Source organism: Lineus longissimus, chromosome 19 (assembly GCF_910592395.1).
Source record: "Lineus longissimus chromosome 19, tnLinLong1.2, whole genome shotgun sequence".
NCBI classification, from domain to species: domain Eukaryota; kingdom Metazoa; phylum Nemertea; class Pilidiophora; order Heteronemertea; family Lineidae; genus Lineus; species Lineus longissimus.
In genome coordinates, this window is record NC_088326.1 from 12,839,135 (window position 1) to 12,980,417 (window position 141,283).

At 42.1% G+C, this 141,283-nt stretch overlaps 10 protein-coding genes, 2 long non-coding RNA genes and 1 other non-coding gene across 32 annotated transcripts; 8 read left to right on the plus strand and 5 right to left on the minus strand.

Moving 5' to 3' along the window:
• Positions 1-9,661: 9,661 nt before the first annotated feature.
• LOC135502830 (UDP-GlcNAc:betaGal beta-1,3-N-acetylglucosaminyltransferase 7-like) lies at positions 9,662-10,192 on the minus strand. The gene has a single exon (XM_064795933.1). The coding sequence runs from the start codon at positions 10,190-10,192 to the stop codon at positions 9,662-9,664; it is 531 nt and encodes a 176-aa protein (XP_064652003.1).
• Positions 10,193-13,128: 2,936 nt separating this feature from the next.
• On the plus strand, positions 13,129-19,541 carry LOC135503332 (uncharacterized). Of its 3 annotated transcripts, none has more exons than XM_064796875.1 (9): positions 13,129-13,223; positions 13,943-14,069; positions 14,355-14,481; positions 14,850-14,960; positions 15,211-15,564; positions 15,783-15,941; positions 16,492-16,572; positions 18,111-18,178; positions 18,543-19,541. In XM_064796875.1, the coding sequence occupies exons 2-9, from the start codon at positions 13,959-13,961 to the stop codon at positions 18,714-18,716; spliced, it is 1,185 nt and encodes a 394-aa protein (XP_064652945.1). In that variant the 5' UTR covers positions 13,129-13,223; positions 13,943-13,958; the 3' UTR covers positions 18,717-19,541. The 3 variants fall into 3 exon arrangements, with proteins under 3 accessions (XP_064652945.1, XP_064652947.1, XP_064652946.1); XM_064796877.1 differs by having other exon boundaries at positions 16,492-16,550; positions 18,543-18,683; XM_064796876.1 differs by lacking the exon at positions 16,492-16,572.
• Positions 19,542-20,099: 558 nt separating this feature from the next.
• On the minus strand, positions 20,100-26,128 carry LOC135503175 (uncharacterized). Of its 7 annotated transcripts, none has more exons than XM_064796601.1 (10): positions 25,945-26,128; positions 25,016-25,257; positions 24,592-24,759; positions 24,264-24,433; positions 23,716-23,889; positions 23,161-23,279; positions 22,893-22,956; positions 22,376-22,630; positions 21,925-22,069; positions 20,100-21,638 (listed from the first exon to the last, which is right to left on the minus strand). In XM_064796601.1, exons 2-10 carry the CDS (start codon positions 25,219-25,221, stop codon positions 21,518-21,520), a joined length of 1,422 nt encoding a protein of 473 aa, XP_064652671.1. In that variant the 5' UTR covers positions 25,222-25,257; positions 25,945-26,128; the 3' UTR covers positions 20,100-21,517. The 7 variants fall into 7 exon arrangements, with proteins under 7 accessions (XP_064652671.1, XP_064652669.1, XP_064652673.1 ...); XM_064796599.1 differs by having other exon boundaries at positions 25,016-25,263; XM_064796603.1 differs by having other exon boundaries at positions 25,927-26,128.
• Positions 26,129-27,409: 1,281 nt separating this feature from the next.
• LOC135503170 (NADH dehydrogenase [ubiquinone] flavoprotein 1, mitochondrial-like) lies at positions 27,410-33,022 on the plus strand. Its single transcript, XM_064796578.1, has 12 exons — positions 27,410-27,512; positions 28,255-28,319; positions 28,684-28,773; positions 29,171-29,319; positions 29,461-29,659; positions 29,843-29,947; positions 30,217-30,342; positions 30,571-30,636; positions 30,757-30,923; positions 31,276-31,484; positions 31,902-32,011; positions 32,310-33,022. The coding sequence occupies exons 1-12, from the start codon at positions 27,467-27,469 to the stop codon at positions 32,394-32,396; spliced, it is 1,419 nt and encodes a 472-aa protein (XP_064652648.1). The 5' UTR covers positions 27,410-27,466; the 3' UTR covers positions 32,397-33,022.
• Positions 33,023-35,215: 2,193 nt separating this feature from the next.
• On the plus strand, positions 35,216-60,418 carry LOC135502747 (extracellular sulfatase Sulf-1-like). Of its 6 annotated transcripts, none has more exons than XM_064795781.1 (20): positions 35,216-35,468; positions 45,970-46,238; positions 46,589-46,828; positions 47,110-47,335; positions 47,604-47,699; positions 48,377-48,527; positions 49,044-49,219; positions 49,552-49,680; positions 50,061-50,259; positions 50,447-50,627; positions 50,870-50,917; positions 51,428-51,634; positions 51,846-52,320; positions 52,552-52,614; positions 53,685-53,878; positions 54,588-54,674; positions 56,841-56,983; positions 57,196-57,319; positions 57,742-57,818; positions 58,870-59,006. In XM_064795781.1, the coding sequence occupies exons 2-19, from the start codon at positions 46,016-46,018 to the stop codon at positions 57,798-57,800; spliced, it is 3,021 nt and encodes a 1,006-aa protein (XP_064651851.1). In that variant the 5' UTR covers positions 35,216-35,468; positions 45,970-46,015; the 3' UTR covers positions 57,801-57,818; positions 58,870-59,006. The 6 variants fall into 6 exon arrangements, with proteins under 6 accessions (XP_064651851.1, XP_064651852.1, XP_064651846.1 ...); XM_064795782.1 differs by lacking the exon at positions 58,870-59,006 and adding an exon at positions 58,162-58,772; XM_064795776.1 differs by lacking the exon at positions 57,742-57,818 and having other exon boundaries at positions 58,870-60,418.
• Positions 60,419-62,098: 1,680 nt separating this feature from the next.
• Positions 62,099-93,369, plus strand: LOC135502925 (serine/threonine-protein phosphatase 6 regulatory ankyrin repeat subunit A-like). Of its 5 annotated transcripts, none has more exons than XM_064796129.1 (4): positions 62,099-62,239; positions 66,685-71,019; positions 81,002-81,034; positions 91,779-93,369. In XM_064796129.1, exons 2-4 carry the CDS (start codon positions 67,863-67,865, stop codon positions 92,075-92,077), a joined length of 3,489 nt encoding a protein of 1,162 aa, XP_064652199.1. In that variant the 5' UTR covers positions 62,099-62,239; positions 66,685-67,862; the 3' UTR covers positions 92,078-93,369. The 5 variants fall into 5 exon arrangements, with proteins under 5 accessions (XP_064652199.1, XP_064652197.1, XP_064652201.1 ...); XM_064796127.1 differs by lacking the exon at positions 62,099-62,239 and adding an exon at positions 66,373-66,452; XM_064796130.1 differs by lacking the exon at positions 62,099-62,239 and adding an exon at positions 66,498-66,564.
• Positions 65,281-65,352, plus strand: Trnaa-ugc (transfer RNA alanine (anticodon UGC)). Its single transcript has one exon. It is a non-coding gene; the product is annotated as a tRNA-Ala (tRNA).
• A 3,588-nt stretch (positions 93,370-96,957) lies between the features above and the next one.
• Positions 96,958-100,483, plus strand: LOC135502964 (uncharacterized). The gene is made up of 4 exons (XM_064796193.1): positions 96,958-97,094; positions 97,680-97,880; positions 99,127-99,219; positions 99,545-100,483. Exons 1-4 carry the CDS (start codon positions 97,001-97,003, stop codon positions 99,841-99,843), a joined length of 687 nt encoding a protein of 228 aa, XP_064652263.1. The 5' UTR covers positions 96,958-97,000; the 3' UTR covers positions 99,844-100,483.
• A 303-nt stretch (positions 100,484-100,786) lies between these two features.
• LOC135503291 (complement factor B-like) lies at positions 100,787-113,714 on the plus strand. 3 transcript variants are annotated; one of them, XM_064796802.1, is made up of 18 exons: positions 100,787-100,945; positions 101,441-101,557; positions 102,107-102,169; positions 103,042-103,119; positions 103,699-103,983; positions 104,405-104,596; positions 104,908-105,108; positions 105,658-105,858; positions 106,355-106,578; positions 107,088-107,244; positions 107,435-107,545; positions 108,003-108,260; positions 108,507-108,646; positions 109,327-109,438; positions 110,409-110,639; positions 111,186-111,356; positions 112,033-112,131; positions 112,640-113,714. In XM_064796802.1, exons 2-18 carry the CDS (start codon positions 101,458-101,460, stop codon positions 112,759-112,761), a joined length of 2,745 nt encoding a protein of 914 aa, XP_064652872.1. In that variant the 5' UTR covers positions 100,787-100,945; positions 101,441-101,457; the 3' UTR covers positions 112,762-113,714. The 3 variants fall into 3 exon arrangements, with proteins under 3 accessions (XP_064652872.1, XP_064652874.1, XP_064652873.1); XM_064796804.1 differs by having other exon boundaries at positions 112,653-113,714; XM_064796803.1 differs by lacking the exon at positions 102,107-102,169.
• Positions 113,715-115,173: 1,459 nt separating this feature from the next.
• Positions 115,174-117,549, minus strand: LOC135503292 (uncharacterized). Its single transcript, XR_010449880.1, has 5 exons — positions 117,266-117,549; positions 116,662-116,710; positions 116,230-116,247; positions 115,909-115,950; positions 115,174-115,298 (listed from the first exon to the last, which is right to left on the minus strand). It is a non-coding gene; the product is annotated as an uncharacterized LOC135503292 (long non-coding RNA).
• Positions 117,550-120,797: 3,248 nt separating this feature from the next.
• On the minus strand, positions 120,798-122,898 carry LOC135503272 (uncharacterized). The gene is made up of 5 exons (XR_010449877.1): positions 122,688-122,898; positions 122,262-122,313; positions 121,900-121,917; positions 121,519-121,566; positions 120,798-121,065 (listed from the first exon to the last, which is right to left on the minus strand). It is a non-coding gene; the product is annotated as an uncharacterized LOC135503272 (long non-coding RNA).
• A 1,051-nt stretch (positions 122,899-123,949) lies between these two features.
• Positions 123,950-126,119, minus strand: LOC135503329 (uncharacterized protein DDB_G0271670-like). Its single transcript, XM_064796871.1, has 5 exons — positions 126,000-126,119; positions 125,564-125,621; positions 125,251-125,262; positions 124,762-124,848; positions 123,950-124,316 (listed from the first exon to the last, which is right to left on the minus strand). The coding sequence occupies exons 2-5, from the start codon at positions 125,616-125,618 to the stop codon at positions 124,153-124,155; spliced, it is 318 nt and encodes a 105-aa protein (XP_064652941.1). The 5' UTR covers positions 125,619-125,621; positions 126,000-126,119; the 3' UTR covers positions 123,950-124,152.
• Positions 126,120-132,359: 6,240 nt separating this feature from the next.
• LOC135503236 (uncharacterized) lies at positions 132,360-135,559 on the plus strand. The gene is made up of 7 exons (XM_064796707.1): positions 132,360-132,400; positions 132,876-133,013; positions 133,389-133,443; positions 133,962-134,001; positions 134,270-134,328; positions 134,519-134,662; positions 135,335-135,559. The coding sequence occupies exons 1-7, from the start codon at positions 132,384-132,386 to the stop codon at positions 135,464-135,466; spliced, it is 585 nt and encodes a 194-aa protein (XP_064652777.1). The 5' UTR covers positions 132,360-132,383; the 3' UTR covers positions 135,467-135,559.
• The last annotated feature ends 5,724 nt before the right edge of the window (positions 135,560-141,283 follow it).

Genomic DNA, 141,283 nt, shown 5'->3' on the forward strand with positions numbered 1-141,283 from the left:
GATTGGTTGCGGCGTTTTTGACGTAATCATGATGTCATTATGAGGTAACCTATTGTCCGGCCAATCAGATTAAAAAGAGCCATATGCTGCCTTCGTCGTCGTGTCTGTTTTATTGAATATCCAAGCATGCCTTGAAAAAATATTATTCCGCTTTTGGGGGAATTTGTACAACTTTAATCATTAATTGATTGTCTTATCTCTGAGTTTCCAAACTACGACATATGTTACAAGAATGAAGGACGTGTTCTGTCGAAAAAACATCCATCATATTGATCTGGGAAGCAGAAGGTTGTGTTTGGTGTATTGATATTTTTTGAGTTATATTCCAAATCACATTGGTTACAATTCGAGTTTGTGTACTACATGTTTGACCACATACGTTGTGTTGGGGCAGCAAATACCTCTGGTTCGGTATCAATTCCTTGAACTATCGCCAACATCACCTTTATACTTTGTAACCTTTCTACAATTGTGTTGGGGTTTTGAAAATGTTCAACATTTCAGTGTTACGCTAGTATGGTAGAAGGCAACTGGCGTCATCGTAACCGGATGTCGCTGAAATTGCCAATTTTTTATGATACAAAATCCACAATGTACATTATACAGTTTTTAGTGAAATCATGTGGTGCCGTTCTCCAGTTCGTGAGTTGTCTATCTTTGTTGACTTTTCTGTTTAGACAGTTGTCGTTGGAGAGTAAACAGAAAGACCAACAGGAAGTTCAATAAAATTATTAGTGTGAAAGTAACTGAGAAAGCGCTAAATGGTGTGTTGGAACTGCGTTTTAGGGCAAAATCTAATTCTGGGGTGGAACCGTTGGATGATTTAGTGGTAATAGGATGATGTGTCATACCATTAAAAATATTTCTCATGTCAACGTGTTCCAGGTCACCCCCTGTGGTGGCACTGCAGACGTGCTTTATCATTCGTTACATATAACGGCACATTCTTCCTTGAATGCCGAGATTTGAGAGGTCATTGAAGTTTACCGTTTACCCCGTGTGTGGGTTGTTTCCTGACCCTGGCATAGTTACTCGGGTACAAGGGACAACGACTTAACAAAATGGTTGCTGAAATATAAAAATTATCTTTCAAGTCCAAAATTATAAAATACAAAAAGAAAGTAGAACAAATCGGCGCAGTATTTTGGCAGAGCTACTCATCGGAGTGAACTTGAAAACCTTTCCGCATCTAACGCTGGCGGAAGAGTTACGTATTACCGGCCAAGTGAGATGTTCTTTTGTTTACCCAGCATGCAAATGGAACCAACGGTTACAAAAGGTCAACAAGCGATTCTGTGGCCCTCGTTTCGTATCCTGAGTCTATATATTAGATCAGTGTCACTTGAGTATTAGCATGGACCCACGCTCCTGGGTTATTTGTACATATTTCATGAGCAACGAGAACAACCATTCGCTTGTGATAATATTGTGCTTGGGCGAGATTGCTGCTGTGGCGAACCATAATCGCAGCAATAATGGGAAAGTGACTTTTGGCCTGGCTTTGGCTATTGAGCCAAAATGATAGGTTTAAATCTTAGGTTTTCTGTTCTCAATCTTAATGTCATGTCTAAAGACAGTTTGTTTTGCTGTTTAAGGAATCTCATCCCCCATTCAAATATTCCACAAATAAAGTGCTTTTTGTCAGCTCTCAAAATGCACCGATTAAAAACGACTCCATGTTCATTCAGTCTTCAGGCTAATTGTTTGTAGGTCACGTGACTATTGATTGACGTTTCGACCCATCAATAATTGAATTGAAGTGACTGGCAGCCATATTGGTTTAGGAAAGACCGCATTGTGTTAACATTTACTTGGGGTAGGCAGGAAGGCAGGCAATATTTGAACCTGACTCTGCGAAATCGTGGCGCTACATTGATATCGGTTTCTGGGAACTGGTTTTTTAAACGTGGGGAGAAAACAGCTGATGGCGATGGCGACTCTCTATTCTGAGGCCGCTGGTCCTAAGCCCGGTCTTGTCACCTCTTCGCAAGTCGAGCACAGGTCGATTGGTAACCCGAACATACGGAGTGCCTCTGTAGAGACCGCGTATAGTGAGAGGTGTCGTGAGCGCTTTGGGGGAGACAATGGTAAGCGAAAAGCGCTAAAAAAGTGATCACCTGAATACGAAGTACTTGTATAATGTGTTTCATCGGCGACTAAAAAAACTGATTCTTCCAACGTCCTTCATACGGATTGCAGAACCTGCCTATTGTGAATGATATGACCATTCCCTTACGTTGACGCGTGGGTGCCACCGGACGCACTATCACCGCTTCAAAGATTTATCAGCCACACGTCTAAGTAGCTAATGACCTGGGGTGTCAAGAATCCTTACTCTTTCAAGGCAATGCCCGGCGAGGTAGCTTCCTTAACTCATCAAATATTCTCCTTTTTCGCAAGTTCTGGCGGACTCCTTCGAACGCGTGGTCAAGGTAAACATGACTTTCTACCTAATAATAAACTGACTGGACTATTATGCGTTGACCTTTGCAAGGAATCGTTTTCTAAGGTTGAGGCTGGCGCCGTGAGGACATCGAGGGTTTCAGTGTGTCACTAGGGTTGGGGCCCGATTGTGTTTAGAAGCCAAGTGACTCCGTCTTCAGCTACAGAGAGGCCATCATTTCAAGCTACTACCCACGAAATTCGAGACTTTAATTTGCCCTGGTGGGGACTCTAGTCGCCAAGAACTTCTCGGTATTAACTATCATTGAAAGGACACCTGCTACAGACCATTTTCGAGTATATTTTGGGCCGGATAATCAGCAAACAAATCATAAACGAGAATTTTTAAATTAATTTTCACGGAATGCTCGAAGTTTTGGACATATGGTTACATAAAAGTTCCCAGGAAGTTAAGAGTTTTACGCCACCCCTTTCAAGAAAAACGCGTCAGGATACAAAAGGGAACTTAAGGAAAGGCAGAAATACTTCTAAAATGTGTTCCACCGCACACCTGCCTGTCAATACATATTCATCACTTTGGATTAAAAAGTGCGAGAAGTTTGAACGTTTTTCGAAAATCGGGGTCACATCCTTAGAATTTCGTGTGAAAACACTAAATCTGTCCAAACGAATTTTCTCCCTGGTTTGACCTTCTGAAACCCAGCTTTGCAGAATCCCTCCCAAACAATTCAAAACCTAATCCACCGTGAGTAAATCGTGAAATAATCCGGTGAATTTCCCTCCTTTGTTTTGTCCAATGGGTGAACGTGTTAGGCTAAAATGCGGGATTAGTGTGCATCGCGGTTAATCGCTTCTCGTGATTTGATTGGGTATGACGCGGAAAATTACCAAGTTTCATATCACTTTTTGTTAATTCCAAACCGAATAGGCCTTAACCACCAGTACATCTGGTGTAAGTTACCCGTACATTTTCCACTTCTCTCCCAATCAAACTTAACCTGAAACGGGATACATAGAAGTTACAAGGCCTAGTGAATTCCCCAGACGCATGATTTGACTTCGATTCAAAACTATTGTTTGGTAACTAAACAAAGTTGGTCAGTAAAAAGCGTTAATTTGTTGAAATCTATAAAAATGTCTCTTGTGATTTAACAAACACAAAACAAACAAGTTCAGGTGTTTAATCGTTTTTATTTGCCTTGTATGTGTGGGGTGACGACCCCTGCCCAAATCTGGCAAAACTTGATAGAATTCGAAGGGTATTTTTTATGTTTTTTGAACCGTAGTAGCTGATCCTTCGAATAACAACACGGTTCGGTCAACACATTCGAAGGCAATCTGTCCTCCACATTAGTCCGCCACACACGTCAAGTCCATGTCAATCTAACTAGGCCTGATTAAGACGCACAATCATGTGCCAATACGATAGGTGTGCACTCGATACGTCTGCTGATATTGTTGGGCAGTATTTTATGCAATTTGCACATTTTAAAACAACAACTACTTCGTAATCATAACACCTATCCGAGGCCATTGAGTGCACCGGACTGAGAAAATTAAAAGACCGCCATTTTGTATTTCAGAGAATCTGCACTGAAGGACTACCAACACAAAAACGCAACGTTCTTAACAAATTGATTCTTCACATCCGCCATTTTGTTTTTCAGAGCACCCACAGGCGTGCTATTTTGAATAAATGTTATTATTTTGACGCTGTACTCTACATTCCGCGATTTTACATTGAATCTCAACGTCCGCCATTTTGTATTTTCAGAGAATCCACACTGGAGACAAACCTTTTAAATGCGAAGTCTGCGGTCGGGCCTTCCGCCAACCTGGAAATCTCACGAGACATCGCCTCACGCATACGACAGTGAAACCATACGTTTGCAATACGTGCAATAAAGCCTTCAACCGCGCATCCAATCTCCATACACACATGCGCACGCACACAAATTACAAACCTTTCGTCTGCCCATACTGTGGCAAAGGCTTCCATCAAAAGATCGACATGAAGATTCACTCCTACACCCACACAGGTTAGTGCGCATGCGTGAGAAATGACCGGAAATGACAATACTGTGCCGCCATCTTTAAAATGGATGCATTGTGCTATGAACGTTGCATTTTTTTTATTCGAAAAGACGATTAAACTTGGTTGTTTTTGGATCTCGAGATAAGTTTATTGGCGGATTTATACTACGTTAAGCGTGCGGTGCTATGGAAATTGACTTTTACTGTATCACTTCGTGACTATGCAATGGAACCAAAAGCTTGGGCCTATTTATGTGAGTTGTATCATCAGAAATGAGGAAAAACACCAACGTATGGAATTGGAGATACCGGAGGAACCATAAAACAAAATTGGCGCATACGATAAAGGACACCACGTGACTTCTGCTGACCAATGGCGTGACTTCTTTTGCCAGGTGAAAAACCACACCATTGCTCGATATGTGGACGAGGTTTCAAGCAGTTGACACACCTGACCTATCACATGCGCACGCATTCAGAGGCCAAGATGTACCGCTGCCACCACTGCGGAAAAGGCTTCAATCAGAAGGGAAACTTGCAAGCACACGTTTATGGACATACCAGTATGTGGCTCTACATGATATTGAAAGTTTAAAAGATATTGAACCCAAACTATTTATATTTCTCTCGAGTCTCGTTGCTTGGAACGTGATGGGTTCTCCTGTGGTCTGTAATTAAGATTGATACTGCTAACTTGATAGTCGGCGTTAAGCTTCTTTCTCTCTCCAAACGGCAGTATTTCATAATTTGGCCAGATTTTGACGACCCTTTTCTTCCTTTCAGGCGAAAGACCCCACATGTGTGACATTTGCCTCAAAGGTTTCACCCTGGCAAGCACGCTAAACACACATCGGAGAACCCACGCAGACTCAAAACCATTCGCCTGCCGACACTGCGGGAAAGATTTCTACCAGAAGAGTTCACTGAAGAGCCATCTGATCGCTTCGCATCCGTACACACGGGAGAATCGTTGTTATAACTCCAATCGGCTTCTGTAGAAAGGAATACGACCATGACTGCCCATATACCGCGCTTTACATTACTCCTTGTCTCATTCGTATAACCACTATGAAAACAAAATCGTCCTATTATTTTGTTTAAAGCTCCATCCGAGTCCACCATCACGATAGTATAATACCAGTTATGCATTTTGAAATCCCGAGGAAACCATTTCCTCCAAATGACTGCTTTGTACCATAATAATACTCATTAATTTATTCAAAATATGAATGACTTTTGTAATACTAGTCATACTGTACATACACATGATATTTAAATGTCACTTGTCAAAACCTCGGAGAAATTTCCGATATGTATGTTGTATGTCTACATTGTTCTATACACCTGTCACTCGTGACGAGGTTGTGGATGGAGTCCGTCGAACTGAACTATTTGTATATTTTGTAATGTGGCAACTTAAGATAATCTAGATGTAGGTATGTTGTAAATAAAACATGGTTATTCTGATACGATCATTTTGTATATTATTGAACTGTACGTCAAATACTCTTGTGGTCAATTTCATCAGCACTGACGAATCTGGCCGAAGTCGTACTCGTAGTCACTTGGCCAATAAACCTGATGGCGCCTAACCGTAGTGGTACGCTAATAGGCTCATCCCGCCTTGGAAGAGGAATACTCCCTGCAGAACCCCCCTTAACCACAAGGTTGATCTCCGACATTTGCCCACCAGTTACAATTACAATTACTAAATAGAGAGAAGCAGCGTTATTGCTCAGTATGGTCTATATCTCTAACCAGACTTTTTAATGAATCCAGGAAAGCCAGAATAACCACATGTTCAAAAACCGGCATCTGTTTAATACTTTATTAAATCCAACTTAAATGTTTACATTTAAATACTGTTAATATATGCCTTCAGCCTAGTACATCATTAGTACATTATAATGGGAATACGACACACCAGTGCATCAAGGTGACCTAGATTTGGCAATCTCGCATCCAGGAGAAAACCTAAATGATGTGAGGCATTGCATGAATAGGAAAGATACCGCCTAGGTGCCAGAGCGAAGTTGATGCAAGATAATTCAATTGGCATTATGTACATGCAAATGCATCTCCTACAGATAAAATGCTCTCCCAACCGGTTACTGCCAAAGGCTTCTACAAAATGGCCAATACCAACACTTCTGTGCCCGATTTATTCACCTGCAACAGTTGCAGGAAGATTGTAGACGTCAACTCCATTCTCCTTTGCAAGAATTGTCAAAAGCGATTCTGCTACAAATGTGGTTCGAAGCACATTTTGGACTCAGGGCATGAATTGGCTGGACTCTGTAGAAAACATCACAACATTCTGGATAGGTTTTGTGACATTTGCAAGTTGGTTATTTGTCGCGTTTGCGAAGTAAGGCGCCATTTTGATGGCGAGCATCACGTGATTGCGTACGGGAATGCCATTGCCAAAAGCAAGGATGATAAAGGCGAGGATATGGAGATTGGCGATACCGTATTTACGGCGCTTTTGGAACAAATATGTAAGGTTTCCGAGTTGAAAGTTCGAGCGAAGAAGGAGAAAGGGAGGTTGTTGGGCGTTGTTTCTGAAGTACTCCATGAATTGAAATTTGCGATCTGTGATTTTGAGATAAAGAATATCAAAGACACGATCAGGTATCATCAAAATCAGATTGAACTCATGACCAGAGAATTAAAGGCAGTTGAGAAGAGGAAGTTGAAAGGAGAAAGGGTCCAGAGAATGAAAGAAAGGCTTGAAGAGGATTCTAATGACAATTTAGCGAGGTTTGACTCTGTCTTAGTTGAGATGAAAGGACTTGACACACAGCTACGGAACCTTTTGCTTGCTAAAGTGTCCATATTACCTGAAGGAATACTGACCCAAAAACTACTGGACGATATGAGTGAAACGAAGAAAGAGTTGCAGGAATTGACCGTAGAAGCCAACCGAGATAGGTTAACTCCTCTTAAGAGCATGTTGGAAAAAACTACTACAAATTTCTTTAACGAAGACTACATCAGATCTGGGCGCTTCTTCCGTGCATCTTTGCAGTGTCATCTGAAACTGCCTTGCGATGATTTTGTCGCCTGGAGCTTTGCGAGCTTGACGCATGATCGGATAGTTGCCTGCGGTAAGGGGGAGGGAGTGTACACGGTGTGGCTGTGGAATTCTCCCTCAACGAACCCAAGTGTGCTCCTAACTGATACCGCCCGCATGCCGTACTTGGCCAAATCAGGGGAACACGAGGTTGTCATCCTTCGGACAGCCCAACCGATTCTTCGTGTTATCAATGTGGTGACAAAGACAGCTCGGGATATTGAAGTCAACATACCATCGGAGGCTGAGGAGTGTTGGCAGGTCGCAACGGATGAACGTGGTCATTTCTTTGTGACATACGGTTCCAAATACGAGTGTCATATAGTCATGGTAGACAAGGACGAGACTGTGCTACAGGATTTTGAAGTTGATAACGGAGACAGGTTGACATTTTGTGGTTTGAGAAACGCATTCGTGACTTGCTCACCATATGCCGATGCGATTAAAATGTACCGTGTCAAGGAAAGTCCCCCCACGGAAGATTGCGTGACGGTGGCAGGCAGGAGCAGCGAAGGAACTGAATTCAATGGTGAAAATGACGCCAGAGAAGTCGGGACGATTGAAGATTCAAGGCGTGGCGATGGAAAGGCTTCTGAGGGCAAACGACCACCCGGTAACGGAGGCAAGAACAAAGGCTCATTACTCGGAGAGGACGAGAGAAAAAAGAGCGATTCCACCTTGTCAAGCGGTGTGGACAGAAATACAAAGACGAACCCTGCCCAAATGAGCAGCCAGGAACACTTGAACAAAATGGTCAGCTATGGTGATGATAAATCATTCTTTGAGTGGGTCCAAGCAAGTTCTGGTGAACCTGATTTTAGGGAGGTTGGTGGTAACGACACCAATGAGGTTTACCATGGCCACGCTCCAGCTGTTTTGCCGCTGGATGGTGCATGTAACAATCCTACTGGTGCCGAAATTATGAACCAAGATTCTGACTTCTGTTGTATCGCTGAGGTACTAACTAATGATGAAGCTGATAAAAGTCATTCGGGTCGAAAAGGTGAAGCATGTGCATTTGCCAAAGCAGGTCAGCCCGATGAACGAACAAAGAGTGAATGCTGTCGGACTGAAACCGAAAGCGAGGGCTCTGGTGACAGTACGGAGGGAGAACGCAAGTGCTACGACTCGGAAAAGCACGCCTATACTGGTACCACCCTTCAACAAAGCCGAGGAGGAAGCAACGACGTGGAAGTACACGTCCCTACCGGTGCCACTCCGCAACAAAGAATAGGAGAGAGAAATGGGCGTGATGAACCACGTCATGATATTACTATTTCTGAAGTCGAAGCAGCTGTGCATGGCGTTGGAAGTTTCGTATGCTGCGATATTTGTTCTGGGAGCTTTGGGGAAGTTTTTGTGGCCGGCCTGGTGGAAGGTGAGGACCCGCGGGAAGTGAGGGTGTACCAGCTTGAGTTCGACCTCGAAGGGGAAGTGCACATGACAAGGATTGAGACTCCAGGAGTGAGGATGAGCGGGGGATACCCCTACTGCGCAGTGCAGGACAATCGCCTTTTCTTGTCTGATCGGTACACTGTAAGGGTGTTTACTTTGAAGCAATAAAGCAGGCCTTGCACCAGTGACATGGACTTGGTAAGGCTTGGACAGTGATAGTGTTACATTCGATTATATGATGAACAAAATGCTAAAATCAAATTCAAATTATAACTTACACAAAATGTACCTATGATACATAGAAACTAGCAAAAACCGCCAAACCTTTAAACTGTTAAACTGAATCGTGACTTGTTGCGTGCGAGATTTAATGGATCACATACGCCATCTACACAGGATTCATAGATTCTATGATGAGTTCGATCATATCATTGGTAGAGCCATTGTTGGGAATTCCATTAAAGACCCAACGACGGTGATCACAAGTCTTCTCCCCGAGATAATTAATCGTTCGCTCGACTTGATAAGTCGTTCCCCGAACTTAATAAGACGTTGATAAGTCGTCCCGTCCAGAAAAAAAAAACCGAACCAATCGTCCTTTCCGAGCCATCAGTCTTGAAAATGGTTATCCCGTTTGACATGATTGTCTTCATCATCTGTTGTAAAGCAAACATACGTGAGGCAATCGTGACGATGGTGGCGATCTATTTCAGATCAAGCTATGGTTATTCCCAACTTGACCCGCATTTCTGAGATTCAAAACATATCGGGTGGGTCAGGACACAAGTTCTTTCGCCTTAAATCCTCACTTTCATGGTGGTAAATATCAAGTTTGTAATCTCTAAGACCGTGAATAGCAAGAACAGACAAAATGGCACATTGGTTGACCTTCGATCTATGACGTAACTGACGGACATTGATAAGAAATTGGCGGTTTCGCCTCGGTTTTATCCCAGCATACTTCGCGCAGATCCCCGTGAAGACGTCCTCAACGGGAAACCTCTGACGCGGAGTACCGTAGACTCGCGGCACATGGAATGACGCCCGATAGATGGCGTTGATCGCTTCCTGCGAAAACAGGACCGCAAATCCCAAGTTGTAAGGCGGAACTGTTTTATTTCTGTAAACCTCGTAGGGGATCGCCCATTTTCCTTTTTTACGCGAAAAGAACTGATTATACGATCTGAATCCGTCGTAGACGACCGTCTTATTCTGTGCCTCAAGACTGATTGCGTAGTCGACAATATTCTTTGGGAAGGCTATGACGTCATCGTCGATTTTAAACATGAATTTAACACGTGGGCAATTCTTCAGCGTCCATTTGAAACTTTCCAGAGTTTTCAAAGTTAGATTGCGATAGTCGTCTTGAAAATCTGCTTGGATGATGTCGGAGTTTTCGGAACATTTCTTCCCAAAGTTGCTGCTTTACGCATGCGTCACCCGTCTGCGCAGTGAGAAAAACTACCCGGATGTATCGTCCCCTGTGTCGTCGAATCTTAGAGATCGTCTGCCTGTAAGTCTGGCGGCGGTGAAAGTTGTGGACAGCACTGACAACCATCAACAGAAGGTAGACGTCGTCACCGCATGGCTCGGGCGAAATTGAGATATCGTTGGAAGAGATTGACTTTCGGTACAACTCATCGGCCTGGACCTTGTCAAAGTTGGCCAAATTTTCCAGATCACTGGCGGTCACGTGAACAGTATTCTCATTCGAGCGGTGTAGCAGATCTGAATCAACAGTTGCAGAGCGCCTTCGGACTCTCTCTTGCATTTTTGCTCCGGTGTACATGTATTGTAGTGTTACAGTTGTTTTCAACATATTCAAGTGACAATACAAGTACATCAGGAGTACGCATGCGCATCCGAGTACTATACATTTCATTGTTCTCAATAAGTGATTCATTGTATTCACGTCTTCTTAATTTTCTGACAAGGATTGGTGTAAAGGATCACACCTCTGGAAACAGAGTCCGGAGAATAAAATGTTTCATAAGTTATTTGAATCTCTCTCAGCTACCTCTAGTCAACGAAGACCGTCATCGATGACCGTGATATGACTAGTTCTCCAAGGGACTATGACCTACCTGCACGGCCAGGTTTCGCCGTCTTCTATCCGACTCCACCGACTTTGCTGCCACCTGTAAGTATAAGCAAATATCGCAATCTTACTATTGGTTATACTTGACAGTAGCAAAATTTATTTGAAAGATTCTGATATTCGATATGGTAAAAAGGCACGATTCCGCAGGCTGAGGAGCAAATGGCCTCCCCTCCAAAATTATGCGATCATTCTAAGCGAAACAAAGGATAAATGACACAACCTACCCCCAACCCGATCCCCCCCCCCCCCCACTCCGCTGTCGTGGAACTCACCTCCAGTGTTGGTCAGTGGCAACCCCTGACCTTTACTCGAAGCCCTGACCTAATTCATCCGCTCCTCTCAAGCAGATGCAAGGATCTCCAATTTGTAAACATTTACTCAAATAAGATTTGGGAACTAGCAGTCGCATTAAGCCCAGTGCTGTTTGTGCACATACAGGAGCAGGTAGACCTATAACCCTTCTTACAAAAAAGCTCGACGTAACTAGCGCCACGTGTTCTTTTGGAGACGCCATCTGTTGCCATCGTCGTGAGTCAGTCCAAAAATGACACAATATATTATTCAATTGAATCAAACTGGTGAAACTAGCCAGAAACTGTTCTCCCCATATCCGCTGCAAATGACATGCATTACATCACCCGAGGTGAGCACATGGTCCCTGGACCATTTCATTTTGGACTCGTCATAGTTTTCAAGCTTAGACAGTGGCGCCTCTATCGGGAAGACCTATCCTGAGAAGTGAACATTAACCGGGCAGCGATTTTTTTTCCCCTAGGATACTTGGTACACAGTGTACATCTATCATCCAATGAGAGACCGTCACCATGTTTACGTAGCCACGTGCGTATCTATAATTAAGACTTCCCACGTGTGTATCAATAACACAAGGATTCATGCTGCTTTGAACATGTTTAAAGGGAGGACACAGGAAAGTGTTTGTGAGGAAACAATATAATATGCTTTACGCATATTATCACTGATGTGGTCTTCTCACTATCGTTACATCATAACTAGCATGATTTTTTTATTACACGTTCATTTTCATAGCACAAAGGAGGTTTAACCGATGCAGTGCCATCTTTATCAGCACTCAGATAGCATTTTGGTGTGTTCCCCTTTAACAGGCATTCATTAAATGGACGATAGATACAATCAGGATATGAACACAATCACAAGTGGTAGTCATAGCACCCTTTACCGATGATAAAGTTGGATAAAGTTATCTGTATTGTATTGTAATGCAAACTTTTTGAGACACTCCTGTATATATGCTATGTACATGATTACACTACAGTCTGACAGGCATTAGGCCTACTAATGTAGGGCTGAGTTACATGGCATCCGATATGTTCGAATGTCACTGCAAGAATACAAATCTTCAGCCTTGAAGTGAAAGTCACTTAAATCTGTTTTGTCACATGGACAATTGCATTTTAGGCTATGCGCGATTAGTCACGCTCACATTCACCCATTGTTTCGGTTGAATACATAGTTGATGACGTTTCATTGTTCCGCTATCTGATTGGATGATAGATTTACACGGTGTACCAAGTATCCTAGGAAAAAAATTTCGCAACCGGGCAAGTGGGTGTTCAAAAGTCATAATCGCCTTGGAGGGTGGCGTATCCCATGACGTAGTCATTAGTGCATAGTTAGAGAAGTCTAATTAGAGACAAGTAGTGAATTTTTCACTTATATGAACTTCATAATCATTTTATAAAGATGTTTTACTGACACAGGAAGTTTTGAGTTTTACTGAATCGAGCGCCACTACGCGGGACCTGATGGAATTAGGCTAATTTGATATAACATTGATAGTAATTTAGCCCAACAGCAGGTATATGGTAAACTCCGGACCTGTAGGTCTGTGGTGCGACACCGTATGGTGTCGCCCCCTATCCAATTATCAGATTCAGTTGAACCAAGTTTATATTATGACTGTTGATTTTGTTGTAATTCATGTACACGTTGTATCATTCATATTAGTTGGCAGACATTTGTAATAAAACAGGATTAAGCATATTTCAGTTTTGTTACTGCTGTGGGGCATACATGGATATTTGTGAAAATCCTCGATGTGTAAATCGAGGATGTAACAAATCGCCCGCTTTCCAGCCTGAGCGCCACCTTTCGTCAAATGTAGGAAACTGGGTTTTTAAAACACGGGACGGAATTGCGAAATAAGTCTTTTCAACGGAAAAGTTGTGCAAGATTCTGGTATGTATTGATTTCAAATTGAAGATGAATATTTACGGCGCGTCTGAAAAGTCAGCTGTGTTGTTCTAACCAGGATTAATGACTAAATCATGAAATGATCAGAAAATTCAACAATAATGAATAATAATACATGTAATAAAGGCCAAAGGGTGTTCCAAAAAAAACGTTGTGATTTGTAGATTTGCTATTTCATGCATTTATACTATAGGAATGGAGAGCCCCTTTCCACTCTCAACTGGGAACGGGAAGGGGGCCATTGAAGAGCAGGCATTGATTGCTCACTTTGAAATGAGTAAATGACCTGTCTGATTGATCTTGATGGCACTGCCACTGTCCAGTCACTCGCTGTGTCTGTGGCTGATCAGATATTTGTCAAAGCAAAGTTTTTTCACCTTGCCTTGTCAAGCCAGCCTTGTAGTGGCCAGATGGGTTTGGCCTGGGTCATCCATAGAAGTACCCACCTGCAGTTGATTTCGAGTTTCACTTTCACTTTTCAGGAGGAAGACATTTAGCACAATATCATGAATATGCAATATTATGATGTTGCTATGCCAGGCTTCTGTCAATGTCACAACTCACACATGTCTGTATGTGACGTTGGCTGGTAGTCCGATTTTGATGTTCGAACACAGTTTACAACAATGAATAAAGCCACCTCGACCTGTCCAATTGGACCCCTTCACACATGCCTAAAGCCCCTTTCAATATTTTCATTCCAGCAACCAACTCTGAATAATGCCAAACTACAGGACGATAGACCCTGAGGATGAGGTTGAATGCCCTTATGACAAGTCGCACATGATACGAGCCAAACGGTTCCCATACCATCTTATGAAATGTCGAAAGGTAAGGGACAGGGCTTTCATCAGTGTGACAAACCATGGCCAAAATTCAACACCAGGCCAAGTAGTCAAAGATGAATTTATGTTCATATGATAACAATGTTCAAATGTGGGACAGTAAGGCTTTTGAAATTGAAGGGCTATGTCGTTTTATTTGTCCATGGCATAGATCAGGAAAACAGAAATGCAGTCAACTTCCAGCAATAATTGTGGTCAAACCTAACTAAAAGGACCCCTGTTAGCAGTTGCTTTGGGTGCTGTCGTAAAATGCTAACATTTTGTTTTTCAGAATTATGTTGGCATCGACTTCGCAGTTTGTCCTTTCAATGCACGCCATGAGATGCCGCGGCCAGAATTGCCGTACCACACTGCAAACTGCCCAGATAAACATTTGATAGAACAGGACATTATGTTCGGTGAGTAGGTCAAGCGGTGGTGAGGATTGTAGATGCCCTGTCCGAAGTTTCACATCGATGTATTGTAAAGGGGATCTGTTTTAAACCTCGGTGTCAATGGATGAAACCAAAAATTTAGAAATTTTTGGTGAGACGGAAATCTGAAAAATGAAGAAATGAAACCAAAACGAAATAGAAATGTAGACAGACGGGAGTTTCTATTTCATTTCAATTCTATTTCGTAATTTCTTGTTCTGTTGTTTATTGGTGCCCAGATGCCACTATGCCATGAAAGAGACAATTACAAAGTTAAGAGTTGGTAAAGTGATTTCCAATATTGATAGTAATCTCTATCAAGATTTGAAAAGATCTTTCATCTTGTTTTCCAGAGGCAAGAAAGAATCGTTCTGACTCAGGTGTATATTTTAAAGGCAACACTAATGTACCTTCTTACGATCTTGAGTGGAACAGGCCTGAACCGACCGAAGACTGGGATGCAGGTAATACAGGAAAGAGATATGTCGCACTTTGCAGGATTTGCTGTTTTTTCCCCTCCTAAAAAGGGTTTAAATCTACAGATGTGCCTCTGTACTAAATAGAACTTTGAATTTTTGAAATCTAATTCTAACAAAACGTAACCATTTTAAAGGCATATTTTGCAAGTTACGACAGTTTCAAGAAGAGTATTTTCACATAAAAAACAGCACAAATTGTTTGCCAGTTTATAGCTTTTATTTCTTGTCTTTGTAGAGGTACCGGCAGTCGTGCGTGTGGGCGTTGATCCGAAGATCCTGAACGCCCCTGGTACATACCGCAGTCTCACCGGGATGCGCCCCGCCGAGAAAAAAGAATACAAAAAGCGTCTCGTGCAAATTGAGGAGCGAAAGAAACAGGGTTTGTCGTACGATGATCTTTTGGAGGATATGACTGGTACTAAGGCGGCGAAGGCTAAGCGGGATGAAGAGGAGAGATTGGCACGAGAGGCAGCGCCACAAGGTCAGCTTCGAGTGCCGAAGGAGAAACCGCGTGTCGTGCAGCAACAGGAGGTGTTACAGAATAAACTGCTGATGTCAGCAGGAATTGGCAGAGGACGCCCCCCACAGTGTATGTAACATGATAAGTTCATTCTTTGGTGAAGAAGTTCATCTTTTGAAATTGAATGAGACGTAGAACCTGGACTCAATGTATAGCCTGAATGAATAAAATTACCTCATCCAATGAAAGAACCTGATTCAGACTGGTGTGGACATTTGAAGAACCCCCAATTAGCCTCTCATTGTAATTACTTGAAATAAAACTTCATCAAAACTTGTCATTTTCAGTTCAACCACCATCAGCTCCCGTCACCAATAGTGGCTATCCCAACACCGACGTTGCAGGGACACACCTGATCAATCAGAACACAATGCTACTCGCCCAGCTTGCCCGAGGCCGTGGTATGGCCCTCGGGCGTGGGCAGCCTGTCCCAACGGTTGGCCTAGGTATGTATATTTCATAATCTCTCTCTTGGATCGTTTCAATGATTTCTAAATACTATTGCTACATCGTATCCTAATGCCTACTTCAATTTTCAGTTCTGTGTTTTCCCTGAATTATATTTGAAAGTATTGGATCTACTGCTATCGGGCTTTTCATGCGGGTGTTATCAGCCATTCATCATGATTAGAGCATAATTCAATCTGGCCCTGAAATGTTGCTCCCTATTTCAAGCGTAAAGTTGTCATAATGGTTTTGCTGTAACAGCTATTGTTTTGGTGCTGCAACCTTAAACTGCTTGTAAGCAGTCGAAACGCATTTGAATGTTTAGCTTGAGGCTAGAATGGAAAAGTATTCTGAACTGAAGGTATTGGTTGCCTCAGCAAATATCAAGAGGGTGGACTAAAATGTAGGCCTGTGACCCTCATGACCTTGAGGGTTTGGCAAAATGACTGTGTCATTCTTGTCGTGTTTGATGAGACAACTGCTACAGACTGTCGAGTATCAGTTCCTGGATCTTAGTTTGTTAATGATACATAATTCTGCTGTCGACAGGACGCGGGGCGATGCTGTCAAAACAGAGACTGGATTTCCCGCCAGTTGGCGCAAACCAGGTATCGAGTTTAGAACAGCAAGGTAGGGAAGATTCTGCAAAGAATTCTGGCAATTGTGTAGATTATCAATTCTGTCTTTTCTTATTTAGTCCTGTCAGATTCACCTGGCTATTTCTCTCCATCCTGTAGTTCAGCTGCCCGTTTTTTCCTTGATAATTTGCTTGTATCATAACTGTATCATATCGGTTCTAGCTTTCGCCAAGGCATGCAATTGCAAAAAGAGATAGTATGCTCTTTGTGAATACGACACCCATGTGAAGTTTCTGGGTGGTTTTATCTTACTTTTATACCTCATTCTGACATCTTTCCTTGGATTCATTAGTCACTCATGCATGGTTGGACTGGGAACCGGGGGAAATTTCTGAAAATCATTCAAACTTAAATTACCGTACACAGATTGAGTTCAATTGTCAAATTTCTTTTTGGTGGTCTTCCCACTGTTATACGCACTCTATAACCCTGGAAATGTCTGCAGGTTTTAGAAAAATCGCTCTTATAAAGTATTTTAATTTCATGAGTCGTTTTGGAAAAGAATTTGACACAATTACGATCGAGCCCTGAATGTGCGCAAAAATAATCTGAAACATTCAAACAGGACAGTCATGAGGCAAGAAAGTTGCAAACATTTCCAGGGATTACATTATATATTCTTGAGCACCTGACTCCATCTGTTTTGGGACGTTCTGTACGGGGATGTGACAACACTTTTCAAATGGAAACATTTTCATTTTCTTTCTCCGAGTGCTGTCCTTGTCACATCCCTGTCTTTAAAGTGTTTCAGCTTCTAAACCATTCATTTGTTTAAATCTGCTGACATATTATTTTCATCTTTTACCGTTTAAAGTTGCCGCTAATTATGGCTTTAATTCCCCTGCATGGCTTATCTTGCATGCTTCACACGCTCATTGCTGCATCTTCTGCCAAATCACATCAGTTAATTTATCAGTGAATAAATGCACTTATATTATAATGTTATGATTGGTTGAGTTTCGTTACAAAGCCGGACTGCTTCATATCCAACATTTTGGAGTTTTAAACCATAGCATTGCCGATAAATAATGACTCACTTGTCCAACAAATTTCAAAGTATTCAGGCCAAGGTAAAAAGTTTGGGAAGAAAAGTTTGAAAAAATGCTTTGCACGTTAATTTGAACTTGGACTTTGAACTGAAGCCATTTTTTCAACGTATCTAAATCGGATGTATCCTGTTTTGCAATGAAACTCTTTATTTGTTATATTTGCTTGTTGATTCCTGCAGCTTTTCACAATACCGTCCACAGTATCCCCTCCCCCCCCCCCCCACCCCACCTCCCACCTCATTTGACAAACAGGATTGTTCCCATTTCATTACATCATCCTCGTAATCCTCTTTGGTCAGCCGTCTTTGGCTGCCTCCTACTGTACCCTGCATGATGGGGGCCCCTTGGCAGATGTCACAAATAAATGTACTTGTCAAGTGAAGCAAATGTTCCAAACCTCTGTTATTAAGACTTTGTTTGATCCTCAGCATTACAATATAGATAATTGAATATCTTGTGACCTGATCCTTTCTATTTCCAGCTGCGCCCGGCACTAATCCGCCAAGGGGAGTAGGGAGTATCAACTCCGAATCCAGCTCAAATAGTAATGTAAGTTGGTCACATTTGAAGCCGTTTCAGTCTAAACTAATTGACAGTGACTGGACAAAATATGAGAACACCTTGATTTATAATAAACTCCAGTTTACAGTTTATGCGGCCTGCGGTGGCTCATTTTGAATCCAGCATCTATGATTAGGCAACCATACCCACTTGGTTTGGTGCATGGAAACCGTCAAAAATTAAAACATTTAAAACCTCATTATTCGTTATCTGATTGGAGATGTTTTAGAATAGAAATTGATACCTCACTGTTTTGGTCGTCCCATCAAATGCTACCTGGATCGTGCTGTCATTTTGCCCAAAACCTCTGCTATGGCCTACCGTTAAGCTCCACTTTCTTTTCAACCTCCAGGATGAAGAAGCGCCTACAAAAAATCGGGGCCGGAAACTGCAGAAAAAACTCCGTGAAATAGACGTTTTGTTACGACGGCAAAAATTAGGAGCAACTTTGGACGCTGATCAGTTGGAAAAGATTTCGCAATATGACGATATTTTAACTAAATTGGAACAGTTAGAACTTGAATGATACCGGTGAAATATGCTGGAGCAATTCAAGGCTTTCTCGAGATAATGCTGGGCTTGCCCACTGACGGGTGTTCCCGGAGCTCCTGAGCAGAGGGCGTTTCAGTTTCAGTATATTGATTTTAACAAATATTTTTCTTTTATGGGGAGACTGGGCAAATGCAGCTGAGGGTATTTTCAAACCAATGTGTTTGCTTTTCTGCACGATTTCCAATGGTTGGGTTGTTGGGTATCATATGTAAAGAGTGGTTTCACGTGACGTCATCCCCTGCTATGCTGGAGGGACCCACAAAAGAAAGCAAGTCCAAATGACGATGAAGGCATTTGATTCATTTAAGTCAGGCACGACGAATCGTTGTTCTGCCCTCAAACATGGCTGACCGTGAAAACACTATGTACTTATACCTGCAACACAATAAGCTTTAGCCAATGAACTTTGTGTAAGAATGCAAATTTTGCAGTGTAAACAAACCTCGTGGACAAAAGAGGGCTGGACTTTTTTGGTTTTGATTAATTTTTAGGAAGATCGAGATTTCATTGAGCACATATAACGTGCTGAAATTTTTTTGGAGGAGAGGTGTCTTTGGGTCAATTCACAGAACTTCATATTAATTTGTGGAGATTTTAGAACTATTGTCCATTACGAGGCTAGAATTTAGCCTTGGGGCGAATACTTTAAATACATATGCATATACTTCTGATTTTGTGGGCCCCATATGGTAAAAATTGGAAAGGAAAATGTACTGTGTACGCAAGTGACCGCTTAAGATTTGACTTCCCCTAAGATGCGTATGTACTTACAGAATGGCCCCTTGTTAATATCACAGAAATAAATATATTTTCAAATGTATGTGTTGTAGTGATTCTTTGTCAAGACCTGTGTGTTCTCCGTAGTATACGGTAACACATCTTGACTGTCAAGCCTTGGATCCACTCCGCTACATCAACGGTTAAAGCGAACTGGAACCGCCGAGCGATTTATTCAACTTTTCGACTTTCACCGCCCGAGAAAGTCGAGTTCAGATTTGTAGCTCCGCCCCAGTGCCCGAGCATGCGCAGTTCAATTTGTTATTATTGAGAATCATGTGAGAATCACGTGAGTCATGCGATCTTTCATTCATGAATTTTTGTAGTAAATTCCATAGTAGTGACGTCACTGAATGATTGACAGCTAGGCGCCATGTTTCATTCATGCCTCTCTCTGATCACCCGATACGCGGGGAATGAAAACGAGGTCATACGAACTGGCTTGGCGGTTCCAGTTCGCTTTAACTCTGATGGTTCAGAATGAAGGTAACGAGGAGTATCACTAGCTCTGAATGTGATGCATCAGTGACCTACATCCATCCATGCTGAGAGGCCAAAACAAAAGAACATCCATTCTAGATAATACATACTAAACTAATTTATTTATGTCTGATATCAATAGATTGGCAGTCAACACAGATATGTAAGGCAGGTTATCTCAAAATTTATCTGACACCATAAATGAAATTGTTACATCTCTCTAGACCATCCTCCAATAGCAAGCCTTTGGACCCCAGATGCATTATACTCTTGACTATTCCAGTGAATTCTCCGAGGGATAAAAAAGCCCGCTACGGGAGGATGCTACAGGTAGAAATGCCCATCACCACCAACTTCAATTCTAGACTGAGAGTTGATATGATGCAAAAAAGAATAAAAATAAAATGCAAATTCAACAAAATTTGCGGTTCATGCTATACAACATGTACAACCATCTCAGAACGTTAACATTTATAAACCTTACACCAAAACAATCTGGAAACAAAGAAATGTACATACAGTGCTACACATTTCAGGCAACATTGAGTGTAAACAAGCAATGGCCTTGACCCCACAACCTTCTGATCACAAGTCGCACACACTTCCACTGTGCGACCACACCCAATCATAGGACAACTGACATTGCAAGATAGCCTAAAAGCTGATAAAACACAACCACATCTCTTGGCAAAGTTAATGTTGAGATATTTCCTTGAATACCAATGAACCGCTGTTGTTAAAACACAACTATTTACACAAAAGGCAAGCATTTATGAGAATATCACAGCAATTTAAACAGCTTAATATTTATGTAGCATGAAGCTCCATCACCACAAGTTATAGCCTTGACCTACAGCATCGCAGGGTCAACCAGTCAACCCAATCTCCCTTCCACTTCAATGGCCGGCAGGAATGCACGATGGAATAACTTTACATAGTTTGTGCATCGTTAACTACATGCTATCATACCTCATTGAGTTTATCCTTCAAACACATGTACACCATGTACATCATGTACATCATGTACATCATGTACATCATGTACATCATGTACATCATGTACATCATGTACATCATGTACATCATGTACATCATGTACATCATGTACATCATGTACATCATGTACACTGATCATGTACATCATGTACATCATGTACATGTACTGTGCAGACACTGTTTAAGACTGCTTCAGTGCACCTGTTTTGCATAGGCCTATTACATGTAATACCAGCCTTTTGTACAGGTGACTTTTAACCAGCTAAATAGGGTCTAAAATCATCAAAATCATATCCTTGACCAGCGGATACCTTCTTGAACACTTGCGGTTACATGTACAAGGAATTGCTCAGTCTCAACAGAACACACTGTAAAATTTCCAATTACTATAACTTTTCATTTATCACAAACATAACAACTTTATTTCACATCACTCAAACCGAGGCGAATGACCTTTTCTGGGGGAAATGATAGTCAATTGTCAAGTCACTCCCCCAAGTGATATAACCCTACATAACCACTTCACATCAACCGACACGTTTTTCGATTTTCTTGAGTCCAATGCGTGACGTTCTGCGCGCTTGGTGGAAGTGGAGGAAGCACCTCAGCAGGTGGTTCTTGGTACGGGCCATCAAGATACACCCTAGAAAAAGGAAAAATCAATCAAGTGTCTTCAACTCCTCACCTACTTCTGCGAGAAATTCTCCAAAACTCCTTTGAATCAACACCGAGGTCTGCAGAAGTTCGAACTGACGTCCCAAATTTTGCATCCAGTTACGCATCGGAATGAATAAGTATCCCTTAGTTAGACCTAGGTCACCTTTACTTGGCTGCTTGAATGCCAAGCGTAACCAGATGCAAAATTAGGAGATTTTGTTTCAACGTCTGTTGATTCTAATACCTGAAAGGATTATTTCTTATAACCTTACCTGATAACGAATTGATAGCTAGTCATGTTGTCACCTCCTCCAATCATCATTGAGCACTCCGCTCCATTTCCTCCACCATGCTGGGCCATATGCTCGTAAACGGTCATGAAGACTGGTACTGTCTCCACAGAAATAACCCGACGCCCTGGAATTTAGTTGCAAAATATTACTGTAAACACAGCTCTGACCTGTTCACAATTCCTAAAATCGCCCACGAATGAATGAGTATAATTTGGCCCCAAGCTTTACTTCAAACAACCTCCTTCTTTCAACTTTCCTGACAACATTCCTGAAATCGCCCACGAATGAATGAATATAATTTGGCCCCAAGCTTTACTTCAAACAACCTCCTTCTTTCAACCTTCCTGACAACACTGGGTTATAAAACTACTTCATTTCATCAAGAAGGATAAAGACTAGTCTTTTTTAATTCTTGATTATATATACGTACCAACAACCTGGAGCCAGGCACCTGCTCGCTGCATCGTCTGAGAAAATGTCTCGAAACTCGGCATGCTCAACATTCCCACATTAGACAGCTGTACAGGGTAGAAAACCTTTACCGCAAGGGCAATAGGTGGTGCGGGTGATGGGGGTGCTCCGTTGAAAGGCTTGGTGTAGCAGACGCGCACATTACGGATATAACAAGTTGACATTTTGCCGTATTCGTAAAAACTCATTGCCTGATTATCAACAGTAAGGTTTCCTGAAAAAATGATAAAGAACTTCTGACGACTACAATATCCATCATAGACAGCTGAGTGACCAGCATTTTTGATCATGTCAATTACAGCATGATTAGTCCCAGTATTCACTAGCGTATTAACAAATGCTGTCTATGATTTATTGCCCTACACATGTGGGACAGTTTGATTAGCCAACACACGGGTATAAGGTCTATTTACCCCCATCCCCATGGTGTTTTTAGTCTATTATCAAGGGAGAACAGTAACAAAAAGAAAACTTACCGCTTCCAAATCCTCGCATATTCATTTTGATATCAATGGACTGTATGTTGGTGATTCTTATCGACTGAAAAGACAAGTATAACAATAGAACCTCTATTTTAAGGACACCTCGGGACTGACACGTACTATCCTTGATAGAGAGATATCCTCCAGAAATCTCATGAACCAGCACTTGGTCACACTCTCTATAAACATGCCAAAGGCACTCGGGAAACATAGTTTTGTCCTAATAGCGTACATGTAGATGGCAAAATATTTCGTTTATTACCTGCTGATACTGCTGAATCCATTGTGCGGCCTGGTATGTGGCCGCACTGAAACCTTGAAACGATGGCATCTTCATCATGCCTCCGGCAGACAAACATCGAGGGGAGAAGTCCACCATGCCTTGAAATAAATTTGTTTATTACAAGTGTGACTCCCATTAAAAGGGTCAGCCAAACTAGTCATTCTGTGACTGCCAACACAGCCTGCCACTTTGTTCAGCAACTCCACGGTACACAGAAAAAAATCACAGGCGCATGAAAATAATCGATTAGCCCCAAATTAACCCCTGATCCACACAATCTGAAAATTGATACACAATCACTCTTTAATTTCCAGGTTTTTAGTTGTTAGTTTTGTGGGGACTGATCAGTCACTTATTGATCTGTTGATTTTTATATCATCACGCGCCTGTGACACATCCAAGACATTGCGGAAGTACTAAAAATCTGTTTTAGCAAAGAGAATATTCTTCGACCAGAAGCGAGAATGAGGCCCTGAATGCCGTCTTTTCTATTCTGGGGTCAATGGAGAAATTCCGAGTCAAAATTTTACCTACCGACTTCTTCATAAGCAGGTGGACCACAGACATAGAACACTCGTATTACAAACAGATAAAACACGCCGTGATCTCCACCATCGGAGAACACAGACTGATCCGGTGCAATTGACATGTTCCCTGACCACTGCGCATCTAATTTCATATCCTGAGTTTCGATATTGATAATCTTTCCTGAAAATGATGAATGCAGAAATAGGATTACAAAATCTATCCAACTTGTTGTTCAGTCAAATTTGGAACTTAAAGGGCCTCTATAGGCAGTAGCAAGGTTGGGAAGACAAAGTTACTCGGAATGGAATTGCCAACAGGGGTGTCACCAATCGCATAGTTTACAGAAACTGTTCACACTTGCGCTAGAATTTAACATATTCATCCCTCAATCAAACATGACTCTGTCCCCTAAAGGTGCATTTGAGTCTCAATATAAGACCACCAATTTGACCCCCTGGCTCCTGCCTATAGTCCCCCTTTAATATTACCCTTTGTAATCGCTAACCGCTGATGATAGAACATATCATTCTTTGTCAATCTGAAGTAAACATTACCTGGTAAGGGGTTCTCTTTGAACATTTTATTCAACCCATCAAGCACTTGTGGAAGCCTTTCAAACTGCGCTTCCCGCAAAAAGCCACCTCCTCGAATCATCCCAGGGACTGTGTTGATGTAGGATATCTGTAATGGCGGTCCGGGGGTTAGCCGCAGGCCAAACCATAACCTGAATGGTCAAAATATGACAAAGCATGAGGGTCCTGTGAGCCTAGAACTGATCCCTAACCAGGGAATGCGATGTTAATCCAGACTGTGGAGGGGTCTTTCAAGTGACGGTTAACCCCCCCCCCCCCCCGTCGTGCAGAAACCATACTGTCTACCTACCTGAGACCTCTCACAAAGAGTGTTCGAAATTTGCCGCTGACATGGAAGTAGGTTTTTTCTGGATTGATTGTTCCGCCATATTCGATTCTTTCTTCAGCACTCTCACAGAGGATAACTTCAACATTTGGGTTCTGCTGCAACCACTGATTGGCACGCTGCATACAGGCTCTGAAGAAACAAATGCAGCTATTGGACACTGGCCGACACATTATTTCAATTCCAAAACCTAAATTCTTTGCAGAGCAGAGGCAAAGTCACTTACATAGGTCGGCATGTAAGCAGTGAAGTGGGCGTTTAGTTCTTTATGCTACGATTGTAACTGAAATTTACTGAAAGAGAAAACCCTACGTAGAGCTGATGTAGGAAGTCTCTAAAGCCAAGAGCAACTGGCCCCCCTTTGATTTCTTGAGGAAGCCCTGCTTACCCAAATGGTTCAAATGTTGGTAAAGAAAAAAGCCCACTATCGGTGAGTTTATTTGGCCAGAAATCAGCATAGGAGAGTTTCCATGGTGCCTGCTGCGGTTGTCCTGCTGGTTGCTGTGCCTGTGGTTGGCCTGATGGTGCTGCCTTCTCATAAGGTGGAGGGGCATCAACATTGAAGCCAGGTCCGGGAGGGGGTTTCTCAGCCATTACTCGCTTGTTGTTCGCTTGCAAGATGTGTTTGATCTGAAACTATGAAAAATAACTGATTACCGGTAGAGACCCGGCGACGAATTAGGTTTGACTAGGCCTACAATTCTCTAGTTAGCCATTTGCCTGAAATGCTTTCCCACATCTCCTTGTATGCTAGTCCTATGCTACGCAGCTACGGCTTCGCCAACAGGCCAAGTTGACTAGCCGGCAACCCGAGGCCAAGGTGCCTGGTTGCAGCTTCTCACGAATCAAGTGCAGTAAACCTCCAGCAAGGCCGAGCAGCTCTGGCATTGCAGCAGCTGGTTTGTTTCTTCTCCCTGAAAATAGTGCACTGGTGACTGGACCTCATGCTCAGTCAAATGATGATGTGGATTTCATTATCATAGTTCATCATTGTAGGCCCTGCACATTGGCCTACTATTAAGTCAGTCTCTCACAACCACTCAGTGAACTCTATTACTGTACGTGTAGGCCTAGGCCTATCACCCAGTAACTGTGATAGGAGTGCAAGTCGGCCACCTCAGACGTCAGAAAACCCAGCCCAAAAAGAAAGTAAAATCCCAGTGAATATTGACCCAGTTTTGGTTCGTTTCGGTCCGTTCCTGCTTTCTTATGAACCGATTGAGAAGGATGCCAGCACATCGCGAATAGGCCTACATGATGAGTATCCCCTGACATAGTAAATCAAATATTTCTATTTACAAATTTCCGAATAAACACCTGTCAAAATTGCTGTTTGTTGGGTTTTGTTGACAAAATCCCCCAGTTTAGACAATACCCTTCATGCCCGTGTTGATAAACAAATTCTTGGTTCCAGGAGGAAGTGTAATGAAAATGTACATTGATTGGCATGGTTGTTAAGTTGTTCATGGCCTGGACACAAGGCCTGTTATGTTGCCCCGGTTTAGCCGTTTTAGCCCAGCCGTCGATTCGACCAAAAAAGGGCCACCTGAGGTCTCGTTAGGGAGTTTTTCCCAAATGTACGCAATGATGACGTACCCCATTAACAGGAAGTAAACATCTATTTTAAAATTCGTTTCCAATGTGATTGCATGAGGACACCCCATTTGTGTCGTTTGATATGAAGAAGGCTCAGGCCTTGATAGGGAGCTGGTGAGCGAGAAGACTCGGGTGGTGGTGGTGGTGGGGGGGGGGTATATAGTTAGGATGCTGCCATCATGACAGTTGACCGAACAAGCTTCAGTATTTAAAACATTTAACCCTTTCACTATTATTTCAAAACTAAAGTTCAACTGACGTCACAGATTTGTCGAATTCTGATTGGCCGAAAGTACACAATGCTTTGCTGAAAGGGTCAGGGAAAAAATTCACCTCCCGGTTAGTTCAACGCAATGAACTGACCGGGAGGCGAATTTGTTTTGAAATAATAGTGAAAGGGTTAAATGTTTTAAATACTGAAGCTTGTTCGGTCAACTGTCATGATGGCAGCATCCTAACTATATCCCCCCCCCCCCACCATCACCACCACCACCACCGACCACCACCACTCGAGTATTCTCGCTCACCAGCCCTATTACTAACGAAGAGCTCCCTATCAAGGCCTGAGCCTTCCTCATATTAAACGACACAAATGGGTTGTTCTCATGCAATCACATTGGGAACGAATTTTAAAATAGATGTTACTTCCTGTTAATGGGGTACGTCATCATTGCGTACATTTGGGAAAAACTCCCTAACGAGACCTCAGGTGGCCCTTTTTTGGTCGAATAGACGGCTGGGCTAAAACGGCTAAACCGGGGCAACATAACAGGCCTTGTGTCCAGGCCATGAAGAACTTAACAACCATGCCAATCAATGTACATTTTCATTACACTTCCTCCTGGAACCAAGAATTTTTTTATCAACACGGGCATGAAGGGTATTGTCTAAACTGGGGGATTTTGTCAACAAAACCCAACAAACAGCAATTTTGACAGGTGTTTATTTCGGAAATTTGTAAATAGAAATATTTGATTTATTATGTCAGGGGAGCCAAACAACGAGGTCTGTAATGTCTTTGGTCTGTAGAATAGACCCTGCCCGATTCGCGTGCAAAAATGTCCCTAATAATTCAATTTAATTTATACAAATATCAAATAAATGAAGTCAAGATATTTTTGGAGTGAAAACATTATTTAAGAAATTTTAAAAGCAAAAATTGTTCATGAGTAATTTGTTTTAAGTTAGATAATCATTTTATTCAGCCCGTGGTTGCTCTATTGCAATTTTGTAACTTTTCGTGATGGCAAGTCTTGCAAAGTTTTCCCCTTGTTTTCGAGCTGCCCTTTGTGAGTATCTTTGTCTTTCTCATCATTCAATAAATATAGGAATTTCCTTTAATCTGATATGATCCTTGAAAGTTGTGGTTCTTCCTTCATGGAGAATTTTGATCTCGAATCTTAACCGTTTGACCTCTGTTTTGGTTTGCTTTTCACCTGTGTACATTTCCTGTACATTTGTATGTACATCAGTTATGATGTTCATCCATTTGACATCGTGTACATTCAGTGACACACAAGGAGGACATAGGCCTATAGTGCATGATGAACTGTGTGTTATTGTTGTTACTTGTTGATATGCAATCATCAACTGACTCTTTTATTCATAATCATGCCATGCAGCGCATGCCATCGCACTAACATCATAAACATGGACGTCATGGTCAGACGCCGACGTATCTGAGTGAGTGACCACGACAAGTAGCCTAGGCCGAGTTAGTAGTAGGCCTAGTTCATCGTCGGCATCGATGATTGATTGACAGGCTCAGATCAGAGTCGGACAAACATGATGATAATGACAATGAGATGTTCTCATCACGACATTCCATATCGAAGTAGGGCCTAGGCCTTCTCATACTAGCCATAGGTCTATGTTGAGGGTCATGTAGGCCTATGTCAGTATCAATTCAGACTGCAGTGGCGCAGTGGACCCAGACTCTGAAACTGCTTTCATGATGAAAGGGTTCGGCAGATTTAACCAATCGAAGAATTTGGCCTGTGTTAATGAATTGTTCCATCTTTTCTTTCTCAGTCAAACCACAGGCACTAACAGTTGCGATCAGACATTCATCAACAGAATCCAAGAAGCCCGAAAAGGTAAAAACAGTGCTTGGTTTCAAAGAAAATGCGGTCTTTGTCTCACTGTGGTCCCAGTACAGAAGAGTGGAGTCACTCTGACAACAAAAGGGACTAAGTCTTGGGGGGAGCATACATGTAACTCAAGAAGTCTATTTTGTAACTCACTCACAAGTTCTACGTTTATTCCTGGATATCACAGCAACAGGGCGTATGTGACCACAGGATGAGAAACCTGTCACCGGAGGGACGTTTTGGCCCAAGCCTCATCGTCGTTCCACACAGAATGTGACAATTGAGGCTCTCATCTTCAAAGAGGCGCATTGAACTGGTAAGTGATCATACGTGAACTTCAACTGATTTGTCATTTTTTCTTATTTTGTAGACTACATTTGGGCCTCTGAAGGATGAAGACAGAATCTTCACCAATCTATATGGACGCCATGACTGGAGGTTAAAGGGGGCAATGAGCCGGGTAAGTTCGAGTTGTTCATTCCTTGACCACCACTTCTCCTGTCGAAAATACCCAGTAATCAATCCTCTTGTCTTATCTGTTCTGTAAAAAAGTCGAGTTAGTTTGTCACCCCAATGAAAGGGTCATCCAGCTCTGGCTTATGACACACCCTTTACTTCCAAGCTCTCATCCTGAATGTTAGGCGCCTGGTGAGTAGGTAAGAAGGCAGTCTGGACCCTATATAGCTGGCGGCTAACCAACCAGTGGCATTGGAAGGAGGTTACTAGCGGGCTTTGGACTGACGACCTTCCACTAGGCCAATGAGATGGTATATCCGTATCACATTCCCAGGGCAGGGAAATTCAACTCTTTGATGCTTTTGCTTGTAATATAGTTACCTTTTGATTTCCAATTCCAGGGTGACTGGTACAAGACAAAGGAGATCATCTTAAAAGGGCACGAATGGATCATCAAGGAGGTGACTAAGTCGGGTCTCCGTGGTCGAGGTGGGGCTGGCTTCCCTACTGGCATGAAGTGGAGTTTCATGAACAAACCAGATGACGGCAGGTAAGGACTGTCTCAGCCCAAGTCATGACATGTCAGAGGTTGGGGAGTGTGCCTTGTCCTTCTGGCAACTGTAGAGAAAATCTCAAAATCGACCACTGATGAGGAACCAGCCTGGTCTTTATGTTTTGTTTCCTCTTCCAGGCCGAAATATCTTGTCGTCAACGCTGACGAAGGTGAACCAGGGACGTGCAAGGATCGTGAAATCATGCGTCATGACCCCCACAAGCTTGTTGAGGGCTGCCTAGTAGCCGGCCGATCCATGGGTGCTCGGGCGGCCTACATCTACATCAGAGGAGAGTTCTATAATGAGGCGTCAAACATGCAGTTGGCTATCAATGAGGTCAGTATTGTATTGAAAGTTAAGGTCACTAATTTAGGCGAGAAGTTGGTTATAACTTGGGATGACTTGGTTTTATAACTACAGATTCCATTGTCAAGAAAACCTACAAAGCTTATTCTCTGCTTGCATCGAGCTTTCAATTCGGCTAATAGTGCGTCATGAAATTGTTTTCATTCATTTTAGGCATACCAAGCAGGTCTGATTGGGAAGAATGCCTGCGGGAGTGGTTATGACTTTGATGTCTACATGCATCGAGGTGCTGGAGCCTATATCTGTGGAGAAGAAACAGTAAGGATGATATACACTGAATCAAAATAGAAAGACTTTCACTTTCTGATACAGTAGAACCTCTCTTATTCAGAACACCCTTGAGACTGACAAATCCTTAAGACAGGTGTCCTGATTACAGAAGTCAGATTGTATGGAAAGTACCAATTTGGAATCGAAATCTCTATTCCTAATAGATAGTGTGCCCTGCTAACAAAGGTGTCTGCAAAGGGACGTTCGAGCTCAAATTCAAAAGTTGCCCTAATCCTGTTGATGTTTTGTAATTCCAGGCACTGATTGAATCCTTAGAAGGCAAGCAGGGCAAACCACGCCTAAAACCTCCATTTCCCGCTGATATTGGCGTGTTTGGATGCCCGACCACCGTCGCTAATGTGGAAACAGTGGCAGTCGCTCCGGTGAGTACTATTCTACTCTTTCACTTCTGATATAACAGTGTTTGTTGTTGTACTTGTATTGCCTGGCAATATTGGTTTGATGTGGCTGTTCCCCTTTCATGCCTCTGTGGACAAGTGGCTGGGTCTCTCGGCTGGCGGCCATGAGCTCCCTGGTCCCCACAGTCCGATCAAGATTCACAAAATATTAATCTTGGCCAGAAACTTGATCATCTTGCCCTTATATTTCAGGCTATCTGTCGTCGTGGGGGGGACTGGTTTGCTTCCTTTGGCAGGGACAGAAACAGGGGCAATAAGGTAAGTCATTATGATGACTTGAAATCCCTGAGCTTATGTTTTCAGTAACAGCTCTGAACCTCATGGTCTTGTACTTCCTTTGAATGTAGGAGGAGGGTATAATGTTGTTTCTGATTTCAGCTATTCAACATATCAGGCCATGTCAACAATCCATGCACCGTTGAGGAAGAAATGTCTGTGCCGCTGAAGGATTTGATCGAGCGCCACGCGGGAGGTGTGATCGGAGGCTGGGAGAACCTTGCCTGTATCATCCCCGGTGGATCGTCTGTACCTTTGATCCCACAAGAGTAAGTTTCTAAGTGTTGCTCCTCTCTTAAACCCAATATCCAAGTTTCTTCCCCACAGATTTGGTGAGGAAATCTCAATACTGGGCTGGTCTTTTTTCATTGGTCATCGAACATCACATAGGTTTGAATATCTTGTAGACAATCCGATAGCTCTAGCAAACAGCTACAAAGTACACTGCAATACATTGCGCACATACATTCATAACATTCTTGTATTGTAGTTCTCGGTAGCACGCCTGGAGATGAGGTACTTAGCTAGCTGAGCCAAGGTACAGGACTTAGCCGAAGGTCACCACCTGATTTACCTCTCTTACTTGAAGTTTGCCTCATGTCATGAATTTTTCCATTGCAGTATCTGCAGTACTGTCCTCATGGACTTCGATGACCTCATCCGTGTACAGAGCGGCCTAGGAACCGCTGCCGTTATTGTCATGAATAAGCAAGCAGACGTTGTGAGGTGTATCGCCCGATTGATCGAGTTTTATAAACACGAGAGCTGCGGACAGTGCACACCGTGTCGCGAAGGCGTACACTGGATGATGAAAATTATGAAAAGATTTGGTGAGTTCGTGAAATCATCTGTCTGTCAGCTTCCTCTTCAGGTCAAACCTAGTTGTTCTGAGGTCTTAAAACAGGCCAGTCTCCCTTGCCCAAAGTTGGGTATGAGTGTTGGGATTCTGGTAAGTTCATTTTACAGATAACCCTGGTCTTGTGAAGGGAAGGTTGAAGGTTTGAGGCCCCCTGGTAACCTCTTTCCAATGCTCAGTTGGTGAGGGGCAAGTTAGTTAAATATACAAAATAGGGCACACACTGCCTTCTCACCAGGCACCAGACATTATAGTTAGGGGTTTAGGAGTCAAGAGTGTCTCAAAGGCCAAAGCTGGCTGGCCCTTTCATTGGGGGTGACACTGTATTAAACAAACTTTATTTACACCGTAAGACTTTTCTTTCTGTAAACTCTTGTTAATTTCTTTTCAGTGACTGGTAATGCCAAGTCAAGTGAAATTGACATGATCTATGAACTGAGTAAACAGATTGAAGGACACACTATTTGTGCGCTAGGAGACGGTGCAGCGTGGCCGGTCCAGGTGAGGAGTATTTTCAGAGAATATTTTCAGAAGATTGTCGTTACTGCTCACTACTACTCCTCGTCCTTGGTACAGTGGAACCTCCCTCAGCAAACACCTCTCTAGTAAACACCTCTCTGGCAAACACCTCTCTAGCAAACACCTCCCTTAGCGGACACCTCTCTAGCAAACACCTCTCTAGCAAACACCTCTCTAGCAAACACCTCCCTTAGCAAACACCTCTCTAGCAAACACCTCCCTTAGCAAACACCTCTCTAGCAAACACCTCTCTAGTAAAGACACCATCTTTCTCTTTCAGGGTCTCATACGACATTTCCGCCCCGAATTAGAACGACGCATCACTGAGTTTGAGGCGAAGAATCAACAAATGGCACAAAAAGTATAAAGACAGTCAGTGTTTATGGCAAGATTGCCAGACTTGTAAATAGGCTTCAGTGTACAGGAGTTAAAGGTTTAAGAAGTGAAACACTTTCTAGCAATCAAAATCGATTTTAGATTTTCGTGAGGATTCGTATTTTGTGTTGTAGGATAATATCGAACAACATGGCTCTGTTCGAGCAGATTTGTTTACCATATGCGAGAAAAAAGGACTGTTGCAAATGAAGGGTTTCATAGCGGAAAGCAAGATGTATCACATTTTGAGATGAAAGGCTTAGTTACTTGGTGTAGTTTGTAAGATAATGATGTGAAAATCCACATAAGAGGCGGAGATCTGTTTGTGATTTGATTGGGAATTGGTAAAGGAATGTAACGGATACATTAATTTGACAGCAGGAATTTTGGAAAACTCACAGAAATATTTGAAACGGGAAACAGAAAGATGATGAATATTGGAATTTTGCTTCTGTGGAATATGCAGTCATCTTGAACATTGAGTACCGTAAATAGATTTTTGTTCTGAAAGTGAATCAACAAAAGCAATGTCCAGATGTATTAAATAACTCACCCCTATTGTGTCGACTGAGTGGCCAATGTGAGTGTTTCTGTTCAATGAATATTATTTAAAATGTAGCACTGTGTTCGTCTTATTCATTGGAGGTCATTATTGCTTGACCCTTAAATATTGAGGGGTGAATGTTGGCTTATCATGCCCTGCAAACAAAACCCTCTAGACATGAGGGCAGCTCCATAGCCTAGTAGTTAGCTCTGCTGGCTACCACGCAATAGGGCCCGGGTTCAGAGAGAAGCCAGGATTCCTGGATGAACCGGCGTGGTTTTCAAGGAACTAAAATTTCTGGCTCTTCACGACAAATACAAGGCTTGGCCTTGGGTCACTTCACTTGTGCTAGCAGGGTGAAGGACCCTAACCACAACAACATAGTGTGCCTTTTGAAGGTCATAACACGCATGGTCCATAATTGCACAACGGGCATGTGAACATTGCCAATCAAAGCGTAAAAACCTCGAGAGGTTCTGACAATAGGCCAACCACGAAGCCTGTTACAAATCCAGGAACTGCCGACGCACGACAACGTTCCAGGAAGAGCACCTGCCACCCTGTAAATAATGGACTCGGCCATGCTCTGTTCCAAATTTATCGCAAATACCCTGCTAATGGGAAGGTGTAAACTGTTGATAAAATTGCTGACGAAAATGTTGATGGGGGTCCTCTAACTTTGGTGGATTGAGATTTGTTTGTTTTATAATGTTTTTCAATCAAATTGCGGTATATTATACCTTAGAGTCATCTACTGAGGTGGTAAAAAGGAAAATAGAAAATATTTTATATGAATGGGTGATTTTGATCAAAGAGTGGAAGCCATTTTTTTTAGATTTTCGAGTTGCGCGGATCAGCTTTTAGATTCTGTTGATGGACTGTTGATCTTCAATTCATTGTCCTCTTTTAAGGCAACAAAATAACAAAAGTGCAGATGCAAAGACAGGATACCAAAGACGGAATACAAATGTACAGGACACAACTTTTTATTCATAAAACATAGACTCTTGACGACAACAAACCAACCCATGAATATAGCTTCACACAATGTAAATATTTGTGTTTCCGAAGTCAGTGTAACAAATCAACAAAGCCAACTCAGAATGATATACAGCATGGAAAAAGAATAACTAGAAAATAGTTTATAACATTTTATTCATCACTATCTTACAGTCAAAATGCTATATCCTTTTGATCTGCCACTGCCCGCATACAGCATACAATTTTTGAATTTTGAATTTGAATACAGCACAGGACCCCACCGTACCGACAGGATACAGCATGTACAAAAGCATGTACAGCAGGTATATGGTAAACTCCGGACCTGTAGGTCTGTGGTGTCGCGCCACAGACACCGTATGGTGTCGCCCCCTATTCTCAGATAGGATTTAGCATACGTTTTGTTATTGCTGTGGGGTTTTTGTAAAAAAAACTTGCTTAATGTTCAATATACAGTGTATTGCGATAAAACATGCAGAATATGTTTGAAAGGACCTATTTAATAGATTTATATCAAGAAAAAATTATTTAAGTAACTTTGTAACCTGGTGGGCGATGTTTAGGATAGCGAGCAATTTAGGGGAACGTGTAAACTGTTGACGAAATTGCTGATGAAAATGTTGATGGGTCCTTTAACTTTGGTGGATTGACATTTGTTTGTTTTTTAATGTTTTTCAATCGAATTGCGCTGTGTTATACCTTAGAGTCATCTAGTTAGGTGGTAAAAAGGAAAATAGAAAATATTAAATAGGAATGGGTGATTTTGATCAAAGAGTGGAGGCCAATTTTTTTAGATTTTCGAGATGTGCCGATTGGCTTTTAAATTCTGTTGATGGGTCCTGTACTTACAGAAAACTCGATGATACTTTCATTATCATTCAAAAAGAGGTACTTTATGAAAGAATATGACTAGATCTTGTCAGAAATATCAAATTTGGAACAAATACGCTGATAATCTATAAGAACTAGGACCCATCAACAGAATCTGAAAGCTGATCGGCGCATCTCGAAAATCTCAAAAAAATGGCCTCCACTCTTTGATCAATATCACCCATTCATATAAGTTATTTGCTATTTTACTTTCTACCACTTCACTAGATGACTTTAAGGTATAATATAGCGCAATTTGATTGAAAAACATTAAAAAACAAACAAATGTCAATCCACCAAAGTTAAAGAACCCCCATCAACATTTTCATCAGCAATTTCATCAACAGTTTACACCTTCCCCCTGCTAATACATACAGTTAGTTATCATTCAATAGAAGACTGTGAAAGAAAGCAGTCACTCTATACAAAATATCGGAATATACATGTAAATAAAACTATAATTATCTCGTATTTTTAACCACTTATTCTTTAAGGAGTACATGTAGTTTTAGTTCTGAGGGAATTCTGTTCATTTTTAGTGTTTTAGGAAGTTGTTATTAACTGTTGTGTCTGTTGTGATCTCTGTGAACTAAGACTGTTTTAAGAGACAACGGAGATTACACTGCGTTCGTGTCGAGGTCGGTTTAGCTGGTAAGCACACCTTTTGTTATATTCCCATGTCGATTGTTTATATCTCACATGCTCCATTTGTTATAAATCATGCTTTGTTCCCTAATTAGATTCAGGAACCTTGGGCAATGCACTTCACTTGGACTTTGGGCAAGGCACTTTTCTTTACTTGCTGTGTGCATCCACTTTTAAATTTACAGATTTGGACCTTTGGCAAGACACTTAGTCACGTTTTAATACTTGTCATTTACAGATTTGGGGAAAGTTTAGCCAGATTTGGATGCAAGGCAGGGTTCCTTTTTTCAGCAATGTGTTACCGTTGCTGTTTAGATGCATTCTTAAAACTTTGGACCTTGGGCAAAACACTTCACTTGACCACATTTTACAGCTTTACACCTTGGGCAGGACACTTCTCTTTACCAAAGAATATAAAGAACTTGCTTACCTGGGGTGCACTTATTGTATCTGCATGCACCTGTACTTGTTCTTTTGTTTCCTTTTACAGAAAGTAGCAGGCAGGGTTAGGGATATTGAGGAACATTTTGCAACAAAGCACAAGTCAAAGCAAGCACTTTGCCCCAAGTTCCAAATCCAAGTTGGAAAACAATAGGTCTAATCCAAACAAAGAGAGATCTAAATGAATATGTACCTTGGGCAAGACACTTTGCTATGTACTTGTTTCTTTTACAGTTTTGTTTGCTGCTGATGTAGTCATGACATTCTGCTTTGTGTGAAAAAACCGCCAGAGATAACCCAGTTTCTGAGAGACAACTAGGTCATGAAATAAAGAAATTACATTGTTGCTCTCTTCAAAGTGTTGCATTTTGCCAGTATGCATAGGTATACCATTCAAGTTTCATATTCCATTCATAAGTATACGCATGCCATGTCTGGAGTATCAGGCATGATATTTTCAGTTCTCTGCTGTTGCCTTGACTTATCAATATCCTCTCATCTTGTCAGATCTCCATGGACATTAAGGGATGTAACCATGGTATCTGCATCCTTTGGCTTAGTTATCAATAGCGTAGTCTCATACTTGAGGTTGGAGGACATTTTTAAGCCTGCGGCACAGAGTTATAGACAGGACTCTCTGAAACACCTTGGTTACAATGAACCAGAAGGTGTAAAAACTGCACACCCGGCCCACAGTGCCTCATTATGATGACAGCGGTTATGATTACATCACCATCACCACTCTCAGGTCAGGTTGGTGCAAAAATATGGAAGCAGTGAAAAGCAGTCAATATCAAATTTGGTTCTGAGTTTGCGGTGTTTTAGAATAGGATTATTACCTCATTGTATTGATTTCGGTATTGGTTGTCTGGACAAACACCACTCACGTTGAGCAGTCATTTCCTATCCTGTCGTCTGTTCATGAGCCTGAGAGCCGCGAAGAGTTTTATGACCATGTTTTTCAAGATTGCCCAAATTAGCTTGGTGATCCAGGAACCAGCCATCGATTGTAATCTGACACAATCATGGTTATTTCCCAGATTGATGAGCCAATCAGAATAAATAACTGGATTGGCAATCACTGCTGGGTATTATCACTATCAGACAAGTCAGTTGTTTGAGAGCGCAAGCGTGCGAGGCAAATAAGACATATATAGGTGTTAAATGTTGGTTTGGCAAATATGCTCGGGGAGAGCAAAACACTTTGAATAAAAATATGCAAATATTAAACTACATGCCCTGTAGACTCGCACACGTCTGAAGTGGATGCTTGTCGATTGCTTGGTGGAACGAAGAGGTCTCAATTGCTCTTGTGGTCCTTATTCAACCAGAGTAATGCGAGGCGCGATGTTTTAGTTGTCCGGCCTTTCCCCTTGGCCTGAATACCATGACGGAGAGATTGTTACATTAGGTGGGTGTGAATTAACCCTGGTTTATCGAGATATGGTCTTGATTTCTCCTCGGGATCTCACCCAGGCCCTATATATATCAAGCTCAATTTCCGGATAAAGCTCAGTGAGTAAAGTCGATCCTGTTATCAACAAAATACTGTTGATACTACCAGTACTACTATCTGGAGTGTGTCATACCTAAATTATTTTGACAATGGCCTAAATCTAAATCAATTCATTTCCCACATCTTCTGAACAACCTTTACAAAAACTGCAAGACCTAGTTTTTAGAACTGGGTAGAAAAACATAAATCATTCTTAATAGGACACATGTTTATTTTCTATGCAGAAATTTCCAATTACAGTGGAATCTCCCTAAGCAGACACCTCTCTATTAAGGACACCCTCTCTATTAAGGACACCCTCTCTATTAAGGACACCCTCTCTATTAAGGACACCCTCTCTATTAAGGACACCCTCTCTATTAAGGACACCCTCTCTATTAAGGACACCCTCTCTATTAAGGACACCCTCTCTATTAAGGACACCCTCTCTATTAAGGACACCAGTTTTGGGCCCAAATTGGTTGTTTCCATTCAATTTGACCTCTCTTATCAGGACAAACAGCATATGACGGTCCCAAGGGGTGTCCTTATTAGGGGGGTTCTAGAGTGTTTTTATTCTCACCTACTTCATTGAACTGCATCAACAATCTGTTATCACCCTCTTGAAAGTGAAGAGGTTTGACCTCATGACCAACAGGTTCTGGTATTGACTTTTTCCAAGTTCTACACCTTTCGGTCAATAAACTGAAGTGTGCAAATACAGGAGCTGGAAAATATGAAGTGAAATCGATTCAAGGAGTTGAACCTAATGTCGATTTATCAATTCGAAAGATTGGGAAAGTCAATATTGTCAAAGCACATAAAACATCTCGCAAACAAGCGATTATTGTAGCTGCGACAAATGACAATTGCTTATCACTTATGCCACCGCATCTTCATTCTTGGATCAAAATCTTAACCTCTCTTTGGAAGGACCATGCAAGCCAACAACAGTCTTAGCATTCCGTATTTCATCCCATCAGGCATTGGGAAGTTGCAGACAATAATGGTCCAAAATACGTGACGCTTGCTCTAAGAGCGGAGGCTGGACAGCTTGCGCTATTTTCGAGACGCTTAATCATCTGCCACAATGGCGTCAATCGAAATCTGGAGTCCGAAGCACGAATCTGACACAATCATCATTGTGATCTGTTTAGCTGGGACGGAAATAATCGTGATCTTTCCCGATGAGCTATTCAGATTTGGAGGGACCTCATGGCAGAGTTTGACCTTTGTCATCTTGTTGTACAAGGAGGCCATAGACAGAATCGGTCTGTCAGTGATATTTCTTATCAAGATGTTGTTTCAGTGAGGGATTGGGAACGTCAGTTGTTGCTCATGATGGAAGAATCTAAGCGTAGGGCAACCCCGAGTCGTAGATCATCCAGTATGGCCAATTTGTATTTTCATTAGAACTCTTGAACACATTGTAATGATAGGTGAATATGCCAAAGAAAATGTAAGAAAATCCTGCTTTGATAGTATCATCCTAGTTGATTCACCTTGTGGAAGAGTTGGTAAGCAATTGGTCCTTTACTGCAAGAGTTGATGAGTAGAATTTCCAGGTAGGCCTTGTTTAAACTCAAGCCAATTCAACAAACTGGCACTTACATCCACAGTACCTGACATGCTTGATAATCAAGGATGAGCTCCATGGGGCTGGTGGTGTATAGGCCATTCCCTCAACAGAGTCAAATCTTTTGACACATGCCAGTCTTCTGCCGCAAGGATTTACTTCACAGATGAGTTCTCTATCACCAAACAGACCGGTAATTGAAACTGAGCCAACAAAACCACCTTGACACTCTTTTTTTGTGTATTTTTCATCTTTCCTTGGCACTTTTATGCACAGATTTGTCTCCATGCTTTGATGTGAGTTGGGCTCATGACAGAGATCAAGGTGACCTTTGTAAAAAACAAGAAGCATAGCAGAGAGGAAGATTGTATCCAGTCTTCAGTCAGTGTGTGGAGTAGTTTCGATGTTCCCTTTTAGCGATGAATGAGAAAGGTCAGCTTAATTATCAGGACTCAAACTATCCTTGGAAGACTTTGAATAAACGTTGCAATCAGCAGAAGTTTGAGGACATGCATAAACGTGAGGCATTGATGTGAAGCATGAACCGGCCATATTTTCCCAACAATTAAATGAATACCCTCTCTTCTGAGTATCAGAAAAACCCCAGCAACTTTTTGTGATGACTTTTTGTGACGCTGACAAAATGACTAAAAGGCATCCAGGGCAGGTATCATCAATCAAGTGGTTACATCTCATGAAGACATTCAGCTGTCAATCAGAGGTCACATGGGAGGCAATTAGGTTTAAAACCTGTCAAAACAGAATCTTCTCCTTTTGTGTGAAAGTTTGGCAGAAAATTCTCTTTTTTCTGTTCAACGGTTTTGTGCCGAAAATGTAAACAGTTCTCGGAATATCATCTCCGATGTAGACCATTTTCATCATCCTGATCGTCCTTCCTCTGGCGTCAGGATGAGGTGTTGCGTGGAAGGCTGATTGTGATTTCCAGTTGTGCCTCCGGTCAAACTATGGCACACGGTCCAATTTGGGTGGAGTTGTATGGAATAAACCCTCTTAGTTGAGCTCTTTAGCCGCTAGTGGTAGGTATAATCAAGCCTACAGGCTGTAATACTTGATGTACTTGTAAACTGTTCATAACATATGATATCCAAAGCTGTCAGAACTCCTCAGACTAGCTTCCTAATCATCTCAAGAACACCTCCTGGGGAACCTTCTCCGATGGCAAATTATTTTGCAATTTTGGATGTCAAAGTTTCTCAACTCTGGCTCAGTGATGGATCGTTTTCTGACAAATGGTGATGACTGCTTGAAAGCAGAGGTGAAGGAACTCGCAGGTAGAAGACCATTCCATGAAGGAAAGCTTCAGTTAACTGTACATTTTTGTGCAAATCTGCATGTCGTTGTTTGAAAACGTTAGGCAGACTAGTAAACTCTCTTCAAGCAAATGCCCTCACCGCACCACAGTCGGAATCAAAGAAAAGTCATACGAGAGTTTCTGAATGGAACCCTATCACAGGCATTTCATCCAAACGTTCATCAGGCTGTATCTCGTTGACTGATCTGCACTAGACTTTTAAACAGGATATGAGACTGGTTAATTTTCATTGCCTGAGAAACTGTAAGGCCGAAATCCCCTTAATTTGAGCCAAGCCAAATTGATCTTTTGCATGTCCACATGTTTCATGAAGCTCAGTCGTGATTAACTGCACTATTTGATTCGATCAAGATAGCATGAGATGGTGGTCTTTCACGTTCAACGCAAAAACTCAGAAAGAACATGCTGTGAAGATTGTGAAGAGGCAAAAAACGCTTGGAGTTGTGTTTCATCATCTTAGGCGGTAAATCTCAATCCAACCAACCGATTCATTGGAGAAAGTTTTTCCTTGCGAAAAAAGAGATTCTCTTCCTGGATTGACATTCTTGATCAATCAACCCTAAAAGCCCATTTCATCAAACGCAAATATCGTATTGTGAAGCTGGTTTGTGCACCCAAGAAGACTTCACTGCAGAGCTGGTGCAGTCAAAACTTGCCACCTGGTCTCTGGCCCCTTTAACTGTATTTTTCTGACCAGCTGTTCGGTGAAACTATAGCTTTATGCTTGAATACATGCATGCACACCAAGCCCTTGGCAACTCCCATGTATTCATATCTTACCAGAGACTTCGAATATGAGTCTGTAAATATGTAAGATACAGTCAAGCGAGGTAACAGAAATAGCCTCAAAGCCCTAGGGAGATTTCATTCATTCTGAATGCTGGGAATAAATTCTGGAAGATGTTGCAAATATTTCATTTCTTACGATCAATAATACAGTATACCTCTCTATCAAAGACAATGCCGGGACTGACAGATGTTGTCCTTTAGAGGTGTCCTGATTAGAGAGGTCAAATTGAATGGAAACAACTGATTCGCGACCAAAAATTGTGTCCTTAATATAGGGGTTGTCCTTAGAGAGGTATCCGCTGGGCTAAGGAGGTTCCACTGTACATGAAAGATACAAGCACTGAAAGATGTAATCATTTTACTTAATATTCTGTTTGCAACGAGGTTTTTGTTTGCAGGGATCTTCAGTTCAGGCCAGACAATTCTGTGTTACCGATCGTGTTGTGGGTTGCGTTCGTGTATCATTAGGTTTGTATGTTTCAATCTCTGAACACGGAACTCGATCATCTGTCTATTTCAGTTCCGGTAACGATAAAAACATGACAAGACGCAAGAGAGATGAGATAAGAGCAGCCTAGTCATCGGCACTGTTTCAGTTGTTCTGTTTTGCTATCCATTTTGTGAGTTCTATCGCATGTAGGCCACACTACAGTTGGGCACCAGTGGCATGTAGGGGGTCAAATCTGGGATAAAAGACCATATCGTGTTTCTAGGAAAAACACAAAAGTGACGTGAAGCCCTACTATGATGATGAAAACTGCCTTCCAAAACTGCATAAATCTTTCTTAGAGATTAGCATTAGTGTTTACTTGTGGTGGTGCATGGTGTCAGGCTTGGGTATTATCCTCTTGGCTACATTAACCCCACGTCCAAGCTGCCCTTTAACAGTGTCCCACATAACATGGTGTATGAGTGGAAATATGAATTTCTGAACCCATAACAGACAAAATCTGAACCAGGACACCCTATAGAATAGCATGTGAAACCCAGTCAATATAGCCTGGCCCCTAATCAGGTACCATCTATACATCAATTCATATCTTGATATTGAGACCACTCTTACCAATAGATATCTGAATGTTGACACTAATTTAATTGAATGGGTTTGATTGACAGGTCGTATGGAGGACTATGCCCAAACATGTGTACACATACACATACTGAGACTTCTGAGTGACACTTTGACCAGGACAGTGAGAGAACACCTTATACATGGTCATTCTCCATAACAGACATAAGAGTCAAACATATTCTCTCTGCTAGTATTACCTTCCCTAACAGCTCTTCTCTTCTACTCATTTTTTCACTTGTAAGTTGTATCACGGTTGATCGACTTTCCACAGCCAATCAATACGTGTATTAGTCACTTATTTGTGATCAGTAATTCCCCCCATTGATTTCTAACAATCAATTAACCACTTAAGCTCATTCACAGAAAACCGCTAATCAACAGAAAGTAGATTGAGACTTATCGCACCTGAGTGGGCAGAGTACAAGACTTGGAGTCATTCAAGGGTCAGTCATTCAAGAAGATTGGTCAATCAGGATTTCAAAAATGGGACATTGAAACGTGGTGTTATGGTTTGGCCAGAAATTGTTTACGACTTAATTATACAACTATGCACAAGATTTGAAAGAAAAAACACAGAAATGATTTTATGATATCATCAAAGATCAATCGATTGGTCTGTGGGTAGTTATATTCCTATCAATGGCCTTTGACCAAAACAACTCCCTTTGAGTTTTTCATATGGCTCTTGTAGGAATGTGGTCAATTGTATAATAATTGAGAGATTTTTCAACAATATCATGGGGCTTGTAGCCAGGGGGGGTCATTTAGTAATCAGTGAAAGGCCAAGTTTCCTGAGGACATATGTACATTGCCACCTGCCCTACCCCCATCGTCTTGAACCTTGCACATGGCCAAATAACTATTACCAAGCCATAACATTCCTTGATAAAACAGAATTTTCCCCTTTCCATGAAGTGCACTCCAGCAGTTCCCTATTGTGATAACAAAGTGCCCTAACTTGTTATAATAAATTTACACGCTCAATTGACATTCAAAGGTAATTAGACTAATGTGGACTGAAAGGCCTTGAATGTGGACCTTTCAACTCAGTCCTAAAGGCAAAGTGCCGTCTTCAGAATTATGCACAATTATTTGAATTTGAATTTTCTGTTCATTCATACAATATGTCAACAGTGTTTTGTCAAGGATATGACACTGTGCATGCCAATTTGCAGTGCACTCGGGCCTACACAGTTACTGTGAGTCCATCTTGAATTCTGGGCCCACATGTAAACATAGTGCTAAAATGGACTTGGCCTTAAAAAAGCTTGGATCTAATGAAATTAGCTGTAAGGCCAATGGCTTGGTCTAAGTTTAGTGTCATTTTACAACTTCATCAAAGCATTTATTACAAAAGGTGTGGGGATTGTAACTTTATAAGGTAATGGCCGGAGGGAAAGCAGGAAATCCGGTCTGGGTAGGGAACAATTTGGTGAAAGTGTCTGGTCGGGAATAAGTGGCCTTGAGAGAGGTTTTTGAGTCCTTCTTCCTATTTTATGTATGTTTGGAATTCATGTATTTATTTACTCCCGCATTTCTTACAAGAGCTTGACACCACTCAGCCAAGTCGTTTTAAAAGGAACCATTAACACCGAAAGTGTCTGGCGGAGAATTCATGTCCTTGAGAGAGGTGTTCCTGTATTTGAGTGGTATCTTGCTATTTGCTAAGTCAGGGTGGAATTTATACTTTAAATAATGTATTGACAAGATATTCTTTAGCAAAATATCCCGCTAGGTTCTTTCTGCATGTGAAGGAAAACATGAAATATTGGTTCAAAGCACAGCAGTTGGATACCTTTTATGATGAGGCATAAGTTGTATCGACTATGACAGTGTCTTTTCGAAACTTGAGTGTTATAAAACATTTCAATTGAAAATTATAAAAAGGTTGACCCATAATTTTCGATTCGGTGGTCTGCCTTTGTTCTGTCATAAAACATGAGCAAGATGTCAAAAAATGTTTAGTAATTTTGATGGATGACTTGGAATTTCTCAGTCGGTAGGAATTCTGACGTCTTTATTTTCGTGTTGACGTTTTATTCATTTCTAAAAAGAAGACGAAAATTCTTTTGGCTAAATGCTTTATTACCCAGTCGGTGTTGATGCCATCATGCCCACAGTCGTGCTGGCGACCCTACACTGTTGACAGCCACCACAAACTTGTGCACTCAGCAGGGGGCACATCAGGTCTTTCTTCCAGCCTTCATCCTGAGTCACCTTGGCCAGCCACTGGATTGCTTACCCTCTACTGTGTCTTGTAAGGCAGCATTTGTGGCTGTCCAAATAGCGCAGTGAAAAGGTCCCAGCGTAATTTCCTCCAACCTTGCTGGTTTCCTCCTACTAAATTTAAAATCCCCTGGTTTTCCCTTGGGTGTTGTGATACTGCCAAACTGCACAACTACAGTTTACAGAACACAAAGATTTGTTTTGAAACAGCACAGCAATGACCTTATGAATATCAGAGAGAGTTTGATATTGGACAATTCGCCTTCAAACGGTTAAACTGACCCTTTGTTCTTTATCGTGAAACGAGAACCACTGAGTTATTAAGACAAGTCTTGAACAAACACACAACTAAAACAGTAACAGGTAATTGCGATTCACTCTATGATTAATCCGGGTACGTCTAAAAAGAGACCTGCAACCGATACTGTTGATGGAACTTTTATGAATAGGTCATCCGTTTGATGAAATTCCCCAAAGAGAAATCAATTCTTATCAATAGCGTTTGAACCTTTTTCTAATTCGGGATGTAATGCTGCGCTCGGGCTTCGTAGACCTGAACAGTGGCGGTCAGGATAAAAAAAAAAAAAAAAATTTCTCGGTTTTCGGCAATTCTGAGTGCGGCGGCTTGCTAAATGACCAAAATTTTTTTCTAAATCACATTTTCAGTTAATTGCCTAGCGGCGGGCACGCTAACCAAAGTAAAAAAAAGTCTGGCCTTATTACGAAGTACTAATTTTTGCCAGGTTTTCAAGAACCTAGTCAGTAAACTTCCTCCCTTTGTGAGCTGAAGAAAAAAAACGGGAAATTTCTATAATCAGAACAGGCCAAATATTTACTTGGTTCTTAATCCTTTGTTGTCAGCGGATGGAATGCCACAATATCCGCTGAGAGGAGACGATTTAAACACCGTAAATCTTAAAGACAAATATCTCAAATCTAGAATTGTGCGCCAAATGCAGTAATCTTCGGATTTTTCTTGTTGATTAAAAACCTTGGCAAATATCGTGACATGCATTTTGGATTGTTTGGTTCCAAGGTTTTACTTGCATACAGACTGCTGAAGGAGATATAGTCGTGATAATGAAAAGCCTGAGAACCAAATATCCAAGACGTGTGGCCTCATAAAACACCTGAACATTGAAAGGACCGAGGAACGCGTTTCAATTTGTTTGAGGAGGAAAACTGAGCGTGATTTTCATGACGTGTTCGTGGGAACTTGTTCAGTTCGTGCTTAATCAGCTAAAAATCTGCCGCTACAGAATCATTATTGCATACCAAACAATGAAGACTTCACATTCTCATGTTTTTTCGGCAGTTACATTTGTTATTAGTTTGTGTGGTGCTAAAATCATCTGAGTTTTTGCTTCTGGTTTTGACATGATTTGGTTGCCACAGTCAATTTCGAGAAAAAATGTCACTGCAAGGAAAAAAAGCTTATTTATTTAAAATGGCTGGGAAAAGTTGTGAGTATTTCACTTCAAACGGCTCATAGTTGGCCCTAAAGGTTGTCTTTGGTGATAACCTTTTTCTTGCAGAAGCTAAAAATTAATTTTTGTCTGATCTTTCTCGTTCCAGAACGCCAAATGTACGGACCAATTAGATAGTACCTGCTGACGTTTCAATGAAAGGGTCATACCCCTACATCCTTCTAGTCCTGTCGCTATGGACCATTGCCGCTATTAGTCATGTGACCTCATCGTATCAGCGTGACAATCCCGCGGACAGTGACATCCGCCCTGAGGATGCGGTCAAAGCACGGTGGGCTAAACGGCGGAAATCTAGTCGAAAGAGTGAGAAACCCAACATCGTGATTGTGTTGACAGACGATCAGGATAGTGAGCTAGGTGAGTACGGCACACGGGCGATGAAATCTGAGCAAATCTACGGAAGTTATCGCAAACTCAACTGAACTCATGAATGTTAACCCTCTATGTCTGTCTACATTCTGTAGTAGCAGTGGTTACTTCATCTTTTATACAGTAGAATCTCTCTACTCTATTAAGGACACCCTCGGGACTGACAAGTGCTGTCCTTAATAGAGAGGTGTCCTGATTAGAGAGGTCAAAATGAATAGAAACAACCGCTTTGGGACTAAAACTAGTGTCCTTAATAGAGAGGTTGTCCATAATAGAGAGGTGTCCGCTAAGGGAGGTTCCACTGTACTTATAAATATATGTCTTCTTTTCACTTTCAGGGTCGTTGAATTATATGCCAAAAACATTAAAAATACTCAGAGACGGCGGTGCAAGATTTACGAATTCGTTTGTGACGACGCCAATGTGTTGTCCGTCGCGAAGCTCCTTCCTGACTGGTCAATATGTCCACAATCACAACACGTACACAAATAACGACAACTGTTCCTCAATTAATTGGCAGCAGAAATACGAGATCAACAACTTTGGGACGTATTTGAGTAACGCGGGATATCGTACAGGTAAGATATATGTTTAATTGACACAACATGATTGGTAGAAACTACTCATTTCAATATCTGTGTTCCAGTCGTGGGTTTTCTGTGATTTTGAGTGCGGTGGGCTTGCTAAATGACAAACATTTTTTTTCAAAAGTTGCTTGTTTGCAGGGCACTTTAAAACGAAAATCCCATAGATTATGAACAAACCTCCCAAGCTGTATCCCCTGGAACATGTTCAGAAGACAGAAGGGTCAGTCTAGGCCCCATTATCATGATCATTTATTTGCTCTTTTTCTCTTCAGGTTACTTTGGGAAATATCTCAATGAGTATAATGGCACATATATCCCGCCCGGATGGCGGGAATGGGTAGGCCTTGTCCGTAATTCCAGATTTTATAACTACTCGATAAATTTTAATGGACGGATAATAAAGCATGAGGATAATTACTATAAGGATTATCTAACGGATTTAATCGCTAATGATAGCGTGACGTTCTTAAAACAATCAAAGGAGTATTTTCCCAATAGGTGAGTAGTTTTGTTTTTCAGTGTTGTATTTCACTGTTTTTCAGTGCTTCCTCATGAAAAAAACTATAGCATTGAAAATTGCTGGATACTCTTATGGGAGGCCTAATTCAACAAGAATTGCGACCATCTTGTCTAGTCATTTGGGGTAAAGTAAAACAAGATCACCCAGCAGGGTTGCCAAACGTCATGCTGATTAGTGTCTGTGGGTAAAAATAGGTGGCACTTCCCTCTGAAAGGGCACAAATGCTATGTCGCATTTTCTTTTCAGGCCTGTTGCGATGGTCTTAAGTATGCCTGCACCGCACGGCCCGGAGGACTCTGCCCCACAGTACCAACATATGTTCCAGAATAACACAGCACACAGGTGAGTTGATGCAAGATCTTAAAGGGGTAACTTGGGCGAGAGATATGTTGGTTTTCATACAATGGCTTCCGGGAGGACCTTGGCTTCTCCAAATACCTGATCCTCTCTCCTGATGGGTTAATGTTACCAGCGTTAGACCACTTTATCTCTCAAGTGTAGGAATCAGCAATATTGATCATCGCCGGGAGGAGAGGTCAAACCGATACACTTACTCTGTTCTCGATCTCCGATAAAGGTGCTTTATAGCGTGACCTTCCCAGGGTGCAAGGTGGCTTCAACGTGATAACGTTTCAAACGCGGAAGTTCAAAGCTTAACTCTGGGTCAATATCATGACCATCGCAGGTTTATGGATTTTGATATTTGACCGTGTGTTTCCATGACGACCAGACGTATCTATAGGAAATGTCATTGGCAAGCACAGGATCAGCTGATAGGTGTGCTGTGTCGCCTTAAACTAGAGGCTACTGTGCCACTTGCTCAGCTGATATGGAAACCCTGTCTAAAAGTATAAGATCTGGAGACCAATCTGCCAACTGCTGAACTGATAGATGTACTGTCTCTACTGGAACTAGTGGTCACTGTGCCAGTCCCTCAGCTGATAGATGCATCATCTTTAGAACTAGAGGTCCATCGACCATCTGCTCAGCTGTTGTCAGTAGATTTTGGTCTTTTTCAGGACGCCCAGCTGGAACTATGCGCCGAACCCCGACAAACAATGGATCCTACAGGTGACGGGGAAGATGGAACCGATACACATGGCGTTTACTGACATGTTACAGCAGAAGCGCTTACAGACGCTTCAGTCCGTTGATGATGCTGTTCAAAAGGTTTGTATGTGACAGAAGTTTCTACCTGGTCTCCAGGTTCACCCCACTGCAGGTCTTAAAGGGAACTTCGCACGCCCAACATTTCGGCCTACAGTTGACTTTTTCTCGGGCGGTGAAAACGAACCTCCTCATTTCCTGAACACCGATCAGTCAGCTAGACTCGGCCTGATGAACATGTGGATAATAAGGCCCACAATAGGCTTCTGTTCAGAGAGACTCTTACCCTCAGAGGGCCAGATCATGCATCAGTTACTCTGGTACCGGCTGAGGCATGGTAAGGACGTTGTATTGCTCATACAAAGTTTGCTTTAATATTGTTTGTTGTGACTCAATATTTTCCTCATTGGGCAAAGTTGACTACAGAGACATCTGTTGTTTGTATGTTAAACTAATCCATACTTGGTTGAACTAAGAGCACTTCAGATAGATGTAGTAGGCTGTGACACCTCACCTTGTGATTTTGGATGGGCCATCATATAAACAAGCACCTGTATTAAAGGATGTGTTGTCTTTCAGGTGTTCCAAGAGCTACGAAACCTGGGAGAGGTAGACAATACATACATGATCTTCACCTCCGACCACGGTTATCATCTCGGGCAGTTCGGGCTGCTGAAGGGCAAGGCCATGCCGTATGAAATGGATGTGCGGGTACCGTTCCTGATTAGAGGGCCCGGCATTCCTCACGGGATAACGTAAGTTATTCATGACAGCGTGGAGGGATGTGAGGTCTATTGGTTACGATGTGGGCTCATGATCTTGACATATTTCGGTCAGTTTTTAATAACGCAATAACGTTTGTGACCTTAGGCAAGTCACATCAGATGAAAAACCGATATTCAGTGTAGGTGGTGACTATGTTAGGGCCCTCAAAAGACCTATGAGAGAAATGAGTAGCATGTTAAATCTGAAGATTTGGTCGTTTGTGTGCGAAATTGTGTGGCCTCTCTCTCAGTTCATGACTGGCTGGTTTCTTTAGATGAAGATGGCCTCTTCTGTTCATCACATCTGTTTTATTTTTCTTCAGGATCCCCAACATCATTATAAACCTGGATATAGCGCCGACCGTCATTGATATTGCCGGCGTCCCCGTCCCTGATCACATGGACGGCCGCTCCATCATGGATCTTCTGCAGATGGCACGCGATCCAGCCAAGTGAGTACTGGGTGTTAAAAAAATCAATGTCCCAATAAGTATGACAATTTCTTTTCTTGGAAGAAGTTTTTTCCTGTTACAAACTAAAAACTTTGGAAGAATTTTGTTGACGTAAACCCAACCTTCATCCTTTGCATCGGCCGAAGTCCTTCACAAGTGAGTACTGAGTGTGAAAAGAAAATTTATCAACTCCTTCAACTTAACATACCAGAGTTGGCAACAGTGACACTTGTATTACAAGTTTTGAAAACTAAACCAGTTTGACACTATGGGCTGACAGAAGAGTTTTAAAACTTTTCATTCAATTTTGTGCAGACTAATATAATAGAAAAAATGGACAAATTATTTTGTAACACCTTATAATCTCTCTTCTTTTACAGTCTATATAATGGCGTCATGAAACGAAAGAAAGCTTGGCGCGATACGTTTCTATTAGAAAGGGGAAAACTCACCGTGAAAAAACTCAAGGAGCGCGAGCGGCAGGAAGTTATTCAAATGAACGCCATCGCATCGAAGGAGTTACGTTTGAAAGAGCAATGTTTAAAACCTGAGTTTCAGTCACCATGTAAAATAGACCAGGTGGGTGAGATTTACTTTTCCTTCCGGTAAGCCTCTTACTGCTTAGGTTTCTTCAGAGTCTCCGGTTTCCTCCTACATTAGATTACAAATCAGCTAATACTGTGTTTAGAGCTGGGCCTACTGATGTCCTTGTTGGTGTCAAGGTTCTAACATTTTGTCAAATGTCACGAATTTATTATTTACACAGAAATGGGAATGTCGCACAGGAGAACGCCTACGTTTGTACAAATGTCGATTTGGTCGGAAGGCGAACACAGACGCGACAGCTTCGGAGATATGTCAATGCCCTCCAAAAGTCGCGACAGGGAAAAAGAAATTTATGCGTCGTAAGAAGAGACGTAATCACCGACATGACGGGCAAGATGAAGGTAAGCCTACACACAGGGATGAGACCTTTCTGATTTTTGGAGGGTTTTAATTTTCTTCCCTCCTAAATAAGGTTCAATCTGATAAAATAGATTGAAAAATCTATACCTCAACTCTCTGGAGAACTTTGAATTTTCAAAATCGGACGAAAAAAAACCATTTAGAGGCTCATCTTGCAAGTTAGGGCAAGGAAAATCTCTCTTCTCTGCTATGCGCAATGTCAAATGCTTACTCCCTCTTTCAGGAGGTCCAACAACCACACCACCCACTATTCCAATAGATTGGGCTCTCGGTATATAACACACTTTGTCGTATGTTGTTGTCTGTTTTTCAAATAAAGTTCTTTTTTGTTGTTTTGTGTCATTTCTGCACATTGAGAAGTTTTTCTTCCTTATTGAGATTTTCAGTCAGGATTCTCACTTCACTGTGTTCACATGTCATGCAAGTACCAGTTGGTCATATGATGTCGATTCCACTCTTGGATGTGTTTTGTTTTGTTGGTTATTGTGTGTGGGATACGTTTGGATTGCATGCATTGTTGTTTACTTTGTAAATTACTTGTAATTCTGAGTACATTTCAGTCATTCTACTTGGTAGTTTAAGGGTTTAGGTTCCCACAGAATGACTGGCAGTAGATTAGAATCATTTGTTCGTGTGAAGGTGATCTGTGACCAGAGGGCGATCACTGCAGGGAATGCTTAAGTGGAGATGGGCCTTCAATCAATGTGACAGGTCACAACTTGTATGGTTCCGTATTCAAAGTTTTTCAAATTCTATAGAGCTTTTTTCTATCATTTCATAGCCTCTCGGCACGGATTTCGACAAGCGCAGTACCGACAATTCCAAACCCGCAGAAAGCGTTCCATCTTTGCGCCGAGCAAGCGACGTTTCTTGAAAGTGGTTGGCGCACCAGAGAAGGAGATGACGCTGAGTCACGTGTTCAAGCGGTCTGCACCGCCTGGGTTTGAATGGCGAACGGCGTTCAAGAATTACGTCAACGATGAACCAGGTAAGCAATGGCCATGGTACTCTTTCCCTCGTATTTTCTCATTTCCACCATCTGGAGGAATTTCGTTTGATGAAGTTGTGATTAACGTTTGCCTCGTCATTGAATTGATAAGCAACACTGATGGCCGTTAATTCCATCTGGTCTGTTACATCTCAAAGTGAAAGTGTATCATTTGTTTTGGCTCTTCATCCACACTTTGATTTCTCCACAGCATCAGCACCTGCACCCCCTGGGCCGACACCCGACAGCGTCCTGAAGAAGTGCCGCGTCCTTGCCAACGACACCGTCTCATGTCAGCAGGAGGTCTTCACAGATTTTGACAAGTGGCGCGTCCATAAAGAGGAATTGAACAAAATCATCCAAGGATATCGCAAAAGGCTCGACAGTCTCAAATACATCCGGCGTCACTTGAAGAAACAACGCCCTCTAGAGCCACTACCAACTACTACTACGACTACAACAACGACCACAACAACACCAACAACAACAACAACAACAACAACAACAACAACAACTGTACCTCCAACAACGACACTTTCGCTGGAGGATCTAGCGACGTATTCGCCGAATATTTATGAGGATGAATACGATGACCTTGAGGATTCAGATGACCTTGAAGTTGACCCCAGTGACCCTAATGCATGCGTCTGCCCTGATGACGACGAGGAGGTCAATGCTGTAGAAAGGTAGGTCGCCATGGCAACTAGTGTTTTAAAACTATGATTGTATTGCAAACCTGGAATCATCTGGTCACCACTGATTATTATAATATCAAATTACGAAACGTTGAAATTGAATGTTTACCTTTAAGTCTGGTGGAAAATGGTGAATAGGGCAGGACCATTTGATAAAAGCTGCAGACTACCTTTTGCTTCCTTCCTCGTTGTCCAAATTCAAAAGCATCGTTCACTTTTCAGGTGGTGGCGACGGAAGCGAATACCATGGCGACGCCTTTACAGGACGAATCTAAAACTTGCTAGGTTGTTGAAATAAAACAACGTCTTTTTTTCTTTAACCCTTTATTAACTATTTTCTGTCTATGGGACTAGTGGTGGAAGTAGATGAATAAGTTTGGGCGGTACCTAACGTTGAGAGGGCAGGGGAGCTTAGGCAAGTGAGACTTTGGTTGTGGGATACTATGCAAACTTTTAGCTTGGCCATCTTTGTGTAACAGCATTAGAATGTGTCTTACTTCCCTACATTATACACAGGCACATGAAAATAAGAGCTCAATACCCCCTCACAACTGACACGCCCCCCCCCCCCCCCCTCAACTGACAAGCACACCTTTATTGACCAGTTAAGGTGTGTTTGTAAGTCGATTTGGGGGCTTCTCAGTCGATGGGGGGGGGGACTATTGGGCTCTTATTTACAAGTGCCTGTACATTTGTGGCAGTTAGCCACTAAAGGGTAAATGGTTTGAAATTCCAACCCATCCTGTACTAACTTTTTCATTTCTTCTAGGTAGAGTGTTCTAGCCAGTTTTGCCCTCACTAATATTTTTCTCCTTTCTTTATCTGTTGGAAGGACCGTTCATGTTTTAACTTCATAAGGAGAAGTCATCTGTATGTTTTAAAGTGGTCTTTTCCTGCTGAATGACTAGGCTGATGATAGGAACACACAGCCATTTCTTAAACACTGTCACCCTGGAGAATCAGTTCTCCAGATTGCTGAGAATCTTATAGCAATGTTTGTTATTCAAGGCAGGCCTTCCAACTTACTGAGCAGCCTGCCTTGGATATGGCTGTTGGAGAATGGCTGTATCACAAGAAAAAAAAAACAGATTTGCACTCATTGATCGATTTATTTGAATAACCCGTCTCGATCTGATGACAGGGACAATGGGTGATATGAATAAAGACTAGCAATTGCTTTTACTGAAAACCCCATGTACATTTACACTAGGCCTTTCTGTACAAAACTGAAGTAAAATCATTTACTAGTCTTTATTCATATCACCCAATATGTGATCATATGCATTAATTTTCGAGGTGAATTAACCAGGGAGATGATCTTGATATGAGGTGTTTTACGATGAAGATCTTTGCAGGGAAAAGGCGCGCCAGGAACGCATCGAACGTCGTAAGATGCGACGCAGCAAGCGGAAGAATGCGCGAGCGGAGAAGGCTTTCAAGCCAGGTCGGAAAAAAGGGCGCAAGCGTGGCAAGGAACCGTGCAAGGAATCGAGTATGAAATGTTTCACGATGGACAATGATCATTGGCGGACAGCTCCAAAGTGGAAGTGTAGGTATCTGAATTAGGTCGAGCATCGTTGAAGGGGGTCGTGTACGAAATGATGTTGTTCTGAACTGAACAGGCCGTGATCTTATCCTATTACTATTCACTTTGGTTGTGATGTGTCATTTTGATAATGGATCATGTATTTATACCCTTGTTTCGACATTTCTTGAAATTTGTCAACATTGTTACTTTGTACACGATCCCTTTAGTTCTGTTATTGGTATTTGTCGCATGTTGTGTTAGACCCTACCATCTTAACTGGCATGATCCCCAAAGACTGGCGTTATGTAGCAAAATAGACAAGTTGACCCACGATAATATTAATACGGTACATCAAAAAGTCAATCCAATACAGTTCAGCTAACAATGCACTTGGTGGCAGGAAGCGTTATAAAAGCGTATGAAGTGGTATATCTTCGCATCCCTAAAATTTGATATGGTTTCATTGCGGGAACGTTAGGCTTGTGTGCCGTGTAAGTCGGGAGGATGGCTGTGACCTCATTGAATATTTCTCCGCGCCCTTGTTGCCTGGTTGAGGAATGGAGAGTTTCTGCGGCAAGCACTCGCGTAGAATCAGTCACTGTTTTACTCAAATCACTTTACGTGCAATTGGGGTGTGTGCGATTTAACCTACATCGACTAAAGTACGGTCTTCCTAAACTTCATCGACTAAAGCTTGGTCTTCCTATTCTATTTGTCTATCTATAAATAGCTCGCCAAGATCCACATTGTGACGTGAAGGGTGTCGAGTGTCGCAGGATGGATAACGACCACTGGAAAACCAAACCGCAGTGGAGATGTAAGACATCAGCGGCCATCTTGTGATCATGTGACCATTTAGGTAGCCATGTTATGTCATATGACATGGCCTAATTTGATCATGTGACCATCTTTTGTTCATATGACCATATTGGTGGCCAATTTGTGTCATTTGACATTACCTTATTTGGTCATGTGACCAACCTGGCCGGCGGAATTGTGCTTTTGATTTGTGTTGGATGTAGAAGTGGTGTCACCTTGGAAATGACAGAACACACCCCTCTATTAAGGACAGCACTTGTCAGTCCCAAGGGTGTCCTCAATAGAGAGGTAGATGTGTGACACATACATTGAATGTTTAAGTGGAAAGTGTTATACATACATTGAATTTGTAAGTGGGAAGTGTAAACATACATTGAATTGTGGAAGTGTAAAACATTCATTGAATCTGTAGGTGGGATGTGTAATATATACATTGAATGTAAGTGGGAAGTGTAATGAATATACTGGATTTGTAAGTGGGAAGTGCATAGTTTCACTGGTGGAGTCAGTCCTACTGTAAACACATCTGAGCTATGATTTGGGGCCATTACTGTCACTGGCTTTCATGGTTCACCTAGTTGTTTGATTTACAATGTCATTGAGCTTTTGTATGACAGTCACTGCAGTGCATGTTTGTCCACATATTCACTACTGTTTCAGTGATTATTACAAGCCAGTGTATTCCCTTTGTTGCCTGTGATTTTCTTAACGGCTGGTTAACAATAACAATTAACAAGCTTGAAATCTGACCACAGTTTCATACATGTAGGAACTTTATTGATATAACTTGTGTCGATTTCTGAGTAAATTTCCAATGTGATCCCATTTCTACACTGACACTGCCGAGAAAAATTTGCACTTTTTAGAAGTAAATTGATATACACACAAACCTCCTTTTATCAATCCTGGTCACTTTTTTGATTCAATCCCATTTTTGGTTTACCAGTAGAATTTGTAGTAACCTCTAACTCAATACTCCTTTATAGGCCTTTGATTCAACACGATGGTTAGCAGAAGGCGGAATAACAAAATGTCCAGATTTGGCCTCAGGTTACCTATATGTAACCAAGCCAAGATGTGCTTATTCAGCGCATGTGTAACTGCATGGATTCAAGATGTGGAGAAAAATTATAAAACTTTTTCCAACCGCTGTGCTGACTCAAAGGCCTCAACAGAGTATTTAAAAACCTTCAACTTTCAATCTGAGTTTTAATTGTTGACATTACCTAAGGCCCTTTTCACTTTGGTCTGTGAATGTCATTAAAAACACATTACTTCAAATATGATGATGATGATGATGATGATGATTGGAAGAGCGTGACTTGTCAGGGCTTGTGGTCGGTAGACAAATGGAATAGGTATACTTCATAGAGGGAAGGTTTTATCCACAATCTTTGAAATTCTACTTCGAAAGGTATCTTTGAACAGTCGGAACAAGCTGTTTATGTTTTCCCCCTAGACCAAGCGAGGTGACGTTATACTGTTCTTACTGCAGTGCTTGTTGCTTGGAAATCAACATACATGTATGCTTTGAATTTGGGATGCTTTCGAGATAAGTTTACTGTAAGAATGTTCGCGTTACGACTTGATTCACAGCACGACTTGTGTTTGTCACAAAATTGTACTCTGTACCACATTTGAAGATGAGTGGAAGCAGTTATCTGCTAATGTTGAACAAGGTGTCCTCCTTGATGGGGTAATGTGTGGTCTGTGAGGTTGTATATTCATAAACTGTTTGTTTGTGCAGTTTTCCCTGTTCTGTGCTCACTGATGACCTAATGGGTGCCACAGAGTCGGTGTACCTTAGTTTGGCTTATTGGGTGCTTCTATATGACGCACCGTGTGAACTTTTCCTCTTGTACACATCACTGCACATGTGCCCTTTTGACTTGGTGTATAAAGAATAAACATGCTCATTTTGTTTGCCCAGTCACAAGGTCACACAGCCTATCGATACCAAGTCTCAGTTACTAACCATTCTGTATTGACAGATCCTTTTCCTAAAGTGTAATAGTCGGTGTATACCCATATATTCCCATGTTATTGTGCTAGCACGTTTTATCATTAACACTCACCGTAAACGATCATTAAAGAATAAGGTCTTAATGTCTCATACAAACAAATCCACTTGATCCATTTTTTCATTGCCATGTTCGTTTTTCAGTGGGTCCGTTCTGCTTCTGTGCCAATTCGAACAACAACACATACTGGTGTTTGAGGACAATTAACGACACGCACAACTTCCTGTACTGTGAGTTCATCACCGGGTTTATCAGTTATTATGACCTCCTGAAGGATCCGAACCAGGTACGTAGCTCCCTCTTTACAGATGAACTTGACTGTAACACATGAGGGACAGTGTTGGTCTCTTAAAGCTGAACTGCACTTCTGAACAAATCCCACAGTTGATGAAACGGCCCTGAAGATTAACCATGTCCTCAATGTTTTTCCGGCTTGGGTAAGTTCCCGGCCTGATGTTGCCCTCCCCTTTTGGCACAACTTTATCTCTTCTTTTTCAGTTCCAAAATGCAGTTCGAGAGTTGGACTTTGGTATTCGACTCAAGCTGAGGATGCAGTTAGATAAACTCAAAAGATGTCGGGGAGCAAGAGAGTGCACCGTGAGATCACGGGGGTCAGATACAGGTGAGATATTGATGTTTTGTAAACAAATTTGTGGAATTTGTCAAAAGCTGCAAAAATATTTTATTGTTTGATATCCGAGTTGGAGAGCACATGGTAGGCCCTGTTTATGATGTGAAATATTGGTATTAACTTCAGATCTAGGCCTGCGTGCCTGAGTAATACAATAAAAAACTGATAATTTGCCTTTTACTTTACTTTATGTTCCAAGAAAGAAAGAAAGCCACCTTCGAAGTCATGAAATAATTCATTATTTTTCCTTTAGATGGAGGCACTGTAGCCTAGTTGCTCCTTGAGAATGAGTGTCGGGAGCATTTCATCGTCCGGTGGTAGAACATGTCACGTTCAGTCAATACTGGAGCAGTATACCGAAGTGTCCTTCAAGATATAGGGAATTAACAAATCTTTTTCTGTCACGTTTCCAGGGAAACGATATGAAACAAAATGGCGGATGTCTTACAGACGTACTAATCACGCAAGATAACTGCTATTCATAGCCTAGGTATCTTCTGATTTATGTTGCGACTAATCTAATCTCATAGCTGTTGCTAAGCAATTCTAGCTGTTGCTAAGCAATTTGTTGCTGCCAAGCTAATCTAGCTGCTACTATGCAAGTCTGTTGCCAAGCAATACAAGCTCTTACTAAGAAATTATACGGTTGCTAAGCATTTCTACATCCTTCGCAATTCTTGTTGTTGCTGAGCAATTTGTTTTCTTGGTGAGCTATTGGTTTCTTATTTTGAAACAATTCTGGTTGTTGCTCAGTGCTACTAACTGTTGCTAAGCATTCATGATCGTCGCTGAGCAATCTTGGTTGTTGCTAGGCAACACTTACTTTTCCCAAGCAGCAGGAGCTGTTGATAAGTAATACTAGCTGTTACTGTCTAGTTCTAGCTGTTCCTGAACAATTCTAGTTGTTGTTAGCCCTAACCCACTCTTTATTCAGGTGTTGACAATAACCCCCTGCGTCTTGTGTTCGTGTGATGTGTGATGTGTGCGTCAGTTCCTTAACCCTTCATTTTCGTTTGCTAGGTTAAGGAGGAGTACAACTGCCTTCTTGTGCTTCGGCCATCCCAGTAGGAACAGCCTACAAGAGCCCCACAAATGAGCAGTCTTTGGCACTCATATGCGGGGTGCTTGAGCTTGTGAAAGTGCACTGCTTAATGACTTTGCTTTCTCTCCTCTAACCCCTTTATTTTGCAAGTTTCTCCACAGACACTCTAGCTGCTAATATCGATTTGACTCCACATTAGTTAACCCATTCCGGAAAATGCTGACATTTGCGGAGCACCCTTAAAAATTAGACGATGGGCTAAATCTTTTGTGGGCTCTGCCTTACGTATGGTTGTACCTTATAAATCCACACTATCATGGTTCAAGTAAATTAGAAGAAGTTGAATGATAAGTTTACCACTAAACCATCAGATGGGCAACTAAAAGAAAACTCATGAAAGTAATCAGGTATCAAGATATTGCTGATCACATCTGTTTGTGGCATTTTCATCTATGTCGCAAATATTTCTCAAACTTATTCAAGTTTTGTCTGACTTTAGGAATGGAAGAAGATGATTCTGGTGGTGACCAAAAGGGGGCAGGAGCATCTTCCCAGAAGCGACGGCCGGGTGACAGACTCGCTATACCAGACTTTGTGAAGAATTTCGGGACGAGAAAATCAGAGAGTGAGCGGGAGCGTGGATCTGGGCGGATGAATCTCAATGAAGAGGATTTACTTATTGCTGGTTAAAGGCTCAGTCGATCATTCGAAATTTTGAATTTGTAATTGAATTTGAGATTTTTACAATCATGTGAATATTGATCAAAAAGTTCAATAGTGCTGTTTAGTTCACGGACAAATAAATGCTCTACATACCAATTTTCATTGCACTGGTGTGTCTAGTTACTACTACAATACAGCCATGTTTTTTTATATTTATCAGTAATATAGGGCCTACTTGAATGAACACCACCTTTAAAACATTTATCACTAGGCCATCCATCATAGGAACGTGTTGGCAAAAGTGGAAGTTTTTCAAATTGGCTTTAGAATTTGAATGTTGTAGTCGTTGGAAATCCCACCAATTCGGGCATTATCTAAGACCAATCTCAGATATTTCAGACTTTTATCGGATGCGACTTAGAAATCTCAGAACAGTACCCACTTTCGTAGATTTCTGGGCTCCAGTTGGAAAGGAAGGATACTTTTAGGCATGCTGACACAAGTGGAGGTCTATCATCAGGGGCAAAATGCTGTTGAATTGAGAATATAAGTTTTGGGGCGGCGAATAACTGGGGGGGGGGGGGATGGATACGGTCATTGACTCAGACTGTGTCATATTTTAAACAATGTTGTTAGTAAAATGTAGATCATAAGGTGACAATATAAAGTATGTACGATAATTATTAATGTCAGTTTGTCTAACCGATGCTGTAAGCTCATTGTTGACTTGAATTTAGTGACGGCTATCACAAATACCTTGCGGTGGGCATGGTTATGTCCAACAAATTCATCTGGCTGATTTCTGATAATTCCGGGGAAGATGTAAAGATGGGATGTCTAGTCATCTCAACCTATCAACTTTGTTTATAATTCAGGCCTCTAGTTAGTCTTCAGAGATGGTCAGTAGAGGCCTGCCAGCCCATTCAGCTTTGTTGTATGAAGGTAGAACTGTGTTTACAAAGGATATCCAAGCACCAGAGCTATTCAGTCACCAGGCCTCTAGTTATCAGACTTGGCAAAGGGTCATTAGAGGCCCAACAGCCCAATCCGCTTTGCTTTATGTAGATAGAAAAGTATTGACAATGGTTATCCAAACAGCAGATCTACTCAGGTAGCCAGGCTTCTAGTTATCAGACTTAGGAAAGGTTCACTAGAGGCCCAGTGGCCCAACAGCTACATTTTATGTAGAGAAAACTGTGCTAGATTCAGGCTTTGGTCAGTATAATAATTCCTATAGAAAAACTTACCATTTAATGGTGTGCTTTTCCCTTTTGGAGGGAAGATGGGTTAACCTCGTAACCACAGTTTTCCCCTATCGCAATGTACATAGCGTGTGATGGCCAGTTCTATGTTCATGTAAAATAAATTTCATTGGTGTTTTTATATATATTGACTTACTTAGGTTTTTTTCTTCGGTTTGTCCACAAAGAAAGGACTGCCAAGGCCCTTGTATGTCAGTGGCAGTTCCCACAAAAGATCTGCTAATCGATCTGACATCAATTCTGACATCCCCACACCAGACCCATGCCCCACGACCACATCCTTATCAGTATTGCTAACCCTGTTCCCTTCGAGACGGCTATCATACAGCAATCGATCGAATTGTCGAAACCTTTCTGGGCCACCCTGTAGAGTTTCGTGAGTTTCCTCATCAGCCTCAGGTAGGCCAACGATTTTGATAGAACCCCAGCTGGCGCCATCTGAGCTAAAAAAGTGGAACTACACGATTACTTTAAATTAAAAACTACCCGTCTTGAAGTGGAAGTCGTCCCCCCTTTTTAGTGGGAAACGGGGGGGCGAGCTATTCCATGAACCCCAATCATGGTGCTTGACGACCGTTGCCGATCACAGCTACCGCTCTCTCCATCATCACCGACGATATGTGCCGGTGCCGGTCGTGCGAGGTCGTTTCAACGTTTCAACGAAAAAGACGCAAGCCACTGCCGTACAGGTGTAATGTTTTTGAGTGTTTCTGTTTTTGAGTGTTTCCCCTCGTTGTTGGGGAACGCTCAAAAATAGATTGACGAGTTTTTCTGTGTATCCCCCCGATTGAAAAGTCATGGTCTCTCTAGCTGCCTATTGTTTGGAAACACTGAAACATGGGGAACAACCACAGATGTTACACCGGTCGTGTGAGGTCGTTTCAACGAAAAAGACGCAAGCCACTGCCGTACCGGTGTAACATCTGTGGTTGTTCCCCATGTTTCAGTGTTTCGTACGCGTGTTGAATATGTTGCGACTACCGCTCTCTCCATCATCACCAACGATATGTGCCGGTGCCGGCCGTGCGAGGTCGTTTCAATGAAAAAGACGCAAGCCACTGCCGTACCGGTACCTGAGAAAACTTGCCGTTTTAGGAAGGAGTATAAAAAGTATTGAACTGCTAGTTCGTCGTACAAGCTATATAATAGACGAAGAAAATCTCCACTCCGACATGAAAGCCTTGGCGGTTCTGTGGTCAGAGTGTTGGGCTCTGGGTCAGGTGGTCACGGGTTCGAATACCGCTATACGTTTTTCACTCTTTTTTTCATTGCCTGTACCTTGTTCGAAATGAAAATCCTCGAGCGAATTTTTTTTCACAGGAGGCTCAGTTCGCCATGTTGAATTTATTATTTGCATGATCTAATTTGGAGAATGAATTCTTAAAAACCACGTGTTTTTTTATTGTTGGAACCGGAAACCTGGTCATCTATAAAGGAAGCGTTAGCACCGGCCGACCAAAAAACCGACGGCCCGAGTGACGTTTTTATTTCTTTGTGGAACTAGTCATTGACTGGAACCAGAACCAGAATGCAGGGTTACGTTCCCTTTGACAAATGAGGTTCGTCAAAGCAGAATTTTGTTGATTTTCTCGATGTGAGAGAGTTTTCACATAGTCTCGTCCCATCATTTTCTACCTCATTTACCTTCACCTGTGGCATTGCCATTTCTCAATTAATTCATTGACCTAGATTTAAGATGTAAAAATCTTGTGATTCGCCACCTGATTGTGCCGCACAATATCCACGACATCATTCCTTGTAGTATTGTAATCGTTTTGCTTGGCCGAACTTTGCTTTTGATATCTTTATATACTACATGAATATTCGCCGGGAAAACCTGAGCAAACACATACTGGAAAACATTAACATGTCTCAGTTTCGTATGGCACACGATGAGAGGGGGAGAAGACTGGGAAGATTATACGTCGTAACAATCGTTATCGGGTGAGTAGGCCTCATCTTCATCACAGGCGCTTTCTTCTTCTCGTATTATCGGTGCTAGCAAGAGATAACAAGAAAAATTTGTCACGTTTTCTTGGAGTAATCAAGAATATAACGACGAATCCTTTTCATGATATTCTCATGCTGTTGGGAAGATAAAATGATTGATTTCTCCCCAGAATAACCGTGGTGTGATTAGTTTGTGGTTTGGGGGGGGGGGCATAATTTGATGGTATGGACCTATAAACTTGCCGCCTAGGTATTTCCCAGACGACCACTCTCCAGCGGCAACGTAGGACCATACAATGTATACACCCAATGGTTGTTGGAGAGTGTCTTAGTGCATTGTTGGAGAGTGTCTTAATGCACTGAACCCAGAGTATGCTTCAGACAACTTCGATCACGATGGACCCCAGACCGTAGATCGAAGTTTTATTCATCATTAATGGTTTCGTCGTTAATCTTTAAAACCAGATTCAGTGGCTGTGTCAGTGAGAATGCATACATGATAACTACTGCACTCATGCATTGATTCGGGTTGCCAGTATCGAAATAGTCTGGTGCTCTGTTCATGAATGCGTCAAGACCCCAGTCGCCTAATACAAGGAGACTGAGTATAGTTAGCTTGACATTCACTCCTCAAGTATCATATGTAGAGGTTTTCATCAGCCTTATACATGTACATGTATATGCATTATGGTATCAGGCATCAATAAGCTATCTAGACGAGTCATGTCTTGTCGATCCTGGCTCGTGTAATCGGCCTCGTTCCGCGAATATATATCTCTTGAGTGCCAATTCCCTGTATCCGAGGCTGTTACCAAGGTACCACTAGTTGTTTTTGACAAGTTTCGTGTAGTTTGGTTGAAGCTGGCGATGAGATATCGTGTTTAACAACGCCTACCAGTATTGGAGAAAACTGGTATTGGTATTTGTTAAGCCAATTCATCACGCGGGGAATATCAAGTGTCAAAGAGAAGCTATGGGCAGGAACGAGGAGTACAAATATTGGTATCCAAGTGACTAATATTTAAAAGTTGTTTTCAGATAGATCTGGCCAAAGGTACTTGGCTGACCTCTTGTTACTGAACAGTAATAGTGTGATCACATATAGTAATGTTACACAGTCCTGGGCAGCCGGTGTCATAGTTGACCAGCTTGTTGACACCGTGAAAGAGCATTGATTAGGCCCACCCCAAGGATCTAGTTTTGTGCAACACCACTGTCCTTTGGTAAATGTGATATGGTGACATTTCCTAGTTCAACTGAGTACCTATGGCCAGAACGATATGAAAAACACTATCGAGAGTTAGGAAACTTTGATATATCGCACACCTTCGATCATACTCCGGCGCAGTGATAGTAGCTGCCTTCTTTGCTTGAATACTATGTCTGCTTTGGAGAATGCGCAATCCAGCTGACCACACCCAACCTCGACAATAAACCACGTCCGCAGGAGGCTGCACATTGCAAAGCTGGTATATCCTCAATAAAAGCTGGTACACTTCTTCTTCATGAGTCAGTTGCTTTCATCATCGTTTTGATGTTTATGAGACTGATAAAGTAAGGCCAAAGCTAGGTCGGTGTGTTGAAACCCGGGTGTTGAACAGCGCCGCAAGCACTAGTTAGAACAAAAGAGGAAAAGGGCTCTTGGCGAACAGATGCAAATGAATGAGTTGAATTCCCCTGTAGGCTGCTGAGAAGGAAGTGATATATCCGATGCCATCAGCCAAAACTCAATAATCAGCATGTGTAGTTGGCATGGACAAAGGTGTTCATTGTAAACACGAATACCCCCAAGGTGTTTTCAAAGTCTTAAGAACCTTGGTAATGATTACCGCAAACGTACTAACTTTGCCAGACAAAGTTCACTTGCTAACATTGCCACCACTGAAACAAAGTTATCAACTTTGCCACCTGCTAAAATATCTGCCAGAGACAGAAAAGAGGTACAATGTATTGTTATATCAAAAGGAATTGAAACTCCAGGGGAAACAGTGTCGTCGCATAATATCTATTTCTTGGCGATGTTGAGCATGCTGATTGGAACTCGGCCGCAATGGCATTGTGGTCCATTGCTGTGGTGTTGCCAAGACGTCCTGCTCTCCCCGTTGCTATGCCCTGCTATGCCTGATTTAGGCCTATATGAGTTTGAAGGTGTGTCACTCACACGGCATTAGTAACCATATGCTGCTCGGTGATATGATCTCGGGAATCTGAGGATAGACCTTGATGTGTAGGCTACAGATATTAGGGTAGGGCTGGTGTTTCCTGTTCTCTCTCGTTGGCTGTAAGGCCTTGTATCTGTAGTAGGCGTCGGTATCTAAATGGTGTTCGTTTCTTCATGTCGTAGCTGTCTTCGTTGTCCTCTCGTCCTGCTATTATAATCGTTCCACCTAATCGCTGCTATGTGCGGAAAAGGATCTGTCATCGGCGCGTAAAATCGGTAATTTCAGAGTTTGAGATTGCTATTGACTCGCAGGTCGCTGCCTTCTCGTGTTTCTGTAGTAATCACAAAATATTAGCGTAAGACAAGGATACTGTGGCGAAACCTTAATCAATTCTATCGATCTCCTGTCAACACCAGTGACCAGGGCTGTCATTAAGCCGCGGAAAGAGATTTGGTGTTGCTGGTGACCGTAACCGGATTGGACAAATAATGAGAAAATTGTCGTGAAACTGCCGGTGTACAAGTTTAAAATGTCCTAGGATAGAATGCCCGGGAAACAAAGGATTCTATTATGCGCTTCAGTCTCTGAGCTATTGTTACACCCACGCTCGGCACTCGCGCGATGTGTAACCCACGCTTGGCACTCGCGCGATGTGTAATCCACGCTCGGCACTCGCGCGATGTCATAGCTGCGCTTGGCACTCGCGCGATGTCATAGCCGCGCTTGGCACTCGCGCAATATGTACCCGCAGCTTGGCACATCGTGTGGGTATAATGCATAGAGACCCCGGGCAATGACCAACCACAAGCGACTGCGGTGCTCTAATGCGACATTCGATTTTGATTTGGGCCAACTTCTCCTGATATGTATCGTGGGGATGTAGCTCAGTGGTAGAGCGCTCGCTTTGCATGCGAGAGGCCCCGGGTTCAATCCCCGGCATCTCCAGAGAAATCCTACCTTTTGCATTCACGCTGCCAACAGCCAGACCATTGCTTGGAAATGTCGATGACATGCCGGCATTGGTATCATTCTTTTTTTTGGTGACATTGACCATGAAATTAAATCGAGCAGCAGAATCGAGACTAATTCATCATTTTCACTAGGCAAAACTCCAAGGCGCCATCTTTGTGTTTTATGTCTACATTCTACCGGCCTCGTTTTTAGGGGGCTCATGCACTATTTTTGTTGGCATGCGACATTGCCTGGCCGAGGCCGGTAGCAAAAAGTCAGTGCACGGGCGCAGAATAGCAATACAATGATGGCACCCGTCTGGAAAGGTGCGCCGACAAATGCTACTTTGAGAGAGCGCTGCTGAAACAAGGTCGGGAACCAATCAAACAAGATTTACAAGGCAGTTTTTGACGTTATCTTGGGTCAACCTGTCGACTTATTGACATTCGGAAACCTGCTTGTGTTATGTCAGTGTTTAGACGTGTTTCCATCGTTCTATGGACTGATAACAAGCTGGTCAACATTGTAGTACCTCATCGTGGTTTTGCTGTGGCAACCACGAGACGATAGGGAGGTATCAATAACTATTCTAAAACACCTTACATCAAACAGTAAGAGTGAACACCTCAATTTGTTGAAATAGCGTGGAGGACGACTCAGGTAGAGAGAGCGATCACGCTCAACTAAACTCCTATGCAGTCCATTTCGTCATCCTGATCGTCCATCCTCTCTGTACCGGGCTACAGGACAAGGCCGGTCCACAGCGTCCGGAGTGTACTCTCAACTTGCTCACTTGCGGGTGTTCGGCATTAGCGAGTTTTCGCAAATCCCCCGTAGGCGTTCACGTTGGCCTTTCGGGGGATTTTCGAAACTCCCTATTGTATCGATAACGCCCGTCAGCAGTGTCAGGTCCTGTCATAGAACACACGACCATACACTCATATCTTATCGCAGGCCAAAGCTGATAAGCTTGACAGGTATTTTCATGCCCATTGATAGCCTGCAAGACTAAGACACATTATCTAGTCTCTCGAGATAGTTTTGCGAGGAACCAGGTTTTATCGACAAGTCACCTAAAGCACGTGAGTAAAGTGGTACGTGGCTGATGCACCGTATTCTGTTTCTCAAAGCCGATATTTCGTTACTCTAGCCTCGGAAATCCCAGCCGCCGATTCGAACTATCCACCGGAGCGGCCCGGTATCCTGGTAACCCCCAGCACCACCCACGAGATCGACAGAAACTCAGCGCTAACTAATTCACGTGATCTGTTTATTCCTGACTTCTGTGGAGCATTTTTTAAAATCTTGCTCCTCCCTCATTTTCAGAATATATAGCAGAATCAAGTTCATGACATCAGGCCTCATACCACAAGGGATTATGGTTACAAGGCGTACAGGGTTATGAACTTGAGAGCTCAAGAACTTAAGGATACTATACGTGACAGTGACTTAAGGTACATAAGTTCGTTCAAGGAATCTACTAAGGACACAACTTCGTGAGATTATACGGTAACACGCTTCAGGGATAGCAGTTAGCACAAGTTGGAGAGCATCAAGTTAAGATACCAGTGGCATTAAGAAAGTATCAACACCAGTACAGTGTGTCTTTAGAAATCGGATACGCCTGTTACGAATTTCGTTAAGACTCTAAAGAATTCTTTTCGTTTGGATAACGGTGCGTCTCGTGAAGAGATTTCGTTTCCCAATATTCTCCAAAAGTGTATCAGGAGTTTGAGTACACCCTAAAGAAAAGCATCAAATTGATCCATCCACGCACGATCTTGCAGGAAGTTTCTTCAGTAATCTTCGCTAGGAAGTCTTTCTGGTTTTGTTCTCTTAGCTACTCGGAGTCTTGAGCTTTGGAATTTCAAGTTTGCAAGGGGAACACAGCTTTCACCACGAGGTTTTGGCGCAAATAATATGCTTGAGTGAGGCGTGGAATACATTTAGATTTTGACAGTGCTGCGTCGAGCTGATGCAAATTGCTTGGAACTTTAATCTGATACATGTCCTACTTGACGATTTCTGGCGGTAAATTAGGTGACCGTGACGGTGTAAGCTTCAGCATTGGTGTTCGAAAGCTTCGATGAAGTGGATAGGTGTTTGGAGCGCACAGGAAAGCAACATTTGACATTCTGAATTGATTCCAGGGGTTAATACTCAGAGGAACCCTTGATCTTTGGGTCTACTAAGCGCACGGTTTTCCGGCGTACATGGCGCCGAAAGTTGCATTCTGTGGCATGAAAGCACTCTAAGTAACATTGAATGCGAGATATTTACTCGAGTGACCCGTCACCGACTTACGTTAAGTGAGCTTTCACATCAGTTATCGCAAGCGCAGGCTATTTTCTAATTTACACACCATACATCCATGCTTACGTACGAATATTGATTACTGTTGTAGTCAGGGGGTGGCGTGCTATATCTCGGTTTTATGACACAAATATAGATCTTGAATATCTATATAATATATACTCGTACCGGTATTGATAAACATATATGCTATGGCACAAGAGCAGATATTAAACTACCGCAAGACTGGCATCTTTAAAGCTATAGAACGCGGGGATTTAGTAAAAGTCGAACTCCTCCTAGACGGGATTCCGGTGGACCAAGTCCAGCAGTTGCTGACGAGTCGCTACGAGACTACGTTGCTGTTACGTCGTCCCTCCAATGCCCGGGAGTATTATGTCAAGTTACCGACGCCGCTGATTATGGCCACGGCAGAGTGGTATACAGAGATATTGGAGTATTTAGCGAGTTATAAATTCGGGCTGGATCAGTGTGCTGACGTGGAGGATATGAGTAACTCCCCGACTGTGTACGCAGATGTCCCGGCGCTGTGTTTGGCCGCGATGACCGGGAAGCTCAAGATGGTGCAGAGTCTGGTCAGCCACGGCGCGACCGTAAATCAACAAACGAGCATCGGCGACACAGCGCTTTTTGAATCGTGTTTTGAAGGCCACCTGTCGATTGCGCAATACTTGATCCAAAGTGGTGCCAGTATAGAGCTGGCGAACAAGAAGAAGATTACACCGCTGATGATTGCGAGTTACGCGAATAATTTCAGCATTGTGAAAATGCTGGTGAATTTAGGAGCGAACGTCAACAAGCGGGATGAGAAAGGACGGAATGCCGGATTCTATTGCGTCCCTGCTGGGAACTTGTCAACTTTTCAATTTCTTGTTGAAAATGGCGCCAGCGTTCAACCGGATGCAAGCGGAATGACTGTCCTCATGGAGGCAGCACATCACGGCCATTTTGAAATGGTGAAATACTTCGTGGAGAATTCGGAGAAGTTAGGATTGGATGTGAACGCGTTCGATGCTAAAGGTAGGAATACACTCTTCTATTGTGCAGAGGGAGGGCGTGATGATATATTTCAGTTTCTGGTTACCAGAGCAACCACGATCCGGCCAGCAGACGACGGAAGTACCATCCTGATGGTGTCGGCCTTGAAAGGTCATCACCAGATGGTGCAGTATCTCCTTGACAACACGGAGAACCTTGGCATCGACATCAACAGGAAGGACAACAAGGGCAGAAACTGCCTGTTCTACTGCGTGTCCGGCGGAAATATTGACATTTTTGACAACATACTCCGCCATGACGCCTTGGTCGTGGCCAGCGATGACGGGGTCACACTTCTTATCCAAGCGGCGGGAAAATCGGAGGTCGCATTCGGCCAGCATCTTCTAGATCGCGCCGAAAATATAGGTTTAGATGTCCATGCGAAGGACAAAGATGGCTGGAACGCACTGTTTTATTGCATAGCGAGTGGAAACATGGAACTGTTTACACAAATAATGCACAAAGGGGTGAAACCTAGTATTGCATTGGATGGGCGAAACCTAGTTATGCAAGCAGTTGTTAAGGGCGACATGGAAATCATCCGCCATGTTTTGGTGTGCGCGCCAAAATTTGACATTGACTTGAACGAAGTGGATGACGAAGGAAGGAACGCCCTGTTCTATTGCATTCCCGGGGAGGAATTCGAGGTTTTGAACTTCTTGTTAGAAAATGGCCTCAGCCCGATCCTTGCTAACGACAATACAACACTTTTGATGCACGCGGCTGAAAAAGGCAAAACAAACTTCTGTAGCTATTTACTCGCGCATGCGCAGGAGTTAGAGCTGCACGTGGACCAGATGGATTCGGAGGGTAGAAATGCGTGTTTCTACGCCGCGAAAGGCGGGTACGTTTCCACTCTTGATATGTTATTGTCACGTGGCGCAACCGTGAATAGCTCTGTTCAAGGTCGAAGTCTCCTGATCGAGGCTGCTTCCAGAGGTCATGTCAAGGTCATAGACTACCTATTGGAGCATCACCGCGAAATATTCTTGGACATTAACCAAAAGGACGCTGACGGGAAGACCGCAGCGCTTCATTGCCTTGAGGGAGGATATTTGGAAGCATTCAAATTGCTACATCAAAAAGGATGTACCGTATCGGCGGATAAAAATGGAGTTACGGCTCTAATGATCGCCGCGAGCCAGGATGAGGACTCCAGCCTCCGATTCATACTCAACAATATCGCGGAGTTGAAAATAGACATCGACGCGGTGGATTCCAACGGCGAGAACGCGCTCAACTACGCCAAGAAAGCGAAAAACACCAAAGCAATTGTGGGACTTCTCACCGCGGGGATTTCGCTTCTCGTCTCAAGCGGTGGATACAATATTCTGTTGGACTGCATGAAACTGAAGGACTATGACGTCATGAATTGTTTGCTAGCTTCCGGGATTGATTTGACCGAACCTGTGAATTCTCGAGATAGTTTCGGTTTGAATTCGCTCCACTATTGCCTTGATATGGAGAATCTAAAGTTGTTGGAGACGCTGGGGAAGTACTATGACCCGTACGCGGATGCCGACAATGAGGGGGTCACCTTGCTCATGAAGGCGTGCCGGCAGACCAACCTAGACATCATCAAATACATCGTGGAGGATCTCTATGTTGACGTCCACTGCAAAGACAACACGGGCCGAAATGCCCTGATGCACAGCGTTGAAGCCTCGCAGATCACTAACATGAAATATCTTCTCGCATTCGGCGCCATATTTGAAAATGACAACTCTGGCAGGACGCCAATAATGGCTGCGGTACAAGCGGACGACACCGCAGTGCTCACGCATCTTTTGAAATACAACTTCCGGAAACGCGACGCCATTGTTGACAAGGACAAAAATGGTAAAAACGCGGTTCACTATTGCGCAAAATCGAAATCTGAGGAAACTTTTAAACTTTTGATAAAATACAAATGTCATTTAGACGCGGAGGACCATTCTGGAGAAACGGCGCTTATGGGAGCCTCCAGAAACGCAAATCTAGTCATTGTTCGTCTCCTGATTCAAAATGGTGCCTTCCCAAATGCTAAGAATAAACGGAACCGGAACTCCCTCCATTACTGCTTCGAAAACGAGGCACCGACACTTCCGGTCGTGAAGCTGTTGGTGGAAAGCGGATGTGACCCAAACCAGCGTGATGAAACCGGAAGCACTCCTCTGATGCTGGCCGTGAAGCATGATAATTTACGACCAATCAAATACCTGCTAGAAAATGGTGCCGATCCGACGATGCAGAACAATGAAGGAAGAGACGTCATGGCACTCTGCCCACCAGAGCGTCATGTGATCAAAGTGCTTCTTGGGAAATACACAGGTAAGATAGCATTTACTATCAGCAATCTCCCCCCCCCCCCCTCGGTGACCATGCACCACCTTCCTAAAAAGCAGCATGTTTACGTTTGCCACAGGCTCCCTTATTTGCCAATCAGAAGCCCAGAATCCTGCACCCCGGCACAGTCATTTGTTAGAACCAAACACAATGGAGCATTTACTTAAGACGTCGGGAAAACTTTGTAGAGAGTGGAAATTTTTATTGTTTGCAAAGAACTAAACACAGCATCTTTCATATGTTGTGAATCCACCATCGAAGTTTTTAAAGACTGCTTTGAGCAGAATGTGGAGTCCCTGATTGGTCGATAGAGCAGACATTTTACAAAAATCCCTTCAGGAATAAATCGTGACTGTCTACCTTTAACCTGTATGAAGCGTGTGTACCTTTAAGATGAATTACTATAATTTCCTTGTAACGAGGGCTTTGAAAATGTTTTCATTTAATCAGACCCCAGGATCCTTTATTATTGGTGATTAGAGTAAGCCAAGGGCAAGTAGGCGACAACTCGGGAAATGAAGAAATCCCTCATCAAAGATGGCGAGGCCGGTTATGCCAAGGCAGCTTCCAACATTTCAAAGTACATTTTGAACAGAAAGTGCTTTATCTGTCAGACTGTGGTTGGAACGTGAAGCGCAATACAGAACATGAGAAGTATTTCAGTACAGTTTTTCAATGGTTCAGGTTGAATCCACATGAGTTGGCTGCGTTACTTCGAAGTCAATTTCTACTTCTTCGCCGAGTTTACATGAAGACAGGCGAACAGTGGCTTTACCTCATGTGTAGGACCATGAAATAATTGTACGCCGGCGTGTCAATCTATTGCGTAGCTTTATGAAAAATTGGCTTCCCACCCGTTCAGAACAAAGAGGAAATAGACGGTATTTGTCCAAGATCAAGAGAGACATTCTTTTCATCTTTCTCGTCCAACTCAGCATGGATGAATGACGATCTTTGTGTAATAGACTTATACAGTATAAGCTGTAAGAAAACCACACGTATTGTACAGAAGTGGCGTATACACTCTCCATAATGGTCTCAATGAGGCAGAAAGCTCCGAATGACAATAGCCACAAGATATTGATGCAACCAAACCAACACTGGCAAGCCAATCCTGACATTATCAGAACATCTGAACTTGTGATCAGAATTCGGTTTACACTTGCTTACATTCGAAGTCAAGCCAGCTGCTGTTTTCATAATGCTCAGGGCAGTTACGATCGCTAGAAGAGATAACGGATATATGATTGGTTGTCAGAAAATGACATCATACGTTATACCGAAAATGCTCTGTCTTAATGCCAATGAAATTGGCACAATCAGATTGACTTCTTGAATAAATCAATTTTCTGCGAGCGATTTAATGATGTCAGTTGATTCCGGGGCTTATAATGATGTCAAGGTCGATTAGTTGTGCGGAGGGCATCAATGCTTTTGTGTTTCTGGGCAAGGTTGGCCTTGTCAACACGGGCTGAAGTCATAGAATTCCTCCAGCTATTTTTGTGACAATTCTGACCCACGGCAGCTGGCCATCTGCCTCGACTGTTTTCAATATATCACAGTGTTGTCGAGAGTCCGAGTTGGGGGCTAAAACTGAACAAAAATATCATTATTGAAAGCTATTGACATGACCATTCATTCGAAAGTACTCGGTCAGCACGAACTGATGGGGCCATCAAACCTATTACCTTGACCATTCGTGGGAAAGCTCTCAGTCAATACTTCCTGATGGTACTATGTGTTAACCTTTTGACATGACTATTCTTTGGCAATTTCTCAATCAGCACTTTCTAATGATAATATTATAAAACCTACTGAAGGAAAACTCGCTTGAAAGATCTCAATCACACACACATTCTGAATGTAGCATTGCCATGATCAGTTTACGTTTTGAGGTTCTAAAGTGTCAACACGATTCGGTCATCTCCCCCCGGCCACAATCGAATATCGATGAAAGACAGGTTAATTCTGATGATGAGTTGGTCCTGATCCATGATTGGTCAATATCCACCCCAGGCAGTGGTTACAACTAACGACTTGTTGATTTAACATTTACCACAGAAGGTTTGAAGGGATTTACCATTTTTGCCATGATCAATGGAGGTTTGACGTTTTAAAGGGTTAAAACAATTTAGTCAATGACCCCGGCTTTGATCTGATATCGATGAAACGGTGACAGTTAACGAGAGGGCACTGACTCAAACAGGATTTCGCGCATGACAATACGTCTGTATTGATCGCTTCATCGTTAGATAATGGGGATAATAAACCAGACAACCTATTGAAAATCAAGAGAGGTCCGATTCGTTATCCGCAGTTGACCTTATCAACAGCAAAGATAACCTTTCGTGATCATCCACGTTCGATTGACCAAATCAAGTCGACAAGTGCCGATTTTGATCAGATATCTTGACTGAGGTTGTGTACTGAATCATCGTTTAGAGGCCGTCAAACAAATCTGTAAAGGTCATATCGTCGATTATGGCCAGCTGGGCCCGGTTGTTCAAAGCTCATCCGCTATCTGGTTTGGCGGCCGCTGGACCACTGTGATCTAAGCGTGCCTACAAGTTTGTGCCGTTAGTCTCAGCTACCGCTCTGCTAACGCTGAGTTAGCGGAATCTCAAGGGCTCATGGTCACCTGATCGATTGTTCCACCTACAAAAAGTCAATGTCGCTCGAGATGTCTATTGTAAGGAAACACTGGAATATGGGCAGCAACCGAAAACGTTGCACCGGAAAATTTGGCCACTGGGTGGCTCACAGCCGAGTTTATCGTAACCTACTCTGCACACATCAATCCCATCGACTTGCTTGACGTTTGTTCAATCACGCTATCGTGAATCCTTTTACGTTATTTCTTTATGGCAATCACATCCCTTGGTCACATCCTGTATTCTGAAGACCTCAGCCATTTCATGTGACAAAGGCAAGACGCATGGCCAGCCAGTGATGTCGCCTAATCTCCCAGAATCTGACCATTGTCACCATACCTCCATCCCCGGGCTATCTCTCAAAATTGGCCAGACTTGATTCGCGATATTAACTCGCCACACGGCCTCACATCTCCCGTTCAATTCGCCCACGGTGCGCGATCCGTTACGACGGACACTAACCAAACTGGTGACCAAATGAGTACGAATGTGTGAACGAAAGCGTTAGTCCGGAGTTATATAGGGTTCACGTTGTCACTTGTCAGGATTCACTTGTCACGGCGGTTTAATTGAATTAGGCTTGAAAACACGACGTGAGGGTGAAAAGTGACATCGCGAATCGTATGTAGCCCGCTCTTTGGAAATGACTTGTTCGTTCTTCATATCACGCATGAAAAGTGAACTGTGATACGTTCCATGAGAAAACGTGAACTCTATACCGGTATAATCGCCAGAGTTGCCCTCTTGTAGGACCTCAGTAATTGTATCAAGTCAGCAGCGAAAGGGTTAACTCTCTTTTGTGCGTACCTGATCAGTTATTGTGACCAGCACCAACGGGAGACTTCATATCAATATTGTGTTTGTCCAAGCGTAACGGTCAATACGCTAACTAACGTCATATTTATTGGTGAATCATACGCAGCGATAGATGAATTAGCTGCGAATTGCTTGGCCAGGTCTTGGGGGCTCGGATTGCAGTGATTGCGTTACAAGTGCGACTCGCGGAGGCAGGGGCCATACTGGGCATCTGAGGGGAGGAGGAGGGGAGGGGGGACGACAGGTAAAGATACTGCATGGATCACCTGCGGCGATGGACGAATCAGCTGCGAACTGTGGTCGGCCAGGAGTCGGGCGCTGGGATTGCAGTGATTGGGTTACTAGTGTGACTTAGGGCGGTGCCGGGGACAGTGGGTGGGGGCAGGCCGAGTAAAGACACTGCGTGAATCATCCGTCGCGATAGACCGATTGGCTGTGAATTGCGTGGCCAGGGCCGGGGGTTCGGGGGGGGGGGGGTAGTGTGTAAGGAGAGGGTTGTTTAGTATACAGGTACATATTGATATGGATCTAATCATTGTAGAGAAAGAAGTTGAAAGGTCAGACTAGAATTTTTAAACTAAACAGTATTTACTTAACTTTGTATTGTCTATGTATGAAAAAACGACCTCATCTTCTCGAGCCAATTTCAACAACCTGTCATTAGCGCTCAAAGGGTGAACACTTAGCTCTACTTTGCCATTAATGGTCTCTAATGACACCCAGTGTCAGCCAAAAAGAGCATACGCTGTCATTCCTTATAGTTGCAGATCATAACCTAATTGAAGATGACAGGTGCTCGTCAAGTAGAATCGAATGTCAGCTACACTTACCTCCAAGTACATTTGTGACTTACTCGTGAATCGATTCTCGAGCTTCTTGTACATGTTTTGTAACTGTAAACCGAAAAAGTTTTGCGGACCCGCTGAAGTAAAATCGTGAAAATTATTTTTCCCGAAATTTTCACGAACGACATAAATATAGGCGCGAATATTCGGTGGTTTACTTTATAGTTTAAAAGAATAAGAATCATAAAGGTTCTGCTTTATGACATGAACTACATCACATTATCTCTGCTTTACGCTTTGATCTTCACGGTTTTTCCACGTTTTGTCGTTGAAAGCCATTGACACCATGGTGCTAAATAAGATCATGTTTTGATTTTTATTAACCTTGACTATAACATTGTAACGAAAACGTATTTATCAAGTATGGATTAATCTATACTTCCTACTATGTATAATCTGCTGGATCGCAGTCACATCCAACAGGACGTGTGCACCTCAATTTCCACTGTAATCTATAAAAGAGCTTCGCAATTTGATAATATGTGACACATTGTGGTCTGTGGTTTCGGTGGCCATTTACGTGTAATTTGACACATAATTCGTGATTGTTAGTCCATTTAGTCATTTCATGTCAGATCTTTAGATTCAGATTCAGATCGGCGTTGTCATGAAACCGCGGCGGAATAACTTTACTTGCCGATTAAACCTCCTAAACGGATTATTGCAGAAACATCGTTCCTCTCCGTGTTTCCTCGTAGATCAGACTTCACTCTTAATTAGAAATAAAGCTTTTTGAGATTTTGAAAACTCTTTAATGGTTTTTTTCAGTCAACACGAGAACGCACTCCGTATAAGACCGGAGTTATATATGTTTCCCCGTTTTCACATGTATCGTGTCACTGTTCACTTTTCATGCGTGACATGATCGAAGAGCGGACAAATAATTTCCAAAGAGCGGGCTACATACGATTCACGAGGTCACGTTTCACTCTCACGTCGTGTTAGTTGACTCGTGACAAGCAAATCAAGACAAGTGACAACATGAATCCTACATAACTCCGGCCGAGGAATTTCTTCGAAATGAAATACATTTTTGAGAATCTCAAAGCCTTTAGATTTATTTCATTTTACCGTGAAACCTCGAAGGGTGCTTTGTCCTGGCCGGAAAAAATCTTATGGCTTTTCAGAAGCTCAAAAAGCGGTTTTTCTAAGAACATACCAGTGTATTATATATGTAGTACAAAAAACACATGGCTTATTTCTAGCATGATCAATGTTCCTAATTAAGTTATCATGCATAATTCAGACATAATGACTTCGGATGCATATGTTACGAAGTGGATTTGGCGCGGTAACTCTTAGTAACCGGCTACAAACACAAGCATCTTTGTGTTTATAAATTGATGACTAAACTTGGCAAAAGTATATAGCCGCATGAGAGTCTATAATCGTCATCATTTTGACACCAACATTTGGGGAATTAGAACCATGATTTTCCTTTTTTGGCTTGTAAGCTATAATGTTATTGTCGTCAACTCTATTCCAAACAAATTACTTCAGTATCAAGCCTATGAAGGTATAACTTTATAGACCAACATCAGAATTTTCATTAGCATTAACGTTGGCATGCAGTGTTTCGATTAACGCCCACGCAGCCCAGGAAATGAAAAACAAAAGCGCCACACCCTTCTTCTGCATGTTAAATTTGCGTGTACGGTACCTATATGAACTTCCCCTGTTATTTTAACTGTCTATTTATGGCATTTGATCTCCCCTGTTCAGAAGACCAATAATACGTACACATTTAGAAACGTGTCTGCTCAAAAACCGATATGAAATAGCTGATAGACCTGATTTACAAGTGAGAAACGTCTTCGAGTATAAGCGAACAAACACGTAAAACTATAGCGACGGAAAGACACAAAGGTCGCGAATGCAGGTCAAAGTCTTAAGGGTGACCATAGGTATCGCTAGGTATGGCTAGAAGTTGAAATTCTATAGCAGTTAGAACTCTTTCGAATCGAAAGTGAAAGTGAAAGCCAATTTAAAACTAGGAAGACTAGTACTGTTCTCTAAAAAACAAGGAATAGACTTTCACCATTGAAGTTGGCTTTCACTTCGTTTTGAAAGAGCCAAACAATTTGGAGATTATCGATAAATTCTGTAAGATTTTATGATCTCGACAATTCCATCAAAACTGCTCTCAGAAATCCATTAATGGTGAACACAGCCATAATCAAAGGAATGAAAATCCCCGTCAGGCGACCCGATGGCATAATGTGTAATAATTTCCACAGATTGATCCTAAAATCAGGCAAAAACAGAACATGAAAATTCACTTTCGATAATGGCGAAAGAACCTTCCGGGAACGCAATCGATGATCTCACCACTTCGGCCTTTATGATATCCAATCTCGTGCCTAGGGGTCATTGATTATGCGCCATTTTGACTGTTGACGATGTCGTTGTCTTCACTGATTCTGCGAGATTATCGTCTTTTTTCAGCAGTCGTCCTGTCGTACCCTTAAAATGCTGATTCCATGATAGTATTTTTCGCTTTGATGGCCGCTGCTTCAAACTACATTTTTGTGATTTGGAATTTTTGAAATGCTGCCCGAAATGGAGGTGGGCAAGTGACGAAATGTCCCCCTCTGCGGGAATGCCATTGAAAGTACACCGTCGATTTGGATTTTCGTTCGAAAGTAATCGACTTGTACTTTGTCCGCCTGATTACCCTGAGACTTTAATAAAAGTCATAATTGCTCCGATATAAAGTCTTGTGTTGATGTATCACGTCTGCGCCCCGGGCTGAGATTTTACCGCGGAGTCCCCGAGCAACCATCGATTTGAATAACGTTCTGAGCACCCGACCGTGAATTTTACCATATACTTGTTGATTGTTAGGCAGTGTGACGGTTGGCGTTAACCTTATAAGGACTGGTACTGTTTGTGATAATATTATACAGTGTCGCCTTGTCAAATGGGGCTTCGGCCCCAAGGCTGTGGAATGAACTTCCTCTGTCCATCCGATCGACAGCTGACCTGGGCATCTTCAAGAAGGCATTGAAAACCTATCTTCTTAAATTAGCCTATTTTTAAATCAGTTTTTAATCATGTGGTCCTAAATTGTTTTATTGTTTTATTGCTGTACTTTTAGTACTTTGAGCACATTATTTCTAAGATTGTAAGGTGCCTTTGAGCAATTCGTTGATAAAGGCACCTAAAAATATGTTTTAATAATAATAATAATAATAATAATAATGATAATTGCAGAGTAGACTCTCACATGAAACATATGCTATCATCAGAAAGTTCTCATCTTGAGCTTGCCAATGAGTGGTCATGTCAATAAGTTTACAAATAGTTGCATCGTTAAGTGTTCATCAATAGCTTTTAGGTAAAGGCCTATCGAGCCTTATGAAAGCTATTTCGTGGGGTTTCGCGGGAGAATCTCTGACATCCCTCCAGCTGAACTGAGGGTAGGAGATCATCCATTCCTTGCCAGACACTGCAGACTGCGGGCATTGTCGTGTATGAAACGCGTCAGCTTGGAACTCCAGGCATTCTACCATTAATTAATAACAGCCAAATGAATACACAGACTGCATCCCGCTGAGGCGAGTCCAATAGACCGCACTACTCAACTATGGCTCAGAAACCCGTTAGACAAACAAAGAAAAAGCAATCAAATAAATTAACGTTTATCAGCTACATACAAATGCCAATTAATTTTACTGTAGGGGAAATAAAACTGTCTGTTTGACTTTTAAAACAGCTGTTATTGTCGTTTTACAATAACATACTACCTTGGCTATACAACTCGTTACTACATATAGTAATCTATATTAACCTTTAGAAAGTCAGGGCAAGTATTGTCTGCCTTCCTCTTCCATTGTGTTTACACATGAATAGTCAACTCATTCGAGGAGTCCAAGGCTTGGAACGAGCTGATACCAAAGGAAGGTCATAAATTGACGAAATAAGTGCCATTGTTCAATAGATTTATAGTTGAATGCGATCAAACGATGTCATTTCCGATTGGAGAATGTAAATTTCACTTCATGGTTGACCCAATGACAAATGAACTGATCAGGCTGCTTTTACCACAGCAGTACGTCTCGTGCAATGTGTAGTGTGTCTGTCTTTTCAACTGACATTATACATGTGAGTCTAGAGTACTACATCCCTAGTGTCTCCAGCTGCCCGTGACGCTAATATGAAAACGCAAACGGGCCAGGAGGCAATGAGTTTTAATCATCAGCCCTGCGGCTGCAAAGCATTGTAGAGATTTCGAGCATGACCAAAAAGCATAAAACATTAGAGGCATTGCAATTAGGAAGAGTTACGTATACGAAGAGTTTGGCGTCCAGTTTAGTGCAGACTAGTAACTTGTGTCTGGACGATATGTATTGGACATTTACGGTGCCAGTTCAACCAACGGAGGCACGTGTATGGAAGTCAGTGTCTTTGGCCGCGATTACTTTCACATGTAAAGAGTCACTGTCTTAAATGTCCCGCTGGAAAAAGTGTCCCTCATATTGCATGGCGATGGCTTAAAGTATGTTTCAAAAGTGACCCACGATCTTCGTGTATTGGGCAAGGCCTGAATTCTTTTAACTGCGAGGGGAGGGGAAAACTAAGATTATGTTGCTTGACAACTTGATAATTTACCGCGTCCTCAAACAAAACTGGCATCGAAAGCGGTGATGGTTCAGAACAGGCCCGTCCGAACATCGCAGAATATCACTCCGGCAGATCTTCTCATTATCGCAGAGTGTCTTCGCAGATTATGGTTGTCACTTAAGATACGTGGTGCACAACAAACGAGCCACAAGAAGAGGTCAGAACAAGTCGTCTGCTTTACAAGAAACAAGGAATTACTGGCACGTGATTTATTGACTCTATTTCATTGTTGAAAATAGACTGAAAATTTGATTTTGAATTTCTTCAGGGAACGGTAGTTGTCATACGGAAACTAAATCTTGTCTAAAAGGGTTTGGTGCCTTATGTTTTGTATAGAAATACCCTTCTAAAACAAGAGGAATATTCCTTAAACTTTTCATTTTATCGTGGGAACTACATGTATACCCACAATGCACTGCGGGGAGTAAATCGGCGACAAAGCTACGCGAGTGATGCGGCGGTTGGCGTATGTATCATTCTTCTTGGCATCACGAAAACACCCGACTACTTCTGAGTACCTTCCGGAAATGCTCGAAACATTCCGAGATGTTGGCGAGTATGACGTCAAACGATAAAAAGTGCTGTCAAGCTGATAAACTGGCGTCTTCTGTTCACTGTATAGGAGTAAATCCTTAGCGGGAGAAAGTACATCCATCAAACCACGCGAAAAATATATCGTCAAGAAAGATACGTGCATTACAAGTGAGATTTATAGAGGTCAAGGTCAAACTGATTCTGGGCTCAATGCATGTCTGAGATTGTGTATCGGATGTGTGCGATCCATCATGTGCAAATCCCACTTCAGCTGAAAATATAAGAGTAATGAACTTGTATACATTCACTAATGCATTCCGTAATGAAGCACTGAGTTATTGAAAAAGTGTCACGTGGAAGTGTAAGGACGGTTATTTTGGATATGTGAAGAATGTATGGATGACACCTTAACCAGGTTAACGCATTTTCAGCTCTTTATAGCTTTCTCAATGAATGTTTTAATATATCTTCTACTTTCTTTCCCCCATGCGTCACCAGCCCTCGGCCTCTGGAACTACATAGGCCTCAAAGGTAGGAAACTATAGTCGTGTCACTGATTCTTTCAGCGTAAAGCACTTCGGTTTGTATCTGTAGCTACGGTGCACCTCTCCGTTCTTTTTGTCAATGTTTACATCGTCATTTCACTTTTAAAACAAACACTTTTGTCATTTTTAGTTCTCACACCTGGACGAGTTGCTCCACTGTAGTTTGTCGTGGTAGTCGTTGTTTTGTACACTTTTCAGTTCGTTTCTTTCACTTTTCTCGTCGTTGTATGTCCGCCATTTTCAAGCATTGTAAACAAATCCCGTTGGTTGTATGTCTGTCGTTGCTTGAGTCAATGGCGAGAGATTGTTAGCAGATTCCTAGAGGCGATCTCTAACAGTTTATGCGGAGGCTTTGGGGCAAGTATACGGCTGTTTTCTATCACGGCAGACATTATTGCCGTGGAAACGCTTCCGACAAGATCACCATGATGAGGCGTACGATATTTTTGTATCGGAAGCATAAAAAAGGTTTCCCATCTCATAACGTACGGAATGATTGTCTCTTGCACCTGTTGTGGCGGTTGATTGGATGAAATGATCCGGATGGACGTCTGGATTCAGGCGCTTAATTGAATTTTGTCGCTACAAATTGCCTTCTTTGTTGTAATGCATGCAGTTTAGGCTTTTGCTTGGTAAACGTATTTCCACGTGTATATGCCCCCTCCCCCAACCGACGCGGAGAGAATCTTTCAGATTTAGATAAGTAAACCCGTCCTGTTGCCTTAAAGGCGTGGTTTGTTCGTGTATAAATTGTTTTTTTCTGTCCCACAGGTAATCAATTAGAAATAAACCATATAGTACAGCAACCAGGCACACCTACATGTACCTGATGAATGGAGACGATGTAGAGTACAATATCGATGTAAACAACAGCAGTGTTAAAATTCATATGAATTTTGGTAGGCCTGATTAGAAATCATCAACTTCAATTTCTAATTTCAATCGAAGAAACGTGATCTTTAATGTGCTTGATTCCTTAGACCAACTCCTAATCTAACTGCAACATGACCGCGCAGAACAGTCGGTTCTAATGGGTTCAGCTTTGTAGATTTTAAGATATTTCATTTGTCATCCGAATCCATGCTTTGTAGAATGACAGCTCGAGGTGTAAGCTATAGACACCAGTGATCTTAAATCTTACGGTAGAATATAAGATTATTCTTCAGGTGTTTCGTGGCTTTATGTGCCACGGCAGCCTTTAGAGAAAAACCTGTGAGGATTTGTGCTGCAACAGACCCAGGCGTATGCCGACCCTAATGGATTCAACTTCATAGCTTTTAAGATACTTGATGTCCTCTCCAGAGGCTTCTAATCAGAGGTTTTATGGTCTCTGCCTAAAATTAGAGACTTGGGCATCGCAATTATCACACCAAGTTGATAAATTATACATCGGAGGCAGAATATCGAGAGTGCAGTTACACGTACATGTAGGTAGAGGTACACTTCATTTGCTTCGGAAACTAGTAAAGATTTCGAGTATTTAGATGTTTCGAGTCTAGAGGCCTCATTCACGATCCATGCTTTGAAATTAAAACCAGGTCCCAGTTATGCAAAGGTAGTTCAGTTGCGATTTTTGGTTTATAATAACCAGCTTCTTCAAGTGGTATCCCACTCAATTCGCAAGATTCGGACAAATACCACTAAACCTTACGTTGTATCTTGCCCATAAGCTGACATCCATGCATGAAAACCCAAACGGCCAAGTTAAAAAACCCAAACGCCCGACCACCAAACGACCAACTGCACTTGAAACTTGATAGACACCCAGCGTCTGGTCTCACTTGACTGCACAAACAACAAGTGCATTGACAAGACAGGTCACAGAGACACACTCGTGTAAAGAAAAAAATAAAAATATTCCTCGAGCGGGTTCGAACACGGCACCCTCGCCAGTTGATCCTGACCGTCTTACCCACTAGGCCATGAAGCCGTTGTTACGTATAAACATATTTTTCAGGTTTTCATTTCACGTACAAGCTGACAGAATGGCGTCTTTTGTGCGATCAGTACCATTTTCAGTTTCAAAGTGGCCTTTAAAATTTGCCCTTTTACAATATTGGCAAAGTGAATTCATAAGATACATAATCAGGAGATGAACATGACACCCTCTGATGATTATAGGAGCACGCAGCTATTTTTCGAGTTTTAAAGTTGCAAAACAATTTCCCGCTTTGTTAGAATCAAAACCATGCAAGTATTGAGGAACTGTCTGATGAGGTGGCATTTGATTTCAAAAAATGGTCCCGTGAGGTTGCAATGGCCACTTTTGAAACATGGCTGACCGGCCGTTCATAGCATGACGGACGGGCGTTAGTGTTTTCTAACTTGGCCGATAGGATTTTTATGCATGCATGTCAGCTCGTCAGGCCGGAGTTCTAAAGGATTCACGTTCTCACTACCGTCTTGTCATGTTTCACTTGTCACGAGGTAACTGACTTTGCTTGAAAACACGACTTGAGGGTGAAAAGTGACATCGTGAATCGTATGTAGCCCGCTCTTTGGAAATGACTTGTCCGTTCTTCATCTCACGCATGAAAAGTGAACAGTGATATGTTGTACATGTAAAATCTATATAATCGTAGCCGAATGGAGTGTTACCCTGGACTGAAGCAACCACCTTTCTTGCTTGCATAAATTGTGCTTCTGTAGTTGTAATGCCCTATAAAACATCCAAGTTGTTACCAAACAACTATTTTGGAAGTATCTTGGAGTCAAAAAGAGACATATCGTTTTTTTTGGCGTCGAGAAGTTGCTGACAGTTAAGTAAACACACTTTATGCATTATGGATGTATGTTTCCGACATGAATAATGTAAGAATGGTGGCGTTGGCGCGTTGTCAAGACAAATATCTGGAAAATATCTTCCTATAAAGTCAATACAATGATAGCTCAAGAAATGAAAGCAACATCTTTTCCAAAGAGGTGGTCAAAATATCTTACAAAACCTTCTCATGATACATAGGTTCTAATTCATTGGGAAAATTAAACATATCTTTTGAAATCTTTCTTTATATTCTCGGGTTTAAATAAATAGTTCAGAGGAGGGAGAATGGTGTAGAACAACTTTGTTAACCTGTACAAAACATTGTTTTGTTTTTCGCATTATCGGGCGTATTCGATCCGATAAAAAAATACTATCCAATTTCAAAGTGATATTTGCGCGATGTTCTTTGAGCGTGGTGTTGTTAGCCTATAGAATATCAATATCTGAACATCAAAAAGCTTAATGCTATATAAGGTAAGATGCATCTCGGGCTCTGTTGCCATGGCTCAAAAATGGTATAGGATTTCAAAGCAATACGCATTTCAACTCGTTTTTTTTTTCGAGAAATCCCAAACTTCTATTCGATCCGTTCTGACATACAGGCCGGGAACTTTTCTTCTAAAGTAAGCCAAGGAACAAAAGACTTATGAAGTTGCTACAGGCGAATTAAAAGAAATATCCTATTCAAGATAAGCCGTAACACCTCGGGACCTCGACGTCAGGAGTATGGCGCATTAAAGGCAAAGTTTGCGCTTGAAAATTGTTTATAAGTGGTCAGCTGGAAGTGTACATTTATCTCTACTGGTGGCAGCAGTGGGCAAAAACGTCCTTTAAACGTATCTACCACTCTCATCACGTGCTGTCATGGTCGCCGTCCTGGCTTTTTAATAAGCTAAGTTGCCAGAACCATCGCATGATCATTGCCATGATTGCCTATTCCCGAGTGACATCAGTTCACCTTGAGTTCCCATTCCTTGCGTGCAGCCAGCTTCTAAATGGGACGACAAAACGTATTGACAATCTAAATAATAAGGTTCCTCTATCTATCTCCGCATAAACAAATGCCTTTTGTGGTGGATGCTCTCTCAAAGAAAGTTCAGAAGACTTCTGATCAGACATGACCCTTTATTGTGTATCTCAAGGAGCTTTTGATGTTTGGCTTTAACTTATCCCTCATCAATCACAATTAGACTTCTGCGCTGCCCCGTAACTACGTCGTTCCTCGCGGGCAAAACAGACCGCCATTTTGTTTCACCGACTCCATGATTCGTGTAGCAGATCACAGGCACGTGAAAGTACTAAAATCACAGCCATCATTCGTAAAAAGACTCCAATCGCACCAGTCGGAGTTTGAATAATCGCTACAGCAAAGTGTAATTTTGCCGCTTGGTGACCACCAGGGCGGGAAACTGGGATGAGTCCTTAAACGGGGGACCGTGACCCTTAGCGTCTCCTCCTACACAGTCAGAGATGAGTAAACACTGTGATGGCAATTGTGCTACCAGGAACTTTATTGATGGCTGCGAGTAAACATGATTACTAGACGTCTCATATAGCTCAATACAGCGTTACATTCAGCATATAATTACGTAAACGATATTTGTATCTGGGAGTCACAAGACACGGTGTAGTTACCTGCTCCAAATGTTCTTTTCTGTGATACTATGGGACAGAATGTATGTGATTTCAAATGTTCTAACTTTGGTTGTAAAATATACAAATGGCGACTAAAAAATACTTAGTGCCGTTTCCGCTAAGAAAGAGGTCTCATTCATCCTACTCAATCTCCAAGCTTCGCCATTGGTATAAGCTGCGAAGTAATTAATTAACTCAGTTCACTACCGCATACAGCAACTCTCACTGGACATTGTAACATACCTTTTAAACTTTTGTTAGCAACATGGAGATAATATTTGCGTCTCGTTTATCCTAACTGACGTATTTCAAGACTCTGCAAATATGAACTGCCTCACGCCCTAAAGGCCTATTCAAACATTTCTTGAGGTATTTCCGGTAGCTAAGGGTGTCGCTTAGCAACGGACAACGTTGTTATCTGTTGCCTTGGCAACATTGGTATTGAATATCATAAACTCTGTAGTTACTAATGCCCCGAAGTGCTCCACAAAGTATTTTTACCAAATACAGTATTTCTAAAAGTAAACTCTTAAAATCTCTTAGAATTTTCGACAGAATCAAAATCTATTAGACAGATCATATTTCTAAAGTGCGTTTCCCTCAAAGATATAGAATTCTTGTAATTTTATCTGACAGCGTATAGCAAAGGTATTCGCTTTAACCGTTGGCAACATATCGGAGCGAATGCTGTCGCAAATCCCTGACGATTTGCTGGTCTCGGCCGCGGCTTTGGTCATGTTGCAAAACAGGTTGAATATTGACATTCTGACATATCTCAGTCAGAACAGTTTGCCATTTATTGACGGCAATCAAAAAACCTACAGAAACAACTATTTGTGTTGAAATCAACAAGTACCTTGTGGACCAGATTACAAGTGGCATACAACGTAATCCAACCCCGTTCCCTAGAGTGCTAGTAACACAATACAACATCAAACGCACACAGCTTGTGTGTCCCACTCAGAAAGACAAGCCGTCGCCTTATCCTAGAAAAACGCTTTGATGTCAATATCAACACATTGTGAGAACAAATACTTAAATATCGTGAGCTTTGTGCTTCAGATTTACTAAGGCTGAGCTGACTTTGCGCGTATTTCACTCTAAAAGTGCATAAAATCGCTGTGCATTTTGGCTAATTGCTGTACATTTCAGCGCACTGAATGTACAGTCATCGCCGGAAGATTACTCGATAGCAGTTCCAGTTCAAGAACATGCTCAAAAAGCTTGTTGGGTGAACAGGTTTTTTCACCGTAAAAATGCAGGTAATGCTCAGATTGAAGCGTTGGTAGAGGTGTTCATCTGAATTCCACTGAAGACCGGGGTTAAAGTGTAAGGTCGGATGATAACCTGTATCGTAGTTGACATCAGCCTACAGAATGTATCAGTTGGTTCGTTCTATGGTCGCCGCTCGATGTAAAGGCGGTGCCCTCATTCATTACTGGAATCAAAGCTTTGATTAGTGGCACACACTGCTTTGATATTCACTCTTTGTTTAGGGCGGGCTTCGTTGTTGACCTTTGCTTTATGGCGATAATATCAAAGAAATCACGTGCAGCAATGTATGCTTTGCTTCGATGGATTTTTCATTGAAGAGAGACTAGAGACATGCCTGTTGTTGCCCATCTTTTTCTCGGTTGAACCAAAGAGCGACAAATCTAAGGATTTTTGTCATGATGACAATAGGAGCCTTGAACTTATATGTCATGATTGAATCCTGGGGAAAGCCTCATGATGTAAAATAAACAGATCCGAGGAGTCTCAGGCGTGGCGCGGATTACGAATGATCCGGTTCACTTCACAAAGAATGAACACGTCCATTCTTTGATTCACGCATAAACTTGATGACCTCACGCCAGAAATGAAATGAAGCGAAGCAAAGTACAAAATGGAAGCCTATGTAACAGGGCTCATTGAAAATACTATGTTAATTCTTGGGTTCACCAATGATCCGTGAATAATGAGGCGTGAGGAGTGAAAAGTGAACGTTTACGTAACGTCTGCCTTAACGGATTTTTATTGAACACTGTACATGTATAAGTAGAGGTTCGTTTTCGTGGTGAGTCTCTGGTATTGGTCAACCGATTGTCTTTACCTTTGATCCGATGGCTTTCGAATATATTGCGATCGTAGGTGCTCATACGATCTGTATCTCACCGGAAGACATGGTTTATGATAAAACGCGACAAGCAGGTGGAATCATCGCTGAAACGAAGACAAACTGGCAATAATGGACCTGCATCATTAGTGCGATGTGTGTTACATCTGCGAAGGAATCACTCGACATGTGATGTAATTACGAGGTGCTATATATCGAGAAATACACAGCAGAGCTTGCTCCAGCGCATGGTACGAACTTGTTTTTATTGTAGTGCAAAAATGTCACCTAATAGTCGAGTCAGGAAGGTCAGGAAGATAGGAAGGCTCGAACATGCTAGCCTTGTCTCGTCCTAAAACATAACATCTGTTAAGAAATTGATTGGGACAAATTTGTCATGCTACAGATGAAATTTTTTTTTTCAAGTCCAAATATTTTTTTTATTCGTTTCCTTCTTCTCAAAATGCAGAAACATCATCAGTCCCAAAAAAATTTTGACTTTCAGAATTTTGCACTTCTGAAGAAATTCAAATTTGAAAGATGAAAAAGTTTTAAGTCCAAATATATTGTTTTAATTTTTTTTTCTGCTCAAAATGAAGAATTCAACCTTGGTCCCATGAGTGGTCGTGTTACCGGGGTTTCACTGTATACCTTTGTAGAGTACTTCTGAGGTCGACAGGCATAGAATTCGCCCGAAACAAAGGTGAAATCGCTGTCAACAGTCACCTGGGTAATAATGTCGCCTCTTGCAGCAAACAGCCTGCAACATATGGTTGTCAACGTCGTTGGAGTGGATTGTTCTGTTCCAAAATTACCATGTTCTCTATTATGAGCTAATAAACCAACAGAGTATCCCCTAGATAGCAATATTGCAATCATTCGTTCAATTTATTCAGTTTACATGATATATTTGCATGATGGCCAACACTTTCCACCCTAAACTGATTCAAATATGCATGCACAATCTTTCGAATGACGTACATCAACGTGTTTATCTTTCGAGTTCAAGGATATTTGAAATTAACAATTAATAGCGTGTCACCTGACTCAATTACAACTCCCACGTGACCGTCAATTAAATTAACAAGAAATTGTCATAACATTTCTTGATAACAATCTTTGTTAATTTAGATTCATTGACGAACTGTTGATATTGACTTCTTTGGAGAAGAGGTAGGGGAATGGGTTACAAGAGAGCTGTCATCATCTCGAACCTCAGCACATCAGGTGAAACCTGGGCGCATTTTCTGCATCCTGTTCGGCCGGGATACATAGAATTCACGGTGTCACTTGTCACGTTTCGTATGTCACATGTCACTTGTCATGAGCATGTTCGTTAACTGACTTAAGCTTGACACATGACATGGCATGAGGGTAAGATGATTCAGAATCCTATGTATCCCGCTCGTTCGTCGTCCAAAAGTGACACGTTAGTGGCAGATTGAACACTCTGAAAACCCAGTGTAATATCACACTGCCAAGATTACATGAAGATCAGTGCATGGCCGATCGAAAAGCAATCAATACCCATCGACAAACAAACTCATGTACATGTAGTTGTTTTCAATGATTTGCTCTTATGTCACGGTATTAATCGTGATCGCAGTGCGCAAGTTAAAGGGAACTGGAACCGCCGAGCGATTTATTCAACTTTTCGACTTTCACCGCCCGAGAAAGTCAAACTTCCAACTTCCTATTCGAGTTCAGATTTGTAGCTCCGCCCCAGTGCCCGAGCATGCGCAGTTCAATTTGTTATTATTGAGAATCATGTGAGAATCACGTGAGTCATGCGATCTTTCATTCATGAGTTTTCGTAGTAAATTCCATAGTAGTGACGTCACTCAATGATTGACAGCTAGGCGCCATGTTTCATTCATTCCTCGTTCTGATCACCCGATACGCGGGAAATGAAAACGAGGTCATACGAACTGGCTTGGCGGTTCCAGTTCGCTTTAAGAAATCACTATGATCTAGGTTTATGGATTCTCAATATCTACCAGGTCAAGATGGTTAGTCAGTTGTAGGACTCTCATGGTGAGTGCATTAACTGTGTACAAACGTCAGCTCAAAACGACCGCTAAGAAATGGCGTATGTATGTATATGTACACAAAGTCCCTGGATACGGGGTATCCAGAAACCCTGCTGCCGTAGACCGGCTGAACTTGCAAAGAGACTAACTACTGGTAGAAGAGAAAGCCGGAAGACAAGAGTATTAATTAGAATACATGTAGTTTATTCGCACTTACTTGATTTAGGAGTTTCTGATTTAGCTAGACACTATTGGATGCAAGCTGGGCCGCCCAAGAGAGGAGAGAGAGAGATCTGACGTGCCCAGTACTTAAATACCCAGACGCCAAGTCACGAGCTCAGAGTCCAGGATTACGGGAGACGAATACTGCTGTCGCCGCAATCCCCCGACTTGGAACCGCGTGACTCGGACACCTGGACTCACTGCTTATAATGTGTAATACTATTAATCAAGGCTAAGAACAATGGCGAACAGCTTGATAAGGCACGTTCGGTATACTTCAAACGAGTTGAGTTAACCCTATGAACACCGTGAAGCCTACCTTTTAAGGGCTTCACGGTACATATAATGCATGTTTTATCAAAGTCTGGCCGATACGACATCTGACGGTCAGAGGTATAACTTCTGAAGGCAAATGGCGGAACCATTTGAAACGTCAAGGTGATGACTAACATTGATTGAGTAAAACTATCTTTACATATTTCACGATGAAATGAACGTTTTCGCAGGTATATTTCATCAGGCCTTGAGTCGAAGAAGTAGGAAAATGCCTTGTATGTATCACAAAGTTTTGTCGATATGTCGGCGTAGTCCCCACTCCAGCTCCGTGGGTTAACTTTTCCGTTATCTCTGCCAGGCGGTTGCCGGGTTTAAACAACTCGTTGTCCACCTATCTCATCTTGTCTCAGTGGACTTGACATTCGTCTGTCAATTATCTATCAACTTGTCCTATAATTAATCAGCCATTGATTGGCATCATACAGGGTGCGTCAGAAAGAAACAGGACTTTTTAATTGGTGAGATACTATCGAAATCAATCCAAGACAAAGTGTATAGGTGTTAGTCGTTTTACCAGCACGACAAGAGTTGAGCTAAAACTCTACCAATCCTGGCATTTGTAGCTAGCGACAGCAGCGGCTTCTGTCAAAGCCAAATGCAATACTAAACATGTACTACGTACATTAAACCTGTGTGTTTTGAAGTATTTTTGTATGTTGAGCAAAAATTGCTTTGTTGTTCTTTTATGTTTTAAAAATTATTCCAACGTACCAATACAGCAATAAGCTGACAGGGCTTTCGCATTTCAATAAAATCACTACAATTATAAGTCGCTTGATTTATACACACGATACTAACCAAAAGGATTTATTCATTAAAAATTGCGATTTATGACTTTAATCTGTAGTTAGCGTGTTAGTCGTGGTGAAATTCATGTGAAGGCTAGATTGGTTAGAAGTCTAAAGTCAGTTTAAAATGTCTGCATCATTAAGTTTTTATGCCCCCTGCCTCACAATGAAAATAATTCTCGCCTCGCCAAACCGGTATAATGTCTTTTAACAAAGCCCACTCGCATCTTGTCCTGAATTCCCATTGTTCTACCGTCTTATCAAATGGGCAGGGGCATTATCCTCCTGGCCAGGTAAATTCTCACGCCCAATTTGTTCCTTTAATACGTCGCTACTGTGTTCAATGAAACCCCACAATCTCAGTGCTAGCGCTTCTCGAGAAACCCTTCGTTGCCATCACACACTGCTGAGCTTCCCCGCATATTTATGTACCCCATTCTTAAGCTTTTTACCATGAATGGCAAAGAAATACGCTCTTTTGATATCCACAACTCGCCTTGCCAACGATTTTTTCTTACTCTTTCACGCTGATATCAAGCCATACATTTTCGCTCCAGTTTATTCAGCGGTCTTCTCGCCTTTCATTGAGGATACCGCACAAGGTTCATCATGTAGGCTGTTTGAATACACTGTTTTGCCATTTAGTTATTCAGTGCTCCGGCGTTCTAGAGAACGCTAATTCCATCTTTGCTGATCTTCAGGGCCTTTGACTTATGACTTACCGACCTGATGTGATGCGGTTGGGGAAGGAGCATGCAACTGACCGTGGCAGGCGAATATATTATTCCCCAGAGCACTTTATAACGTGGTGTTTCTACTCTCAGCATCCAATTATAGACCTGTTACTTCTATCTTTCCAGCCATGGACAAGAGGCACCAAGCCATCCTCGACCGCCATCTTGACACCATGAAGTCAGAGGTCAAGGCCAACTTGCTGCTGCCATATTTGATTGACCAAGGCATCGTCAGTGCGCAGGCGCTAACGGAACTGGAACGAGAGGAAGTCGAAACGACCAAGATGGATCGTCTGGTGTCGATGTTGACCAAGAAAGGACCTCGTGCCTTCGATGTTCTGTGCAGTGCATTGAAGAACAATTATGAGACTTTGGCATATGAGTTGATGACTGAATCGCAGGGTGGGGACGAGTTTTATGTATAGCAAGGGTAATGAATTGGCGTGAAACTTTGGATGTTTTGTAAGCTTATGTTTTATGTTTTGCCCAATATTTTGACCTCTTGCGAATCTGCGGAGGAGTCACCAAACTTCGCTTCATAATAGTAACATTGTCTGGTTCAGCCCGCAACCGTATCGGGATTCTTCTTTGCCGAAAGGGCTATGAACAAGACGCAAAGATCATTGTTCACATTCGCAATCAATGAAAAATGCAATGCCTTTCATCTCGCATCTATTAACGAAGTCTGTCTCACAGAAATTATTTCGTTGCCATGGTGACATTTGAAGCATAGGCCTAGCCTTATGAAGAATTTCCAATTATTCGCCTGATAACAAATTCTTCCGATGATAAAGCATTGAGTGCTTTAACCCTTTGTGCAACTACAGCAGCTTACCAACTAATTTGTGTGTTTGTGATCTGACCAGTAGGTCCAATTTAAATCACCTGTAAAAAAACGAACAATTCATTTCCAAAGATTGGGCTACATACGATTCACGAGGTCACATTTCACTCTCACGTCGTGTTTCCAAGCCTGAGTCAGTGAACACGTGACAAGTGAAACATGGCAAGAGACAATGTGAATCCGATATAACTCCGGCCTTATGGTCTGGATGACCGTCGCAGAGAATGATATCGGCCGATTTCCCTATCAACGTGGTGTGATGTCGACTTGCCAATAGGAATTGGTATTACAGTAGAAAATAGACTACCACGCCATCTGCCTTATGAAAATTAAACCTGAAAGTTCACAGAAGCAAAAGCAAGCAAATGTGACGTCGTGCTAAATTGGTACCCAAAATCCAAGTTTCCTCTCAACGGAATGAACCAATTTAACTACTGTGTTGTTTTTTTTCTCTCTCTAGGAAACAAAACAAGTTAAGTTTCTTGGACTCATCGTCCTTGTTCGCGAGTGTATGTTTGTTGTATCACGTGATCAAATGCATAATCACGAAATTAAGCCATGCAATAATAATGTATATACATGTACTTATATGAATGTCCAACGCATAAACTTCGTAATCACATTTACCGAGACTTGTATAATCGAGATTAATTGATTCACTCTCCGTTTGTATCGCGTAAATGTCGTCGAGTGAAAAAGCAATTCCAGATTTCTAGATTAGTACGTGATGTACCACGAGGCGGCGGCATCTGACCACGATTTTTGCGCATCCTGTCGGTAAAACTTATAACTATTCCATGATTGTCGTTGATCTCAAAACACATGTTTGCAATAAGGTAATTCTTCCTGATAATAAATTGGATGCAATATGAACTGACTTTCTTACTTCATTTTATTCAGGGTGTACCACTGACCATTGGCAATAAATAGATAAAATAAAAACGGTATACGCTGAGCAAAATGTCACACATAGTATAAATGAATGAAAAATAAAGGTCTGACTAACAAATTGTTGGTTTTTGTTCTGAGGAAAGTGGTGATTACAGGAATGAATAAAACAGGCGTCATCAGATTTGGAAAGACGGCCTAAAACACTTCATACAGTATTCACACAATACAATGGAGGGAAAATCAAAAACCAGGGCGGCCGAATGAAATTAGAGACCGCAGAGAGAACTTGCAATAGATTTTGATAGAAGGCTTAAGAGTGCTGTGTGATTTGCTAAGATGTAATGACACGAAATTTATGATTATAACCAATATCATTCTCAAAGTTGAAAAGTCTATCCCATTCTAAAAATACCGCTAGAACTACAGACTTTATAGGTGCATCCCCCCAACGACGATAATATATACCGCCAGAGTTATCAATGTACTTCAGATACTGCTGAACCTTTGCTGAGCGCCAGAAATCTATTCTACTGACTTCAAAATTATTATAAAACATTTTTCTACTGGGCCATTTGTCTAAAAATGTAGGTGTTATCTCCATATTTTTGATGTATTTTTCGGTTTGAGGCCATAATTGTTCTACGCATGTTTCCCTGTCCTCCGTTATATGAATGTATCCATAAATGTGTTTATTTTCCTCCATTCTTTTAAAAATGTCAAAATTTATCTCCCGCGTGAAGATGGAGTCCGTATCGAGACGCCAGTAGTAATCCAACCCATCAAATATCTTCTCCTTGTACACCAGCACCGCGTTGAATCTGCACATGTTCCGGTACGTCACTGGCATACCGCTACACGAGTCCATTTCGGGAATGTCCGTAAGATGCTTCGGCGGGGAAATATCAACCTTTTGTAAAAATAAATTCGAAGATGACAGACTCCGCAAACTGTCCAATAGGAGCTCGGCCATTCCACCTTCGTGGAAGACAATCACGGGGTAATCAAACTTCTGGTTGAAGTACGTATCTAGCGATCGCAGCGCCATCTCAAGGAGAACGATGCGTTTAGTGTCCGTGAGAAAATAAATGGCGGCCTTCGGTTTATCAGTTGGCCAGTCCTTGAGAAGTTTCTCAAATCTTTTACGCTCATTGAGAGTATAATTCCCGTTCGAGTTTGCGGAGCACTCTGCACCCCCGTCACAGTAGTATAGTATTGACAACACGCATGCTGACACGAATATACAGAAAGTCAGTAGGATGACACGAATTGACTTTTGAGAAGGCCGGAAACCTATTATTGACTTCATCATGTCCTGCACGGGATCTTTCCGACACTACATCCGATCCTCGTAACGGTAGATTAGAATCCTCGATTATAGAAGGGGACGAGTGTCTCAAAATAGAAGATAGGTATGATTCAGCAGATGTCATCGGTGATTACTTCAAGCTCGGTATTTCTTCTCGCATTTCTGTCAGTCAGTTATTTTCTCATGGGTCCGTTCTTACATTCATCACTCCAGATTGTGAACCCTATTCTGTCGCGATATTGATTTTTACAATGAGTGTTTCAACTGTTATGCCTACAAGATTTAAACAATGTCACATTGTCATGCAAGTATGGGCGTATGAACGTAGCGATACGTGTAATATTTTCAGACCGTGACGGTCGCCAATTCGTCGTGGTGGAGATTAGCTCTATGTTTACCAAGCTAATACCGAAAGCTTATACGGCTAATAGGGCGTGCTGTGCTGACATTGAACTACTTATATTGTTGTTCCAAGGCGAACCAATCGTTACGATGTCGGTCCATCAAGCGTAGTCAGGTTTTGATGTTTCCTGTGAATGATGTAATCCCTTGACGGTGCATGCCGTATTGCGTGTATACTGCTGATGACGATTTCGTAGCGAGTGAAAAAGAAAGTTTTCTTTTTCGAGTCAAACCTTCGAATTCTGAGCTGTGCCTGAAGATATGAAATGAAACGCTAGTTGTTATCGTCGAAAATGGTGATTTTCTTAGCAAGAATAGTTAGAAATTCTGCTGATGCATCGGTAATTTGAACAGATCGAGGATGAGAAACCATGGCAACAATAAAACGACCCGCCGCCATCTTTGGTACTTTTAGTACTTTGGCTGCGAATATTTCGTAAATTTACATAAATTTACATAAATAAATAATTTAAAAAAATTTATTGAAGTGACGCGTGAAATTTTATTTTTGAAAAATCCTGCATTTTGAAATTTCCATATCAACTGTGCCACCACAGGATAATGTACATACGCATTATTTCACAATGCAAGCAATGTTTGGGCCTATTCGAAATACCGCTGTTTTCAAGAGGAGAGACATTCAAAACTACAAGGCAGATGTGTACTTTACGCACTCCTGGTAAATAGTAACTCCATTGGCCAATACATGAATAAAAAATCACACAAACCTTAAACTGTGATCGATAAATTCGGCACAAATATTAATCCACCGATCGCCAGCCACCAGATTCACTATAACAAGCTTCTCTCATCAAGGAGGTTTTACTGATGAAACAAAACTGTTGTCCTCCAACAAGCTGTCCAAAGTGGCTGTCCGAGTCGGCTTCGGTAACAAAATGCACCCGGGATTTTACATGCCCTTCATCGAGGTATTGTTTAATGAATGCGGCTAACGTATATATAACGTTGGCACTTGCCCCTTAGGCACCTTCTCCATAGAGCTATACCCTATACTACACTATACGCGAACAATGGCTTCACAAAGGGTGCATGACCATGAAACTATTGTTCGCGTATAGTATAGTATAGTATAGGGTATAGCTCTATGGAATAGGTGCCTTATATTTGCGCTTAAAATCAAATCAATGTTTGTAGGCCAAGAACGTCTGGGCATGCAACTGGTCAATTTTAGTAGCAGGAAACACCGACAACAGCACGACAATGGAGTTTTTCACAACAAAGCTTAAGTATAAAGACTGTGCGTTATGGCTTTAAGTGTTACGTCACTGATTAGGCCCTAAGTGTTGTTTGTTGTAATCCGAAATACACGATTGTATGTGATCATAATTACGATGAATATGACCACTATAGACCAACCTGCATTTGGAAGTTAAGATTATGGGACTAAAATCTTTGAAATTGTTGGGGGGTTTTCTCGTCACATTTGGATTTTTTCTTGTCCAGGCCACCTGTCGTTGTGGCCGTCGTGGTGAGGGCAAAAAACTAGAGCGGCTCATTGCAATGTTTACAGAAGCCTGGACGATACTATGCCGAATATCCAACACGGCGGTTCACGCTCCAGTTTACAGAAGATATCAGCTTGTTTCCGAAATACTTCGCTTCGAAACTCAAATGATGCACTTTGAACAGATAAGAGTCATCATCGTCATCTGACAGCAAAACAACACTCACTATCCGACTTCTAGACCACGACCTACTGTCCTTAGTCCATCCTTAGATAGGCCTAAAGTGAACCACGGACTAATCTATGCATATCCATGTAGAATATACAAGAAATAACCTGACCAGGTTAGCTTGAAACTCTGATTTCAATATGTTTATAAACATCGGTGACAGTTCTCAATATCAATTTGTTCAATTCGACGTTCGCGAGCTAACATCAAAATGCGGATTTTAATTGTTCTTTTCGCCTTCGTGGCTATTTGTAGTGCAGCTGAGGGAGCGCATGCGCATCGCTTCTTCCAGAAGCTTTTCAAAGGTAGGGTCATCCCGAAAAAACCTTTTAGACCTGTTTTTCACATAATTCAATAGAGACGTTGAAAATGCTTACCAATCACGTGTACGTCTACGTGTACGCGCGTAGTATGATAATCCCACACGATGTTAAATATGAAAGCGCCCTGTATGAGTGGTACTCCCTAAAATGTGTATTTTACGGGGTTTTTTTTGTAAATTTCACTGAACAGTTTTCCACTGGAGGGGGGGGGGGGCTACATCTATGTTCAAATGTTGAATTACTATATATATTCAGTACAAATGCACTATGTCGGTTATATCGACGTTAGGACATAAACTGGCTGTGCTTTCTTGCACTCAATTGTAACTTAGTTGTATGAATCAGACATTGTTTGCCTGACCAAACTCGTGAAACAACGAAGTATAATATCGATCGTGCTAAATTTAGCTTTGGTCAATATCACGTAAACAAGTGCGTCCGTACTCTTTCTGGCTTGTTATCAAAGTTAGTTAGTTTAATATTAGTTTGCCCTTTGCCTCTCAGTTAAAAGAATTCAGGCCTAGCCCAATACACGGAATATTGTCTTTAAACAACTTTTTTTCCCAGGCAACGAGGAAGTCCGACACTATGAGGGGCTGGACGATGAAGAGATCAGGAATCACGTGAACAGACTGCTTGAGAGTGTCGGAAAGTTGGCCCAGTTGACCCAGGATCAGAAGACGCAGGACACAGGCTGCCAATGTGTCGGGGATACCTGCGGATGTTGCGCCGATTTTAACTTGCCTTCGTTGAAGATAGATGCAACAGGTAACCAAGGAATCCAATATGGCTGTCATCTGACCTTCTTTTCGAAGATCCATTCAATTAGCCTTAACCTCAATACGCCGATTTGAATCATCCTACCAAATGGCCGCTTCTGGAATCAGTGTGTATTTCAGCTTGTATTGTTCAGGTTCAGTGACCTAGTCGAATGATCTCGTCCCGAAGACCCTCTACGCTCTAAATTGTCTCACTTATGCACTTATTTTACCATAAGAACGAGGTGTTTCTGGAAAGATCTCAGTAAAACCACTTTGCAAATGAAAATAGACTTAAACTGGGCGATATCCTGGTGACCTCTTAAACCTGGGATCAGCCAGTTCGATTACCAGGCCCAAAAAGCTTCTTCTAGGCGCTGGAATTCGGTTCTTTTGCGGCAGAGCTGAAAACGTGAAGTGTCATATGGCGGTAGAAAATCGTAGATGGCTGCCACAGCTTTAAAATGACAGAAATATTGAAGAGCTGTGATCAATACAAATTTTAGGACGTTATGTAACAAGCCGTATCAAAATACTACCATTGAAAGCAGTAGCGAAGTAATTTTGAGTTATTCTGAATCGGTGAAGTATGTATACTGAAAATGGTTTTGCTTGAGTTGTTATTCACCCGTAATATGGGATCTCCCTTGACAACGTTACGATAAACTAACCCTATCTGGGCCGTGGACAAACAAACACTGTATTTTGTGTCAGTGGCAGATGACGGCACACCACTTGAATCATAAAGCAAACTTAATTGATTAATTGGTGGCCGTATAGGTAAATAATGGTTATGCAATACTTTTGTGAGCACAGTTATTCGCTTCTCTCTTGTTGTAACCACATTGCTTGTCGCGGGTTTGAAGGCGATGTGGTCAAACTTGCCATTGGTTACTTCGGCCCGACGGACCAGATTCCGGAAAATGGCCGACATGGAGCAGAGCAATAGGTGTCCTCGGGATGATCAATGGCTCCAAAATGGTTTACATTCGTTCTGCTCTAGATTGTTGATTTTTGCTAGGCCCTTATCTACAATCAGGCCACCTCCCTACCTTCAGGTTCCAGTGATTTGACATGAGAAACATTGCTCAATCTTGTGTCGGATTGAAAGATCTATTGCCAATTACGGACATTTTATTTCATTTTCAATAAGAAATGTTCTACGGTACATTGGCATAAAATCTTATAATCAAATCTTAAGCCCCAAAGAGCCATAGCCGTGTATGTTGAAAACACATCGACTCCTTTCTTTACAGCTTGCGTGAACTTTACGTACAACCCTCAGACACAGAATATCAGTCTGACCATGACCTACAACAATAAGACACTTCTCAACGAAACGGTCTCTCGTAAGTCTTAACCTGCTCACCCTCATTTCCCTGTATGGATGACTCCAGTTAATGCATTAGACGAGTCCATAAGAAAAAAGTGGGTGTGTGAAGGTATTTGCCAAACCTGGAGTCCCTATGTACAAGATTTGCTATCTGAGTTTTTTCGCAGTATCGGTTCTGCTGGAAGCCATTTTAGTAGGGAAAACGAACATATTCCTGACATCTCACGACCCTGACCAAATCTTTGGAGAAGTCACAGCCAATCTGAAAGCCGTTTTGGATTGAAAAACCCAACACATCACATACCTCGCCTGTCATTTCACTGGCGTTTTATTTGTTGCAGTTCACGATCCGCCACCACTATGCTCTGGCCTCCCGTACGTCGCCACCTGGTGTACGATCTTCTACAACATCACATTCACCCCCGAAGTACGATTTTGCCTCCGGTACGAGCTCCGTCTATTGGGGACAACCATACTTAGGATACCATTTGGTTGCTATACACTCCCGAGCAGGGCGGGAGAGGCGATGACGACAGTTCCGCTCCCAATGCCTGCGAAACGAGTCCACCTGGCGAACATTCTCCACAGGCAGAAGTTGCAGAAGGAATGGGTCATCAAATCGCACAGGGAGATGTTGTAGTTGGACTCAAATCCGATAGGGGCCTATTCATTGATGTCGTGCACGATATTTCTTGTCATCTTAGGACTATCGACTTCCTTCACTGGGGCGCGGTACTTGCCATCGTCGCTGTTGTTGTTGGGATAGACGTCCCCCGCTGTGATATCAAAATAAAAGAAATGCTTTAAAGGTGGAGGAAGATATTGTTTAGTGGGCCATTTTAAAACAGAATATATCAATTTCTTGCGTGGCCGTTCGCGAACTCTTTACATATAGTTCATCGCTGTTTATATTAGTGCTCGCCCTTTACAAAGTGGTGTCATATGTAGGCTGACGACACGCGAAGGTGTTTATAAGTGCATCATGGTGCAACATGATGGATGACCTTTGGAACACTCTGTATATGCTTTTTGTAAATAGCCATTTATGCATACCAGTTCCATGCATCTATATTGATTCAACTGTAATTTCATCTTCATGATTTGCATTACTGATGATTATATAACAATAAATCATATGGATATAGTCAAGAATAACCTACTTTTTTTTACATCGATTTTCGAAATTGTAGGCTCTTTGCTGTGCCTTTTTATACTGCATGCGCAGTAGCTATTCTCGCAAATAGAAATTCTCTATACTATACAAATCGAGACCGTTTTATGGGAGCTCACATTCCGCCACAAAGCTTGAGGCCGGAGGTAAACAGAATAAAACATAATAACGACTGCTCTATGTCCATAATTACCATTTGCAAATACATTTTCTGCATCTTCATTTTCATTTTCGAAGTAACAATGATCGTTGATATCTAAATGATTCAATCATCGTATGATTTTTTACATACCACACTTCACAAACGAGTTACGATATTTTTATCTACAGTCTGTGTTCAAACACATAGGCCTGTGACACGGCTTTAGGTCGTGTCATCATCATCTTATTTGTATGGGAGAATTCATATTATTCTAATCACTCCATGGCACTATTCTCGTGATGTATCCAGTATCTCGAATCTCTCATTGAGAAGTCATGGCACAGCTTTTGGTCTACATCTGATGAAGACTAACTGAGATTTGAGATCAGAATTGATGAACGCCCAAGAATTGTGTAAGCAAAGGAACTGGTAAGTTTTATTTTTACTGTGAAAGTTGAAAAGTTTCGAGGGAAATTCGAGCCAAAATGTGACCAGGGTCTAACATGCCATTATCTTTACTTTTCTCGATATGCATTGCAGATGTTTTCTTTCCTCAGCAAACCGTGAGGTAATGGCTAGGCCTGAAATCTTTTAACTGCCAAGTATCGTGTTCGTTCTGGCCAAAGTTCTCGGTTGAACTCAGGAATGTGAATTGATCACCTTTACCAAAAGAAATTGGTGTTGCACAACACCAGATTATCCAACACCAGATTATCCTTCAGGTAGGCCTAACCGATGCTCTTTCACGGTGTCAACTAAAGCTGGTCAACTATGACACAGGCTGCCCGGGGCTGTGTAACATTACTATTTGTGATCACACTATACAGTTTAGTGGCAAGAGGTCAGCCAAGTACCTTTGGCTAGATCTATATGAAAAACACTATAAGGAGCATACAAGACGTAATGCAGTTGTGTTTTTTTCAGTTAGGACGGTCATTAGCATGATTGGCTACACGTATTGCATTCTGGTCGTCCTGATCGTCATGACCTTGCGCGGGGCAGAAAATAACAGAGTCGATTCGGCGTATGGAGATGATTTCGGTTAGTAGAGTTTACATACTCGAGCCGGCGCAGTAATAATAGTGTAATGATGCGGTCTTGCTGTCATAGCTTGAATTGGCCGCCATTGAATCAAAATGTGCTGAAATTGCTCATCTAAGTATTTATCGGGATTTGTGTGCCTTTTTTATTTCTCAATATTAAAAAAGTTTTCATTATTGCCCTTCATATCTTTGACCGAACTGTTTTCTCCTAACACTGAGTGATTTTTGGTGGTTTTATGCGCACTTTTTTCGTCGCGTACTACGGAAAATTACTGTGAGGTCAGGTTTTTTTGTGCAGACGATGAACTCAGGCAAGGTGAGTTTTGGCCCTTAAACAGATGGAGCTCACAAAGTGACGAATCAAGTGGTCGCCACTCTAATCTAACTTAGATTAGAGTGGCGTAGATTCTAAGCCAACAACCTTGAAAAATGGAAAGGATTGCTCATCATGACGACCCCTAACAAGAATGAAGTGAACCAAACTGTCGATCTGAGTGAGAGGGCCCAACTTCTAGATAGTTGGACTGTTCACCCCTTCCACTTTCAGAAAACCCGGATATAGCGAGAATGGCCAAATCAAAACAACAACCAGCTCCAGTACCTAACAGAGGTAAGGTATTATGTTCGCCCTAAATTAGTAAATTTTAGACCTAATACAACACCTTAAATGGTCGAGGCAGGGGCTTCTTAACCATCCACCAGGCGGCGTTGCAGGACATGTATTAACGTGTGTGTGTAGACAGCGTAATCGTCCACGATGAGGAGAAACTGAATATTCGAAGTGGATCAGAGCACTATATTCAAAACGAGGCCCAGTGTTCTTCTCGGTGGGCAAAACAGTGAAACCCCCACTAGTGGCAGAAATCTGGCGGTATTGCACGATTAGCCTTTATAGACCCAAACCCGCTTCCCAGAGGGCGGATTGATGAGGCGGGCTGTCACTAATTGCAGGAGGTTTTCCTCAGTTGGTCTCAAGGCCTAGGAATTTCTGATCTCAGGTCTTGGTTGTTATAAGAGGTGGAATATTTGGAATTAGGAACAAAGAAGAAGGTGGAACGAAAAAGCACCTATTAATAGGGAAAAAGCCTAATATATGGCCCACCATACATCACGTGTTGTGCAATTAAGTGCCAAACTTTGGCATTTGATTGATTACTGCAACATTGCTGCGTTTCTCCATGATTTAAAAAAGGCGGTTACATTTCGTTCACGCAATATTACATTCTAACATGCTTATCATACAATGCATTGCACACATTGCGCTTACAGAGCTTGCCGATGGGGATGTCTGGGTTCAGATATCCCTACTTGTGGGTCTCACCACGGATTTGAAATAGATAAGCTTACACCACGAAACTTGCAGGGTGCTCTTTTTCAATGAAAATTGTTGTCCGGGTTTCGATTTTGTATCCTTAATAAATATACTTTACAAGTGCGTCCTTCCGAGCGTGGTCTCTCAGTAACAAATGCTTTCTATTTCAGTCTGGCATACCTTTGCTATCAGATTTCGCCTGTTCGCTAAGCTATTGGGCGATCTGATTGAAATATACAGTAAAGAAGGTAAGATGAACTCTACTGCATAGGCCCGGGGCTAGCTTTCGATCAAGGGGTGGAGGCGCGCGCTCCCTGCTAACTCGAGAATTGTGCTCTCTTCAAAAGAAACGTCTTCGAAACGTAATTTCGAATAAATTACACGAGAGGGCAGTCATTGCATCGATGCCTTCATCAACATTACGAAAGGGTGACTTTCTATTTTACTTCAAGCTCGGGGTCAAGGTCAAGGTCAAGGTCAAAGTCAAGGTCAAACTGCTCTTAAACGGAAATTAGCTCATGATGAACCTTGTGCCCTTGGAATATAATCAACGTATCAGTTATACAACACGTTGAGGATGCTTTTTCAGATTATGTGACCATTACCTTCAAATACTTTGCCCCTTACATTTCAGGCCTTGTCCAATACACGGTCTAAACAATCTTATCAAACGGTTATCAGGGCAATATTGATGACATCGACCCCCACGAAACAACTGTAACGGGGGTTGATAGGCCTAAACGGACCAGGGCAAATAAACGTAGACGATGTTTTCTTCTTGTTTGTAAGTTAATAGTGCCTTTCTTTTACTTGATTTGCTTTTCCAGACTGTTCAAAACCCATTCTCGCGCCTGGGACACTCGCAAAATACACTTTTGAAAGTGAGACATTTTCTCATGGAACGAAATTGTTGTTCTTCTGTAAGGCCGGCTACTACTTCCAGAAGATTGTGCAGAAAGTCAGATCGGGTTGCAAAGAATACGAATATGATGGGGAAAATGGATGTGATCCTAAAAGTGGTCAAACCAAAGATACTATCAGCTTCAATACCACACAAAGAAAGCTTGAGTGTATCGGGCCGTATTGGAGCAGTCCCGCACCCTCGTGTATTGGTAAGTGTTCAAGATCTTCATCATCTGCGTTCGAAATCGTAGAGATGCATGCTCGACGGTCAGTTCGATTTCGATAGCGACGTCGGCTGTCCAAGAGTGTTCAATTACAAAGTCTCAGCGCGTTAGGGTCAGGGTTGTGTTCTTTCGCCAGTATTCCTCTGTATTTTTATAAGGGAGCAGGTCTACAGAGCCCCCGAGCGCTGTGGTAAGGTTGATGTCCTTTGGTCAGTATTCCTCTCAATTCTTCATCCGGGAGCAGATGAGCTTGAGTCAGGTCCTTCAGCTGCGCATTCATATTGAGCAGATTCTGCCTGCATCCCCCCCCCCCCACCACATCAAAGCGCTCAAATTAAATGCTTTGTATTCAGCCGGTATAATCGGTGGCGATGTTATTTTCAGTGGCGTTTGTTTATGATTTCAGCGTTCACGTGCCCCGTTCCAACTGTTTCAAACGGAAGATGGCGTACTAATCAACCTCGGATCAAGCACAGAGAGGTTGTTACCATTACCTGTGACCCAGGTTATCTCACCCTCGGATCACCCTCAATCAAATGCAGTATAAAGCAGGCGAACATAAATGACGGTTGGAATATAGAACCACCGTCGTGCAGAGGTAAACAAACCGATAGACTGTAAATTCAGGATCGGAATTAGGACACCAAAAGCGTAGGGCTCTTAACGCAGTGCCGATCTGATTAGACTAGAGTCTCTGACGCTGTGAATCCTCGGACCCAGCCTCGTCCCAAGTCATTGCGCCTCCGCTATTTCCTGACGCAATATTTTGATTTTGCATCACTGCGCTCTGATTCGTTTCCTTATCACAAAAAGAGGGCAACATTATTACGACATCACCAGATTTCTCTGAAGTGTTTGATACCACAATTTGCCTCTCGGCAAACTTATTTTTCAACCTCATTTTCGCAGAGATAAAGTGTGCTCAACCGAAAAGACCAGAAAACGGGATCATATCGAACAAAAACTCGTCCAACCAGAACAGGATTGGCGCAGAAATCGAGATCATTTGTCAACGATATTTCCTGTTAGATGGTTCTAAAAAAAGGAAGTGTATGGCGAATGGCCGGTGGTCAGGGACCGATGCAACATGCCAACCCACACGTGTCCAAGGTAACTTTGGGTGCTGCATGTCAACCCACGCGTGTCGAAGGTAACTTTGGGCGCTCCATGTCAACCCACGCGTGTCCAAGGTAACTTTCGGCGCTCCATGTCAACCCACGCGTGTCGAAGGTAACTTTCGGCGCTCCATGTCAACCCACGCGTGTCGAAGGTAACTTTCGGCGCTCCATGTCAACCCACGCGTGTCGAAGGTAACTTTCGGCGCTCCATGTCAACCCACGCGTGTCGAAGGTAACTTTCGGCGCTGCATGTCAACCCACGCGTGTCGAAGGTATCTTTCGACGCTGTATATCAACCCACGCGTGTCGAAGGTAACTTTCGGCGCTGCATGTCAACCCATGCGTGCCGAAGGTAACACGTGTCCGCCCAACCTGTCTTTCGGCGACGCAAAAATCTGTAGAAAAAGGACTAATGTTGTGTACTCAGCGATCCGCATACATACGGATCCATGATAAGGCAATGAGCGCAACCTGCTTATCATCCCCCTAAGAAACAAATTATTTTTTATTGATACGTCATATTTATATGTCATGTTTTCAGATATTGCACATTGTCCCGTGCCTGTTATTCCATACGGGGCGAAAAGGTATTGCGAGAGAAAGTCTGGCGATAGATGCGTTTACGATGAAGGCGCTGTGGTCACCTACAAATGCTTTGATGAATTCATATCTGGCGGGCCCAGTCGTATCAAGTGTAACGGAAAAGGTCATTGGGAGCCCGCTGATCTGCCAAAGTGCGAGGGTACGTTCAGGAATGGTGGAGCCAGAATGAACAATATTTAATGGCAATATTTTATGAGAGTAAGATCGTATACTGTATAGATATACGTAATTATCACGATTGTTAGCCGATTTAGTGGCTCCATTAAGAGCAGTGGAGCAGTAGGATGCCTTCTATACGGTCAACATCACCTTTAGAAGGTAGTTCCAGGTTTAAAATGGCCACAATTTAGTCCGCTTTATCACTGTTTTTTCTCGAGCCGTTTTAGGCTGCGATTATATTATAGCGTTCACGTTTTCACGTTGTTACGTGTCACTGTTCGCTTTTCATGCGTGACATCATGAAGAACGAACAAGTCATTCCCAAAGAGCGGGCTACATACGATTCACGTTGTCACGTTTCACCCTCACGTCGTGTTTTCAAGCCTAAGGCAGTTAACTCGTGACAAGTGAAACAGAATCATGACAAGTGACAACATGAATCTTATATAACTCCAGCCTTTTGCGTATATTTGCAGCATTATTCAGTTTCGATGACCCCAAAAGTTTGGCAAGAAACTTCGGTGAGCTGTTTGATAAGATTCATAAGATTGATGAATACCTGGACACGGATGTAGGACGCATTCTGGACCTTAACGCACCAGGAGGATGCGACATTACATTTCTTCTCGACTCCTCCGGTAGTATCACACAAGATGAATTCGATGATACTATCGCGTTCATCAAGCTTTTTGCTGAGAAGGTAATCTATCTCTCAGTTCCACAGCGCTAGCCAAGCGGCCATAGGACCATCCCTGCACAGTTGACTACATGGCACTATAGTCGTCTATCCTCTGCGAGGCGGATCGGATCCCCCGTCCTTTTCCCCGTCCATTCCTTCACATCGTCCATCCGAATCCTCTTTTGTCGGCTGCGTCTCTGGTTTCCTTCTACTGTGCCCTGCAGTATGATGATCGCAAAGGTTACCTTGGCTCTTGTTATGTGGCAAAACAACCCTAGCTTCCTCTTCTTAGCCGAAGTCAGCAGGCTGTCGTGGCGTCCGAAGAGCTGAACGACCAGCTCTCTGACCTTGATGATGGTGGTATGAGTGAGGAGGTATGCGGTCACAGTTTAGCCCATGACTGCGGTGACAGTTGAGCATCATGATTTCGCACTGCAGCCTAAAAAGACGTGCATACAAATATGCAGAAATTATTCAAATAAGAAAATATAGTAAGTAGTCCACATTTCTATTTCTTTCATATATTTCAGGTTGGTGTATCGAAGAGACATAATGGAGTAAGATTTGCAGCCTTATCGTTTGCTGCCAATGCTACAAATGACTTCGATGCGAACTACGGATTTCACACCTTTCCAGCAAAAACTGTAGAAGAAGTCAAGGGCTTGTTAGATAAGCTTGGTTACATAAGTAAGTTTGCCTGCAGTATGCTGCACTGTCTTTGTCGAGAAATCTGGGTAAATGAGGCACATGTCCGTCAAAGGTTATCTATCTTGTGAGACCAACCTCTTCATCCCGGTGCAGACTTTTATGTATTTGAAGTTGCTCGACCTGTCTAGAGTTGCCCTCTTACGGAGGAATGTCGACTTATTTTCCTCAGGTGGCGGCACGAACATCAGAGGTGCGCTGACGTACTACGAAGAGGAGATGCTTCGACAAAATCGTGGAAAGAGAAAAGATGCCAAGCAGTACTTGTTCCTTTTTTCAGATGGTAAGATTAGTATTGTTTTTAATCAGCAAAGACAGTGGGGTTGTGCCAGAATGTCCCTTTCAATACATACCCTGGTAGTCTGGTTATTGATTTGCTTTAAAAAAACACCCTCGCGACATCTGTAGTAGAATCGTCTATTGTGTTTGACATGGTGATAGGGATAGCGTCTCATCGTGAGGAAAACGGCACTGCAAATACGATTGAAAGAATGTAACAAAATCTACACTTGGAACACTTTCAGTTCCGAACAACTTGTGGGTCGTTTCGTTAAGGTGAGCTAACCGTACGTCGGTTGATATCAGTCCATCTAATTCAGATAACATGCTCGCTAGTATTGGACACAGCAGTTGTATCGGTGTTGTTGGTATTGAATGCATTACCCTGCCGAGGACTGAGCGAGAACTGTAGCGACAACACTAAACCCGGCCGGGTGTCTGAATAGTATGGTTTCTTACAGGCCAGTACAACCTTGGGGGTAACCCAGAGGACGTAGCCTCACGCCTCCGTTCAGAGAAGAAGGTAGAAATATTCGTGATGAAGATGGGCAATGGGAAGGAGGCGTTGAAAGAAAAAACCAACACCAGAGTTCTCATGTCAATATCTTCAGAAAACAAGTTCGATAAAGACGGAAATAAAGATCAGCATTTCTTTCAATTCAAAGATTATTCAAGCGTCATTAACTTTTTGGTACAGATGTTGCTCAACGGAAGCATTGGTAAGCAAGTTAGGTCACATTGACTGTTTACTACAAAAGCTGGTAAGTTATACAATATTGGAGGCTTTTTCCGACTTCTTGGTTTTTTCCGACTTTCTTGGGAAATCCTAGTATGTTTCATAGGTTTTCTAGAAATCCAACCTTTCAGAGAAACACGGACGATGTCGGATCTTTGTCGGAAAAATCAGCAAAAAGTTCGCAGGAGGCTTTTTCTGATTTCTTGTTCTTCTATTTCCGATACTTTAGACTACAGTGAATGCGGTGTCGCCGGCACGACTAACATCACCGATGGCGACATTATCAGGGATAAACCTGCCAACCTTTTCGCCTGGCCGTGGATGGTAGCAGTCATGGAAGCAAAGGCTAACAATGTGAAATTCAGAGAAGTACGTAGATATGTCATGGGAAACGCATTACAGGAATAAGGTATCACTCCCTCAATGACATTTTTCTTTGCCTGATTAACTATTTGCTATGCCTTATTTCCGGCGCCTTTTACCGTGAAGATCTATTGTAAATACGGTTTGTCTGGCCGACCCTGGGTGGTGCCGGCGTATCTGGCAAAGGGCCTATTAACATTCACTACCGGTGAGTCGGCATATTCAAATTGAAGTTGTCACAAGATGACAGTAATTCACTCTTAAAGTTGAAGTCGGAGTGGGAGTCGTATATTATTATTATCTATTTATTTAAGTGTCATCCATAATATATAATGGCCAGCCATATCTGGCTTACAAGACACTACTATATGTACGTTTCGTTCGGGGGCTGCCGCGAGAGCCCGCGCGACCTCTCAATACCGAGTTCATACCGCGCGAGATTCTTGTTATCGTAAAGCGTCTATGTCAATTCATAACAGCCTCCTCAACAGGTGACGGTGTATAACCTTGTTTGCCCCTTACCCCGGTGTCGAAAGAATTTAAACATTAGCCCAATAACGGTCTATTGTCCTTAGAAATCGATCGATTTTAGAAAGCGATCTTCGACCATTGCTTGTGAAATAAAAATTCTTTCAACTGTTGTGTGGTTTGACGTGCAATATTTATATTGCGATGGTCGTTTTCAGCACACGCAAGTATGTGGTGGAACCGTTCTAGATAATGAGTGGATACTGACTGCAGCACACTGTTTTCAAGGCGATACATATAATAATCCAAGGAGAGTCATGGTCAAGTTAGGTAAATTTGATACGTTATGATAGCATTCGGTATAAAATTGTCCTGAAACCTGATCCACTGTTGTTCAGATACGCTTGTTCGGCAAATTCTTTAAGATATTCCTGGTAATGACCTACTTTTAGGATGTTAAACCCAAACGTGCCAGAATTGACTTAATGTTTATCTTCTTCTGCGTTCGACCTTTATGAGATGCACGATATTGACAGTCAATCCACTTTTGGTGGAGAGTTGGACCACAGAGCCCCAGAGCTTTGTCGAAATGGTAGTGTCCCTTGGCCCGTATTTCTCTCTATTCTTCATTGAGGAGCTGGTACAGAGCCCCAGAGCTTTGTGGTCAGAGTGGTGTCCCTGGCATGGCCAGTATTTCTCTCTATCCTTCATTAGGGAGAAGGTCTGAAGCCACAGAGCCCCAGAGCCTTGTGGTCAGGGTGGTGTCTTTTGGCCAGTATTCCTCTCTATTCTTCATTAAGGAGCTGGTACAGAGCCCCAGAGCTTTGTGGTCAGTGTGGTGTCCCTGGCATGGCCAGCATTTCTCTATATCCTTCCTTAGGGAGCGCTTGTTCGGCTAATTTTTCTTGCAGATACTTGGTAATGACCTACTTCTCGATTGTTAAAAACCAAACGTACCATAGTTGCCTTTATATTTCTGATTTATTACAAGTGGCTTCATTTTAATTTACATACATTGTATAGTGTTTTTAAGATAGATCTGGCCAAAGGCACTTGGCTGACCCCTTGTCACGAAACCACAACTAGTATAATGTTACACAGCCCTGGGCATGTAGCCGGTGTCATAGTTGACCGGCTTATAATAGACACAGTGTATGAACATTGGTTAGGCCTAACCTTAGGATAATCTAGTGCAAAACCACTATGTTTTGGTTGACGTGTTCTTGTCACATTCCTGAGTTCTACTTAGTACCTTTGGCCAGAACGATATGAAAAACATTTTACAATGTCTGAATTTCAGGTGCGATTGATTTTAAGAAGGCTCTATTCGACCGCCCCGACATCTTTGAGATGAAAGTTAGGTCAATGCATATTCATGAGAAGTGGTCCGTCGATCGAGATACCAAGAAGAAGTTTGCCAATGACACCAACTGGGCGCATGATATAGCGCTGCTCCGCCTTGATAGAGAAGTCCCGTTCTCCAAGAGTGTCCGACCAATTTGTTTGATTCCCGAAAACACATCAAACAACGGTAATTACTAGTAAGAATCAAAATATCTGTGCTCACCAGCCAGCACAGACTCTGCGTTCCACATCAATGGGGCTGGTCATTCCTCCCCGTTTCAAGACCTTATTCCATGGTGCCCGGGCTTTCTCGGTCGCTGCTCCGCGGCTGTGGAATGACCGGCCACCACAGAGCAGGTGTGCTGGTTCGATGGACAGTGAATGCCAATCTCAAGTAATCTGTTCTTCGTTTTCAAGAGAACTGCCACCCATATTTTAAATGGGCAGCCAGTTTTGTTTTCTTTAGGAGTTCAAGTTCTAGCCAGAATGGTGCTACATGTAGTTTTTTCTCAGGCAATAAGTATTGGTCAATTGGAGTGTTGTAAAATTGATTATGATATTGGTAAAGGGTTCTTCTCAACACATCTAAAATTTGGTGAGGATTGATCCTGTTAGACCTAAGAAGTACCTTTTTTACCTAAACCTAGGCACAGCAATGTTCACGTATTGTACACTGTGCCTAATACAGGGCTCTTGCCTATACATCTGATCCGATGGTTTTTGGCATTTTCAGAGATTAAGGATAAGATTGCAGTGGTAACCGGTTGGGGCCAGTTCGATACGAGTGACGTGGATGGACAGAGGTCAGACATCCTGAGACAAATCAAACTTCCAGTTGTCACGCCAGACGAAAACCAAGAGAAGTGTAAAATCCATCATCGGGCGGAGAAATTCATATGTGCAGGTAATATTGACTGGTTTCGTGATTTGCATATCCTCTCTAACTTTCTATTACCAGCTACTGACACAGGGGTTTGTACACTGCCAGAAATGATAATAATCAATACGTCATCACTTCTTTCTTTAATGTAAGCAGTGCTGCATTGAGATAGTTAATAAGTTGTTTAGCACATTACCTCGCATTTAAAACAGAATTCAGGCCCAGACCAACACACGGTCTATTGTATTTAAACAAAGCCCGCTCGCACCTAGGCCTAAATTCCCATTGTTCAACTGTCTTATCAAAAGGCTATCAGAGCAAATCTTGATAACATCGACCCCCGCGAAACAGCTTTCATGGGGGTCGATAGATCAACAGCGACAAGGTCAAATAAACGTAATGGTCACGGACATACCCTGCGCAGCCAGAAATGATTAAATCCAGGTAATCACTTCTAGTTTTGATGAACAGGATTGTATGGAGTTACGATAATAATGATAATGTTTGCTGATAACAAGTCGAGATTAATCCATACTTGCTAATAAGAATAAGACGCAAAATATATCTTGCGGAGACAATACATGCGAAAACCCGTCCTTCCCATATAAACATCATTTTGACGAGACGAGGGGATATTCTGTCTGTGGACCCACGATATTCTATAACATCTGAGCCTTGTCTACTTATCTCGCTTTTCCAGGCGGAGAGAACAGAGTTGATGCTTGCAAAGGCAACAGTGGTGGTCCGCTGATGGTCGAGTTTTTGGCGGAAAACAATCAACCATCCTGGAACCAAATAGGTAAGTTTCAGACCGTTTCAAGTTTTCGAGACAAAACCATAATCACACAAGCTCATCTTCTCATACGCGTTTCACCAGGCGTATATCGCACAGGGTCACTGTCTATGGGCAAATGCCATTCTCTAAGGTGAGATTAAGACTACTCTCTCTATGCGCTAAGCGGGACAAGCCAGAACGCCAACACTGCAGTCAGACAATGGGTGATATGAATAAAGACTAGCAAATGCTTTTATCGAAATCTCCATGTACATTTACACTAGGCCTTTCTGTACAAAACCATGTACATTTACACTAGGCCTTTCTGTACAAAACCGGAGTAAAAGCATTTGCTAGTCTTTAATCATATCACCCAATATGTTCCCTCTAGATGATCCCTTAAACAGTATAAACAATTTTGTGATCGGAGCGAGTTTGTTTTTTTAAACTAAGCTTGGACTAATAATAAAGAGAGAGAGGAAACGAGTTTCTGGTACATGCAATTTCAATAAGAATATTGTCACTTCTGTAGGTATTGTTTCCAGTGGATTTGGCTGCGCCAACAAGCTGGCATATGGACGGTACACAGACATAAGGGCGTACAGGCAGTGGATCAAAGGTATTATGACGAATAACACAAAAGCAAGGGAATAAAGTTGTCGCCCGTTATTTTAAGGCGCATGTTACAATGCCGCTGTCTATAAGAACAATAAAAAACGTCATTACGTCATGAATACCATAGCCAATCAGAGGCTTACAAGGCGATACACAGACATAAGGGCATACTTGCAGTGGATCAAAGGTATTATGACGAATGACACAAAAGCAAGGGAATAAAGTAGTCGCCCGTTATTTTAAGGCGCATGTTACAATGCTCCTGTCTATAAGAAGAACAATAAAAAACGTCATTACGTCATGAATACCATAGCCAATCAGAGGCTTACAAGGCTTTTGCAGGATAAATCACTCTGTTGACCAGAGTGAACATAAATGACTACTTTCTGGTACAAATGCTAATTTATTGCATCCTTCATCCAAGTAATATATTTATATATGACTGGCACATAGTATACACTAGAACATGTAAAAAGATTTTTCGCAATGGCTATTCAGCGGGTCATAACTAAGGTAAGCGAGGAGAACTTCTTTTATCCAAGTGAATCTGGAATTGATTGAGCGACCCGGATACTGTTACGTCACGCCACCCAATCTCCCAGTCTCGTCGTTGGTAACAGTTGCTTAGTAAACTGTTTACTAGTGTATACATTTGGCCACTTCCGGTTGGTCTCTTTCGGTTAGAGGCAGCAGAAAGCAGCTAGTCGTCTCATTGGGAGATTGTACGCCACCCTCTGTTGAGCGGAAGTATGCACATTATATTTTTCATGACGAAAGAAAAAAACTTGCAATTTCTTTCAGGATAATAAGTAAGCCATTTTATTCTCGAATCATTCATAGAAAGAACATAAAAACGTCGAGTGGTTTGTGTACATATCAGAGAGGTTCAGATCCCGATCTGGGAACGAGGTTGCATTTTCACGACGGATACCTCGATGTTGTTGGAAATGCCACAAAGCCAACTGTCTTTTGTGTAGGACAAAGACAGGAAACAATAAATTGACTAGAAGAGTTCAACCAGAGAAAAAGTTAACTCGACCTCGGATCAAAGTTTTAACCTCTCTAATATTTCGACGTTCCCGTTTTTATCACCTGTCCTAACTTAAAGGCAAGGTTTGTTTGAGTATATTGTTAACAAGTGGCTCGCTAACAATAACTAATTGACATGGTCATAGTGCAGTCAATGCACACGCCAACGCGATGCAAACTGGCATGGTTGGTGTTGTCACATCGCATGATAATAAAGCGGCAGTGTCAAAATGTATTTAAAGCTAACATGCATGTATAAAACCTTAACGGCCAAGTTAGAAAACACAAACGCCGACCACCAAACAACCAACTGCACTTGAAACATGATAGACACCCAGCTACTGGTCTCACTTGACTGCACAAACAACAAGTTCATTGAAGAGACAAGTCACAGAAGAAAAAATGAAAAAATATTCCTCGAGCGGGTTCGAACTCGAAACCCTCGCCACATGATCCTTGCCGTCTAACCCACTATGCCATGAGGCCGTTAAAGTAAACGCTCATATTTTACAGGTTTTGATTTCACGTAAACAAGCTTCATAGAATGGCGTCTTTTGTGCACATGTCCTATTTTGAGTTTTAAAGTGGCCTTAAGAAGTTAATATTGGCAAAGTGAATTCATGAGATACATAATCAGGAGATGAACATGACACCCTCTGATGATTATAGGAGCACGCAGCTATTTTTCGAGTTTTAAAGATGCAAAACAATTTCCCGTTTTGCTAGTATTAAAACCATGGGTGACTTGAGGAACTGTCTGATGAAGTGGTGTTCGATTTCAAACGATGGTCGTGCGAGATCGCAATGGCCACCTATGCTCATATCAGCGCACCACTACCAGTGGCCCTGTTGTTGAATACGGTAGCGCCACTGCGGCCGGCTGGTAGTCTATCATATCTGAGAGCGTTCGCAACATGACTGACCGGTCGTTAAAAACATTGCGGACGGGCGTTAGTGTTTTCTAACTTGGCCGTTAGGGTACTTATGCATGCATGTCAGCTTCAAGGTGTTTTTCAGAAAGATCTGGCCAAGTGTACTTGGCTGACTTTTTGTCACTAAACTGTAACAGTGTGATCACAAATAGTAATGTTACACAGCCCTGGGCAGCCGGTGTCATAGTTGACCGGCTTTAGTTGACACCGTGAAAGAGCATCGGTTAGATACCCTAAAGAAAATCAAATGTGGTGCAACACCACTAACTTTTCGTAAATGTGATCTGGTCAAGTCCCTGAGTTCAACAAAGTATCTTTGGCCAGAACGATATGAAAAACACTTCATTAAAGTACATGTACGTACACAGGTATTTACATTATTTAAAATCTTAACTTCAAGTTCAAATTTCAAATCTTGAATGAACGAGCCTCGACTTATAATCCATGATCTGTGAATAAACGTTAACAAGTCAATTAGTGAAAGTCCAGGCTGTCAATCATTGTTTCTCTACATCTATTTGGGCATGCCAATCATTGTCACGTGGCCTTGTCAATTATCTAACGGTGTTATCTCCATCGTTATCTTCCCATAATCTGGGGCATTTGGATTCCATTCTGAAATATAAGATAAAAACAAGAATAAAACGGTAGTACGTATAGATGTTGTCCAGCACCGGTGTAGAAGTTTAAATATTCCCTTGGAAAAAGTGTCCGGTGCTATTGTATATGTTGTCGGATTAAGATATGGTTATAGAAACTCCAAATTATGCGAGACTTCGTCGCTCAAAGCAGCAGTCATGCTGGCTAATTTCGCGGTTCGAATTCTCAACAGTTTCACTGTCTCCATCCCAAAGATACTGCGGCACCGTGTGGCGGAAGTGCTTGGACATTGCGAGGAATTAAAACGGTACTTTGAAGCACTTTTTGGTTAGCAAAATCCCACCAATATGTCGTCTTTATCAGTTAGGATCCTTGAGATTCCATGGTTGTCCTCCAATAGTAATTTTCTCACAAAATATCGCAGTCCTGCTCGTGAGGATTTATCAACCTCTTCACTAAGTCACGTTACACTCTGCCTGCTGCACTGATGTTTGGTAAGCGTATACTTTGGTCACTAATTCATGAGATCAGAAAACGGTACGGAAACGGATTACCGCCATATACACATATGTACTAAGATACCTTTTGATTTGCGAATTAATGGTACTGTCTGAAACAAACTTACCACACTTGCAGGGCCTTTCCTTTGGGACATCGCTTGATATTGCTGCAGTTAGAGAAGAAATTGCAAATTAGCTGGAGATGGAGGAGGTGATCAGTCTATTTGAAATATAAATTCTTGGTAACAGCTCACTATGTAAAACTAATGAAAAGAAGTCAACACTTGTGTGCTTCTTTTTTCGTGCAAGCGTGACCTTTGAATTGTGATAACACCGACCCCCACGAACCAGCTTTTATAGGAGTCGATAAACCTAAACCGGGAAGGGCAAATAAACGTTGTGCATGTAGTGAGTGGAGTGCAATCCTGTAGAATGTGGGTACTTACTGCAGTCACACGCCTGGCCTGGAAAATGGAGCAAATATTGTGATGATAACTGATGGAGTCAGAGCCAGTACGACCTATGTGGCAAATAGGTCGTCTAGGATGTGGCACATCAGAATGTCTGACTGACGCTTACCTTTCCATAGATAGATGGAGCTGTAAGTGTTATGTTAATTTCTGGTACTACGTCACATAATAACCTCTTGGTCTCAGTATGGCCAATAAAGCTTTCAAACCAGTAGGATCTATTTCATGATGGAGAGTAAGCACACTGAACAGCAAAACAACACTTGTCGTATACAAGATGAAATAATTGGTCAAAGGTTTTAAAAGGATAACTTTAAGTATTTTCGAAGGCCTAATTTCCCTGGTGAGATCTCCTGCTGCGGTCGCCAGGGCCAAGATAGGATTTGTCTGAATGATAAGTAAACTTACTGTAAACAATAATGGAGAGAAACAAAAGCATCACCAAAACCGTCCTCATCTGAAACCAAGATTTAAGTATTTTATTGGCAGATGTAGCTGTTTTTTACCAAGACCCTCTGACCTCAGAACGAGGTTAATCGTTTTTCCCAGTAATGATGGATATACAAATGGAAGGTATTTTGGAATGTCTGATTTACGACATATTCCAAAAGGACCGGTCCCATGTGACGAGCGGAGCCGAACAGCTGCGCAATGCTGAGACCCATTTCAGGGGGCTCAACTTGATCAAAAAACAGATAGACATAATTTTCTTTATAGAATGTATAAAAAAAATCGATCCTGTCCATCTCATTTACGACATCTTTTATCATTGCATCATCTTTTATCGAGCTATCATTGAAGTTTTCTACTATTGAAAGAAATACAACTGCTTTGTTATTAATACTAACGCAATAACGGCATCATTATACGCCATATCACCAAAAATTCAATTTTGTTCCAATTCAGCTCAAATGGCGATAACACGCACGACGTGGCGATCATGTCTTCCGATGTAATTAAGAAAAATCACGACAGCCAGTAGAAAACAAAATGACAGTAATAATCTATTTACCTTTATTTCTGCTCGAAGACAATTCTCTCGACGTTAAACGAAACACCTGCTTTACTCGAACAGCCGTTTAGTATCGCGGAAAGATTCCAGAAAAGTAACGCTTATGGTGCATTGACACTTCATCATTCCTTTACACGGCTTCTGAGCATGCGCCAATTAGAGCGCTATGATTGGATGATATTGATATTCAAGGTTGTCAAGACAAGTGAATAAGTTTCTTGAATAATTAGACCAGATTAGAAATGGAATGTTTGAAAATTAAGATCGCACGTTGTCAGATCGTTTTCGAGCGTATGAGGAAAAAAAAGATTCTGCTGCCGTATGTCGTCGACGGATTTTCGCATGGTATCTTCATCACGCATTCTGCCAAATCATTCAAGATAAAACTATACTAAACTAATCAGTTAAAATATGCACAATCTGTCACAAGCTTCATCAACGCCCATCAAATGTTATCAAATGTTATCAAGGGCGTTGATACGACTTCAAGCAAACAGTATTAAAAACCATTACTATTTACATTGTCACGTAATTAACATAATTAACATTGCGTGACGTAGCAATCACGTGACGTGTGGACATTGCTACTCAATCAATGTGTCTGTTCATCGCGAAAATTAATGATTGCTGCCCTACGCAACATTTATGCTTATCCATAAAATCACCTAAAAACACACCAAAAAGTTCATATTTTATTTACAAAGATCATATTTTGTTATTTATTGAAACAGTGAACCGATTAATGAAAGAAGCTGGCACTTGTTAGGCATGTATACGACTGGAGACGCAGTAGATGACGTCGGATTATCAAAAATCTGAATCTCCGGGGAAGATGGCGGCACTTGATCGAATCCACGGTTTGAAATTTGATTTAAATGTCGTCACTGTGCGAGTTTGGGTGTTTGCCGACACTGTTCTTTAAGTCACTAAAGATAAAGCTACACATCGAAAGATCGGAAACCTGCCAGTCATGATATATTGCAGTAAGATTGATATAACAAATTGGCTGATTTCTGATGTTAGACAAGGTTTCATATGACGTAATTATTATTATATCAATACTTAGATACATTGTGGGTTCGATAACACATTTCTCGTGACCCTCGGCAGAGAGCTTCGCTAATTGCCAAGTCCTATGAACGAGATGGTCACGATTACTGGTACCTTTTGCCTGAGACCGGCCACGCAAACACCTCGACCGAATGTGAATCTCCTCGACCAGACGGAAGCTGGCCATTACCTCCGATTTGAGGCGATGGCGCACAACAATTACGCAAAAGGAATGGCATCCTTACGAAGAGCTGTGATTGAAGGAGGACGAAGTGTGTGAACATGGTAAAGTGTTTTTCAGATTGATCTGGCCAATGGTACTTGGTTGAACATGGCTGAATGTGATCTGGTCACAATCCAGTGTACCTTTGGCGAGAACGATATGACGAACACTTTAAATGCATTTTATCGGCGACGGCTTTTGAAGAATTCCATCATGCCTTTTAAGTTTATGAAAGGTGAAATACAAGAGTCGGGCAAATAAGAAAAAGCGGCTTATGACACGAACTCTGACGATCGTAAGGTTTTCGAGACCTAAGAATTGAGGAACATAAGTTGGAATGAAGCTATGAGTATTTGGGCGAGTTACTTGTCTAGCGTCGTAGACAGCATTTCTGTATACGTTTTCCCAGAAGGAAAAATGTATTTTTCACGTTGGACCGAAACGATGAACTACTAAGGCAGTACAGATAACCGTTAATACACATATTCAAATCGTTTAGAAAGAAAACTAACCACTGGATTATGAAGTTCATAATTGCCTCCTCACAGTTCCATTTATAGATAAAATCTGCTGTTACCATTAAGGGCATGTGGGCAGTTACGTGGGACGGACCAGTGAGAATTAAGAACAGTAACGAGGTCAAGACACACATGAGAGTGACTTGACGATCTTTGGCGTTCTGTCGTCGTTGTTTCTCATCGCCTCCCATCTGCTGCCGAGATTTGGCCGAGATTCTCATGGTTATTATGATTGTGCAGTTATTCACAATCAATGTCGCGAAAGGTAAAAACCCCTGTAAGACGTTGTTTTTCCATCCCATGTACCCATCCGGGGCGATTGTATAGCACCGACCTTTGTAATGTATTGTAAAGAGTAAGTAATCAAGGTTTAACGTAAGACAACAAAAAAATGTTATGATTACCGCGACGAGACCTCTTCCTGGGGAAAATAGTGTCACAGCTCTAAACGGGAGTGCCACGGCGACAACACGTTCAATTGACAGCAACACCAACAGGTAGATGGTAAAGGTAACGAATGTGTCATACACTAACATCTGAAACCTACAAAACAAGTTGTTCATTTTTATGGAGGATCTGATCCATTGATACCCGAACCTTATCGTGAGGTAAAATGATTCACAGACCGCCAGCGTCGAAATGTATATGAACGCCGAACTCTTGCGAATCTTCGGCAAGGAACCTAAAAGAACTAACCCATTTCCGACGTAGCACGTTGGAAGCAACATGAAATCGACATTGCTACTAACAAAACTGTGAAACTTCAGAGCACGTCTTAAATGTGGTTCGGTCCGGAATCTACTCGTGTCGCACAGAATCTTTCTTCCTGGTATAGCTGGAACGTTTTGAACGGTCGTCAAACGCATGGTTGTGTTATTATTTGGATAACTCATGCTGGCGTAGATTTCCTGGCCGCCATTTTGGATAGTCACGGACCCGACGTTCCTCCCGCAGCATGCAGTGCCAAGGATGATAAACAAAACATATGCTTTGAATATCGGAACAACGTAGTTGAGAGAAGAACAGCTTCTGCGGTCGAAGCGGGCATAAAGGACAATGAAACACCGCATCATTTTGCTCTACAAGGAGTCAACTTCAGAGCAAAAGTAATATGAATTACTACTTTCAGAAAACCGGTTGAAAAACTTCCTCTGTAAACTTTAACCGTGTGCACTCCTTCTGCGACATTGAATACTCGTGCAGAAGTCTTAGAAAAATGGCACATGCGAGGTTTCACGTGAGTCTTTTCGGATTTGAAGCTTGAAATGAATGAAATAATACGGTAAAACTTCATCGAACAAAAAGAGCGAAGGTTGTTCTCATTGTTATCAACAGCCTACACGTGACACCGCCAAGTAAAAATTGGAAAGGGCAGGACGACCGAATGAAATCAGCCAAAATGTCGTTAGCCGAAATTCTCGTTCTAAATTTGTAGACTTGACCAAGTTCAACAAGCCTTCCTCTTCTGCACAACACACGTGCGCAATTGAATCTGCTTGTTGCATTACTAGGTCTGAAACGATATGATATAATGATGCTGCTGTCTCATAAAAACGATTTGTTTGAAACATTAGCTAATAATGTAGCTTCAGGCACTTTTGTAGCCAAAGGTTGAGGACAGAATTACAGTAATTATTCCGCCTCAAATTCGTGTGGCGCAGGTTTTGTGTTTCCTCTACAACTACACATAACATACCATGTGATCACGAATCGATCAAGAATAATAATATAGAAAACAAAACAATTCAACGATTTTATTTTGATCAGCTGCATTTTAATCAACAAAATACACAAAACATCGAGCGCGTGCATGCGTCCGCTATTCCCCGTTTTCCTATTCTAGTTTTTGATATCTTGGTCGATTCGATTCTTTCTTGGTAGAGCCGGCGCCATCATGATATGGCCGACGCCATCTTGGTGAGACCGACGCTATCGTTGATGCATTACTTAAGAGTTGATATCGAATGTCATAATTTTTACAACTGCAATCCCGTCAGTAGATTCCCACTCTAAAAAGGAAATTCAACCGGTCATATACAAGCTTTGTGTTTGTGAAAGGATGGCCTTGCCTGCTACATGTACCTGTTTCTACAACAGCTGTGGCCATGTTTATTATTTAGCTGAGCCTAGTCTATTTTGGGCGGAAGAGGTGCTTCATTTTACAGAAAACACCATGATTTAGGGGTTGCGGCAGTGCTGGTTTTGATAAGCTGGGCAGGAGTGATCATGCTCACGATAAAATATTTACAGATTTAACTCTACAAAAATGTTAATCATTCGTGGTCTATTGATTTGGCACTTTTCGATCCGTCGCAGACACCAGTCTGTGTCCCTCCGTAAGGTAATATTACAACGACCATTCCTTCCAATCCGACCTCCGAAACCTGCAATGGTCAGATCTGAATTTGCCCAACTTCCACCTCAACATAGGTATAAGATGGCGGCGAGGAGTTAATACTCACGACAGTTGCACACTTCAGTGTCATTCGCCGTCGACAGATCAGGAATTCCTGAAAGAACAAGAAAAACGTGCCAGTGCGACTGCAACTTGATCAGCATTATAATGTCTGCCCCCCATCTCGCAGTTTTTAAAATTCAGACCTAGCCTTACACACGGCCTATTGTCTTTGAACAAAGCCCGCTCGCACTAAGGCCTAAATTCCCATTGTTCTACTGTCTTATCAAAGGGTGATCAGGGCAAATCTTGATCACATCGACCCCCGCGAAACAGCTTTCATGGGGTCGATACGCCAAAACCGACAAAGATAAATAAACGCAAGGTGTAAATTGAGCGGGTTTTGATTGCAGCGATCATGCTTATTCTGATTCACTTTGCTACTTACTGCAAGTACAGCCTTCACCTGTAAGAGAAAATCATTTAGAACTCTTCAAGATCTTGAGAGACAATTTCATCATTTACATATCAATTTGGTTCGGGTTCGTCAAGGATCAAGTGGCTCAATAATTCTCGAAAACGCTTTCTGCGAATTGACAAGTAATGACATTTGTAATTTAACTTTATAACTGCTTTAACTAACTAGTAGATAACTCTATTTGCTATGAGATAGCCACATCATCATCTACACAGGCGCTACTGATTGCATCAGCAGTTACAAAAACAACGATTGCCATTTAGCGCGTATTAGTCACCATTGATGTCCATCTCCAGCCATGATCGAAGTGGTACTGCGCAGATTTCACTTACTGTGTCCGATTAAACCGACAAGGCACAGCATCAGGACCAAAACGATCTTCATCTGGAAAATGGAAAAATAAGATTTCATTACGATTATTTGCACTGGCCGATTTAGGTCTATAGATCGCGACCACCCTGAGAGGTTTGGTAGGGGGTCGATATTATTAAGATTTGTCCCTTATTAAGACCACAGAACAGTAGGAATTTAGGCCTAGGTGCGAGCGTGCTTTGTTTAAAGTCAGTAGACCGTAAGGTTCTGTAATTTTCAAATGAAACAAACATTATATTACACTGATGCATAACTGACTTTGTGATCTTAATGCAATTTAAGAACATTCGATGCCAACAAACTTATATAGATTACAGTGGAAATGCTGCTTTTCGCAGTAGACGTAGGGCGAACTTTTTCAGAAATATGATGCTGTCTGGACCTACCTTCAGTGTCTATATATGATGCTAGTCGTGGAACTCTAGTATCCTCGCTGGATGAAGCAATGTATCTGAGGCTCCACGGTGAGAATATCGGCCGAAGTTGTTCAATGAAAATCTGGGCCTCCAATTGCTCCAAGATACGTAGTTCTTATAAAATACTCCCATGTAACGCTTCTGATAAGACTTGAAATAGGTGATTATTCAAAATGGCGATTTCACTGTGCTGGTGAATATCAAGACCGCAGGCCAAATCCGCAAAGCTGTCTTTCGTGACAGTTTTTCAGTGGTAAGGAAAATACTCTTATCGTGATGAATGAGATGATAGCAGTTCCTACCAAATTATTCGCTGCACCTGAACGAGGTTTACTGACTTTAATCACGAGAATGTCTACTGATCATGTTTTGACTCCAAGGTGGTCGAACATGCTTCCGTTAGTCGTGCCACCTCGGAGGCATCCTTTCAGTTAAAAGTAGTTAAAATGATTTTCTCGTTACAAGTATCAATGTCTCTGGTTTACGAACAACTACTTTTGTTTTATGTGAAGTAAGCATCTAACTTATCACGATAAGTGCATTTTACTCTGCACCCAAAATATTGTCAAAATTTCAAAAACTAAACCTGAATGAGGTCACGACCTAATTATCGTGAAGTCTCTGATGATGTCCACACAGTTCAGTGTGCATCTGACACACCAAGAGTGGAGTGGTACGCCAGGGTAACATTGTCACGCAACCATATGCATTATCTGTGTGCATTACCTATATGCATTATCTGTGTGCATTATCTGTATTTGACAGAACCAAGCCCATTATGATACACAAAACACAGTTTCTGAGCCTGTTTCAAATGTTAAAATGAGAAAAAGATGATATTATCTTAGGGGCGTATTTATGCCAGATGATGATGGGATCTATTCAGTGCTGTGATGTAGATGATATGCTCGAACGTGCGCATGCGTTGCTCTGGTAACATGGCGGCCAAACCGATATTCTCCCGCCCTACGTGGGCGATTGAAATCATTCAAAAAGATACTGTACAGGGTCGTCCTGGATAAAAGGTCCCATTCTGAATCCAGGTGTACATGTCGTCCTGGATAAAAGGTCCCATTCTGAATCCAGGTGTACATGTCGTCCTGGATAAAAGGTCCCATTCTGAATCTAGGTGTACATGTCGTCCTGGATAAAACGCCATTATCTGCATCCGGGGTGCATAAGGGAAAATAAGGAACAGTCAAAGACAAAGAATAACTCAAACTCATCACATGTGTATTGCTACAGTGCATTTATAATGTACAAAGAAATATCAAGCTGTGCTTTTGCGCCAATCGTCCCTGCCGATCATAAGGATTACACGTATTAATACATTTCATCTTCGAAATCCTGTACATGCAGAGTGCTTCTTAAAACTTGACACAGAGAATGTTTCCCGTACTAAGTTTTAAGAAACACCCTGTATTATAGCAAATTATTAACAGTCGCTGCTACTCGAACTGGAGCTGGAACTGGAACTAGATGAACTGGATGAGCTTGATCCACCCATCATCAATACTGAATTACCATGGAGATTTATAAATGGCATTTGGCAGCTTTCAGGGCTATTTACGCTGAGGCCGCCCGGGCCGGTGCCACCCGCTGAAATATAGAGGTGAGGCGAGGTATCAGAATGATATTCAACTATAATGGAACTGGAAATCCGGCCAGCAACACAGATTATTACAAGTCAGTTACACAGAATTCAGATAGAAGTTTATTAACACAGCTTCAAGAAGATCAGACAAGTTTTCAGTATCAGTGTCAGTATTATGGTGTCGTAATCCTATTGGATTTTTGCCAGAGGTATATGGAGACCAATACGCTACTGTCTATCTATGTGGGACCCTTCAGTTGCCCTGGCGCAGGCAGGACTACGTCTTTTAGTCTCATCTGACAGACCTTCAGTAATTTATCTCATATTGATCGAGCCCCAATAGTCGTTGTCTAATAGATATCACTTTGCAATATGCAAAATGTCTTATTAGATGTATAACACACGTCACCAGATTTCCCCTGTGTATGCTACATGTATTTTCTAACTTACCACACGAGCACGGTATGATGCCGTTGACCACGACCGCGCTACTTGAACTGCTGCTGCTGGAGCCCGCCCTCACTGGGAGAGATATGCCTGAAAAGAAACTTAGTTCCACTGCAGTGACGGAAGCAGGAAACGGTGGGGCTTTTCCAAAGAGTTGACTCGACAGTGGTAACTACATTACGTTTTGTGCCAAAGGAATTTAGGGCTAGCCCAATACACGGTCAATTGTCTTCAAAACAAGGCCCGCTCACACCTTGGACCTAAATTCCCATTGTTCAATTGTCTTATGGAAGGGTTACTAGCCAAAATATTGCTACCATCGACTCCCTGATCAAAAATACTTCGATGAGGGACACTAGGCCAAAATCCGATTAACGTATTGTAACCAAAATGCATGTGAAAGCAGTAAAACCGCTCTTTTCTTCTATAATAGTCGTTGATTAAGAAATATGCGCCACTCTAAGTAATTTGTCGTGAAAAATAATCACTTACTACATTCGCAGCCTGGAAAATAGATAAGAAATTTATATGAAAGTGTTATGTATTAGGGGCTCGCCAAAATATCTAGTACGCTATCAGTGGAAAAGGACCGTGGCCAGCAGAGGATAATCGAATTCAGAAGAAAAAGCAATGGGAGATGAAGGTGATCTTTTTTTGAAAATGCAGGGAAAAGTCGTTAAGCTATTAAGGTGAATGTGCTACAACGATACAAATCTACGATGATGTTGAACGAAAAATTCCCTCAATCTGTAAATTAGGGTCTATGTAATTGCCATCACCAGGAGAGAGAAAAGAAGATTCTTACCGTAGGTCAAAGCCACAACAGCAAACGATATTGACAAAACCAAGAGGATTTTCATTTTCTGTAATACACAAATATCGGTTTATAACCTCAAAAAGCAGGTTGTCACAGAACTCACAGTAACGTTATTTTGCCCTTACCCGTAGTTTAGAGAATTCAGACCTGGTCCAATACACGGTCTATTATCTTTGAACAAATCCTGCTCGCACCTACATGCCTAAATTCTACTTCTTCTTCATCATTATCAAAGGGTCGTCATGACAAATCTTGATAATACCGACCCAAGGAAACGGCTTCTATGGGGAGGGGGGGGGGGGGCCTTCTGGCAAGGGCAAGAAAAGTTATGATTTTTTTTAAATTTAGCATTATGATAATGATATAAGATTGTCTCCATAAGCAGTGACGCACAGTAATAATTTCGGCTATCTTGTTTACTTACCTCTGTTCTTTCTTCTCCTCGATACGGATCTGCTATTGTCCCTTGTGTCCAAGGTATCTATGAGGGTAACCAAGGTTTTATAGCGTTCTGATAGACGCCCAGGCCAATCACCGAACCGCCCGTGGCATCTCTTAACTTAGTATTACATATCATGGGTACTGTTGACATTGACTATCTTTTCAATCAGTTGTTTCTAGCCTTATAAATATATAAATCTGAAGTAATCACTCAATTTCATCATGGATGATAAAACATGCCCGCTTACTGCACAGATTTGATGTAGGACGGTGGGAAGTCATTTTCGTTTACCAGGCTTTTCAAAATACTGTCGACTTACCGTAAAATGTTTCTTATGGTCGATGCTGTCATGATTTGACCTGATAACTCTTTGATAAGCCAGTAGAACAATGAGAATTTAGGCCTAGGTGCGAGCGGGCTTTGTTCAAAGACAATAGGCCGGGTATTGAGCTTAGCCTAAATTCTTTGCCAGGTAAGGGGAAAACTTTATAAAGTACATTTTTTGGGTCACCCTGTACGTTAGCTGACATTGATTTTCACAGGAGCGATTTTATTTCGAAATGTCTGTATTCGTTTGAATTCTGATTTCGAACGTTACACCCCTTCGACCCCGCCAAGCCCACATTTGTTGTAATTCTTTATGTTATCTTTCGAGGCAGTATCTAGCTGTGCCCCCAGGCAGCGATATGGCAGGCATGCAACACGGTGATTTATTTAGTTCACATTATTCAAATCTAGTAAATGAATTAACTTTATCTACGTTCCGATAACATATCGGAAATTCTCCCTCGGGATAAAACAGCAGCTGGCTTGGATATACCAGAGTCTTTCTATACAATTGTATAGAAAGACTCTGGATATACTAATTAATTCACATTGTCCAATCGGGAGCATTAAAATAAATTTCTGCGAACTAATCTTAAAAAACTGACCAATCGGAGTTTACATGGTTTTAGTTGGCGCTACTGGTGCTGCCGCTCCGAAGGTTCTGCCTCCATCAATATTCTCATTCAATTGATATCATGTTTGGAGGGTCATGTCAGTGACATTTGTACTGCCGAGCAGTCCCGACCATTTTCAAACATAAATAAGGACTCACAAATGGTGACGAATGACTCTGGAACACAATGTCATTGGTCTACCTAATCACGGAGAAAAAAACATTCGTGTCTCTTATGATAAGACGGTAGAACTTTAAAAACTTAGGCTCAGGTGCGAGCGGGTTTTGGTTGAAGCTGACATGCATGCATAAAAACCCTAACGGCCAAATTAGAAAACACAAACGCCCGACCACCAAACGACCAACTGCACTTTAAACATGATAGACACCGAGCGACTGGTCTCACTTAACTGCACAAACAACAAGCCCTCGGGCAAGAAAAAATATCCGGGTTCGAACACGGAACCCTCGCCACTTGATCCATACCGTCTTACCCACTTTGCCATGCAGCCGTTGTTGAAGATGATCATATTTTTCAGTTTTTCATTCCACGTACAAGCTTGACCGAATGGGGTCTTTTGTGCCATCTGTACCATTTTACAGTTTCAAAGTGGCCTTAACAAATGCCCTGTTACGATATTGGAAAAGTGAATTCATAAGATACATAATCAGGAGATGAACATGACACCCTGTGATGATTATAGGAGCACGCAGCTATTTTTCGAGTTTTAAAGATGCAAAACAATTTCCCGCTTTGCTGGTTTTAAAACCATGAGTGTATTGAGGAACTGTCTGATGAGGTGGCATTCGATTTCACTCTTCGCAATGGCCAGTTATAGTACAATGAACTGATGCTCATATCTGCGCTCCACATCCAATGCTCTGTTGTTGAATACGGTAGCGCCACTGCGGCCGGCTGGTAGTCTATCATATCTGAGGGCGTTTGAAACATGGCTGACGGGCGTTAGTGTTTTCTAACTTGGCCGTTAGGGTTTTTATGTGGGCATGTCTGTTTCAAAGACCATTGATCTTGACTTGGAGACCGTGTATTAGACTGCATGAAGACCTGAGTTCTTTTGATAGTGCGGTAGGGGGAAATTTAAATGTAGATTAACATATACTTAGGTGTTGGAGACTGAAACGACCTTTAAAAGATGAAATGTGCTGAGACTGGTAAGATTAGTTTTGCGTTCGTCTCCGAGATGGAGTTATTGCAAAACGACGTGCACGCCAAGAGTGTCATAAAGCATCTCCAAGCAAAGGACACTCCCAACGTTGAGTGCCGGCAATCACTTCGGCCAAGCGCGTCACAAGTATAGCAAAGGGCAGCTGGACGAGTAGGCCAATGGTCACATCCGTTGTTATTGTTAATAGTGTTGGCAAGTTGATGTCGATGTTGATGTTGATGTCGTCGGTGTATAGCCCTTACAAAAACGAGTCCGAATGGTATCGCCACGCCCTGCATAGAATATAACAATTGACTCTTCTTCCGGAATGTTTAGCGCTGTACGCTTGTCGACTGTTGTGGCGTATCCGCAATTGAAATAATAGATTACCGGAGGCCAAGAAGACTTGGTTAGCTTGCAGTAAAAGAAGAAGCCCTGTGTGTCTATTCCCATATCCGCCGGCCATAATTACGCCGGTAAAATGATTTACAGCCACGGAAGAAGAAGCTCAACCAAACCCGGGGCTACACCTACTAATTGGGCCTCGCCACGATGTGGGAGACCAAAGATCATAAGTCAATTCTATTGACAACTGGTAAGAACTTCCTAGAACTAAAAATATTCGTTTCTTAAAATGAGTCTGTAGGCAGCATGAAGTTAGGACAGATTAAGGTACAATGGATGAAGTCGTCAACGGGGTCTCAGCCAACTGGCAGTACACTAACATTACACGCTACTACAGGCCCCTGTGAATGATGTTTCCTGATAGGGCGATGTTGTCAAGATTAGCTCTGATAACCCTATAAAAAGGCAGTTGAACAATGGGAATTTAGGCCTCGGTGCGAGCGGGCTTTGTTTAAATACAATAGGCCGTGTATTGGCTAGGCCAGAAATCGTTGAACTGTGAGAAGGGGCAAAATAGCGCGATTGTCGAATCAAAACGTTTGGAACGGCCACTTCACTGAGGTTCATTCGACCTTCATGACCGGAGGAGCAGACCAAATGGACACAATTACTCGACCATGGTCGTAATAACAACGTTTATATCGGATGAACCGTTGTCTCAAGGCCAACATTTCTTGCCGATGACATCAAGAGCTAACAACTTGGTCAGGTGGAAAATATCGGGAAGCGAAGTACACCCCAGGCCAGAGTTGCTTCTGTCAACTTTGTTTCGTTTGCCTATTAACAAACTGCCAGAACAAGGCGCAAAAAGTCTGCGTTTTGCTTGACCAGGAGCGAGGGAGCAAGACCAGATAGTTGATGTTAAATGCAAGAGAGAAAAAAGCATAACCGATTCGCACGGAGTAATAGCATCATGATGCGCAGGAGACTCGGTCTTTTCAAAGAACGATACAGTTTATCTCTATTGTTTGCTACTGGTGTGTGCATTGCTGATGTATTGTAATGGACATAATTCACTATCCATCTATCCATGCTTTGTTTGTACGGCAGATGTCGACACTTGATACCTGCTCTACAAGCAGTATACATTTAAGCCAGGATGTACAGCAGTACGACCACCTTTGCTGCATCCTAAATAACATCGGATTAATTAATCATACGTACTACTCGAGATTTTCTATCGTTTGCAATTCAATCTATTTCGTAAAATCCGTGGCAATTACAGAAATCTCCCGTCACGCAGCTGCCCGTTTCCCAAGATAGTTAAGCCGTCTCTTCACTGCAAGTTTTTCAATTGTCATTTCGTATTGCGAAGCTTTCAAAAATGCTCAGTGTGTGAGAATCACAAGCTGGGACATACTGGATTAAGTGAATTCTGCGATAATTGAAAGACGTTGCTCATGGAGCTTTCGATAATTGATTTAGCTCCAATTAAGTCAAGTTGGGATTGCATTCTGTCCCTCTGGCTACCAGTGTTAGTTCTATAACAAAGCATTACGTTTGCTGCCGCTTACATTGCAGCTAAATGAAGTCAGGCCTAATCCAGTCTTTAAAGAAAGCTGGTCGCCTAAATCCCATTGTCCTGGTGTCTTATCGAAGGATTATCAGAGCAAATCTCAATAACAACAATCCCACACAAAAGCTTTATGATTGTATTACCAAACAACAGAAGGGTCGAGCACGCAAATCCCAAGGCGCCTCGTCGAGGTTTGAGAGGAAATGACAGCACCACAAACACAATACACTAACATAGAATTTGATTTTGACTGCTTCTATATTTGACACCAACACAAGCAGATGGCTTCCCAACCAATACCACTAGACGAGGCGCAGTACACTATACCAGAGTCTTTCTATACTCTTTGTATAGAAAGACTCTGACTATACACAGTAAATAGTGCTAGGTTTTAGAATCTCCAATTCATTCCTGTGATGTGATCTATCAGTCTGAAGCAAGAAATAAACCTAATTGCAATGCCTCGACTTTTCCTTTCACATGAATAATCTTATTTATCCCCTGAAAACACCCGGAAAATAATCCAGAATTGGTTTTATCTGGCTAGTGGATGTGGCAAACACCGTGTCTACTAATTCGCGCTTGAACATTGATCAAACACTTGGAATCAATTCGTGTGAAGATAATTTAATCAAGAGTTGGGTTTTTCAAAAGCTAATGTGTGTTGACGCCCTGGGCTCATATCTTGGAGTTTGTTCGTTAACTGACATAGGCTTGAAAACATGTCAAGATGAATGACAAAATTGTGAAAGTGACCGTCGTGAATCGTATGTAAACAGTCATATGGATATCGTAGCTTGTTCGTTCAAAAAGTGACACGTTACAAGCGTTAGTGGGGGGTGAGTTTTATGTAACGTCCGCTTTATTGAACAAAACTGTATCATCGTGATAATATCGTTATGTCATCCGTGTCTCCCCTAAACCAATTAGTCTCTTGTACTTGTCCCAACCTACCTACCATCTTCAAACAAAACTGCGGAATATCACATTGTTATGGGAAGCAATATCCTCGTTTTACTCTTGACCGCGCCTCTAACCAAACATTAATCTTTAATATTACCGCGTCGACCTCGCCATCCCTTGCAATAAGTGGAAAGGACACGATGTAGCCTGCCTCGACATGTCAATAAGTGACTTGGTTATTGGTCTTTCAGCCAATCAATATGTTCCGACCACATCGATCAGCTGGCGATTGGATTCTAGCGTCGGTTTAGCCAGCATTATATTTATTAACCATTGCCGATTTAGACCTAACGACCCCCATGAACGCTGTTTCGCGGGGGTCGATGTGATCAAAATTTGCCCAGATCACCCTTTGATAAGACTGTAGAACAATGGGAATTTAGGCCTGTAGGTGCGGGCTGGCTTTGTTTAAAGACAATAGGCCGTATATTGTACAAGATCTGAATTATTTGAACTGCGTGCTTAAGGGGCTACCACACTGGCTACAGCAGGATGCGCGGAAGTGACATGAAAACTTAGGAAGGGGTTAAATGATCTGGATAAACCCTAACAGGCAAATGTAGAGAGTCGGAGAACTTTCGGAGGCACACGACTATCATGAATATATGAATATCTCCCGCATGCAATATTCTTCTATGTACGTACAGGCAAGGCTTACTGATTATAATCAATAATCATTCAAAAGCAGATGCAACTGGGCGTCCACTTCTGATAAAATTCCCAAAATCTAAATTGAATCAGTAGTTTAGCGAAGCCGCTTGGTGCAAAATTTCAGATCTCGACGTGGAAGTAAATTGCCACGTGGTGGCTGCCAATAAGACTTGCCGCCATTTAGTAACATTTTCTCCACGATTTACGGAGTGAAGATCAGAGGTGCATAAAAGAAGCAGAATCATAGGGATGGACAAGCCGAAATTAAATGATGGAAGCAATCTGAAAATAATACACCTATTTACTCTTTTTGGGTGGGGGTGGGGGGGGGGGGGGGGGGCGCTGCAAAGGAACAACAGCAGTCTAACCATCCACCGCTGCGAGTTGTACATCGAGAGGCCTGCATGTGCTTCTCATGTGCTGTACATAGAATACGAGAAAATTCATACGAATTGTGCATATTGCGATGTGTACCATAAGTTGGCACCTGACACCTTGAAGCACTGCCAAGAACTTCAATCTTGGAAATTTACACATCATCTTCCTCTACGCTTGCATGAGCTTCATACTGTATCGATGGTTCTGATTGGTTGGTGGACTTTCATATGTTGTAACAAGGAACATGGTTGGATATAGGAACTGAAGCGATCCTTCTGAATAATGCTATTTCATGAATCGAAAGGAGGACATTTATCAGATCAGAATATAATTTTGTAGAACATAGAATGATATTTGCAAACGGGTAAGTCATCAATTTTACTTCGACGATTTGAAGAATATCATGAACCTTTGTTTCTGTGACGTATATCACATTTACAAGAAGTATTTGTGTGAACAACTTGTTCATATTCTACGAAGGGGAACGGGCTGGATCAGTCTCGCTGAGGACTCCTGTAGGCGTGACGAAGATTCTTGCGAAGGAAATCCACATTGCGAGCGGAGCAGCCACCATCTTGGGCGAAGCATATGGAGCAGAAATCAATTGTGGGCCAACGACGAAAGAAAAGTCACAACTGCTGATCGGATGAGATGAGCCAGGTCACCAAACGTATAAACAATCAACGATGCTTATGTGCTAGGGTGTGGAAGACCGAGGCATCCACCAGAGTTGTTACTCTGCTGAGGGCAAAGACTAGGCAAGGCAAGGAACGGCACAGCGGGCATGTATAGGTAGTTTTCGAGTAGTGGAGTTGTTTTAATCAGTTTTTTCATTGCAGAATACTCGTATTGGCCAGTTGTGTATTGTTGGTCACGGGAAATGCCTCGAAAGAACGTGTTGAGCTTGACGAAGCATTAGAGCGCGAAGTCCGCGAAATATCTAACGGAGATGAAGAACTGGCCGGGGCGCTATCTGAGTAAGTCTGCCATTTTGAAAATCAACGTGTTTCCTTTGTGGCGCCTCACTCGACATCCACATGGGGACGAATTGTGCCCCGAGTGCTGCTCGTGACTGCCTTAAGAACTAACAATATGACGAGAAGAAATCACAAATATATACATTGTCAGCAAATTCTACCAAAAAGGCAGTTCTTGAATTGAGGCACGTCTGTACTCAGTATTCAGCAGTGGACTCGCAAAACCATTTCGAAACAAACGTATTCATGGTACAACACTTTCGTGGGTACAGAAAAATGGAAACATCGACAAGCGATGATCACTTTTACTTAAAAAAACGTACATTCATGAATGAATGAGAAAAAAGAGCATAGTGCGTGTTATATTTCTTGCAGGATGAAGCGGGGTTACTTGGAGGCAGTCGATGAGGTGCTTGATGATCACGAACGAGTAAGTATGGTGATACGTGTTTGTATACTGATCATTTGCATGGTGTACCGTCTTGCTTCATTTGTAATCTTCCTGTCAAAAGAAGTCCTTGTCGCATACAGAAAGAAAAGACGAAAGAAATTATGGGGAACATTTTAAAAAATGTTCCCCGCCAAGCATAAAATGAAAGGCCTATGTTGAATGGAGCATATATTATAGTCATATTTCATTGCTTCTGCCTCTGGTTCGGCTTCGAAGAATTACGCTGTTTGTGATCATTATCTGTATCGGTGGCTCTGAAATTAGAAATGCACAATGCCATAATGCTGTCATTATGCTAGCATATTCGCCGAAACGTGAGATTTATGATATTTGCATACCTGTCGACACAACGATTTTGTGGAAATTGATATCAAGTACGTATTTACGCAGCAAGAAGTTCTCAAATTCGATTTCAGTTTACAAATTTCTGAACGAACAGGATAGGCCTTTAAGATACCGGGTACTTATGTTTATATCCAATGATTTTACCCTTCTAGGCTCTGTCATTACATCAGCGGGACCTGCTCAGCGATGAAGGTGAGTTTCAATCGCGCATTGCGTTCATTTGCTCTTGTGGACTTCGACGTATCGACCCCCATGTAGGCTGTTTCCTGGGATGGATGTTATCAAGATTTGTCGTGTTAATGCTTTGATTAGACTGTAGAACAATGGGAATGCAAGCCTAGGTGCGAGCGGTTTTTGTTTAAAGACAATAGATTGTGCTTAGGGCCAGGCCTGAATTCTTAAACTGACCTATATTGATTTTGAGTCCAAAATTGAAACCGATTTTCTCTGACACTTACAGAACTGCATGAGGTCGCCAGGCGGTCCCTAGAAGATGTGGAAGAAAATATTTCAAAAAGGGTAAGTCAGCCTTGTTGTTTCTCATCATCGACCGAAGGAACTAATAAATTTATTATGCCAGGCGGCATTTTCTACTTATACAGTGTGTGAATCGTTGACCTTATTTTAAGAAGGGGGAGAATAAACCAATTGAAATATAAAGCCACCCATTCCTTCAGTTATAATTGATTGATTCACTCTGTCATTTTAGGCACTTGTCTTCTTGGCGACCCGTGCCGCAGTCACCAAAGAAAAGAAAAAAGAAGGCGGTAACAAGACGTGGATTGCATTCAAGAAATTTTTTAAACAAGGAGCAAAGATTGCCGGAAAAGCCCTCAAGAAAGCTGCTCTCTTCGTAAGAAATTGTTTTTAAAACTTTTTGTTTTTGATATTCAGATTCTTTAAGGAATGACAGCTAGCATTTGCGTTGCCTTATTTGTATCTTGTATTCATACCTCAAATGAATCTTAAGCGTTTTTCTCCTCATCCGTCCGTTTCCAACTTCGCTCTCTCGAAAAAAAGCTCGCTCAAAACATGAAGGGCGTTGGTTCGGCTATCACTCAGCAGAACAAAAAAATTATCCATTTTTCCTTAGCCCCATCGGAGACCGATTACGCACGTTCCTCCACAAGAAAGTACAGCGTACAGTTAGTGCAGCGGTGAAATCCACACCGTCTCTGTTCGTGTTTGTAGTAATACGAAGACCGATATAAAGTTTGGCCGCCACGGTCAAACTTAAAACTTCTGTGTGAGGAAAGATGGTGTCACTATAGATTCATGCACTTGATTGGGAACAACGTTTACATGACGTAGTGTTGGCCGTCGTCACGTCACCATGCATTTTACATTAGTGTAACGTGACGTGACGCGACGTTTTCGTAAACGTTGGTCCCAATCAAGTGCATGGATCTATACCTGAAACTTCAAAGTGAATGTTTTCCATGATTTTGTTAACAGTAACTTAGATCAATATGTCTTATACCATCAGGTAACTTTTTCAATGGTTTACATCTTTTCTTTTAACAAGCTAATCAAGAAAGGCTCCAAGGCACTCTCCAAGACCGTGAAAAGCAAGGCCAAAAAATGGTTCGACAAGGGTGGCAAGAAGAAAAAACTGGACAAGAAGACGGAGGCTGAGTTGGCAGCGGTTCTAGCGTAAGAAAGCAATCACCAGCTTTTCTTTCTCTTTCTGTATCATATTTCGTGTTGTAATCATATAGCTTCACCCGGAATAAAATGACAATGAGTCAAATTGGAATTGCTTCTTTCATTAATTAACACACCTTTGAGGCTTTTTTTATCACAGCAAAGATATCAAAAGCTGGCGTGAAGAATATGTGCATGTATAGGTCACCTGGACATCGCCATGAATTTGACCCACTAGCTTCCTAAACCCTTTAAGATGCTTAAAGTAATGACGGTATTCACATACACGAAGACACGCTGGACTTGTGTGACGCTCCAGGCTCATTAGTAAGAAAGTACGACTGGGTACATCTGTACCTTCTTAGGGACAGCTGGCGACCAAGAAGTAATGAGCTGGCGTCCTTAACATCTCAGTTGGACAAGAGTGTCTTTACCAAAGAAGATTGAATGTCACAGTCCGGTACCGACTTGATCACACGATCTTCAATAGATCTTTGCCGTAGCAGGTGACCATTACGGCACTAATGAATACACTTTTTGTCATCTCGAAACCAGCACGGGGGACTGTCCAATTTAGCAGCGACGCTTGATTAAGTGTCCCCCGAAGCTGTACTGCATAAAAATCCTAACGGCCAAGTTAGAAAACACTAACGCCCGCCCGCCATGTTTTGAACTACCGGTCAGCCAGGTTACAAACGCCCTCAGATATGATAGACTACCAGCCGGCCGCAGTGGCGCTACCGTATTCACCGTATTCACCAACAGAGCATTGGATGTGGAACACAGATATGAGTATCATTGCGACCTCGCGCGACCATTGTCAGAAATCGAATGCCACCTAATCAGACAGTTCCTCAATACACGCATGGTTTTAATACTAGCAAAGCGGGAAATTGTTTTGCATCTTTAAAACTCGAAAAATAGTTGCGTGCTCCTATAATCATCAGAGGGTGTCATGTTCATCTCCTGATTATGTATCTTATGAATTCACTTTGCCAATATTGTAAAAGGGCAAATTTAAAGGCCACTTTGAACCAAAAATGGTACAGAAGGCACCAAAGACGCCATTCTGTCAGCTTGTATGTGAAATAAAAACCTGAAAAATATGTTTATTCGTAACAACGGCTTCATGGCCTAGTGGGTAAGACGGTCAGGATCAAGTTGTGAGGGTGCCGTGTTCGAACCCGCTCGATGAATATTTTTTCAGTTTTTCTTTTCACGAGTGTGTCTCTGTGACCTGTCTCGTCAATGAACTTGTTGTTTGTGCATTCAAGTGAGACCAGACGCTGGGTGTCTTTCAAATTTCAAGTGCAGTTGGTTGTTTGATGGTCATACGTGTGTGTTTTCTAACTCAGCCGTTAGGGTTTTTATGCATGGATGTCAGCTTGTCACAACAAAATATGTTCGATTGCAACTACATGATAATAGAATTTTGTAATTTTATCATCTGTACTTAACTCGAGACACCAGAACTATAACGTATGAAACACATTTTATAACACCCAGTATGTAATTTGTTTTCAAATGATGTGGGGCACGATTTCGATTTGCATGTATATTCTCTGGGAGATTAATGAGTTGACATTGAAACGACCATGTCTGAGGGCACTTTGAGAAAGGAAATATTCGACTATCAGGAGCTCCTTGAAACTCGACTCATTTTCCAATAATCTGCCGTCAGATTGGATTTGATCTCGGTCATTGCGTGGGTCTCAACTTGAAGAAGCTTGTATCTGAGGTGGTGGTTCATCACGTCACTTATCGACCTTAGACATGGCCGTTCCAATGTTAACACATCAGGTTCTTCAGTCATAAAGTTTCTTCTTTATCCTTCACCTCGCAATCAAAAGAATTCAGGCCATGACCATTACATGGTCCATTGTCGCTAAACAAAGCGCGCTCGCACCTTGGCCTAAGCTTCCATTGTTCTACAGTCTTATCAGGCCAAATCTTGATATCAACGACTTTCATGGAGTCGATTGACCTAAGCTGCCAAGGGAAAGTAAACGTTGCGCTCCTTTTCTCTTACAATGGGTGGCCAGCTTTCTGGTCAGCCTAAGTTTACAGCTTGGCCTACTTTAGAAATAACAATTCCCCAAAAACAACGGCTCGGGGTTGGAGAGCTTGCCTATTAATAATGAATAGGAGAAGTAACCCAGGAATCTTTTCGTTGGTTTCGTTTCTGTGCTCGAATCGCAGTAGTCAAAATGACAGTTAGCCATCACTGTATCATCAATTCAAAAGCACGCCCGGCAGTTACTTTCGCATGGCATGGATTGCTCTCAATGAATAAATAATTGCATCCTTTCATTTCAAAACATTTTCGATGTCATCACTTCGACAACTAAAAGAGGGCATACATCAACTGCGTCGCTATTAATCATTCTCCATTGAAACACTCAAGGACCACCTGAGACATTTATACAGTAGCTGTAATTTTATAAATGTTTTGTAAGAATGATGAATTTGTTTTTTTCCATCGATCGCCACGAGAAAGAACATTCGGGTAACGCTGAGGAAATCATTTAGATTGCTTTCTTCCTCGTGCGTAGTCGAATTCACTCCATGGACAGTCCTATGATGGGGATTCTCCATCGTCGATCTATTATGGATCCATATTGATGGGTCTATGATGACGATTCTTCCTAATACATTCTCGGATGGTACATGGATGGAACATTGATGATTAATCTCCGTCAAAATCCAGACATTGACACTTTTCTTGTGTATACATTTGTCATTGATGATTTGAATAGGTTTTCATACGATCAATTCAAAACCTAATACCAGATTCATGTAGCATTTGTAATATGCAAGCACCCATTACGGCACTCTGCTGGCTCTATTCACGGTGCCCTCATCCCAAATCAAAATACTGATGAAATAGCACTTAAATAAAAAGTGGCATTCATCTTCAATCCTGCCTTGTTTGTACTCATAATATAATTGATGGAGTAAAGTTGTCCTGGATCCGGTGCGAATTTATTTGGCCGATGTATCATCCATGCAATCAATCACGGCCATTGAACTGGCGGCGTGTGTATTCCAATATAGTGCATTTAGCGAGCATTAACTTTTTTTTCTATCATTCAACTTTCTGATCGGGAGAGTGGCCGTAGCAGTATAGATAGGAGAGGACATTTTTCGTAGTTTTTTTGTTGTAGTTATTGTCTGACCTGTGTTGCGGTCACATTATTACATAGGAAAGATATCATTAGAATACCCCGACCATGAAATACGTCAATCGAATCTTTATCCCAGGAATTAACTTGAGGTAAACCTGGCTGTATTCTCAGACAGCACGATAGAGAACAGAATATAATTTTGCCCCGCCTCCAGTGTCTTTCGAGATATATGTACAGGTTTTTCAGAAAACTTACCTTTGGAAAAAGGCCATGCTATGAACGACCTAAATTCGCCATGCCCCGATTGTGTAAAAACTGGTTGCTCTTGGATTTCATTTCTGGTACCAATCTTTAGATTTGATTCCTGAGTACGATTGCATTTCCTATCTTCCAACTTTTCATCTTCTACATGTTTACACCAACCATTTTTAATCTGATGTGCGGGCTACTTTAGTTACAGTCTCAGAGCATACATGTCTCTTGAGGGCGTTAGTTAATACCGATAACAATATTTGCTCTGGTTTCTAAATTGTTGCTTAACCAAGGACACAAGTCGGATTTATCACGCACAGGGTTCTGCTGCCAGATAATCTTTTTACAGATGCACGATGCAAAAATTGGAACATGTTGATGTTTATTTTGCGGCATACGGCCAAAGAGGCTGTTAAGTTGCAGTAAATACCATAAGGTAATGACGGGTGGCATCAGGGGAAATCATATATGGATCAAGAGCTGAATTTATTACACAACAACCTTCGTCTTCTGCTTATTGTTATGAGATTTGATGCGTTTTCGCCGCTGAGGGCTGGCCTGATGCAATGATCTAATTTCGTTTGTGGACTGAGTTTGGACATTTGCGGTTGTTTTTTTTATGTTACAATAGAATTACTTCGGCACAGATAATAATGTTATTGCATAGTTTTCAGTTAAACTGGTAGACTCAACGCGAAGTAAGTTACTAGTTTCTTCGAATCTTCTGATCAATTTCGTCTATAATTAGAAACATGGTGACGTCACACTAATTGCCGTTCAGTTTTATCTAGCGTAAGTCTCGAAGTCTATATTATCTTAAAGAAGATTTAAGCAAAATTGGCACCCACGAACATGATCCTGATTTAATAAACCAGAAGTCACAGCATCTCACCAGCGTGTGCCCTCAGTATCTTCACCATCTCATCCGAGAACCTAAGATGGTCGGGTATTTACAAACGAGGAGCCGGGTGAGCGTAACATCAACTAATCCTTGCTACTGATGCCAACACACGAGTATCAATCGCTAACGAGGAGAAGTCAATATTATTGATAGCCTGAGGGGGTTCCGGGATCCGCTTCTGGGCCTTGAGGGATGCATCCATCTCTTCATCATTAGGGACTCGGTCAATAAAACACGTTGAAGGAAGTATTCCGTATCGCATATGAGAATGTGTTTATGATGCGCAGTAACTTAGTGGGAAAAATCCTCCTGCTAGTGACTTGAAATGAAACAGTGAAAGAACGATTCGATCCGTGATATCTATCGAGAATAATATCCAATCAGCTAATTAAGTGTATTGTGTTATAGACTAACTCTTCAATGTCTTCTTATGAAATCGGTGAACAATATCATTATTTGAGTATTCAACGTAATTCAATTTACGAATGCATCATATTCATAGGATTTTCAATTGTATTGATCGAGGTCTGATGATGCACAGTCAGATATCGAAAAACTACGAAATTCAGTTCATTAGGAACACGTGTTTAAACGTGTCTTCTTTATCTTCTTCTTTCCTTTCTTCTCCTTTTCTGACCTCGTTCTCGTTCGTATTCGTATTTCTTCTTCTTCTGCATGAGTTCATCGTTCGCTATGCGTACATTATCAAGTACAAGTAGTACTCCGATCGCGACTGCTGATGAATTCGAAGATGTATTTTCTTCGAAAGGTATATTGTGCTTGAAGATATGTTGTAGCAAGAATGTAAGCTATCCCCACTCCCCTCCCCCTTCCAGTGGCTGGACTATAACTTCCGTCAAAGCCAGGTCTGGAATATCTTATTGCCAGACACTGACTTTGACCAGCACAAATCCCTACTTAAAATATATTTACCAATAACCTTGTTAGTGTTTGTGAACGCTATTTGCGTTTACAACCATGCAGATTCGGTCGACTCATTTACACTTTGATAATGATGTTGACCAGTTCGAACTCCTCCGTTTGATATACTTACCAAGGCTATGTTGTCTATGTGAAAATGTGAAAGTGCACTGCCTTTGCTTACACTGTGCAAGCCTGGCATTAAGAAGACAGGTATCCAGAAACCTACCAAACAATATCACTGCTTCTTCTCAATAACAGCGCAGTGTTCAGTTCATCTTCTGAAAAAATGCTTTCAAGAAGAAACATGGCCCGCTGAGCGAACGATCCATATGTTTGCCTCAAAGGGCAAGGATCAGATCGCGCACTGGCCTACCCGGGGAGACTGACTGCGACCTGAGCTTCTGTAAGCAAATCCTTGACACGAATCAGTCATGGAGATGCCAGAGGTCTAGGTGTTGGGGGAAGAGAAAAAAAGCAAGACATCCTGGTTTTAGTTAGTTGGCATTACACGAACGATGTATTTGAGACTTTGGTTTACCTTACAGGGGTAAGCTTACAGGTTTCCTGTGGAATCGGTGCTAAGTGAGCGCCCAATGATACGCTCAATGTACACCATTCTGTACACACA

Coding starts and splice junctions, on each gene's coding strand:
- LOC135503332 (XM_064796875.1), top strand. CDS start 13,959: ATGCCAAACTACAGGACGATAGACCCTGAGGATGAGGTTGAATGCCCT. Junction 14,070..14,354: donor ATCTTATGAAATGTCGAAAG/GTAAGGGACAGG, acceptor TTTGTTTTTCAG/AATTATGTTGGCATCGACTT. Junction 15,565..15,782: donor CAGAGGACGCCCCCCACAGT/GTATGTAACATG, acceptor TGTCATTTTCAG/TTCAACCACCATCAGCTCCC.
- LOC135502830 (XM_064795933.1), bottom strand. CDS start 10,192: ATGTTTAAAATCGACGATGACGTCATAGCCTTCCCAAAGAATATTGTC.
- LOC135503329 (XM_064796871.1), bottom strand. CDS start 125,618: ATGAAAATCCTCTTGGTTTTGTCAATATCGTTTGCTGTTGTGGCTTTG. Junction 124,317..124,761: donor CATCATACCGTGCTCGTGTG/GTAAGTTAGAAA, acceptor TCTATATTTCAG/CGGGTGGCACCGGCCCGGGC.
- LOC135503170 (XM_064796578.1), top strand. CDS start 27,467: ATGGCAAGTCTTGCAAAGTTTTCCCCTTGTTTTCGAGCTGCCCTTT. Junction 29,948..30,216: donor ATATCTGTGGAGAAGAAACA/GTAAGGATGATA, acceptor TTGTAATTCCAG/GCACTGATTGAATCCTTAGA. Junction 30,343..30,570: donor AAACAGTGGCAGTCGCTCCG/GTGAGTACTATT, acceptor CTTATATTTCAG/GCTATCTGTCGTCGTGGGGG.
- LOC135502925 (XM_064796129.1), top strand. CDS start 67,863: ATGGCACAAGAGCAGATATTAAACTACCGCAAGACTGGCATCTTTAAA. Junction 71,020..81,001: donor GCTTCTTGGGAAATACACAG/GTAAGATAGCAT, acceptor ATGCGTCACCAG/CCCTCGGCCTCTGGAACTAC. Junction 81,035..91,778: donor GAACTACATAGGCCTCAAAG/GTAGGAAACTAT, acceptor CTATCTTTCCAG/CCATGGACAAGAGGCACCAA.
- LOC135502747 (XM_064795776.1), top strand. CDS start 46,016: ATGAAAGGGTCATACCCCTACATCCTTCTAGTCCTGTCGCTATGGACC. Junction 47,336..47,603: donor AAGGAGTATTTTCCCAATAG/GTGAGTAGTTTT, acceptor TTTTCTTTTCAG/GCCTGTTGCGATGGTCTTAA. Junction 48,528..49,043: donor TTGATGATGCTGTTCAAAAG/GTTTGTATGTGA, acceptor GTTGTCTTTCAG/GTGTTCCAAGAGCTACGAAA.
- LOC135502964 (XM_064796193.1), top strand. CDS start 97,001: ATGCGGATTTTAATTGTTCTTTTCGCCTTCGTGGCTATTTGTAGTGCA. Junction 97,881..99,126: donor GTTGAAGATAGATGCAACAG/GTAACCAAGGAA, acceptor CTTTCTTTACAG/CTTGCGTGAACTTTACGTAC. Junction 99,220..99,544: donor TCTCAACGAAACGGTCTCTC/GTAAGTCTTAAC, acceptor TATTTGTTGCAG/TTCACGATCCGCCACCACTA.
- LOC135503175 (XM_064796601.1), bottom strand. CDS start 25,221: ATGGCTGAGAAACCCCCTCCCGGACCTGGCTTCAATGTTGATGCCCCT. Junction 24,434..24,591: donor CTCTTTGTGAGAGGTCTCAG/GTAGGTAGACAG, acceptor TTGACCATTCAG/GTTATGGTTTGGCCTGCGGC. Junction 22,631..22,892: donor TATGCGAGGATTTGGAAGCG/GTAAGTTTTCTT, acceptor TCATTTTTTCAG/GAAACCTTACTGTTGATAAT.
- LOC135503236 (XM_064796707.1), top strand. Junction 133,014..133,388: donor CTGGCCGGGGCGCTATCTGA/GTAAGTCTGCCA, acceptor TATTTCTTGCAG/GATGAAGCGGGGTTACTTGG. Junction 134,663..135,334: donor TCAAGAAAGCTGCTCTCTTC/GTAAGAAATTGT, acceptor TCTTTTAACAAG/CTAATCAAGAAAGGCTCCAA.
- LOC135503291 (XM_064796802.1), top strand. CDS start 101,458: ATGATTGGCTACACGTATTGCATTCTGGTCGTCCTGATCGTCATGACC. Junction 102,170..103,041: donor AGCTCCAGTACCTAACAGAG/GTAAGGTATTAT, acceptor TTTCTATTTCAG/TCTGGCATACCTTTGCTATC. Junction 112,132..112,639: donor ACCATCCTGGAACCAAATAG/GTAAGTTTCAGA, acceptor TCACTTCTGTAG/GTATTGTTTCCAGTGGATTT.